Source organism: Lygodium microphyllum, chromosome 5, assembly GCF_053477565.2.
Source record: "Lygodium microphyllum isolate KBCC chromosome 5, Lygodium_microphyllum_v1.1.10, whole genome shotgun sequence".
Lineage (NCBI taxonomy): Eukaryota > Viridiplantae > Streptophyta > Polypodiopsida > Schizaeales > Lygodiaceae > Lygodium > Lygodium microphyllum.
Genome location: NC_141139.1, coordinates 77,555,513 through 77,686,322, shown reverse-complemented (window position 1 = coordinate 77,686,322; position 130,810 = coordinate 77,555,513). Strand labels below are relative to the sequence as shown.

Below are 130,810 nucleotides of genomic sequence, written 5' to 3'. Positions count from 1 at the left end.
CCATACATTCGAAGAGGATAGCACACACACATTACATATATAGGCATAGAATACATCCACACATACACAAACAATCACATACATATAGGCACAAAAGAGGAATAGTAATGTGAAAGGTGAAAACCCCAAAAATGGAAATTGCATTATATTTTCATGAGAACTAAAATAAATTTGCATGCTTGCCAAGATGCAAGTGCTATTTTTAAAATTGCACACAAAACTTTAGTCTCTTCACCTTTTTGGTTATCATCAACAAAATAAGAGGGCATTTTGGAACACGTGCTCTCTAGAAAAATTCCAAATCTTGTAGAAAGTACCTATGAAAAATAATAAAGTACATCCATCTAAGTAGGAGACACATGCTCATTAGGAATTAACAATGGAATTGACTTGCATGTATTAATGTGAAATTATTGGTGCATAAATGCCAAGTACCAATAAAAATGTGTAGGTAAGTACACAAAGACATCCCTTGACTATGCCTATGTTGGAGCAAACTCAAGGTAGGGCAAGCCGTATGAGTATCCTAGAAATCAAAATTGATACACCAATTAAATATTGGTCCTGTTAAGAAATCCTATAATGTCTATTGCCATCATTGAAGGATATCATTGTCAAATCTAGGTGTGTAAAGAACCATTTATGGAGGGAGATTGATATATTCTTCTAGCTAATAAAGGGGAATAAGGGAGGAACAATGAAGAGATGGGAATGATAAATCATGGAAACAAGATAATTGAAGGGAGAGGGATGCAAGAAAAAGAGGAAAACATGACAAAGGTTTGAAGGAAATCTTTGAAAAAGGTAGAAGCAATAGGTGGTTCAACTAGAGGGAGATCTATAAGGGTAAAAAAAAATGTGGAATCTGTAATAAAGGAACATATAGTAAATATAAGAATTTGGGGGACATTAGAAGGGATAAAAGGTAAAAGAGAAATGGAATTAGGACAAGAAGTAAGTAAGGTGATATAATGAGGAAGGCAATGAGCCATTTGTTGATAAGTAACACTTAGGGAAGTGTCTAGCACACATAGAAAGAACTACAGTAATGGAAAGCCTTTTTAAAAATAAAAAATGGAGGATCGGCAATAATATGGTCAAGCATAGTACTTTGCAAAGGTTGGATGTGAGATTTATAGAAGGTAGCGTGTCAATGGCATTGGACCAGCATAGAATCATCTAGAGGTGAATGCCAATGACACTTGTGACACCATGCGGTATGTTGGGCACACATGTAATGGGGCCTCCAATAAATCCAACTCCATAGAGTGCACATATAAAGCAACTTGAAGAATCACATCCCCTACTTAGAGATTCATATCCTCATTAGAAATCTAAAGATCACCTTTGATGTATATGAAATAGATCAATGTACTTCACTGCTAATAAGTTGGTTCACTACTTTATCAAATACCGATCTTAACAAGTCAAAAGATGAAGGATTTGTCCAATCATCAATAGGGAGATCTAAATCATTAGTGGCAAGAGAAATATAAAGTGCATATTGTTGCCACACTGAGATCCAAAAGGATGGAGGAGGAGAGGCAATATTAAAAAAAAGAGGAAATCCTCATATAAAAAGTTCATTCTTTTGCTCCACGTTCTTAGAAAAGGCATCATAGAGCTTAGACTACTTTTGAAGATACACAAGATCAACCATGGAAGGCAACTTAGAAGTGACCACAAAAATGGGAGGAGAAACAAAAAGCTCAGCTACATGACTCTATTAGTCTTAGATGGTCTTCTTACTGGGACTCAAAAGTATCATGAGTCTATTATAACTCACCCTCACAAGTACCAAGTTTAGTAGCTAGACCAAGCATCTTTGAAAGATCATGATCCCACTCTGTAGTACAGAAAATAGCAATGGCTTGAGATACAACTAATTTGGCTTCCAAATCTTGAATGCTAACTTTCTATGAATACATGATAGCAATAGCCTTGGTTATTTTTTTATGAATGCCATTAAGGGTAGCCTTCTCAGAGGCCAAGTCCTCCAAATATTTTCTTAGTTGTTGTATCAAGGAATCAACCTTGTCCTAGAAAGAGGTATAAACTACTGTGTACATGGACTCAAGATAAGAAGTAATTGCTATCTCTAATGTAGCTTGGACACTCTTTACTTAGTTTTCGTATCAAGGAATCAACCTTGTCCTACAAAGAGGTATAAACTCCTGTGTACATGGACTTGAGACAGGAAATAAATGCTATCTCTAAGGTAGCTTGGACATTGAAAACCATCTATACAAGCATTAGTCTAGATATCATCATCTGCAAAGGAGGATTTTGAGGATCAAGTTGCCCATCTTGTTGGGCTACAAATAGATTTGTGTAGGAAAGGAATGTAGAAAGGGAGCTAACAAAGATAGTCAGAGCAACAACCTATGTAGTAGGAGAAGGAACAGAAAGAGGAATGGAGAGGCAAGATATAAAGGAGGTTGCATGCAAGAGTGCTTTCAGTGGAGAACCAACAAGGAAGGAGCATCATCATCAAAGCTATCCTACATTATGGGAGGAGAAGAAATAGGAGGTGGAGGTTGTGATGGAAGAGAAGTAGAAGATGGGACAAGGAATCCATTAGGAGAAAGCACAAAGGTAATGACCCATTGAAGAAAGGTGCCATAAGAGATGTTACTAATCTACTCTTCCTAAATAGAATCCACAAGCCCACGATGAGACAAATCTACAAGAGACAGTAACAATAGGTTGATTAGCATGTAGATGACCACCTATGTAGAAACTAATAAAGTATAAAGAAAATAAATTGAAAAGAACAAGGTAGGATGGGTCAATGGAGAGAGAAATGGTGTGGTTAGAGTAATTATGTAATTTGATTTTTGTTGTTTTCTCATTTTTCCTCTCTTCTTGTCTTATCTTTACTTTTTTGATCGATTTTTCTTTTTTATTTTTTATTTTTCTTAATATTGTGTATTTTGTGTTGTGGCGTGTGGATAATATTATGATTTTGTGTGTGTCTATCTTGTGTATGTATTTCTTTTTGGGTTTTTTCTCTTTCTTTATTTTTTAAATAATTTTTAAATATTTTAATGTTTTAAAAAAATCTTGAATAGTGTAAACTTGGTTTGTAAATGTTTTTGTTGGTTTTTTTAAATTTTAAAAAATGATGGATTTTAATAGGAAACTCAAACGAAACAGGGAGGGTACTAGTTCAACAAAAATCTACATACGAATAGCCATTAGGCTAAGATAGCACATAGACCGCACTCATGCATGCAACGTACAAACAACAGCAACCATTGCACATGAACATGATGAATATGCCATGCAAGTGAATAGCCACTTAGAAAATTCCCATTAGGATCCTGCATATGAACAACAAGTAACCAACACAAGAACTTTGAAAGGGGAATTGTGGCTACGTATATGATTTGGTTTCTTTTTCTGCCGGGGGGGGGGGGGGGGGGGGGGGGGGGGGGTAGGGTGGGAAATGTTTCGGTGGGGCTTTGGGCTAGAAAGGGGGCTAAGGAGGAGGGTTGGGTAGAGTAGGGGGGAAGGGGGTCTTTTCCTTTCTTTCTTTTTTTTGGGGGGGGAGGAGGGGGAATCGAGGGCAAAAGGGAAGTGGTTGGGAGGGTGGAAAAGAGGAGAATGACAAGGGAGCAGGGAGGGAGTGGAGGGTAGGGAGGAGGTAGAGGAGGGAAGGAGGAGAGGTGGAGATGGAAGGATAGAAAGGAGGGAGAATATGGTTTTGGAGGAGGTAGAGAAGGAGAAGGGGGTGGGTTGGGGGGTGAAGGAGGGAAGGGGAGGAGATTGAGGAGGCAGAGGAATCAAAGGAGGAGAATGTGGAGGAGGATGGAAGAGTAGGGGTGGGAAGCAACTTGCAACTGGCCAGCAGCAGGTAGAGCACAAGAAGTAGCATTCTGGCTTCAATAACAGCAAGCTTGGTGATGGTGGCACCTACAATGATGGAACTTGAGTGGGGCATTGTGGGGCAGGAGGGAGGAGGGGAGCGAGTGAAGGAATGCACAAGGAGAGATGAATGTGGAGGAGAGAGAGAGAGATAGAGAGAGGGGGTAGAGAAGGAGAGAGATGGAAGGGTTAGGGGGAGAGAGAGAGAGAGAGAGAGAGAGAGAGAGAGAGAGAGAGAGAGGAAACATACGCAAGTGGGTGGAGAGAGTTAGGGTATTTATTATTTTTTTGGAAAATAAGTAAAATAATTTTAAAAATTTTTTAAAATGTCTCCCCCCCAAATAATGGGCAATCAAGGAAGGGGGAAGCAGATTGATCTCTTTGTCTTCCCTTTTTTCTTTTTTCTTTTTTGTATTTTTTTGTTAAAATAAAGGTAATGTAGCATGGGTTTGGGTGTTTTTTAAGGTGTTACTATCAATGCATTTTCAATAAAGTACGCTTTGATCCATATGCCAATCTCTCAAGTGAGAATCCATGAGTTCATTGACAACATCCACCTCCTTTATAGGCTCTAAAACTTAGTTAGGTTCAGTTATGGTCGTCGAATTGGTAATCCTTGGTCCACATATTCTTATTAGAATGCTCTTGAATATTTTTTCACAGTTAGGGAAAAACATCAATAGAGCTTATGAAATGTCACGTTGGGTTGGAATGTGTCAAGATCCTTAATCAAGTCATACTCCTTTATGGAGTTCACTAATTTTTCCAAACAGCTTGAGAATGGGGCAATATCCATTTTCATCTTCCTCTCCCTTCGAGAATGGACTACAATTCGGTATGTCCACTATCTTTAAAGTCCTTGATCACACTGGATTTCTCTACATTGTACCATTCTGTGCTTACTACTCTGTGACTCTATTGGAAGTCTGTATTTTACTATCTTCATTTTCTTTTGGAACTATCATTTCTTCCTTCTTGGCACATGTAATTATGGCTACTTTTAACTCCACTAAGTTGAAGGTAGATTCTTGTACCTTGGGTTGACTATCTAAGGTGCTTGCACTTATAGGGCTGGTGGACTCGAGCAATCCTTTATAGTATGGCCCTCACCTTTACATCTCCTACATAGAGGCTTGTAGCTAATTGATCTTTGTAGATTAAGGAAGTTTAAGGAGTTTGGTGTCTTCATGGTAATCTCCCTTAAAAGTAGGAAATGAGACTACATTGGTAGGATGATCACCAACATTTTTGGGGCATATTTGGCTAGGAAGGGACCTTGATTTGGTTGGGACTACATTGGCAAGATTATCGTCAACATTTCTAGGGCAGATTAGGGTAGGAAGGGACCTTGGCTTGGTTGAGCTATTAGGACTTCTATAAAGAGTGCCACGTGGGCATCAAATGATTCTTCTCCTATTGGTTCATTTTCAACTCTTGCCTAAGCTTTTTTCTTCTCACGTACCTCCAGAGATGATCCATTTCTTGTCTCTTTATTGATTCATTCTTCAAAGAATTGGTTTCACCCTGCTTGTCATCACTAGTCAACAAAAAGGAACAAAGGGATTTCTAACTTCCTTAATCTCTGGAGGACTCTTTAGCCAACATTTCCTCAGCTTATTCTTTCTCAAAATCTCTAAAATTTAGCTTTCATACCACTACAAAGAGCAAGGAAATTGGTTCTCAAGTTCTTAAAGTTCATCAATCTTAGGATAGCCTTTGTGCTATCATTGTGGTAATACCAGCTTTTTGAGGATTTCAGTAGTGTAGATCGTGAAGAAAATGCAACCCACCAACTTCCAATGAGTTTCTAATTGGGTAAATAAAAGGTTATCAGTACACCATGTGCTCTACACATCCAACTATTGGGCATTTATTAAGAGATTCCAACTCTTCTCTTTCTTAATTTTGTGAACTTCCACTAACCATGACTCTTGAAACTTCTTCATAATCTCCCACTTGATGTTGTCTAAAAAATTCTCAATGAATACCAAATCTATCATTTCTAACCATTCTCCTTGCTTTTCTTTCCTTAGTTTATTCCCAAATAATTAGCTATAAAGGTGCAAGTTTCTTTAGTGTTTGTTGACAATGGGAACAATTGGCATTGTATTTTCTCCATTGGGGGATATAACTCTTATAAAAATTTACATTTGCTATAAATATTATCAATTCCTCCTTGGTTATAGGGCACCTACTATTTTCTATTTAATAGTGCCATTTCCTTCATTTTTTATCTTGTTAGAGTGTTGTTTGATGGCAGTTTTTCCTAATTGCATACCAAAACATGGAGTTCCAAGAGAAAACCAATAAAATGGGAAAAGAACTACAAGAAATTCTGTATTATCACATCAACAAGCATATTCTTAATCTTTTGATGGAACCACATAAGGAAAATAGGAACAAAGGAAACAACTTCACATAGCATCATAATACATTTCTCCCATGGTAGCATCTTCAACACAAAACATAATTTTCTTCATATTCATGAATCAAAAAGCAAAAGAACTCATCCACATGATGATATGAATGGAAAATATCTCATAACATTACAATAATTGTCTTCAACAATGTCTTCATTATTCTCTTCTCTCACAATCTATCAATCTCCCGTAGATACAATAGATTAATCACAAAAATGGCTATCCCTCACACCTTATCACTCTCTCACATAATATCATATAATAATAGAATAGAATAATGATTGATAACCCTCTCTTGGTTGTGGAGCTACCCTCCAAAGGGCATGTCTGACCTAAAGAGGCACCTCTCACTTTGTCTTCAACTCCAGTCTTTAGTTGCTACTTTCTTTGATCAAACTAGTTAAGAAGAGCTCTATTTCCCTCTATCCAAAGAAGGAAAATATTTCCAACCTACTAATCCATCATATAGTTCCCATACAAACACATATAGAATGCTACAAAAGCATACATGAGCTCAATCATATAGAATGCTACAAAAGCATACATGAGCTCAACCATATAGTTAATACAAAACCCAAACAACCAATAAAAAGGTATCCAAATAGTCTCAAATAATAACCAACACATCCTTACAGAATCATAGAGCTTAAAGTAGAAGGAAAAAAATGCTCAATAAAACCTCATAGAAGCAAGATCACTTCATTAGGGAGGTGCTTGAGGACAAGTAGAGGTTATCAAAAGTCACATAGACAACAACTGTGTAGATATTTTTATGAAGCATTTATCTTCACATTTAGTTGGGAGATTGTTGCGGTAAAGGCCAATGGGCCAAAGGCTGAGTGGGCACCTCTTATTTATGTACACATTGTACATTTAGATATAAAATGAAGATAATGAAGAACAAAGGTAACTGAGTATCCAATAAACTTCTTGTGTGCTTGCTCACACACACACACACACACACACACACACACACACACACACACACACACACACACACACACACACACAAAATTCATTGATGTGGATTCCTCTCATGGAAGTTGAGGGTTTTTTAGAGGCTATAATAATATTGATTTAGTATTTGATTGTGCTTGTTTTTATTATGATGTTCCTAGGTATTGCAAGGTGGAATGCTCTCTTTTCTTGAAGGATAAGGTGGATCAGGATAGCATGACCCAAGTTTCTAAAATGCTCCAACTATCATTATGGTTCATTGGACAAATGCCTTGGAGAGGCTACAACACTAAGGATGACAAAATTGAGTCTTGTCAAGGCTCAATTTCTTATCTAAAAATAAAATCTAGCTAATAAATCATAAAAAGTTAAATGGATGGATAAGGAAAGGTTTGAAAGCCTAGTGACCATAATGTCATAGTGCACCAAATATTAATTTGTGAAATAGGTGGAACCTCATAATGTGTTTATCATAGTGTGCCCATTGTTACCCTTAGTTCTAACTTCCAAAAAGGAGTTATTTAATTCTCTAGTATATGTGTGGACCTTCTATTGTTGAGGTTGGCATGAGTGAGATTGACAATTGTTGTTTCTCTAGTTTTAGTAAGGATGTAGAATCAACCCTGAATTGATGACTTTCTTTGAGGTGCACAAGTTTGATCCAATTTTGGTTCTAGCTAAAATGCATCAAGGTAAAGTTGCAGTAGCTGAAGATGGCCTACCAAGTCATCATCTTCCATCCATTTGGCATCCATTGGTAAATAATTTTGAAACTTCACCAAGTACTGTCTAGAAACTTTACCCCTAACTTTCCTTTCTTTGTGTGCCAAAGTCTTCTTGGGTATTAAAATCTCAATGAGCTCCTTAACGTCTAGCTAAATTTAAAGCATATATATCCTCTGCATGTTACTATGAAAAGGCCGTAGAAGCTAACATGAAAGGCATTATGTATCCACCAATGTGGAGGCGATTTCAACCTATATGCCACATCACTGATATTTTCCAACATCTCGAAGGGCAAATAATAGTGCACATTCAACTTCGAATGTTAATGATCCCCCCTACCTTTCATATTTTGCATCGTAGCTTTTTCAAATTGCAACAATAACCAATCGCCCTTTCCAAACTCTAGTGTTGCATGTGTTAGCCATGGTGGTTTCACACTTTATGTATTATGCCCTTAGCATGGTTTTACCTTAGTCATGTTAGTTCTATATGTAGGGGAGCCCTTAGATGCCTCATGAGGTTACTCTGAAGTTATATGCCTCATGAAGAAGTGTAGTCTATAGGGAGTTGTAAAAACATGACCTAATGAGGCAAACTAGTGTCATTCTTGTTTTAGGGATCTTCTTTGATGTTCACGACCTATGTATGATGGATTTTCATTATTATACAACATATCTGAGAGTTGGCACCATCATTCATTGTGTTTCTGTTCTATTTTCAACATGTTCTCCGTGTTATGTCTCTCATTCTCTGATTATGAGTGTTGAAGTATATGTTCTTATGTCTCTATGTGATTATCTTTGAGTTTCTATGAGTTCCTAATATAAGATTAGGTGTTTTAACCATGAGGCATTGTCTATTGTCCTATCATGTATTCTGCATAGATAGGGCATCAACACTTTGGCAATCTTGCCATTGCCTCCCCTATTTCTCTTTGTTAAAACACCGTCAAAAGTGGCAAAGGTTGAGGCCCAAAAATTGAATTTGTTGTATGGAGCACCATTCTTGCATGAATCGCTTTCCTACATGAAGTAGTCTTTTGCATGAAGCAAAATTTTTGTATAAAGAAGTAATGCAATATTCAAATTAAGATGAAACAACCCTTCTTATGTTGTTCTCTATTTTTAGATTTAAATCATAACCCAAATACTCTTCTTTGATGTCAGAAATCTGAAAATCTTGTTGGTTCCTAAAGTAGTGGCAGACTGCTTCAAGTAGCATGATGCATTTTCAACAATTAGGAGATCTATAATGCTAGATCACGTGGGTTTAGAAAAGGAAGAAAGAGTCAAAATCCCATGTCCTGAGAAAAGCATCTCTCCTCCTCCTCCTAGTCTCCAAATTGCATTGTATTCTCTCCCATCTTCCATGGAGAGTATGAAAAAACTCCATCCAAATCTTGGAGAAAGTCTCTACAATAGATATACCCAAAATATCAATCGTTTGGTTACATCTGATTGTCCATATATACCAAGAAGTAGCGAGCTTCCATCTAAGAGCACACTCTATGAGAGAAATTTGGAATGAAACTTGATTACAAGCTACCCTAAAATAAGACGGGTACGACACCCTTGTACACCCTCCTATCCACAAGCTATGCCTCTATCTATGATCCAATCAATCATACGTCACATATAAATCATAGAGTCTATAATATCATGAAACTATCCACAAGTTAGGCCTCTATCAGTGACCTATCCAATCGTACCTCACATATAATTCATAGAGAAATTTGAAATGATAAACTTGATCACAAGCTACCCTAAAATAAGATAGGCATGACAACCTTGTACATCCTCCTATCCACAAGTGGGCCTCTACATGTGACCCAATCATTCATACCTCACATATAAATCATAGAGTCTATAGTGCAATGAAACATCATTCTAAGGACTCTCCATTGCATCTCCTTAGCCCTCAAGCAATCCCATATGTAGTGCCTTTGTGTCTCTTTATGCTTCCCATATCTCTTGTGTTAGTAACGAAAGAAAGAGTAAAATCTTTCTTGCTCTAAAGATATCATGGAATCTCTTGTACAAGTCTACAAGGGAAGGTGGTGATATGCCTTGGGAAGTCTAATGCTGAGTTGCAACAAGCACCGCTTGGATTTTCTCATATGCATCCCCCTCCCCAACCTAGTACTAGAGCCAAAGAAGGACATATTCTAAGGCATCTTTGCAAATGGACCTCTCTCCATATCCACTCCCTAGTGTCCCACTAAAGTCTTTGTAGCAAACTCCTTTGTTATGTCCAATGTTGTCATCCATCTACCTTGCAAGTGTGAGGGTGTGGTTCTAGGTACTAATTCCTTTCACAATAAGCCACAACTTTAATCCTTTATTGAGAGCACACAATGGACCTTGATTGATCTAGATCCTCTTGCCCAAGTTTGCCACTCATTTTTATTGAGAAAGTATACACCCTCTTTGTTGATCGCTAAGAAGGTCTCTCCTCTAGTGAAGAGCCCAATCCATGCTTGGAAAGCCACTTTGTTAGCCCTTCATTTTGGAGGTACGATCTTCATGATGCTCTTGGTTATGGATCTAATCTCCATGATGTCTTAGAGTCTCTCTGTAATAGAAGGTTCAACATACTATATACAAAAACAAATTCTCTTGTAAGCAATTAATCATTATAATGAGCTTGAAATACACTAGTATCAAAGGAGACATATTAATATGCATATCATAAGACATGAGATGTAGCTTGCAACATATCTTAGTACTCAACATAAGATAATGAGATCATATTGGAACATATATATCATGATATGATTATATACCTTCCATGAAAGGCCAATGCCAGATATAAGTAACTGGAAACATCCTAATGTATACTCCAAAGCAATTGCAACAAGTTATTGACATGGTTTGTTCGTAGCATCAATTACCTATTCACTATGCAACGAATATAATCGCATTAAGGAAATTTGTTGGCCTTTTTTTAGATGATCTACAAATAAGGAATTTTAAAAAGTCACAAAAACATGCAAGTTATAATTAACTTTATTAGATAGATGATAATATACTATTAAATACACAAAGTTGCATATATGATAGCACAAACATACAACTATTTTCGATATTTGGCATTTAAAAACGTTTACTATAACAAAATAGGGAAGATATAATATATATGAATAAATTACAACATATTTTGATATTCAACACACAAAAAGAAACCAATGTATTAACATGGGTAGCATGATACTAAGAGAAGGATGTAAGCGCCGCACCTAGGGGTGACGGTTAGGCGTAAGCTCTTGTCCTAATAGTGAGATGAATCTAAAGACTTAGTAGTTGTGGCATCATCGCCCAAGCCAAAATGCGAGCTGAGCTCATGGAAGGAGTATTTACATCAACAGCTTTTTGTAGCATTGAAGTAAAGAAAGTGGTTTTCAAAGACTCACTTGCCAAAATGCTTATGCACTCGACAAAAGTAGAGGGAAAGTTGGGAATAATAGTGGCTACAACCAATAAAAAGGTTGAAGAGGAAGTCAAGAAAATAACAATCAAGGTATGCAAGGAGTACAAAAGCAAATTGAAACAAGAAAGGAGGTAGATTAACAAGTAGAAGAGGAAATCAAAACAAGGAAGGAAGTAGATTAACAAGGTATGATCAACACGATCTTTTAGTAGCTAATGAATCTCTATTATAAAAGAAGATTGCTTTTCATGCATGTATAGGAGCCCTCCTTGGGGATAGCATGAAGAAGCACAAAAGGAACTATGGTTGACGAAGAGCAGCAAGAATACTCATTGTCATACAAGCTAAAGACCAAACTAATGCCAGGGGCAGGTTCCATGTCCATTTGGGTCTTAGAGGGAGCCACCTTCAAAGTCCTCGAGGACCACGTTTTCAGAACAAAATGCCGGATTGTACTCATCATCCTTGCATGTGGATGTGGAGACTTCGTCAAATCGATCAGCCAAATAGACTCTGGTATGATTGCAAGGCGATCAGAGGGCATATCCCTTTTCTCTTCTAGGTGAAGTGGTGAGGCAGTAGCGTCATGGACGAAGGATCAAAAAGCCAGATGAGCCATACCCTGTGATAGCCCAACCCAACCCAGCTCTTTAGGTAGATGCACCTTTCAACCATAGCTACTTACACATACAGAATTTGTTGATATACGATAAAATGCAAGTACAGAAGTAGAAAGAGGTAAGCAGCCAATTAAGTGAAATCCCCCAGGGGCAAAATGCACCTCTGCACCTCACCCCAATTTAGTGATGGTTTTGCACAGAAGATGCATTTTTAAAAGCCACTTAAAGCAATAATACAGATTCCTATGCATTACATATAAGCTTAATGTGAGTCAAACAGATCAGTCATGTACATTTTTCACATATTTCGGATTTTGGAAAACCTTGAAACAATGTAGCATCGAGTGTCACTGGCATTGGCCCCTTTAAAAAATAATATTTCCACAAAACTTGAAACCCCCCATGATAGATGGATTGCAAAACCCCTATTCAACATTTCCAGCAAAGTAAACTAAATCTACTGCTACAATATTCCAAGAGGAAAAACACATACCATTCTGCAAAATAATAATTGAATCAATTAATGACGGCACATTCTACAGATTTAGGAATATACGGAAGCTACCAAAATCTATCTTTATTTGGGCTCAAGTAGCCTGCCATGACCTTGCCGCTTGTAGTCCGCATGCCATCTATCAAGTAGCACCATGTGGATCCTAATGCACCAATGAAAAAGTCTGCTTCTGCAGCCAACAAGAAATTTACTAATGGATAGTTGGTACTCAGCTCTCTCCCAAGGCTGGCTTCATATGCTGGCATGCTCATGTTCCCAACTTGACGTGAAACATTGGTGAAGTATATGTCCCACTGGCTTGAATACAGCTTGGATTCTTCAATGACCTCCTGCAAATTACAAAAGTGATTAAAATACCGCTTTTTGTCCTGCTATGCTATAGCCATTGTCTTGCAAAGTAAGAAAATGATAAAGAGGATAGAGTAAATGAATGCTTTGCAGGTCACATGATGAAATTATTCGAAGAACGAAAAATTAGAGTGACTCTCATTGCTAGAGGGGCTACCATTTCCTGCTATAAAATTAACAATATGTCATTAGAACATAATCTTGGTCTTTCTGTCCTCGTTTGAGATCCACTGAAGTGGCTCAACAGCAATCTGACTATTTTCAAGTGTATGATTATGCCTCAAGTATATGGCATACATGATTAATAATTATAGTACCATAAGTTATGCAGTAAGAATTTCTTGAAGAGCTATTATTTCTCTACCAAGCTCCAGAATTCAACACCATCCTTGCAATAGTTGGCACATGTTAATCAACCTGTGCCTATCCTTGTGTGCAATGATTCAGTCTCTTATTCACCAGTTTGATTTCATCCGTAACTCAATCAAATTTCAAAGGTGAGGATATGGCAGAAAAACCTGCATTTCAGTCGAAAGCCATATACTTCGCACATGAGGAAATCGATAACGCAGATGCTGAGCAAGTTTCATGTAATACTGAAAACCAACAACTTTCATTTCCTGGGCTTTGTCTCCCTGTCTTACATGTACGCTTACTAGAGGACGTGGAACCCAAGGCTTATAAATCCTCCACACAAACTTGTCAATGTCTGTTTCAGTCTTGATCCATGGCGTCTGTAAATTCAGACATGCTTGAGTAAACACTGAGTAGCTAAGGACTTTGAACAAACTTCCAACCTGGCAACACTCTGAATGAAACAGAATACAAGACAAGATTGAACCTTTGCGTTTTCTGTGTGTGTAATACAATAAGATGGATAACAAAAATGATAGGTTAGTATGCACAAGGAGTGAAAACTAGAAGTTTCTTCTCTGTTTCCTGTATATTGCTATATTGAACCAAATTGACCTTAGTAAAACCTCAGTCCTCTCCTCTCACCCCTGCATTTAACTGAAAATCCCCCAGATGAGCAACTCATCTCCCTGTGCCCACAACAATCTCTTCCTCCCACTTCTCTCTCTTCATCCTATTTCCCTCTCCACCCTGCAATCCTCCCCTCCCTCACAATCTTCCCTTACAGCTACAGTCTTACCATTGTAGTTTCTGTTTCACCCATTTCTTAGTGGTTCACATATCACCAATGGATTTATTTTTATCTTGCACTTACTGGCTGACTTTCTTACTAGCTTTGACAAGCTATGTTAAAGTGCTTCACAAAAATCTTCCATTCCAAATTCTTTTTGGTCAAGAAGTTTACAGGTTTGATGTTACCCAGTCATTTCCTAGTTTTGAGTCCTTGTCATTGTGGCAGGTTGCCCATTGCTGTCCTTGGTGCCATTTCATGTGACTGTAGCATAGATGCCTCTGGGTGGCCCATCAGTGGTAAAACAACTGACTGTAAAAGAGAACATTTGTAGAATGAGTCCTTGTCAATGAGGCAGGTTGGCTGTTGCCATTCTCATTGCCATTTCACGTGACTATGTCGTAGATGCCTCTGGATGGTCCATCCAGAGTCAAAATGCAGTGGTAAAACAACACTACCTGATTCTATGGAACATTTCCAAGATCAAAGGAGCCTTAAAGAGGCTGTAAAAGCGAACATTTTTAGTAAGGGAAAGCAGCCTCACCATCTTGAGTTGAAAAAAAAGTGGTAAAACAGCTCTAATTGATTCTGAAGTATACCAACAAAAGGAAATCAGTCCCCCACCCGCACCCAACCCCTCCCCCTTAGACCTCTCAAGAATATGGAATAATAGAACAATGAATTAATACTAACAGACACATTTCTTGTTTATGCCTATGGTCCACAATCTCTAGGGGAAAGGAACACAAATGAAGATGAAAGAGATCAATGAATGTTGAATGAAGAAACTCAATGAACAAACCGATGCCAGATGTGATACAGCAGATGGTCAAGGAGTGAAGGGCCGTTCAACAGCCACTCTCTCTCATGCAAACTGGCTCAGGGAGTCAAAGAGTGTCGTCTTCCATAAAGAATCCCAAGTCAGCAAACCACCAACGCTTGCTGCTGAATGAGATGTTAAGTAGCATTCCAAGAACTTAACATCTCATTCAGCAACAAAAGACCATTCCAAGAAGTCAAAGGCCTTTTCTAAGTCTAATTGCACCAAAACAACCTCTTGTTGCTTGTGCCGCGCATAGTCTATGGCCATTTGTGCATTGAGGATATTATGAAGAACGTTTCTGCCTTAATAAACCCATATTGGTGAGGATGAACCCTGACAGTGCGTAGCGGAAGAAGGAACTCAAACATAGAGGAAGAGAGAGACAATTTGCAAGAGAAGAAGAAAAGAAACCTGCACTGAACAAGGAACAAATGCTGAATATAGAAGTAGGACTGATTAGTCCCTGCATGCAGCTGACAGCATCAATAGACAACTGCATTGGAGGACCCTGCATAAGAGAAGCGGAATGGAGCCTATAAAGCCCCCTCTCCTGCCAACCTATCGTGATAACAACCCCTATAGAAGAATCCTCAATACAAACAGCCTACTCGATGAAGCAATCTGGGTACCAAGCCTAGTAAGGCCATAGACTGAGAGGAGGGGAAAGCCCAAGTCTAGAACATAAAGAGCCTGTGAAAGGAAGCTTGACGCGTGGTTGGAAAATAAAGACAAAATGCCAACACCACAAATAGGCACTGAAACAAAGTTACGAACAATGACAGAACCCTCCGAAGGACATAGATCCTGCAACAAATCACCTCGTGGAGTCATATGACTAGAAGCTCCATTATCAACCAACCAAGGCCTCTTAGAAGATAAGGCAACCATGGAAGAAGGCTCCTCCAAGTCAACGATATGAAGGAACACTCACTCATGGGTAACCATTAGAGTAGAGGTAGAAGGCTTGGATGTTTTAACTCCATCCTTTGCTCTCGGATGTGTCCCCTTCCCACAATATGGGCATTTAGGCTTCTTTGAGTCGGAGTCAAAACCTGAAGAACTCTCCTCTCTTTTAGCCAGTGACTTTCCTTTCTTCTGCATCCCCCCTCACGAACTTGCAACAAAAGCTTTGGTGGAGGTGGATCCATTGGCCACCTCTTTGGCGCACTCGTCATGCTCCAAAACAAGCGGGGCAAGCTCCTCCCATAGAAGCTTCTCACGGGTCTTCAATGTAAAAAGGTTGGTGTAGAAGACATCAAACCAAGGAGATGGTAGTTGAGTCAAAAGAAGCATTGGCCGTATCCTCTGAAAATATCAGCCTACCAAGGGATGCAAGCTCATCCCTCGTGTCCTCCAACCTGTTGATATGATCCTTCATGGAAGAAGAATCATCGACAACGAGCATTCGTAATTTCTTCTCAAGAGTAATCCGATAGGAAAATGTCCACACTTTCGTTGCTTTCTGCAACCTGCGCTCATGGACTAGACGGAACCTTGTAAGCTCATAAAGAGGAAAGATCGAGCTCTTGAGTTGAGTTGATTCCATAAGGCCGCATGATCCATTGATGATCCAACGATGGGATCCTCCACTGGACGGGAAATAGGGTGGGTAACAAACACCCAAAGATCGAAGGTATCAAGGATACACTTCACCTTACACAACCAAAGTGAGTAGTTGGAACCATCAAGCCGGTCTTCTTTGGGCAAAGAAGGAAGTACAGGCACCTGGATAGAGGGTGCCATGGAAGGCATATGAAGGCCAGCAGAAAGAGCCTTCTGTGAAACATGGAGAGAACGGGAAGGAGAGGGATCTTGTACAAACGGGCTAGGTGACCTCTGATCGTCACATGAACTAGCACGAAAATCGCTCCGTCTCTCAAAGCAAGGAACAGAGACCCCATCCTCTGAGTCAGGAAAGAACTAGTGATAAGACATCTTCACGCACAAAAAATCTACGTTTTGGCGGTAGACATCCCCGAAATAGGAGGAAACGGCTACAAGACACAAGGAAGTTGATGTAGAGGGTCTGCCTAGGGGAGGTAGACTATTGCCTGCATAAGGACTACGTGAGTTTGCTAAGGAGAGCTGTTGCCTTACCAAGGAACATTGTGTTTGCAGCAAAAGATTGTTGCCTGACTGAGCAAGCTTGTCGCCTCTAGCAAGAGAGGAAGTGGGCAATAAAATGGATACCTAGCACAAGAAAAGATGACGCCTCCTAGCAAAAAGCCGCATTTTCAGAAAAAGGCTGATGTGGCAAGGTTGCTTGGCAATTTGGGGTGGTCTTTGCGAGAAGTCAGCTCTGTGTCGCTCTTAGGCAATGATACCATGCTCTAATACCATGTGAGAGTGCGCAACGGAAGAAGGAACTCGAACACACAGGAAGAGAGAGCCAATCTGCAAGAGAAGAAGAAAAGAAACTTGTACTGAACAAGGAACAAATGCTAAATACAGAAGGAGGACTGATAAGTCCCTGTATGCAGCCCACAGCATCAGTGAAGTGAGGGCACCAGATCAGGCTGATGATGACGGCAATATTGAAGACGGAGAAAGATGACGGAGTCGGAGTGTGCATCTGTCAAGGAAGGAGGGAAGATGATAATCTAATTGACTGCCAAGTGGAAAATGGCTATAAATAGCCAAAAATACCCAAAACTGGCTGACTTGGAATTTGGAGCAAAAAATACGTGACCAGTATTTAATGCTGGTAAAAATGACAAAAATGCTTTTAAAAAATCCCAAAAGGGGTGGATAATGCCCGATAGGTGAGGCAGGTTGAAGAATGCAGAAACTGCCCTGGAAAATGCACACAAAATAGCCAAAACTGGCTGACCTGAAATTTGGGGCAAAAAATACATTATCAACATTTAATGCTGGTAAAAATGACAAAAATGCTCAAAAAAATCCCAAAAAGGGTGGATAATGTCCGACATGTGAGGTAGGCTGAAGAATGCAAAAACTGCCCTGGAAAATGCACATAAAATCTTGACTAGAGGAGAAAATGCACTAAAATGCAATAAATTGAGTGCTCTAGAATGAGCTACTTCCTCCGTCAAAACAAGTGATAGACAAGTCAAAGCTCCTGAAGTCCTCGTCTGGCTCAGATTGAGGCTCACAGGCACGAGATAACAAGGCATGACAAATATGACTGCTAATATGAACAAGATCATGTAAGTGTTTATGGAGACCATTTGCCAATATGAACAAGATCATGTAAGTGTTTATGGAGACCGTTTGCCAACACCTTTCTGAAGATCTTATGCATGGTAACCATCAATGAATTTGGTATCCAATGTGTAAGTTTGGATAGGGAGGGGCTTTGGGAATCAACTTAATCAGCCCTTCTATCCAAGATGAAGGCATGTTGTTTGACACCCAAACCTGTTGGCACATGGTAGCCAAAGGTCTTGCCAAAAGAGATGCATAGGTGCCAAAGAATTCATTGGTGATGCCATCCCAATTGGATCTTTTATCATTCGATAGATGCAACAAGACATCCATAACTTCACCCTCACAAATATTAGCTAAGTCTTGCATGTTATGCGGAACTTGATCTTTGACCAAAGCATAAAAGGGCACATGGGCATGCGTAACCCGCAAAGAAAATGTGTGTTGCGAACCCAAAAGGTTTGCGATGTATTCCATACACATACTTGCAATTGATTGGGGATTTGTGACGGTGTGACCTTTTGCATCTTGCAATCCCACCAAATTTTCCCATGCCAGGGATGCATGCAAGGCCCAAAATAATTTATGAGTTTGATAAGAACTGTCTTGAAGACCGTCAGTTAGATTCCTTAGCTTAGATTGTTGATATGACTGCAACTGAAAGACTTGAATAAGTTCACCCAAAGGAGCTGCTAATGAGATTAGAAAATCATCATGCGGCAAGTTGCGCAACAAAAGATGGAGGCTAACATGTCTTCCGCAGCATACAAACACTGCCTATCAAGTGCAGCATGATAAATCCCATATTGTCTTGACATCTTTTGGACATTTGAAATCAATTTGTTGAAGGAGTCCAATCCTTGTTGTGAAAAATCACATGAAAACCTCTCTAGCAGTTGGGTCATGTAGCCCTTGAAAATGGCATGAGTTAAAAAGGAAGAGTTGAATCTCAAGGGCAGCCTAACCAATAGACTGGCAAAAGCATCCACTAGTTGCCTAATCATGTCAAGCTCCAAAGGGAAATGGTCGGATGACACATAGTTCTGCAAGACTCGCATCTCCAAAATTTCTAGTAAAAAGGAGTCTTCATGTATGGCATAAATATAGTCTAGTCAAGATCACGTGGCCAAGTATTGAGACAAGTGAAAGGTAAATGTTGCAACCCATGGAGAAAGCCAAGACCAAAGATATTGTTTAAGACATCCATGGCAAAGGCCTACCATGCCCTACTTTCTAGGCTATCCATCAAAGAGTGCCCTGAGATGGATTGGGATGGGTCAACACACATGTTAAAATCACCCATGAACAAGCCCTGTCTACCCAAGCTTAGAGAATCCCGAAGATGGCTCCACACGGCCTGATGATGCAAGGAGTCATTGGCCGCATAGAGGCCAACCAGCCATAAGACTCGCCCTTCAAACACAATCTCAATTACCACGAAGCATCCGTGAACATCATTCTTCACAAGCATTGGCTGGAATTTCTTGTGTATTACCATGAGGACGCCCGAAAAGTGTTAAGCCTTGCAACTAGCATAAAAAAGATGGAATCCATGACCATCCAAGACATGACCGGCATCATCATGGGTTTTGTGCTCAACAACGCACAAAGCATCCTAGTGGTTCTCGTGCAAAACATGCCACATATCATGTTGCTTACTACGGGAACAAATCCCATGGATATTCCAAGTGGCAATTTGCATTTGTGAATTCAAGGAATTCATCGGCAAGGCTGCTCACACCTCCCTTGTACTTTCTTGACTAACACCTCCAAAATTGATTTGTCTAGAAAATCCGCCAAGATTGCAAAAACATTTTGTCCGATGCAAGCAGATTTCACAAGGGAAGGATTGCTTCCACTTATCACAAGCAAATGAGGATATTTGCGGTCTCACGGGGTAACTACCTTGGCTTTACAATTAAAAAAAGGCATACCGAAGGATCCCTCCGGTACTCTCGAGGGCGTTCAACTTGTGATCTTAGCTACGTGGCCTGCTTTGAAGTGAAGAGGTCCATAACAGTAGTATGCCACAACTCAAAAGATTTATCCTTTCTATGCACATATGTACGAAAGGCATCTTGAGTGCCCATCGAGGAACCCATCAATTGCTAAATTTCAATCTTCTTACGCTTTCTATGTTGAACGTCAATCTATCCCGAATCATATGGGTTTGAAAGAAAGCATAGTTTGCTTTTGCTAGACCACATCCTTTTTCGGAGGCCATTCCCCAATGAGCAGCGGCTCCACCACCATTTCAATATCCCCATTGCAAGTTACAGTAGCATTCTTTTCGTCCGAACACTCCGCCATGAAAAAGCTTGTCACAAGTGAAACAATGATTTGAAAAGGTGCCCCAATTAAGCTTAAACCATAGCGGAAACATGCTAGTGCAATTAAGGCGTAGCCAATTGAGCCTTTTCGTCGAGGTATCCCATAGCATGCATAAACAATTCCTATTGCATGCCCTCATTTTGGGAAGCACTAATGCAATATCAATCGCTGCCATTGCATCCCTTAACAAAGGCCATTAGACCACAAGGAAGCTTCCTAGTTCAATCCACATTGGACATTCTTGTTTGAGCAGATTCTAAAAGTCGGCCATATGTCTCCATGGTACCACATGCACCAATTGCCTATCAAAAAAGAGTAGCCTGCCCAAAAGATCATCTCTTGTAGCCGATGCGAACATGACCTCATAGAAACATTGGGGCCCACAAAACCTCATTGACACAATCACACTTAAAGAGTGGAAGCCAACGACTGATGGATCCAACGGATCACCGCAATCCTGCCCATGAAGAAGAGTATGGCGCCATGTTCATAAAATACAAAGAAAGAACGAAGCACTTTTTGCATGTCAACCTGTGCATCCACAATGTCCTACTCATCACAATTTGAAAGATTACTATGGTTGTGCTGAATATATGCTGGTAAAAATGCCAGAAATGCTCAGAAAAATCCCAGCAATAGCGAACAACGTTCGACAAGTGAGGCAAACTTGGAAATGCAGAAACTGCTCGAGAAAAGCACACAAAATCCCGATTGGAGGAGAAAATGCACTGAACGGCAATAAACTGAGTGCTCTACCTCCTCCATCAAAACAAATGACAGAGAGGTCAGAGCTTCTAAAGTTCTCGTCTCACTCAGACTGAGGCTCACAACTAGGAGATGACAAGGCATGACAATCATGACTGCTGACAACAATATGCAGGCATCATTTCTAGAGCTGATCTAGTTTCTTGGCATGTTGTGGTTTCTTCACTTTCATTGCTGTACATATAGCTTGCTTGCGACTCTTGTATTTAGTTATGTTTATAGTAATTAATTCTATCTCGGGGAAAAAAGAAAAAGAGAGATTTGGTTGGAGACAGGGGTGGTGGAAACTTAGATGCAGAGTGCACAGCAAGAAGATGTCAGAGAGAAAACTAGGGAGAGAGAAAGAGGAGAGAGAAAGACTAGATTTTGAGAGAGAAAGATAGGAAAGGTGAGGAAGCCATAGAAGCTGTGAGCAAGAAGGGAGAGAAAGATTGTAAATGTATTGATTTGTCAAAAAGATATGAAAAATTACAACTTATCTCCTTATATACCAATGTCTGTGTGACATGGCATATTATCAACATTTCTTACACTAATTCCTTATTCTCATCTTCTTACAGAAGGAAAGCGAACACAATGATGAAGGTAGAAAGATCCTAAGCTAGGAACCCAACCTGAAATGCGGTAAAATGAGAACTATGGGACAAAGAGTGGATGCAGCTTATAGATAGACAACAAGAAAAAAGTGGGCTGGCTAAGAAACTAACCAACATTAACATGGTCAGACCAGTTTGGGCTAAAAGACAAAAGAGGGCCCAACCTAAAGGGCCAATAGAGCCCTAACTCTATCTCTAATACGGAGCTGACACATGAAAGCTCAACGGGAAAAGGAAAGTTTAGGAGTTAGTTTATTGACAAGCCTGCTTGTCTAGAAGTCATCTTCTGGTCAGTTCAAGTTTAGAGGCAAATTTACAGTTAGTCTGACTACCCTGCATTACATTTTGTAAACAGGAAACCATCATTTGCTGCATAATGAGGATCTCTCTTAGCTCTACCAAAGAGTCTTTGTTGTGTACAGGTCATTTACTCTCATTACCCTACACCCCACTTTGTAAATAGGAAAGCATCCATTTGCTGCATAATGAAGCTCTTTCTTAGCTACTGCCAAAGAGTCTTTGTCCAATTGGACATTAAGACATCTTTGATGTTGGAGGGAGGTTTCTTGACACTAAAACTTGAGTAGAAGTCAATTTCTGGTCAGTTTGAATTTTAGAGGTCAATTTTGTGGTCAGCCTGACTACCCCACACTACATAATGAAAATAGAAAGGCATCCATTTACTGCTGAATAAGGCTCTTTCTTTGCTATTGCCAGAGAGTCTCCATCCTATTGACCATTAAGACATATTTCATGTTGGGTGGAAACCTGGTTGGCAATGGAGGGCTCCAGCAAAATGGAATAGGGAACTAGGACATTTGCACCAAAAAACCAAATTTAGCAACAAAAGATGCCATGACTATGGTTCTAACGTAACAACAAGCCATAGTGACCACTCTAACAAGTAGGCATTGGAAGACATCCAGTGCATGCTCGAATGGTTAGGAGATGGCTTGCATAGGCTTCATAGCCAAGTGGGATAAGTGCATTTAAAGGCAGAAATGTACCAACATTGGGACACCTTGTCTTCAGTTGTAAGCCCAAATTTTGTTAAAAATGGGGAATGGGCCTTTAGAGATAACTGAATGATCAAAACTGAGTTCGTGTGCGACTAGGAAAGTACTTGCAAAATATTCCAGGTGTGCTACTATGTACAAACTTACATTAATGTGATAATACCTGGTGTATACCCATATTTACACACTTGAATGTATGATGGCTTGTAAGCTAGTTAAACGTTGGTTATGCGGCATAATTCACACTTACCGAAAGACTTAAAACATAGAAAATGTTATCTTTCCCTAACCTTGGTCAGAAGGAATTTCTCTTAAATTCGAACAAAGAACTAGATAACAAGTTAACCAGGTATTTAATCTGTTGGTCCATTCAACCAGCTGACTTGGCTGGCTGACCAGCCTTTTCACTTTGTCTGACACCATATATCTTGATTGTTTACCTTTGGTTATTTACTTGCAAACAGATGTATGAGTTGAAGAAAGAAGGGGAATGTATGCCTTGCCTATGATGTCCAGAAGCTCAAATTTCCTAGTTCTCACCTATTTGAGCAAAACACAAGGAAAGTTGCTACTTACATTAAGTTGTTAGTATAAGTCCTGCCTAGCATTTGACCTAAACCAAAACAGATCCAGTACATGCCCAATTTCAACTTTAAAAAATGACACCATATTATCATGCTCTCACCTTAGGCCATGTAGCTGGCAATGAATCCAAAACCATCTTAGCAGCTTTCTCCCCAAATGCAGTATGACGTGCCAGGTTCAACAAATAACACATATACTCACTCCGAAAGCGCATGAGGTATCGAACTGCCTGTCTAGAGTAATCAAGAAGTAAGGAGCAAACAAGATGCCTGCATGCACTTGCCAAATGAAGAAATCATGCAGCTCAGTTCACTCCTTTTATTTCAATAACTTTCATTCCATACAATGTACTTCAGCACAAAGATTCCCATTGAAAAATCTTACAAGTTGTAACTTGAGTGGCCAAATCCCTAATAATGATGGATATTCAAAACAATGTCTCAAAACAACTGATGTTAACCATGGCGACATTGAACAAGACTGCCCGTTCCTCTTTTATTCTGGCAAAAACCCTTCCATAACTTGGAGACTTTGAATGATTCCTAAGATGCAGTCCTTAACTACTTGTATGAAGATCCTTCACTGTATTCTAATCGTCTAGAGGTGCTTCAGATGCAAATAAGATGTGCTGTGTTTGGTTTGGCCAAAATAATAGGTTCTTATTAATTACAAGCATTCCAAAGATTGTTATTATACAAGATTTCTTGTACTGCTCATGCATATTGCAAAGCCACCGGCCCACCACATCCAAAGGGCTTTTTCTTAATAAGTTGAGTAATAATGCAAAAAACATCTAAGATATTGGGTAACACTGACATGATTGTAAACTACAGTGCTTCAGTCATTCAACTCAGTTGCCCCTTTGTGGTGAGTATAGGATTTGCTTTGTGCTGTAACTCGTTTCTTTAATGCAGTCTAATGCATGTCAGATGCTAGCAACTGTGTGGCATGCGCTCCAATATATATCATACCAGTTTCACGAAAATTTAGTCCAAGGAAATGAAGCACAAATAGGTGAGTAAAGGATAAATTAGAAGTACTTAAAACAGTTCTCAAAAGTCTGAACAGTCATTGACAGAGCTGTGCGAGCCAAGCTCCAAATGTAACTGGACAGTGTAGAGATGTCCACAAGCTAGTGCAGAAAATAAAAGCAGCCAACAAGGTAAAGGATGATTTACATCAAGAGATCTGCTTTAAAGGAGCAGAGAAGGCGCCAATCAAATGACATAGGAAAGCAAAGCCTTAAATGACAAGTCTGATGCCATTTTTCTGCTTTTTATAATTAAAAGTGATACATGTGGGGCCTTTAGACTTCCTTTAAACTAGGATGCAGGGACAGGACATTTTCATCAACCTTCTCTAAAATTATGCCTCCTGTTTTTGTTTTGCACAAATGCTCAATTTTCAGGGAACTTCCTTTAGTTTAAAACTTATAATAGTGGTCCCAAAAATATTCTGACACTGATCAATGTCTGACCACTCTTTGAATATCTTATGACAATGAATTCATTGCAAACAGTGCAGATTGAAAATACCAGATGTTTGCAATAAATCAAAACAGTTCAGAGTGCCTACTAATGCATCCAGGATATAAAATAGGTATAATCATTCAACCTACAATATCACCATCCAAACAGTATTTAGAGAGTCTGTCAGATGGGAACTCTGGTTGACAACAGGTGAATCTTTAGAGTGGCTATTTTGTGAGCTGAGCTGATAGTCCAAATGCGAAGAGTTGAAAGCAGTAGAGAGTGAGAAAGTGAGCATAACACTTGATTTTCGGTACAATGACTAGTGTACCACATTTTAGGTTTTGAATATATATGAAGTACAAAGTGTAAGGGTGCGTTCACACTCGAACACAATAAAAGGCACGGTGACCCTTTATTCCCAACAACCTTCCACCTAAAGGCAATGTGTTTGAAGATAGAGAAAAGAATTAGCTAAGTCTATGTATATACAAAGTTGAAAGACACATATACTATCCAACCCCCATCATCTGGCGACAATGAGCAAACCGCTTAGTTGGGAGACCTTTTGTGAGAAGGTCTGTAGGATTATCATTTGTATGTACCTTGATAAGCTCAATGCCTTTGCTGTCGAGTACATCCTTGATGAAGTGATACTTCACCTATAAGACTACAAAGGTGATGGTTATCTTACCAAGGGAGCCCAAGTGATCACCCCAGAGAGACCAAGGCATCGAACCAAGGGTGCTCATCAACTGCCCAAGGGCCTACCAAGTCCTACAAAGGCGGATGGAGACAACAATGGACTTTTTTGTTTTGTTTAAAAAAAAAAAACAGTGTTTTGAAAATATATAAGTAATATAGGGGCAACGGCTGATTAAGTAACAGATAGGAAAAGATAAAGAGAGTTTTAAACCCAAGTTATTCACAAAACTAGCAAGCCAATCCCTCACACTGAGTAGAATAAGTGCCTAAGGATAATAAAAGTGTGTGTATATGCCAATCATGTGGTGAGTACATGGAGAGGCAAAAAAAGATGATGGTGGGATTAGCAAGACAAGCAAGCAAGCAAGGGTAGGGAAACTGCCTTTAGGAAAACTACCATGTGTTATGCCACGAATATGGTGGATCCTAGAGTCGACCACTCTAGAAGACCGAAGAGGGATAAATGTGCACAGATGCATATTTACATGAACAGAATGCAAATGCATGGGATAATGCCAAGGGAGATGCAAGATGTTATGCTCATGCAATATGCTATGCAACGGTGTCACTTGGACAGTGCCCTCACAAGGGAATTGTTCACTTGTCTAAGTGCCCTTTTACAATCAGGTCATCTTGACAGTGCGGATGAAGTTACAAATATCCATAATACAATACAAAAGAATAAATGAATGTAATCTCTAAAAACTATAAGCATTATCACTATCACGATGAAGACTAGAACCCGCCCCCTCTCAAACTGGAAGGGCAAGCAAGAGGGAAGCACCCTCTCCCCGTCAAGCTAAAGAAGTTGGGGAGAGTGTACCCAAGCCGATCTTGGGAAACAAGTACTGAAGAACCGGCCCGTTGACCGCTTTGGTTAAAATGTCTACAAACTTATCCAATGAAGGCACAAACTCTAGGTGAATAGTGCCTGGCTCAACTTGCCCTCGGAAAAAGTCAAAGTGAACTCCTACATGCCGCGTCCGTGGTGTGATAATTGCTGCAAGAACAATGAAACTCTAGTTGTGGCAGTAGAAAACTGTGGGAGAGACACAAGAAAAATGAAATGCCGCCAGTAAACTCCTCAGATAGATGGCCTCGGTGGTGCCATCGAGGAGAGCTTGGTACTTAGTCTTGGCCGTGGAAGCCACCACCGTCTCCTACTTATGGCTGGACCAAGAAATAAAAGCTGTGCCCAAGGTAAAGAGATAGACGCCATGGGAACACTAGGTGTCAGGATTTCCTGCCCAATCAAAATCAGTGTACCCCTGCAAACATAAACCAGAACCATATGTCCTGCAGGCTATAAGAATAAGTACACCACAAATAACACAACACACAAAGACATGCAATTCAATGTGACATCCAAGGTGCTGTAAAATACTGACTAAGTATGCTAACTGAGAAAGCTAAATCTGGCCTAGTATGAATTAACCAAAGAAGATTTCCTACAGCAGAGCGATAGGTATGCGCATGTGCCATTTCCATGACTGTTTGATTCCTATGCTCTACAACTCCATTCTGAGAAGGGGAGTTGGTAGAGATGAGCTGGCGAGAAATGCCATGCTACTGTAGAAACTCGAAGAACTCCTGGGAGATAAACTCACCACCGCTATCACTCCTCACGCAACCGACACGACGGCCAGTCTAGTTATGAATGGTTATGAACCAACAGCACCCAAGCAGAAAAGTATGTGAAAGTATCGAACTTATCCTTGAGGAAGTACACCCACATGTATCTAGAATGATCATCCACTATAAAAAAGAAGTACAGTGTGCCATTCAAGGCAGCAGTGGATATCAGCTCATAAAGATCAACATGAATCAATCTAAAACGCGCCTCAGCTCTACAAAGGTCTGCTAAGGAAATGGGATACGGTGTTGCTTCCCGAGCTGACAAGCTTTATAGACATCTCGAGTGAGCTTTATGCGTGGAAGGCCCTCAACGAGCTCACGCGTGACAACTCATAAAGTGAGTCATAACCAAGATGTCCTAAGCGAAAATGCCAAAGACGCTCATTGTTCGTAGGCTCCCGAGATGTGGCTAAGGCCTGGAAGCTATGGAACACAAAGCCCTCGGCTGTCGACTCGGTCAGAAAGTGTGTCATGTGGTATAGGCCATTAGGTTGTGCCTCACCGCGAGCAATTACTAAACCAATCAGAGAGTCAAATATCTCAACTGTGGTTGCTGTAAAGAAAACCGCTCAGCCCAACCGGCAAAGCTGCTAAACAGATAACAAGTTCACCCCAAGCTGAGAGACATAATATACATTGTCCAACATAGCCAAATCCAGATAAGAGATAAGAATGAGGTCCTAAAGGATGTGCCTATGTTTCCATAAATCCCCAGTGTGATGTGTGGTGCGACATGAGGTGTCTGAAATGAAAATGTAAATGGTGTAAATTAAAAGTGGAGAAGCAGAGCATGAATGTGGTGGGATGGGTGAGTTTTGAAAATGAGGTATATAAGGTGCACATGCATTTTGTTCATTTTTATCATTTAATGATTGGAAATGAAAATATGAAGATGATGATATACCATGCAATGAAGAAAAAAGAACACCAAATTCATTCTGAGTTTGTAAAGTAGACTTAAAAGAAGGAAGGTTAGAAGTAGAGGTACCTGGCTTTTTCTTATAATCCCCACGACATGTGTTAACATACAAGAATTGGTCCTCAAGATAACCTTTTCCATAGTCAATAGACTGGACTCCTTTTTTCACAGGATCTCTACCAAAATATTACAAAGCAGAAGAGGTAAAATAAAAAGGAACAAAAGACGAATCTAAAGTACCTTACACTTGAGTGGATGGAAGAGGATGAAAGAAATGAAGATACTCTGGGTCTTGTTTTCCAAGAGGGAGGCTTGTCCCTGATGGAGGTCTTGGCGGCCCTGCAACATCATCAGATTTATGCGCAACATCTGAAGAGCAATCCTTCGATCGATCGATGTATTCTTCAAAGAGCAATCCTTCGATCGAGTTCCTCAATCTTCTTTTGTTGATAAGCTATGATCAGTTTGTATTCTTCAAAGGTAAGCTTGCCTAGCTTTCTTCCATGTAATCAGAAGTATCCTCCACCAAGTCGGAACTTTGTGGAGTAAGCTGATCGGCCCACTCTCGCTCAATTCTCCGCATAGTTGATTTTGCAGACTGAATCGGTGTTATTGTGTTCGAAGTCATTTAAACCTAATGTTTTTCTTGCTTCTTGTGTAGAGCTTTCAGATCAAAGGCCTAGGTTTCTCAGAAAGTACCAAGCTCTAATACCATGTAAAGAAATACCCTGACACAGAAACATAAACAGAAACCGTATGACAAAGCACAAACTGATAAAAGAACACAATTAAGGTCAGGGTAACTTAGAGACAATGAACATAGTGAATGAATGAAGTGATATCACTATCGAATATACAATGCTCATGCAGCAAATACACTATGCAGTGAATGAATATTGTACCTTGAACTCTTGTATCTCAAGAATCAAGGCAAAGTTAATGAGCTGGAGATTGTGTCATACTCTAAACAGATCCTAAATCGCAACAAGGCAACCTCCAGATACACCAGTAAACGCAACAGTGAGAAGTTGGATCTGATGTATATAGCAATGAGGAGAGAGAAAAACTAAAAATGCAAGCAACAAGTGAGAGAAAGACTAAAAACGCAAGCATGACAGCCTGCAAGAGAGAGAAAGGCTAAAAACGTAGGCAGCATGTCAAAGAAAGCCTAAAAGCACAAGCAGAACAGCTTGCAAGAGAGAAAGACTAAAAACATACACAAGATAGTCTGCAAGAGAGAGAAAGACTAAAAACGCAGGTAGCATAACTCTGATGACGTCGCATGTTGTACGGCAACAAGTCTGCAAAGGAACAACAGTCGCCTGGCTGGAATCAGCTCAAAACTGTGTGAAGAGGGTAAGAAATCAAACGCCAACTGTGGAGACAGCAATGGATAGCTTCGATTAAGAAGTCCTATGCGAACGGAGTGTGGGCAACAAGCTGAAACACCTGAAATCTGCAAAAACGAGATTAAACAAGAGTGGAGAGCTGGCTGCCTATTTATAGAAAATAAGGGTTCTAGATCCTCTCCCACTTAACTCTCTCAATCCGCTTTCCATTTTAGGGTTTTGGCTAAAATAAGCACGTTCTAGGACTGTTTAAGTAGCTAAGTGCATTTCTTAGCACAACATAGCATAGTTTGCATCCATGAAACCAACAACAAATGACTTCTGCTCACCAAAGCAGATACACAAATCCTTTGTGTCCTCATGATACCCTTCACTACTTCCCAATGTTTTTTGCCAGGATATGCCATGTATTTGCTAACTACTCCCACTACAAATGCAATGTCAGGATGTGTAGCAACCATTGCATACATCAAGTTATCAATAGCCGAAGCATAGGGTATCTTGGCCATTTTGCACTAAGTTTTACATATGGAGGCAATGGTACACTAATAGCTTTCCCCCTCTCCATATTGAAACGTTGCAAAACTTTGGTAATATACTCCTACTGTGACAAATAAAGAAGACCCTTTGATCTGTCTTTGAGTATACGCATGCCAAGAATGTGATTTGCCTCACCCAGATCTTTCATATCAAACCTATTGTGTAGACTCTGCTTCAAGGAGTCCAAGGCATGAACATCCTTGCTTGCAATTAGCATAACATCCACATACAATACCAAGAGAATAAGATTGCCATCTACTGCCTCTTTGCTATATAAGCAGTGATCAACTTGAGAACAATGAAATCCTTGTGATTGCATGAATGTATCAAATTTGTGATACCATTCACATGGTGCCTGCTTCAGCCCATACTTTTGTTGAGTTTACATACCATGTGATCTTTTCCCTTTGCAATAAAACCGTCAGACTACTGCATATAGATTTCCTTATGCAGATCACCACGTAAAAAGACAGTTTTATATCCATCTGTATGAGTTCCATTTCCTCAGATGCAACCAAGCCCAAGATGGTTTGCAAAGTAGTCATTTTGACTTCAAGAGAAAAGATTTCATCAAAATCAATTCCATGTTCTTGCTTGTATCCTTTAGCAACCAAGCGTACTTTGTACTTGGGCAAAGAACTACAAGTGACTTTCATTTTGTAAACCCATTTGCAAGGTAACACTTTTTGTCCTTTTGCCAAAAGTACCAAATTCCAAGTGTTATTCTTCATTCGAGATTCCATCTCTAATAGCATTGCTTTTTGCCATTTCTTACTATCTTGTCCATTGCTTCCTGGAAGCATGACGGTTCACCACAATTTATTAACATGACATCATTAGCCACATAGTTTACTCCGAGAATAAATCTACTTGGCTATTTTTGCATTCTGTTCGACCTACGAACCCAGTGGTCAATATTTGCTAGCTGTTCCACTTGTAAATTTGCATTAATAGCTTGTTGTTCTATGTTAAGTCAGAGAGCATGAGGATCGAGATATGTAATACTTTCTCATAGCACACACAGAGAGAGAGAGAGAGTGTGTGTGTGTGTACAGTAGAGAGAAGAGTAAGCACAACGTTCTTAGGTACAATGATGAGTGTACCACTTTAGGTTTTTAGATAGATATATATATAAAAGTACAAATGTACTAAGAGTGTGTTCATACCCGTGCACATATAAAAGGCACAATGGCCCTTTTTTCCTAACAACCTCCCACCTAAAGGCAATGTGTCTTGAGGGGAAAAAATAATCAGCTACGTCTAGGTATGTACAATGCTAAAATACATATATCTATCCAACTCCCATCATCTGTCAGCAATGCGCAAACCGCTCCGTTGAAAGACCCTTCGTGAGAAGATCTGCATGATTATCATCTATATGCACTTTGACAAACTCAATGCTTTTGCTATCAAGTACGTCTCTAATGGTGCTTCATCTTTGCATGAAAGATGGGATTCCATACTAGCATGATAGCACTCTGACTATCACAATGGACAACAAGTAACTCTGTAATGCCAAACTCTCCCATCAAACATGAAAGCCATAAAGCCTCCTTGCATGACTCAATGGTAGCCACATACTCTGTCTCTATAGTAGACAATGCAACACACTTTTGTAGCCTAGAGATCCAGGAGACTGCTTCTCCTGTGAAGCTAAATACATACCCAGAATTGGACTTTTCGCAATCCGCTTGACCAGCATAGTCTGCATCCGTAAAGCCAACAACAGATGCATTGTCCTTTCCAAAGCAGATGCATAAATCCTTTGTGTCTTTGAGGTATCTCATAATATCTTTCACTGCTTCCCAATGGCTTTTACAAGGGTTTTCCATATATCTGCTAATCACTCCCACTGCAAAGGCAATGTCAAGATGTGTAGCAACCAAAGCATGCATCAAACTGCCAACAGCTAAAGCATGTGGTATCTTGGCCATTTCATCCTTCTCATCATCAGATTTAGGGCAATCCTTTGCACTGAGTTTCGCATATCGAGGCAATGAACTCCAATTGTTTTCCCCCCTTCCATATTAAAACGCTGCAAAATCTTGGAGATATACTCTTACTGAGATAGATAGAGTAATCCTTTTGACCTATCTCTGAGTATTCGCATGCCAAGAATGTGATTTGTTGCATCACCAATATCCTTTATGTCAAAGCTGCCATAAACACTTTGCTTCAGTGAGTCCAAAGCATGAGTATCCTTGCCAACAATCGGCATGTCATCAACATACAAAACCAAGATAATCAGGCCGCCATCTGCGGCCTTCTTGGTGTACAAGCAGTGATTCACTTAACTTCTATGAAAGCCTTGAGACTGCATGAATGTTTCAAACTTATGATACCATTCCCTTGGTGCTTGTTTCAGCCCATACAAACTCCTTTTGAGTTTACATACCATCTTCTCTTTCCCTTTTTCCACAAACCCTTCAGGCTACTACATATATGTCTTAATGAAGATTACCATGTAAGAGTGCAATCTTTACATCCATCTATATGAGCTCCATATCTTCAGCTGCAACCAAGCTAAAATGGTTCTCAATGTAGTTATCTTCACTATAGGAGAGAAGATCTCATCAAACTCAACTCCATGTTCTTGCTTGTACCACTTCGCAACCAATCTCGCTTTGCACTATGGTGAGGAACCAGAAGTGACCTTCATCTTGAAAACCCATTTGCATGGAAGGGTTTTCTGCCCTTTAGGTAACTACACGAAGTCCAAAGGGCCATTTTTCTCAAGAGATTCCATCTCTGAGAACATGGCTTTATACCATATCTTACTGTCCTGTCTATCCATTGCTTCCTTGAAACAAGACAGTTTACCACAGTTTGTCAACATGGCATAATCAGCCACATAATTTTCACCAGGAATGAATCTATCAGGTTGTCTAGCAGCCCTAGACGATCTCCTAACCCAATGATCATTGTTTGCTGACTGTTCTTGCAAATTTCCATTTTCAGCTTGCTATCCTGGCATTTTAGCCTGCAAATCAACATTAACAGCTTCTTGTCGTGGCTGTTCTTGCACATCTAGTGGCTCATCATTACACGCAATAGCTGGCTGATCATTTCCAGCATTATTTTCTGCATTTTCAGGTTCATTTACAGCAGCTATTTGCTGCTGTACAGCGAGCACATTTTATTGACCAAAATGTATTTCTTCTCAGAATACAACCCTACGGACTTCCTCAATCTTTTCGGGCTGTTTATGCATGCGATCTTCCCGGAATATAAAATCATTGCTGTGTACTACTTTCCTTTTCTCGGAATCCCATAATCTATACCCCATTTCACCTTCATTACCATATCCTAGAAAAATACAATTACAGGACTTTGGATCAAGTTTGCTTTGTTTTTCCTTACGTATGTGCACAAATGCTTCGCAGCCAAACAATTTCAAGTATGCATACGAAGGTGGCTTGCCCGACCACGCTTCTTGGGAAACTCCCCCTCCCAAAGATCTGTTTGGTGACCTTATCTTGTATGATAAAGCAGCATGAAACAACATCGTACCGACCTTATCTTGTATGGTCCGATTTATACGCTCTGCAACTCCATTTTGGGAAAAAGGAAGCACGTGAATTGAGAATCCAGGTATGCATGTCATCATCTGTATCTGCAAGTAAAGCATGTGCACCAAAGTGTCAAGAGACAAAGAATATGTCACTCCCACTATCAATGTCATGAGTGACTACATTCACCTCTTCAATTTTGACACTGCTCTTGTTAGACTGACTGTCTTTATTCTCTTCCTTGCTATCATCTGTCTTCTTGCTCTTTCCTTTCTCTTTTTTCCATTTGTAGCAGTCACATTTAAAGTGACACTTCTTGCCACAATGATGGCATTCAACATCTTTGCCACGTGATTTATTGTGTCCCTTGCTATCATATTTACCTTTCTGCTATGATCTGCTCCTAGTACGCAAAGCACTAGAAGACTTACTGGATGCATTGTTCTGCCAATTCATTTCTTCCATGAGTAGAGCACTCTCTACATGAGCATACAAAAGGATCGCATTAGAATTGCTCATAGCAATCCTGAATGTATCCCAACTCTCTGGCAAAGTGCAAAGCAAGAAAGTAGCCTTAAATTCCTCATCAATCGTAAACTTCAAGGCAACCAGCTGGCTGAAAATGGAGTCAAACTCACTCAAGCGTGTAGACATTGTTGTATCCTCTTTCATACGCAAATCCATAAGCTTTTTCAGCCAATAAACTTTGCTTGCGGCACTCTTCTGTGCATACAGTTCTTCCAGTCGAGTCCAAATAGCATAGGCAAAAGCCAAACCTTCAATGTTAAACAACAAGACATCAGAAATCGATAGCTCGATGGTTGAGCATGCAAGCTCATTTAACTCATCCCAATCTTCCCGTTCCGTATTTGCGGGCTTTGTTCCTTTGGTCTTAATCAACTTTGCCTGCTTTTTCTGCAACAAGATATTATAGCACTGTTTTTGCCAAAGTGCAAAGTTATCTGCTCCTTCAAGCTTCTTAATGTGCATGAGATTACTGCTGTCATTGCTGCCAGCCATGATTTTCAGCCCAAATGTGACCAAAAATTCAACAAATGCAGGCCCAAACTGCACACAACTGACCAAGGTACAAGCAAGGACCAAGTAGCAATAAATAACCACATAAAAGCAGAAATTTCAGGTCTGAAAATAAATTTTTAGAAGCACTAAACCTTGTGCTACAGCACTCCACAACTGATTACAACTGTTCCAAGGACAAATATATCACATTACATGAGAAGTCCCAAATTTTAGCTGCAATTTCTGTTGTACATGCACCCACAAGCACAAAATTTGACATGCACGGTCAAAAGCCCCAAAATTTTTGTGTTTTGTGCTCGAAGCATCAACCATATATCTGCACTGTCTCTGACATACATAGAATAGGCCAATTTTGCCAAAATAGAGCAATTTCAGCAAAACCCCCAAATTTTCCAAGTGCTAGATGTCCAAATTGCATGAAATTAAACCCACATGTACATAAAATGACCAAATGGCACACAAATTTTGCCCAAACAGCAAAAGCTCCAGATTACACGAGGTCCAATGTGCATACTGTTAAGAAATTGAGAAATTTCAGCCCAATTCTTGCATGTACATGAAAAGCCCCAAATGTCGGAGGCAAAATGTCCCAAATTCTTGCAATTTCTGGAACAAATATCATTGTTATGTCTTGCTTGCATCAAATCTGGACAAATCCCCAAATTTCTTAGGTCCAGTGTGCACAAATTTCAGTGAAATTGAAAAAAATTCACTAAAGTGTGAAAAGCCCCGAAATTCCCAAGAAAATGTCCATTGATTTTGCAATTTCTGAGTCAAATAGTCCAATTCTGCATTTAGATCCCAAAATCCGGGAAAAGACCCAATTTTTCTAAGCAAAATATGCACAAATCTAAACTCTGTGCTTAAGCGCACGAACCCCCATCAGGCCTTGGGGAAATTCAAGAAGAATTTTGAAGAAAAACGAATTTGTGACCTTGAGGAAAAATATCGTGACGAGGTCCGTTGACCTGCTAGTCACATTGCCTGACTTGGAGTCCAGCCAACTGCCCATCAAACTTGCGTGACCCGGAATCCTCTGTCAACTATCACGACAACTGATTTCGCTAGCGCCTGCTTAGTCACGATTGACATGTCCAGTGTGTGTTGTCAGCTTGCCTGCCCATCGACTTGGCCTTCGTCAGTCATGTCGTCTCCTTCTCAGCACGCCCTAACTGTCGCCTACAGTCTGCTACTTGTCAAGACTATGTGCCACTCGTGCAACGCCTGAAAGACCGCCCGTTGGTCCCAACTACCTCTCCTACACCTATTGGACACTGACGACTAGTGCCAGAAGCTCCTGTTTGCCTATCACTAGCTTTGGGAAACGTACATAACCTGTGAGCTCTGATACCACTTTGTTAAGTCAGAGAGCACGAGGATGACGTTCTTGGATACAATGACAAGTGTAGCTCTTTAGGTTTTTAGATAGATATACATATGAAAGTACAAATGTGCTAAGGGTGTGTTCACACCCGTGCACATATATAAGGCACGATAGCCCTTTATTCCCAAAAGTTCTGCAAGTACAGCTTGCTGTATAACTGGTTCAAGTTATTCCAAGTGCATATATTGTTGCTGAATTTATGAGACATCATGGGCAAGATCTTATTGATCATTTACAGCATCATTCCTTGCATTTTCAAGGACATTTTCAGTAGGTAGTTGCTGTTTTCTAACATTCTTTGCTGTCCTATTGGTACATCCTCCCAGAATACAACCCTTCTGACTTCCTTTATTCTTTCGAGCTGTTTGTGCATGTGATATTCTTGAAAGATGACATCATTGCTGTATATTTCTTTTCTTTTCTCGAGATCCCATAATCTATATCCCATTTCACCTTCATCACCATATCCTAGGAAAATACCTTTACAGGACTTTGGCTCGAGTTTGCTGCGTTCTTCCTTACGTACGTGCACAAATGCCTCGCAGCCAAACACTTTCACATGTGCATATGAAGGTGGCTTGCCCGACCACATTTCTTGGGGAACTTCCTCGCCCCCCCTCTCAAAGACCTATTTGGTGACCAATTAATCAAGTGCACAACTGTCATAACAGCCTTTGCCCAAAAACCATGGGATAAAGCAACAGGTGACAGCATTGTACTGACCTTATCTTGAATGTTCCAATTCATATGCTCTACAATACCATTTTAGGGCCGATTATGAGGAGCAATAAGCTCCCTCTTAATCCCTTTGCTATCACAAAAGTCTTGAAAGGCTTTGGACACATTTCCCACCATTGTCAAAGCGAAGGCATTTTAATGTCTTGCTAGTCTGATTTTCAGTAAGTGCCATGAATTTTTTAAATTTATCCAAGGCCTCGTCTTTGCTACGGATTGGATAAACCCAAACTTTGCGTATGGCATCATCAACAAAGGTAATAAAATACTTCTTCCCCCCTAAAGATAACCCTGGCATTTGACATACATCTGAATGTACTAACTCTAAGGGTTAAGACTTTAGCGAAAGAGATTTTTTGTGTGACGTTTAAGAATATTTACCATAGATATAATGATCACATTGTTCAAAATCAACATACCTCAAACACAGTAAATAACCCAAACGAGAGAGCACTTTTATTCCAGATTGATTCATGTGTCCCAACCAGCTATGCCACAAAGAAACACTTCGCTGCTCCGTTATGGCGATAACATGGTCACACACACTAGATACATGTAAAGGATATAGAGTATCACTTTTTGACCCCTTGGCAAAAATGTAGGAGTCCTTACATATTTTCCATTTGCTATCCCTAAAGGTGGTGTGATAGCCTTCATCATCTAGTTGCCATGTGCTAATAAAGCTCTTTTTGAGCTAGGATACATGTCTCACATTATGCAAAACAAACATGAAGCCATGCTGAAATTCCAGTTTCGCACTGCCAATACCTACAATTTTACATGCATAGTTATCCACCAAGTGGACAACACCACGTAATGCACCATTGTAGTCAGAGGACCACTCATGATGTGGTGTGACATGAAAGGACGCACCTAAATCAAGTATCCAAGTGTAAATGTCATCCTCAAAATCTGCAATTAATGGATGTGCATCCAAAGGAGGAGCTAGAAGTACATCACCATCACTGTCATTATCATGAGTGATCACATTAACCTCTTCTATTTTCACATTGCTCTTTTTGGCATGCTAGCTATTCTTGTTTTCAGCATTCTTGGCTTCATTGTTTTTGTTTATATCCTTCTCTTTCTTCAGCTGAAAGCAATCCCTTTTATAGTCCCCCTTTTTGCCACAATGATGGCACTCCACATTATTTCCACGAGACTTACTGCATGCTCGGTTTTCAGGACTGCTCTTATCCTGAAATCTCCCTCTAGTGTGTAATGCATTTGAAGACTTGTTTGCTAAGTTGTTCTACCTATTGAGTTCTTCCATCAACAAAGAACTCTCCATATTAGAGTATAACAGTTAAGCATTCGAATTACTCAAAGTTGTCCTGAAAGTATCCCAACTTTCAAGTAGGGTGCATAGTAAGAAGGTAGCTTTGAACTCTTCATCAACATGAAAATCCAAAGCAATCAACTGACTAAAATTGAGTTAAGCTCATTCAAGTGTACAGACATGGTTGTACCCTCTTTTATGCGAAAGTCCATCACTTTTTTCAGTTAATAAACCTTGCTGGCTGCACTTTTTGAGCATACAATTCTTCAAGCCTTTGCTACATTGCATATGCTGAATTCAGCTTCTCAATGTTGAAGAGCAAGTTGTCTGACACTGAGAGCTCAATGGTAGAGCGAGCAAGTTCGTCCAAGTCATCCCACTCGTCTTGTTCCATGTCTGCTGGTTTGATTGCCTTTGTATTGATGGGCTTTACATGTTTTCTCTGCACCAAGACATTGCAGCATTGTTTTTGCCGGATGGCAAAATTACGGGCACCCTCAAGCTTCTTAATGTGCAAAAGATTATTGCTGTCACTGTTTCCAGCCATAATTTGCAGCCCCAATTTGCCTAACCAATCACCAAAGGAAAGTCCAAATATGACACAAGTGACCACAATGCACAAGAGTACCAACCAGCAATGAAAATCCCAGGATTTCATAAATTTTCAGATCTGCAAATGAATTTTCAGAATTAAAAAATGTCGTTTGCTGCACTCTTCAAGCAATTTCTGACACAATTAGAGACCAAGCCACCAGTTACATGTGAAATCCCCAAAATTTCACTGCAATTTCTGCTCCAAAGGCATTCCCGAGCACAAATTTGACAATTTGGATCAAAAGCTCCAAATTTTAAGAAGAGTACCCAAATGAATATAGTAGGCAATTCTTGCACAAATTGATGAAATTCTGCAAAAGCCCCAAATTTTTCGGGTCCGGTGTGCACAAATTTCATTGAAATCTGAAAAAACCCCAAAACTTCAAGGGCAATTGTGCATTGATTTCCCAATTTCCGAGTCAGATTGTCCAGTTCTGCATTAAAGTCTCCAAATCTGGGAAAAGCCCCAATTCTTCAGGAGCAAATGTGCACAGATTTGTCTTTTGTGCTTGTACTTGCGAACACCCAATAGAGAAAGGAAAGGAAACCTCTTTTTCCTTTTTAATTTCAGATTTGTGCTTGTACGTACGACCCTCTCCTGTCGGAACGCCTGCTGAACCCCATCCCGTCCAGTCACAGCCCTGTAGTCTGCCCGCTTCTCCTGCGACCCGTTTGGTGTCGCCTCGACTACAGCGTGGTTGCCTGCAACATGTTCCCTACAGCCTACAACTTGCCGATTACCCATCGAACCTATCGCCTGGTCTACGGCCTGTCACCCCGACTGTTTGTCGTCTCTTCTGCACGTGTCGAACACTCACGGCTGATGCCCGTCTAGTTCGCCTGCCTCTTCTGCATGTATCAAACACTGATAGCTGATGCCTAAAGTTCCTGCTCGAACACAAAAAAAGGCACAGTGACCCTTTATTCCCAACAACATCGCCCCCTCCACCAAAGCCGCCCTATAACCCTGTGTAAACCACCTCTATTCTAGCACAAAACTGCTGCCACCCCTCCTGCATCCCACACAACATTGTCCATCACCCTGATTCTCTCTCTTGCCTATCCATATGCGCTCTTGCCAAGTGCTCAAATGGAGGTGTCTTCAAACTCCTCTTCCACCCTAGCAAGTTAGCAACCTTCATTTACTTTCTTGTCCAAGCTGCTCACCCCTCCAGTTAAACCTTCTCTCCAAGGTCAAAATCACTAAGCAAGGGCCTAAGATAGACTCTCAAGAAACTCTAGTGAAAACCCCAGACACACCCTCCATCGATGCCTTCCTGCTGATTCCCTTTGCTCCAGACCCAAAAACAACTGATTGTGTCACCTGTCCTTGACACTCAATAGGTGGGAGGTGCAGCTGCCCCACAGAAGAGTGAGCAAGAGCTGGATGACATGGATGCATACTCTGAGGATATGCTAACAACAAACCTCCTTTTGATATGAGAAAGGCAGTAAGCCTCAAGCTTAAAGGAAGAGCGAGGCAAAGTGCCTAAGACAGTGCATACCTAGGCAAAGGAGGCAGTTCCAGCGACAGCAAGAGCACACTGATGCTGGATAGAGACACAGACAAAGAGGCCTGGAGCTGTAGAGACAAGTTGAGGGATGATGGAGAATGCTGGGAGACCTTAGACAGCCAGCTTGAGTGGTGCCACATGAGCCAACTATGGCCTCTCTGGACACTCCTCTGGCCAGCTGAGAGCTAGAGATGTGATGGCCCCAGGTACTAGCAGCCCCTCAAGAGAGACAATCCATTGTGACAAAGAACTAGTTGGCCCCCAAGAAATAACCCCATTACAATGGTCCATCAAAAACGTCTCCATTTTCCACATGCCACCAGGCTGACACTTCAAAGTTGATTTAGAGAGTGAGCAGGAGCTAGATGACTCCAATGCATACTTTGAGGATTTATCGTTCTTGTGGACATGGGACTCAGGCACTTTCTTCCATACTACCCCCAAATGGTTTGGCATTATAGCCCACCGGATCGGTTCATGATGTACTTAGTTACTCTTTGTAGAGATCCTTGTACTTCGTATTTTACCTCAACTTTTTTCTTTAAGGGGTTATTAATAGAATTTTCTTACCTATACATGGGCTTGTTGATTAGTTTGACAAAGAAAGGTCTTACCTATAGTTATAGATCCCTGCAACTTAACCAGATACTAGTTTCAACATCTTAATGCAGAATATATTAATTAGTTCAACCAATCAATTTAAGGTTATGATTGAAGCTGATTAAAAAATCAAACACCTTAAACCTGAACTCAACCTCACACATGTATATTCAGCAGTGCTTTCACCAATGCTACCTTCCTAAAGAGCAATACTGAAACATCAACAAAAACAATGAGACTGCTAGCCTACTTGTGCTCTCCACCACCGTCGATCTGATGCTTTGTGATGAATAAGCAATGTTCCATCTATCTCTGTCGTTGGTTGCATCATCTCCCAAGGCTGTCCCCAATTCCTATCACAAAATTATAGATCCATTTTTCAAGGCAAAAGAATAAGGATGATTCCTTAAGGTTTGGCTATTACAGAGCACCATTCTAATTACTTTTTTCTGTATCCTTCTTTGTGCATTTCAATTAGCATAGATGATAGACTTCAAATTTATAACAAATTGCAATTATCAATTCCATCAGTCTTGACACTGATATGCTTTACAAAATGTTCCATTTAAGGCAGGATTGTAAACTGGTAGACTGCTGATGCACAAGCCTGAAGCTGTCAAAAATGATTTGCTAGTAGCATCAAACTCCTCTTCAAAGCAAGTTTCCTAATCATAAAATAATTGGACCTGTAAGTTTCTTTATCCTTGTGTGACTATTCAGGCATAACTGGATCACAGTCAATGCTGTCATTAAGCAGGGTGGCATGTTCAAACAGAAAATATTTGTGTGTTCTATAGATTTCAAGAAGGCCACCCTGAGGTCACTTTTATTTCAAAGAAAATAATATTCTAATAGTAACATCTTAGAAAAAATCCTGCTGGGGTAAGATACAAAGTACAAAGAACCCTGTAAAAAGTGGCTGAAACCATCATAACTACAATGTTGTGTGAACAATCAAATATCTAAGGGGTTGTGTAAAAGAAGGTGCTACAGTCCCAGGTCTGCAAGAAGGCCTCTCTCCTCCTCATCCTCTCAAAGCCACCCACCCTGCAGCCTCTCCCATCTCCTGCAGAAAGTATCCATGATCTCTATCCAAATCCTCAAAAGAGTCTCTGTAGTGGAGACATCTTAGAGATCTAAAGTGTGGCTACACCTTGCACTTGCAGTCCAGTGTGGCTACACCTTGCAGTCTAAATGTACCAAGCAATAGTACTCTGTCAATCAACTCCCATCTGCGAGGGACCATGATCACTTGTGACTTTTTCAAGTGTGTAATTTGGTAAGGTGATGTAGCTTAACAACCTGACTAATTCAGGCTGATAAGTGTATTATCCAGGTAAAATTGAACTGTAATGTTACATAAAAGCTTATCAAGAAGGAAGCCAGAATGTGCAAACACCAAGAGTTTTGTTGCCCAAATTACTTAAGCAGAAGATGAGCTTGCACACAGCTTCAGGCACTGCAGTTTCCTCAGATATGAGCTAAGTGATCATAGCATTATATGACAGCTGGAGAAGGATCCCCTCTGAGTTCCATGGCAGTAAGGTGCTTGATGGATAATGCCAGATGTAACTGGAAAATTTTGGGTGAACTGGCTCACTATTAGCACAAACAAAGGAGAATAGCAAAGGGTGCTATTCTCCTAGGTGCAGACTCCATGATTGTTGCACCTCTTTACAGGAGAAAGTTAGATCCTTATTAAAGCAGTCCAAGCTAGTGCAGTGGCCAGAGCAGTGAACACAATCGGCCAAATTGGCTGAATCACCTGGTGAGAATAGTAGTCAACATCAAGTAATAATCTGACCTTCAGTCTCATGACAATATGATGTGTCATTACTACACTTGTGTCCTTCAAGTTCCACAAAAATTTTAGTAGTTTGGAATCTGTTTCAAAACAACCATATGGACCTATGTGCAATATCCATATGTATGCAGGCATGCATCATGTATCCAACGTCTGTGTGTAGGTGAATGTGAATCAGTTGACCTTATCATATGCATTCCAATTAAGTGTGTCACAAGATCAATGCCCATTCTTTGTCGATGATGGTTTGCAGATGTGTTTAGCAGAATCTAAACACAAACCACAAGTCCTCCAAAGTTAATGTGAATCAGTTGACCCTATCATATGCATTCAGATTAAGTGTGTCATGAGATCAATGCCCATTCTTTGTCCATAATGGTTTGCAGATGTGTTTAGCAGCATCTAAACACAAACCACAGCTCCTCCAAAGTTAACTGTCATGAGTGCATGTCCTGGACATTGGCAAATATAAATTCCCTCGAAATGCAAGACATGCTTCACACCATCACACCACCTCATCCTGACATCATAAGGGAAGGGGACTTCTTCATGATGTCCCTCCATATGTCACAAGCATATGTTGGACAATTTTTCAGGGTAAGGGCAGCACATGGAGACCTCTTCCAGTTATAGCATCCATCAAATGTACCGCTGCAGTTGTTCAGCTATGGTATCTGTTCCATTTCGAAAATGCTAAACTTTGCATTTACCTTATTAAAACCCATTCACACAATATTGCCTCTTTTACAATATTCAACATCTAACTCACTATCACTTCCCTTCTTACACCCTTGCAGAGGGCATTCTAGCTGAAGTCCTACACATGTTATGCAGCCAGTACAAAAGCATTGCAATTTCTAGAGGTCATACCAAAACTTGACTTTTCCAACATCATGCTGAGACAGACCTAGCGCTGCCATAAAAAGTGCCAACTCTTCAAGTCTCAAGTTGCAATGCAGAAGGCCAAAGAGAGAGCATTGTGCATTATGCTAACTTGTCAAGTATCCACTTCAAATACAGCAGTACATGAATAAATGGAAGAGTGCATGTGACAAATAATGTATATTTGATGATAGGCTTTGTCTTGTCTTTAACTCATCCCAATGCCAAGAACTAAAATGAGTGCCAAAGTGACCTTCACAACCAATTTTTGTGTTTGGACACGTGTTTTGCTTCACCAATCCTCAGTACAGGATTTTATCTCATCAGAAATTAACCTGAATTTTTCTTTCAATTGATTTTTAGTACTCTGACAGCTGCCTCTGGTCCAATAATTGAACTATTCTTCCTTGCAGCAAAGTCCATCTGATTGGGATAGAAGCAAACGGAACTAAATAAGATTTGGCTGATGTGATAACGGTATCCACCACTACCTCAAACACACTGAGGAAGATGCCATGATTAAGATGGAAAAAACAAGTATAGACAGTTTGGTATCCAGCTGTGTAAACACAAGCGTGGAACTATCAATTCAAAACATTGTACCATCTTCTACAGGTCCTAAGTTATCCACAGGTTTGCCAAGAACAAGCTATCACAGGACCAAATTACAGGCAATCACTACAAACGTTTGATTCCAAAACCTGGTTATCTTGCCAGGCAATCACTGCAGACATTTGATTCCAATACCTGGGTATCTTGCCAGCCCAAATTTGTCTTGACGAATAATTTCTTTTCCCAGTAATCAAGCCTTGTTCCCAAGCATTTGCCTGAGCAGCAAGGAGAAGTGCACGATCTCTACATTGTTTTGATGTCTCACTAAAAAAGTAACAGGACCATCGTGAGCGGTCATTTCCTGTATACACAGTAAGGCCAAATAGCTTAGATTCCATTATCTCATGACTTTGACTCTGAATATTATATTAGTTAAAAAATTAATAGCTTAGTAGAATTTATTTGACTGCTCCTACACTATGAATCACACTCTTCACTCTGTCCTCTTTAAAATGAGCAAACCATAATCTGATTGTGATGATATTAAATGAACTTTTATTAACTTGGCCAAGAAGTCTGGCATGATCAATCTGCCAAAACAAGAACTGTGAAGTACCTACACACCCTTCATGATCTGCTCGGTTAAAATAGTTGCTGACAAGGATTCTCTTTTCTCTCAGTGCAATAGCAAGCATGCCAGCCATGGAAGTGATTTGGGCTCCAATTCCAAAACCTGGATCAGTTTCCCAGTCAACCAGAAGAAATCGTAAACTTGGATCTTGACAATTTTTAGGGTGTTGATGTTGCCAGATATCCTGCTGTACTCTCCTTGTCATTGGCAAGTTATCTTCATCAGCTCCTTCTACCTAGCAACACGAAAGAGAGAGATTTTTTTAGTGGTTAGTACCATTGCATCCTCCAGAATCATTATACTGAAGGACTATTTGACCCTTGCTTAAAGTTTAAAGACTCTAAAAATAGCAGCACTATTTCAACCAGTATCAGACTTTAGCCTTCCTCCCATAACGCCAGGGCTGTCTGCCAACCAACTCAGCTGCTACTCCTCTCATGTCCGACTTAATCTATATATTGATTCTAGGATGTTTGATGGGTGAACTTGTCAATATGGATTGACTTTGACACATCCCTTAGGGTGATGTGATGGAAATTATTCCTATGTGGGATGTGATGGCATATGTTCCTCTTGTTGTAATTCCAAACTAAACGTGGTCTAAAAAGGAGCAGATTTCACCCTTAGGCTAAGAAGCATTTTTTTCGCCTCTGACAACCTCTTAGCTGGCAGTCACTTCGTACCTTAGAGATATAGCTTGTTTTTCAATCATTCTCTCATTAGTTAATAAAATCTTTTTCTCGTAATCTCTCTCTCTTTTTTTTCGTGAAGGTAATTGAATTAAATATAAATATTTACATCAGACCATCAGGTCAGCTAAGAAAAACAGAAACGAAAGGCTACCAAGACTCTAACACACAAATATCACACAGAAAGGATAGTTGGTGTGGAGCAAACAATATCCAGCCAAGGAGCAGCAATGTCAAGAAGAACCAGATCAGCTGATACCATAGAGGAGATCTGCCATAACACTAAACCACAAACACGGGCCACATAAACATGGATGCCTGAGGCCGAATCAAAAATAAAGGCATTTCAAGTATGCCAAATATGCCACAAAGCTGTCCATCTAAGGAAATGGAAGAGGCAAGAATAATCAGATTGCAAAGTAGACATAGAAGTCATCCTTCCCATAATCCACCAACGAGCTGATATCCATTGTTGAGTCACCAAGGACCACACATGGGAAACAAAACTCCAAATCTGTCGAGCAACACGGCAAGAGACAAAGAGATGAAGCAATGTCTCATCACATGTAGTGCAAAATACATAGCAACCACAAGAGATCTTGTGAGCTCACAGCACGTCCCCAGTTGGAAGACCCCCAATAAGCAACCTCCACATGAACACTTTAACCTAATAAGGAACCTTAGACTTCCAGAGTTGGAGGAATCTTTCCTACCACTTCTTTTTGCTATCCTAAATATGCCATAATTTAATAGCCTTTCCAATGACCCATCTCTTGCCCTCAACGATCTAATGATAGATCTAATTAGCTGACATTTTTTCAAAATCATGAGGAAGCACAAACATCCAATCTCGCCAAGGAGACGATGGCTGTAAAGCAGGCAAAGGAGAGAACCTCAGAAGCTTGTCTTGTATGGACGACCAAATGTTATGATAGCCTCGAGGCACCCGAAAGTGCTGACGAATACACCAGAAAGAATAAAGACGGGGCTAACCAAGAATGACACCATCATGGACTATCTGCAACCCCAGACGAGCCATCCGAATAAACTTATCTCGCTGCAAATCTTCATCAGGCCAATCCAACAACCTGGAGGTAGCCAGCACTTTTCCTTGCAGCGAATTCTCCTCCTTACAAAGATCAAGAAAGCACCAAACTGCAAAGCGTAACATCTCCTGCCAAGATGCAATCAAATGAAAAAGGAGAAAAGACTCAAAGACCTTAATAGTGTTGGGAATAAAGGCCCTCGTGCCTTTTAATGTACTCGAGTGTAAACACACCCTTAGCACTCATACTTACACATATATATCTATCTAAAAACCTAAGGTGGTACACTCGTCATTGTACCTAAAAAACGTGCACACTCTCTGCTCTACTCTCTCTCCCTCTCTCTGTCTCTTTGCGCCTAAGGAGCACCTGCTATCTCGATCTTCATGCCTAACCCGTCACTACAAACTGGTATCAAAGCTGGCAAGAGAGCTCAAGTGTTGCAAGAGTCCCAGGTGGACTCAACGAGCAGGAGTTGTCACAATCAAGCAGTCAGTTGCCACAGGCAGGCTCGTGAGCAAAGGAGACAGTCGACCGGTGCAGAAGTACGAAGGGCAGCAACAATCACGACGTGCCAAGCGACTGGTCAGTAATGTTGGACTAGCGAGTGGGGTGACGGCTAGCACTGAGGCGACGACTATGGCAACGACCAACAGTCGCGACCAGGCCAGCACAACCACCGTGGGTGACGATCGAGTAACGACGTGTAAAAGGCGGCAGACGGGTCACGGCTAACAGGTCACACAACCCACCCCATGGATCAACGAGGGCCCCCGTCATTTTTTTTTTAATCAGAAATTCTATTTCTACAAAATCTCTTTTAATCCCTCTCCGTTGCCGGGTGTTCACACCTACAAGCACAAAAGGCATATCTGTGTCTTGAAATTTGGGGGTTATTCCAAAATTGGTGCCCAACACACATTGCAGTGATCTCTGAACCAAAATTGCAAACACTGACTACACAAGCCTCAGAAATTTTTTGGGGACTCTCAAATGCAAGTGAAATTTTTGCTTGGATGAGTCAATTTCACTGAAATCTGTGCAATCTTGGCCTGCAAATTTGGGGCTTTTCCCGAATTTGGGGATTGTGATGCAGGACAAGACAATTTGTCTTAGAAATTGCAAGAAGCTTGTGAATCTTGCCTCTGACATTTGGGGCTTTTCATGTACATGCACAAATTGGGCGGAAATTTACCCAATTTATTGACATTGATGCACATTGGACCCCGTGCAATTTGGGGCTTTTGCAATTTGGGCCAAATCTGTGCAACATTTGGCCATTTTATGTACATGCAGGTTTAATTCCATGCAATGTGGACATCAACACATGGTAATATTTAGGGGTTTTGCTGAAATTGCTCTAATTTGGCAAAATTGGCATGTTCTATGCATGACTGAGAAAATACAAATGTGTGATTGATGCTTTGAGCACAAAATTTTGGGGATTTTGACCGCGCATGTCAAATTTTATGCCCGTGGATACATGTACAACAGAACTTGCAGCCAAAATTTTGGGATTTCTCATGTAATGTGATGTATATGTCCTTGGAACAGCTGTAATCAGTTGTGGAATGCTGTAGCACATGGTTTGGTACTTCTGAAAATTTAAATACAGATCTGAAATCTGTGCTTCTACATGGTCATTTATTGCTGGTTGGTACTTGTTTGTACCTTGGTCACTTGGGTGACAGTTTGGGCCTGCATTTGCTGAATTTTTTGTCACATTTGGGCTGAAAATCATGGCTGGCAGCAGTGATAGCAATAATCTCATGCACATAAAGAAGCTTGAAGGAGCACATAACTTTGCAGTTTGGCAATAGCAGTGCTACAATATCCTGTTGCAAAAGAAGCAAGCAAAGCCGATCAAAACAAAACGAGCAAAGCCCGCATGGAACAGGACGATTGGGATGTGAGTTAAATGAGCTTGCACACTCAACCATCGAGCTATCGATTTCTGATGCCTTGCTGTTTAACATTGAAGGTTTGGCTTTTGCCTATGCTATTTGGACTCGACTGGAAGAACTGTATGCACAGAAGAGTGCCGCAAGCAAAGTTTATTGGCTGAAAAAGCTTATGGATTTGCATATGAAGGAGGATACAACAATGTCTACTCGCTTGAGTGAGTTTGACTCCATTTTCAGCCAGCTGGTTGCCTTGAAGTTTACAATTGATGAGGAATTTAAGGCTACTTTCTTGCTTTGCACTTTGCCAGAGAGTTGGGATACATTCAGGATTGCTATGAGCAATTCTAATGCGATCCTTTTGTATGCTAATGTAGAGAGTGCTCTACTCATGGAAGAAATGAATTGGCAGAACAATGCATCCAGTAAGTCTTCTAGTGCTTTGCATACTAGGAGCAGATCATAGCAGAAAGGTAAATATGATAGCAAGGGACACAATAAATCACGTGGCAAAGATGTTGAATGCCATCATTGTGGCAAGAAGTGTCACTTTAAACGTGACTGCTGCAAATGGAAAAAAGAGAAAGGAAAGAGCAAGAAGACAGATGATAGCAAGGAAGAGAATAAAGACAGTCAGCCTAACAAGAGTAGAATCAAAATTGAAGAGGTGAATGTAGTCACTCATGACAATCATAGTGGGAGTGACGTACTCTTTGTCTCTTCACACTTTGGTGCACTTACTTTACTTGCAGATACAGATGATGACATGCATACCTGGATTCTCAATTCACGTGCTTCCATTTGTGTCACCCCTTATCGTGAGTGGTTCTCTGACTATACAAGGGGTCGACATTGTGTTGTCCATCTTGGGGACAACTATGCATGTGACATTGCAGGTATTGGCAGTGTGCAGTTGCAATTTCAGCATGGCTCTATCTTCACACTTCAGCATGTACGACATATACATCAACTAAAGAAGAGCTTGATTAGCACAAGGCAGCTAGATGATGATGGTTTTCATACCACCTTTGGTGATCGAAAATGGAAGATCTGTAAGGGATCTAGGGTTATTACCAGAGGTTGCAAGAGTGATACTTTGTATCCACTTCATGTATCTAGTGTGTATGCCCATGGTGTTGCCATGACCGAGCAGCCAAGTGTTTCTTTGTGGCATGGCCAGTTAGCCTAAGCCTTAGTGGTTGAGACTTTACATAGCCATAGGTTGGGTTCACTATGCTATGCACTTTTCTCCTACATGTGTAAGCTTTTTATTGACACATCCTAATGTGAGCTTTATGGATGAGAACATTGCTTTTGAGATCAACAAGATTATAATGATGCAGGAGACAATGGGTTGCTACTCCCTAATTTTGAGCATTGTGATCATTGTGTTTATGGTAAACATGCACAGATATCTCATAAGAAATCTCTTTCACTGAAATCTTCTTCTCTAAAGTTAGTACATTCTGATGTACGTCAGATGTCAAGGTTATCTTTAGGGGGGGAAAGAAATACTTTGTCACCTTTGTCGATGATGCTACACAGAAGGTATGGGTTTACTCTATTCATGGCAAGGATGAAGTGCTTGACAAGTCTAAAAAATTCTTGGCATTGATTGAGAATCAGACTAATAAGACTCTTAAGTATCTTCACTCTGACAATGGTGGGGAATATGTGTCCAAGGCCTTTCAGGCAGTTTGTGACACCAAAGGGATAAAGAGGGAGCTCACTACCCCTCATAATCCATCCCAAAATGGAGTTGCAGAGCGTATAAATCGGACCATACAATATAAGGTCCGTACGATGCTATTTCATGCTGCTTTACCTCATGGTTTTTAGGCAAAGGCTGTTATGGCAGCCATACACTTGATTAATCAATCACCAAACAAGTCTTTGGAAAGGGGGGTTCCCCAAGAAGTGTGGTCGGGCAAGCCACCTTCGTATGCATACTTGAAAGTGTGGTCAAGCAAGCCACCTTCGTATACATACGTAAGAAAAAACGCAGCAAACTTAAACCAAAAGTCCTATAAATACATTTTCCTAGGATATGGTGATGAAGGTGAAATGGGGTATAGATTATGGAATCCCGAGAAAAACAAAGTAGTACGCAGCAATGATGTTATCTTCCGGGAAGATCGCATGCATAAACAGCCCAAAAAGACTGAGGAAGTTCGTAGGGTTGTATTTCGGGAAGAAATACCTTTTGGACAGCAAAATGTGCCCGCTATACAGCAACAAATACCTACTGTAAATGAACTTGCAAATGCAGAAAATAATGGATGAGCCCCTGGATGTGCAGGAACAACCACGACAGCGAGCTATTAATGCTAATTTGCAGGCTGAAATGCCAGGACAACAAGCTGAAAATGCTCAACAACCAGCAAACAATGATCATTGGGTTAGGATATCATCTAGGGCTACTAGGCAACCTGATAGATTCACTCCTCATGAAAATTATGTGGTTGATTATGTCATGTTGACAGACTGTGGTGAACCGTCTTCCTTCAAGGAAGGAATGGATAGACAAGACAGCAAGATATGGTATAAAGCCATGTTGTCAAAGATGGAATCTCTTGAGAAAAATGGCACTTGGGACTTGGTGCAGTTGCCTAAAGGGCAGAAAACCCTTCCATGCAAATGGGTTTACAAGATGGTCACTTCTGGTTCCTCGCCAAAAAACAAAGCAAGATTAGTTGCAAAGGGGTACAAGTAAGAACATGGAGTTGACTTTGATGAGATCTTCTCTCCTGTAGTCAAGATGACTACATTAAGAACCATTTTGGGCTTGGTTGCAGCTGAAGATATGGAGCTCATACAGATGGATGTAAAGACCGCATTCTTTCATGGTGATTTGCATGAAGACATATATATGCAGCAGCCTGAAGGGTTTGTTGAAAAAGGGAAAGAGAATATGGTATGTAGACTCAAATGGAGTTTGTATGGGCTGAAACAAGCACCAAGAGAATGGTATCATAAGTTTGATACATTCATGCAATCTCGAGGCTTTCATAGAAGTCAAGTGGATCACTGCTTGTACACCAAGAAGGCAACAGATGGCAGCCTAATTATCTTGATTCTGTAGGTTGATGACATGTTGATTGCTGGCAAGGATACTCATGCCTTGGACTCACTGAAGCAAAGTCTTCATGGCAGCTTTGACATGAAGGATCTTGGTGATGCAAATCACATTCTTGGCATGCAAATACTCAGAGATAGATCGATAGGATTACTCTATCTATCTCAGCGGAAGTATATCTACAACGTTTTGCAGCATTTCAATATGGAGGGGAGGAAAACAATTGGGGTTCCATTGCCTCCATGTGTGAAACTCAATGCAAAGGACAACCCTACATCTGATGATGAGAAGGTTGAAATGGCCAAGTTACCATAGACTTCAACTGTTGGCAGTTTTATGTATGCTATGGTTGCTACATGTCCTGACATTGCCTTTGCAGTGGGAGTGGTTAGCAGATACATGGCAAACCCTGGCAAGAAGCATTGGGATGCAGTGAAAGGTATTATGAGATACCTCAAAGACACAAAGGAGTTGTGCATCTGCTTTGGAAAGCAGAAGACATCTGTTGTTGGCTTTACGGATGCAGACTATGCTGGTCATGCGGATTGCAAAAAGCCCACTTCTCGGTCTATGTTTACTTTCACAGGAGGAGCAATCTCTTGGATCTCTAGGCTACAAAAGTGTGTTACATTGTCTACTACAGAGGCAGAGTATGTGGCTGCCACTGAGGCATGCAAGGAGGCTTTATGGCTTTCACGTCTGGTGGGAGAGCTTAGCATCACAGAGTTACCTGTTTTCCATTGTGATAGTCAAAGTGCTATCATGCTAGCATGGAATCCTGTCTTTCATTCAAAGACAAAGCACATATAGGTGAAGTACCACTTTATTAGAGATGTACTTGACAGCAAGAGCATTGAGCTTGCCAAAGTGCATATAGATGATAATCCTGCAAACCTTCTCACGAAGGGGCTTCCAACAGAGCGGTTTGCTCATTGTTGACAAATGATGGGAGTTGGATAGATATATGTATTTCAGCTTTGTACATACCTAGACTTAGCTGATTCTTTTCTCCTCTTAAGACACATTGCCTTTAGGTGGGAGGTTGTTGGGAATAAAGGCCCTCGTGCCTTTTAATGTGCTCGGGTGTGAACACACCCCTAGCACTTGTACTTACACATATATATATCTATCTAAAAACCTAAAGTGATACACTCGTCATTGTACCTAAAAAACATGCACACCCTCTGCTCTGCTCTCTCTCGCTCTCTCTGTCTCTCCGTGCCTAAGGAACACCTGTTGTCTCGATCTTCATGCCTAACCCGTCATTGGGAATAAAGGCCCTTCTACCTTTTAATGTGCTCGGGTGTGAACACACCCTTAGCACTTGTACTTACACATATATATCTATCTAAAAACCTAAAGTGGTACACTCGTCATTGTACCTAAAAAACGTGCATACTCTCTGCTCTCTTCTCTCTCTCTCTGTCTCTCCGCACCTAAGGAACACCTGTTGTCTCGATCTTCGTGCCTAACCCGTCACTACAAATAGGCCTCGTGGAGTTAAGCATATGCCACCAAGAAACTTGAATAACCGTGCTACCATGAGAGATACCAGTCATTTCTATGAAAATTTTTGCAATATCCGACCAAGGATGACTCTGTACACAATGTGCCTAGAAAAGTGCTAGTCTCAAACCAGCCATATACAAATGAACATCCAATAAAGCTGCTTCCCCCATGCTTTTAAGAGTAGTCACATGCTGCCACGAAATCCACACCTAGCCCAAATGATTCTCTTTCTTTTTCCACAACATGAAGTGGATAAGCTAAACCATACCAAAAGAGACTTCTTAGTCCAAGGAAGTAATGGCAAAAAAAATGAGACCATACCGATCATGAATATGGGATGACATCCAATCAAGCAAGGCACAAGGAGCGACATCCACAGCAATAGAATAACCCAAGTGTCGAGTAATATCTCCTTTAGAAATCACAACTCATTGCTAACCCAAAGCTTGCAAATCATTCTCTGTACAAGAAAGCAGTGTAGATTTCTGAGCATTAATATAAAGTCCCGACGCTAAAGTAAAGAGATTCCACATAACCATTGCATAATTTATATTAGTGCAATCAGCCTTAAGAAACATAAAGGAATCATCAGCCAAAGATTGACCCAAAAGTTGGGCACCACTGGAAAGAGACAAACCAACAATCTCACCTTGATCAACCAACTTATCCAACAATGAGAGCATTGGGTGAGTGATCAAGGCAAATAGCAAAGGACTGAGAGGGCAACCTTGCCGAAGAGACCAAGACAAGGCAATTTCATTTGTCGTCCCTCCATTAAGTGCAATACGAGCCACAGAACCCTGACTAATGGTATCAAAAAGAGAAATCGTGCGAGGACCAAATCCCATGGTGGACATTAGCTACCGCAAGAAAGACCAGCTGGCATGACCAAATGCCTTTTCAAGATCAAGCTAAAGCATAACAACCTGCTTGCCTGAGGCTTTGGCATAATCAATCCCCACTTGAACATTCAAAATGTTATGCATTATATTCCATCCCTTAATGAAACCATATTAACGTGGATGAGCCAAGTGTGAAAATATTTTTTGCAATCTATTGGCAATGATTTTAGAGAAGATTTTATACAAAGAACTCATAACAGAAATGGGTCTCCATTGTTTCAAAGAGATCGGAGAAGGAACCTTAGGCAATAACCGAATCACAGCAATCTTCTAGTCTAAAGGCATCCTACCAGAATTCCACACTTGCTGACACAGACAAGTTAATGGGTCCTTAAGCTACTAAACATGAGCTGAAAACAAATCATTAGGAAGTCCATCCTAACCAAGGCTTTTCCTTCGTGGTAAATGGGACAGCACATCCTCCACTTCATCCTCTAAGATATTAACCTCCATCAAATCAACCCATTCGGGCTTAACCTGATTACTAACCAAATCACAAATGTATCGATAAGCAGAGTGAACAACATTAGAAAGAATCTCGTGGACACAACAAAGATTTATAATAGTCAATGCACATTTGAATTATGGAAGCAGGATCAGTCACCATAACACCTTGCTCATCTAACAAACGCACAATATTTTCCCGAGCGTATTTCTAGCGTAATCAAGCAAAAAATTGATGAGATTGACAGTTATCATGCAAAGCTTCCGCTCGGGCCAGTAATTTGTATTCAGCATAGTCCTCCTCCTGCAGAGATTGAACTCTACATCTCAACCATTACTAACCAAATCACAAATGTATCGATAAGCAGAGTGAACAACATTAGAAAGAATCTCGTGGACACAACAAAGATTTATAATAGTCAATGCACATTTGAATGATGGAAGCAGGATCGGTCACCATAACACCTTGCTCATCTAACAAACGCACAATATTTTCCCGAGCGTATTTCTAGCGTAAACAAGCAAAAAATTGATGAGATTGACAGTTATCATGCAAAGCTTCCGCTCGGGCCAGCAATTTGTATTCAGCATAGTCCTCCTCCTGCAGAGATTGAACTCTACATCTCAACCATTCAATGCATGTGAGCAAGTCATCAGTAGTATGCTTCTTCTTTTCTAGCTGAATTGCAGCATTTGCAATCTTTGTTGGCCCACTCATTGTCTCTATATCAACAAGCCTGTGGATCAAATCCAAAACCAAAGGATAGTGATCTGACAAGACATGTTATCACTCCACCCACATATCAATGACTGCAGGGAGAAAAGAATCACTCTGACAAATATAGATCCTATCAAGTCTAAACCAAGTGTTTGGATGCTGAAGAGAACGATAAGTATATCTAGACTATGAAGGATGCATCCAAGACCACATGTCCTATTTCAAAGACACAGCTGCTAGTGCATCCCAAGCTTGCTGCTCAGGACCATCCATGACCAAGTGCGATGAAGTCGCATGATCTGCAGATACACATGAATTAAAGTCACCCATAACAAAACCTTGACAAAAGGCAATGCAAATCATCCCAAAGCTGACGACGTTTCTAAGCAGTAGGAGCATACACACCCACCCTGCAGGAAGAAAAGAATCACTCTGACAAATGCAGATCCTATCAAGTCTGGCCCAGGTGTTTGGATGCTGGAGAGAACGATAAGTATATCCAAACTGTGAAGGATGCATCCACGACCACATGTCCTATTTCAAAGACACAGCTGCCAATGCATCCCAAGACTGCCGCTCAAGACCATCCATGACCGAGTGTGGTGAAGTCGCCCAATCCGCAAATACACATGCATTAAAATCTCCCATAACAAAACATGACGAGCCATGGAAAGGCAATGAAAATCATCCCAAAGCTGACGGCGTTCCCAAGCAGTAGAAGGAGCATACACACACACCAGCCACAAAACCTCTCCCTCATATATGATTTCCAACGTCAAAAATCTACTGTGAGGATCCTGAGAAAACAAGGATGGTTGGAAGGAAGATCTAACAACCAATATAACTCCAGATTTATATGGAACCCAACCACTAAAAGAAATTGTATAATCCTTGTATACATAAGATCCTGCCAAAGCATGTTGTTTGTGCTCCGCAATACAAAAAACATCCCAATTACCAGCTAACACAATTTTCCACAACTAAAACTGCTTGTTGCCCGATGAAATGCCTTCAACATTCCATAAAACAAGTCTCATGATAAACCATAGGAGAGAAAATTGCTAAATCGCCACTTTCCTTTTCCCTTTAACATTAGTAGCTTTAGCTGCCTGAAATCTCTCCATCTCACTACGGATCACATCTACAAGATCCGCCCTCTGCAAACTAGCAATGGAAGCACGAGAAGGAAACTCTTGTTGCTAAGAACGGAAAACATCCCGAGGAGACACAAGTCCCCCCGCGCACGTCAAAGCACAAAGAAGAATCAAAAGCCCTTTTATCATCCACACCAATTGCAAGAACACGTGAAGATTGAGGTTTCATATAAAACCCCTTCTACATTGAAAAGTTTGAGTAATAGGGTGGGGAGATGGGTGAGCAAGAGTCGAACGAGATTCATGTCTAGCATTACGTCTAACCACAGTGACCCAAGAATCATCTTGAGGGGGCAAATTTCAACCAACAAAAAGCGATGCACACTCAATACCAACTTGGGAGACATCCTTCTTTACATCATCATGTCCATATAGGGCAAGAGCCACAGGAGCAACATCTTGCTACTGAGCCATCTGCTGGGGATCATGCTCTTGCATATCAAGGTCAAGCTCCAAAGAACGTTGCAACACCTCGGGGATTCTATCACATTTTGAAATAAAATGGCCAAATTGGCCACATCTAAAACAGTGTCCAACAAATGTGCCCCATTTAAGCTCAAAAACCGATGTTTGCAACCCACGAACCTCAAAAAGAATTTTCGTTGGCCGAGGTTTCCCTATGTCCCAAAGCATACAAGCCATGTTCCTATTGCAGGAGGCCAATGGAGGCTCCACCAACACCTCACCATGGGTTCTCAAAACCAAAGAAAAAAGTCGCCAAAGATGTGCAAGAAAATCAACCACCTCCACCCAAATTGGGCATGCCTACCTAAGCATCTCCTGAAACTCGACCATAGGCCTCCATGGGACCATATGTACTAGCTGACCGTCCATGAACAAAGGAATACGTTGCATAATGCGGGCACCCACCTCCACGGAACAGAAAAGGACCTCAAAAAACCCTCTCAATCTATTATAAATCTCTTCAACAAGAGGGGCATGTACTTGCCCTAAAACATCATCTTGACGCGCATCAACACTGACAAGCATGGACTGCAACCAAGCATGAATCCTACTAATCAAAGGAGTCCTTCCTATAAAATAAAAGATGGTTGCCCTCTCATGGAAAGCAGCAATCTGCTGTAAAACTAGGTCGGTTCCCATGACAACAACCACTTGATCCCCTTCCAATAAAGAGCTCGCTTTACCCTCATTGGCATGAACATAATTCGACATAAGATTGTTGGCAGTGACAAGCATAAATTGACGAGACCCATCAACCAACATCTTATGATGTTTCCCCATCTCATCCCCATCCATCAACTACCCAAAATCCTCAGCGAAAGAGTCACCATCCGATTCCACCGATCTTTATCATCCCCATGCCCTATATGCCGGTCGCGAAAAGCCACATCAATACCATTTGAAACCTACATATTCGCCATATCAGAAATCTCTCTCTCTCTCTCTCTCTCTCTCTCTCTCTCTCTCTCTCTCTCTCTCTCTCTCTCTTTTCGTAATGGATGTTATATTTATAAAGTACTAAACGACAAAAGAGTTACAAAAGTCATGGCAAAGACACAGAGGAAATTGCCCTATGCCAGGGAAGTAAGTCCTCCCAAGGGAGTAAGTCAAAGTGCCGAATGAGATCTATCTACCAATGCAAAAGACCTTTAAGCCTAGCAATATGTCCCTGAACATTAGAGGCTGAATCAAAAAGAAAAGCATTTCGAATGCTCCAATTGTGCCAACAGCCCCAGTATCTAAGAAAGTGAAACAAGATCTTCATATGCGACCGTGCCAATGTGGGGTATTTGGGCCGTGCAAAAACCCAATCAAAAGGGCTTAGCGAGAAACCAACCACTGCTCGCCAAACCGCTGACAAGAGTGACCAAATTTTCTTAGCGAGAGAGCAAGAAATAAATCGATGACGGGCCGATTCCACACTAGTGGTGCAAAAGAAACAATTGCCGTTGGAGATTTGACGCTTGGAAAGGGCTGAAGCAAGAGGAAGACCACCAATCATCACCCTCCAAAGAAAGACCTTGCATTTGAAAGCTGTCTTGTTCAACCAGCCCTCCATCACAGTTACTTTCCACCATGACTGAGATTTACACAATCCCCATACAGTATTAGCTTTAGTAACCAGCCATTGATAATCTTTAATCAGAAGATGATACACATGGTTAGCTGAGGCCTTTTCCAAATTCAGCCGGTCTGCAAGGTCCCAGTCCTGCCAGGGACGATCCGAAGCAAGGGCAAGAAAGGGTTGTCTGCTCTGGAGCACCATCAAAAGCTGTCCCCATAAATCACAGTATCCACGAGGGCTCCTGAAAAGCCTCCTGGCTGTACAAAACAATATCAATACACTGCGACTGGCAAGGGTAGCATCTGCAATTGACATCAACCCCAAACGTGCCATGCCGTTAAATTTTGGTCTGAGCTCATGTTTGCCTTTCCAAGAAAGTAATCACGAGGCTGCCAACAATTCCTATTGAAAAGAGTTAGTAGCTAAGCGGTCCTCAGCTGGATGCCACTAAGTCTTCTAGAGAACCAATTTCCAAGAACATACCAAATGAGCAAGCAGGGATGATGAAGGACTAGAAAACCGAGAGTCTGCATTAAGAACATGCCACCAAGAGCTCCGAATTTGGGTATTACCATACACAAGCCCGTGATCTTCAAGAAAATAACAGGCTATAAAGACCCACGGGTGATGATCCAAGCACATGGCACGAAAAAGAGACCAACGGAGTGCCAGCATATGAGTTTCGGCATCCAAAATAGCCTCACCACCCATGCGTTTGGGGGTACATGCATGCGACCAAGAAATCCATGAGATGCCTGCATGCAAGGAGTCCTTCTCCCATAACATGAAACGAATGTACTGAGTAAGAGCATTCAATGTAGTAGTAGTCCAAGGCAGCAATGGCAAGAAATATGTGAGCATTGGCAACATAATTGTCTGAGCCACTTTGAGGCAAACATGGAATGGCCAAGCCTGTGACTTCCAATACAGAAACTTAGTTACCAGTTTCTATGAAATCCACTCTAGTAGTTGCTTTGGCCGAACATCAACACCCAAAGGATACCCAAGATGACTGACAATGGAACCACGGGGAAAAACCATTCCCTGCCAGTCCAATGACTGCAAATCTGACTCCGTGCAACTCAGAATGGCTGATTTCAAAGCATTGATATGAAGACCAGAAGCATGACCAAAGAGAGTCCAAACATCTAATGCTTTGCGAAGATTATCCTAGTCCGCACACAAAATCATAAAACTGTCATCGGCCAAGGATTGACTAATGAACTGCTGTCCAAAAGGAAGAGACGATCCAGCCAACTGAGTAGAAGCTGCCATATGAGGTAACATCGAAAGAACCAGATGAGTCGCAAGGGCAAAAAAGAGAGGACTCAAAGAGCAACCCTGTCTCACAGAGCGTGCAAGGACAAATGGCTTGGTAACACCACCATTCAGCATAACTCGCGAAGAAGCCACAACACTAATGGTGTAGATCAAACAAGGCATCTGAGTACCAAAGCCCATAGTAGACATAAGTTCTGCAATGAAAGACCAGTCTAAATAATCAAAAGTCTTTTCTAGGTCCAATTGAATCAATACCACCTCCTGATTAGAGTGCCTTGCATAGTCAATAGCCATTAGCACATTTAAGACATTACGGAGAATGTTTCGGCCCTTAATGAAACCATATTGAAGAGGATGCACAATGGCAAGAAGATGCTTATGGAGCAGATTCGCCATCACTTTGGAGAAGATTTTATACACAGAACCCATCAAAGAAATTGGTCGCCAATGTTTCAACATAGACGGCGAAGGAACTTTTGGAAGCAGTTTGATAAGTCCTTCTTTCCATGAGGAAGGCATGAACCCTGTTTCCCAAACCTGCTGAAACATAGCCGTCAATGGTTTCACCAGTCGGGTAGCAAAAACCTCAAAGAATTCATTCGTGAGACCATCCCAACCTGGACTTTTATCCTTGGGCAAGTGTAACAAAACATCCATAACCTCCACCTCACGAATATCTATCTCCAAAGTAGTTTGCATGTCATGTGGAACCTGATTGCGGACCAAATCATAGAAAACTGAGCAGGCATGAGTAATTTGGTCAGAAGGTGAAGGAGTAGAACCAAGAAGGTCTAGAAAATAATTCCTACACATATTCACAATAGTTTGAGGGTCAATGACCATTTGACCTTCTGCATCCTGGAGTCTAGTCATATTCTCTCGAGCAGGAGATGCATGGAGAGCGTGAAAGAACTTATGAGGCTGACAAGCACTCTCTTGCACATTCTCAGACAAATTTTGCAATTTGGCTTGCTGATAAGATTTCAACTGAAACTCTTTAATAAGATCAGCCAAACGCATAGCCAATGGAAGCGGAAATACATCATCTGGAGTCTCCACCAATAGAGAACGAACCAAAGCCAGAAATTCCTCCACTGCTTATCGACGCCACCGACAAAGAGAGGCATGATGGATCCCATACTACCGAACAACCCGTTGCACATTAGAGAGCAATCGTTCAAAAGAAGCATTGCTCTCAGAGGAGAAGTCCAATAAAAATCTATCAATCAATTGCTGCATATAACCCTGAAAGATTGAATGCTTCAAATAAGACGAGTTGAAACGCAAAGGGAGTCTATCCAGAAATTGCTTAAAAGGTACAATGGGTTGTACAAGTATCTCAAGTTGTAGAGGAAAATGGTCCGACAAGGCATATCGCTGCAACACTTTTATTTCCAGCATCTCAGGAAGAAAAGCATCATCCTCCATGATGTACATGCGGTCCAACCGCGACCATGTAGTTGTATACTGCGCAGAATGAAAAGTAAACCTTGTAGAAGAAGGGTGTAGCCATGATTAGAGATCTTGCTTAAGTACGGCAAGAGCAAATGCATTCCACACACAGCTTTCCGGAGCGTCCATCACCGAATGCTCTGATATGGACTGTGAAGGATCAACACGTATATTAAAATCCCCCATCAAAAAACCTCGTTTGCCAAGTGACAAGGAGGTCTGCAAAGTATTCCAAAGATCCCGACAGGATAAAGGGTTATTTGAAGCATAGAGCCCAAGAAACCATAAGATCTCTCCTTCAAATAAAACTTCAATCACCACAAAACGACCATGTACATCATTTTTAATAAGAATAGGCTGATATTTCTCATGTACAATCATAAGCACACCTAAGTAATGCATGGCATGTGTCCCTGCATAAAACAAGCGAAACCAATGGCAATCCACAACTTTTCCTGCTTCACCGTGACTCTTGTGCTCAACAGCATACAAGACATCCCACTGATTCTCATGCAATAAACTCCACATGGCATGTTGCTTATTGCAAGAACAAATGCCTCGCACATTCCACGTGGCGATCTTCATGTGTATTCGAAAAAAGAAAATCAGAAATGAGGCAAAGCCTGCCTCGATCTAACATTTTCTGCTAGAATATCAAGGACTCCCTCATCCAAAAAATCAGCTAACACGGCAAAAGAGTTCTGACGGTCAGATTTAGAGATAGGTGGTGTATCCACTGTCTTGGGGATGGAATGAGGATAACGACGATCCCATGGTGTAATCACATTACCTCTAGCATCAAAAGCCAACTTAGCAGGTGGGCCCTTCGGACCATCCATATATACTTTCCTAGTGGGCTGATTGCGAGGAGCAGAAGAAACCATAGCATGAGTAGTGTGCTTTGAAGACAACATGTCTTTCTTGCGCATATAAGTACGCGAGGAACCTTGTGAAGCATTAGGCACAGCATCCGCCATGCCAGCATCAAACCTTTTACCTTTTTTGGCACGTACATCTACCCAGTTATTGTCATGGGAATCCAAACCCAAAACATGTTGTTTTGCTTTATCCAAAACTTTAAGTGGCTGGGTCACATCTTGCGACGAAGCATCAAGCACCATATCTTCGATAGGAGGCAAAATATGCTCAACATCTGAAGTTGGTTGCTTCGCTGGACATTCGGCCATAAAATGCCCCAATTTTTCACACGAAAAACAATGCCCTGCAAAGTTACCCCATTTCAAACGAAAGTGCAAAGGATGCATACCAGAGCAATTAAGACATAGCCAAGCAGACCTTTTCCGAGCAGTGTCCCATAACATACACAAACGGTTACGATTCGTGGCCCTTAGGCTCGGGGGAACCAAAACAGTGCCCACAACGGCCATGGCATCCTTTAACAGTGGCGAATAGACAGCCGGGCAGTTTTCCACTTCAACCCACACCAAGCATTCGTGTTGAAGCAAGCACTGAAAATCTGTCATTGGGCGCCATGGCACAACATGGACCAAACGGCGATCAAAGAACAATGGAAGTTTAGTCAACAGATCGGCACAATGCTTTTCGGATTTCAACAGCACCTCATAAAAGTCTCGGGGCCCAACAAAAATCTCTTCAACACACTCCCCTTGTAGTAGACTTTGCAGCCACTGGCAAATATAGGAAAGCAATGGGATCCTACCAATGAAGAAGAGTAGAACAGCACATTCATAAAACACTAAGAATGAGTGCAAAACATTTTTAGGATCCACACTGGCTTCCAGAACATCTTCAGTTTCAGAGTTAGAAAACGCTTCATGATTATGTTGAACATAATCACCAAGCAGAGTGTTGGCAAACTCCAACAAATGCTCCCAATCAACATCCTGAGAATCCACAGATTAGAAGCAACTTTAGCATAAGAACGTTCCTGATGATCCATTGTATCTTCCAAAGTATATTTGGTGTGTTTGCCCGCAGGCTGGAAGTCAGGACTAGGTAGCATATCCTCTGTACAAGGAACCATATCCTCTGGTTCCTCTATTTCAGAATCCGGACCAAGGGCTGCCACCGTTTGGTCAATAAAGGCCATGTCTAGACCAGCCATGTTGTATCACCACTTTAACAAGAGATCTGAAGGTATTTGCAGGACGCGCTCTCTCTCTCTGTGTGCGTATTTACAAATAGGTACAGATCAATAGTCTGCTGTCATCCCGGGATTAGAGCAGGTCGTCAGACCCTTGCTGTCAGCAGTAGATGCAGGGCAGGGCACCACAAGAATGTCAGATTAGGTCGACAATGATAGACAGTCGTGCTGGGACAGAGCGCGAGCAGGACAGAAGACAGACGTTCTACGCTGGTTCCTCTCTGTCGCTCTCTCTCTCTCTCTGTCAATTGCAGAGCAGGGCTCCGCAGGATGGAATGACACACAGCAGTTCACAGGACAGATCGAGCAAGCTGTTCACAAATAGGCGAGGCCAGGGCTTGAGAAGGGAAGAAAAGACCCTGCGCTGGTCTGACGAGAGGTCTCAAACAGATCGAACGGCTGTTCACAAATAGACAAGGGCAGGGCTCAAACAGGGCAGAAGAGACCCTGCGCAGGTATGACAAAGGTGTCAGGCAGCGCGGGAGGCAGGTACAAATGACCGCTGGTCAGGGGGAGCACATCCGCAGGGAACGCATGTCCACAGATCCGCCATCGCTTCTCTCCATTCCTCTCTCTCTCTCTCTCTCTCTCTCTCTCTCTCTCTCTCTCTTGCTGAGCTCAATTTCTGTGTGCCTGTCTCTCTCACTGCTGAAGTCGCACATGAGCTGAACCACAGATTTCTGTCTGCTGTGTCAAAAACCTGCACATCTGTGTGCCAGAACTGAGAACAGCAGTGTTGTTTAGGGCTGCGCAGGTCTGCCCTTCAATTTCTCTGCAGGTCAACACCTGAACAGCGCCCACCACCTTCTCTCCCTGCCGCCAGGTCACAGGGTTGCAGGGCGACACCCATTTGGTCTTCTTCTTCTGCGCGGCTCAGTTGCGTGGTAGGTAGTCTGTGTTTGCAGGCAGGTCGTCACTGATCAATCTGACATTTTTGCAGTCAAGATGGCCGCTGTAGGACTGCAGGTCTTCACGCAAATCTGGAGTTCTGTTTGCGCGCAGGCATGAAAGACTTAAGTCTGCGAGTCTGACTGCATCCAGGTCCCTATCCACACTGGTTTGCAGATCGTGAGGGTATCTGCATGCTGGTCAGGGCATAGCAATCTGCAGTTCATCTCTCCCCCTCCCCCCCCCCCCTCTCTCTCTCTCTCTCTCTCTCTCTCTATCTCTCTCTCTCATAATCGAGTGTGGTAACCACTTGTTTTATTAACCCGCTGACCTGGGTTCAAATCTCCCCTTTCATATTCCTATACAAAATGACCGTGCAGATGTAGAAATTGAACTCAAGACCATCTGGTCACCACGCCTTCAATTTAATCAACTGAGCTACATTTGTTTGGTCGGAATCTGTGTGTGTGTGTGTGTGTGTGTGTGTGTGTGTGTGTGTGTGTGTGTGGACTATCTCCCCTAGGGACCTTATCCCTCATTCTCGACATATAGTCCTTCAAAGTGTCCCCTTGTCCCTAGCAGACATGAGGTGATCATGAGGTGATCCCTCCAGTGAGTAGCCACGTGAGATTCCCCTGATAACACTTCACCGAATTGATAGCGAGTGCTTACTCGGATCATCCCTCTATTGGAGCTTGCAAGAGATGGACCCTCACATACCCTTGGAAAGTATTCCAGGTGCCTCAAGCCCATACACCCATCACCTACTAGCTCATTATACCACACACATGGGCAGTCCCCCATAGCACCCCTTCTAGCCCACCTATTCAACATGGCCCAATGTGAAGGCTTCCTTGCTAGTTGATCAGCTCATACCATAGTACCAATCCTGAAAGTTGGAGACCCCATGGTTCCTACAAACTATAGGATGATCCTACTTGGCCACATGCTAGCCAAGCTTTATGGATCGATACTAGAGCATGAGCTGAGCAAATGGGCAAAGAAGCACCAACATCAAGCATGTGGACACATAGGGTTTAGGAGGGTTTACTCTACTCTTGATCATATCCTCACACTCCGAGCCATCATCGAGGAGAGCAAGGCACAAGGGAGGCAGGTATATTGTTGCTTTGTGGACTTCCACAAGGCCTTTGCCACAATAACACGTGCTAGGCTCATGCAAAGACTACAGGAGCTGGAGGTCCCAATAGAGATGAGATGGGGGATATAAGCACTGTACGCATCTGTTACAGGGCAAGTACGAGCACTAGGAGGGCTGTCAAAACATATCACCGTCACCATTGGGGTGAAACAAGGATGCCCACTCTCACCTACTCTCTTTGGCCTCTATATTGAAGAGATATCAGACTACATTAATGAACTTGGAGGGGATAGAGCTGGCCCGGGGAGCATTGATACCACACTGCTATATGCCGATGACATAGTCCTCATCTCTAGCACACCGGAGGGATTGTGGCGCCACCTAGCTGCACTACATGCCTTTTGTCAAGACAAGGACCTCACGGTGAACCTTGGGAAAACCAAGGTTATGGTGTTTAACACTTCATCATCTTCTACACATATCCCCCAATGGCTTTGTTCTCCCAAGATACATGGATGCACACCAGTCTCATGGTGTACGATGTGTCATTGGGCACCTCTGTACATCCTCACACTAGCTCCGGATCGAGACAAGTATATACGACACAAACTCCCTCACCTTGGAGGATAGGATTTGCCATCTTTGTCAACTCGAGCCAAAGATAGAGGAGCACTACTTATGCAGATGCCCAGTGTACTACAAGATTTGAGGGTGCTTCAATTGCTTGTTCGAAGAGGGATTTGGGCCACTATCCAAGGTTATGGATTTTATGGATCAAAGATGTCTCGAGCTCTTTTTGCTAGAGCTACACCACCACATAGAGCATCTCTTATGGACCCAACAACCAAGACATGAAGCCGCACACCAACATGCACTCTCGGAGTTCTACAGAGAATCGACGGCTCCACCACGGAGCCCTCCCTGGTCCAACCAACAGCCCCACCATGGGGGACCACCTTAGGCACAACCATGGAGAGATGCAAAGCCTGCCACCCATGTCCAACTGGTCCACGCCCTCACATTCAGCACCATCTGCAAACACAGAGGATACTACACCGTCACAGGGGGACCCTACCTTGCAGCTTCAAGCTCTCTATGCCAAACACACCCATGAGAGATATCCTAAGATGAGAGTGCTTCTTGAGTAGTTCAACACTGTATCTGGCTTAGACATCATTTTATACTCATCAACTATGTATTGTTCACTATTTATTTTCCATTTAGATAATCATAGCATTAGATGTCAACTGAATTTTCACATGTAACATTTTTATCACATATGCCAATTTGGCCTTTTGTAGACATTAATATAACTTCTCTCTCTCTCTCTCTCTCTCTCTCTCTCTCTCTCTCTCTCTCTCTCTCTCTCTCTCTCTCCGTGAATGTATATTAATGTTGGAATATTTGCATCCAACCATCAAGCCAACCAAACACAAAGGATACAAGTCTCACATTTCTACATCAAACCATCAGGTTAGCAATACACCTTCTCTCTCTCTTTTTTTTTTCGTAATGGATGTTATATTTATAAAGTACTAAACGACAAAAGAGTTACAAAAGTCATGGCAAAGACGCAGAGGAAATTGCCATATGCCAGGAAAGTAAGTCCTCCCGAGGGAGTAAGCCAGAGTGCCGAATGGGATCTATCTGCCAATGCAAGAGACCCTTAAGCCTAGCAAGATGTCCCTGAACATTAGAGGCTGAATCAAAAAGAAAAGCATTCCGAATGCTCCAATTGTGCCAACAACCCCAATATCTAAGCAAGTGAAACAAGATCTTCATATGCAACTGTGCCGGTGTGGGGTACTTCGGCCGCACAAAAACCCAATCAAAAGGGCTTAGTAAGAAACCAACCACTACTCACCAAACCGCTGACAAGAGTGACCAGATTTTCATAGCGAGAGGGCAAGAAATAAATCGATGACGGGCCGATTCCACACTTGTGGTGCAGAAGAAACAATTGCCGTTGGAGATTCGACACTTGGAAAGGGCTAAAGCAAGAGGAAGACCACCAATCATTACCCTCCAAAGAAAGACCTTACATTTGAAAGGTGTCTTGTTCAACCAACCCTCCATCACAGTTACCTTCCACCATGACTGAGATTTACGCAATCCCCATACAGTATTAGCTTTAGTAACCAGCCATTGATGATCTTTAATCAGAAGATGATACACCTGGTTAGCTAAGGCCTTTTTTAAATGGCCTGCAAGGTCCCAGTCCTGCCAAGGATGATCCAAACCAAAGCCAGGAAAGGGTTGTATGCTCTGGAGCACCATCAAAAGCTGTCCCCATAAATCACAGTATCCACGAGGGATCCCGAAAAGCCTCCTGGCTGTACAAAACGATACCAACACATTGCGGCTGGTAAGGGTGGCATCTGCAACTGAAGTCGAGCCCAAACGTGCCATGCGGTTAAATTTTGGTCTGAGCTCATGTTTACCTTCCCAAGAAAGTAATCGCGAGGCTACCAATAATTCCAGTTGAAAAGAGTTACTAGCTAAGTGGTCCTCTATTGGATGCCACTGAGCCTTCTGGAGAACCAATTTCCAGGAACATACCAAATGAGCAAGCAGGGATGATGAAGGACTAGAAAACCGAGAGTCTGCATTAAGAACATGCCACCAAGAGCTCCGAATTTGGGTATTACCATGCACAGGCCCGTGATTCTCAAGAAAATAACGGGCTATAAAGACCCACGGGTAATGATCCAAGCACATGGCACGAAAAAGAGACCAACGGAGTGCCGACATATGAGTTTCGGCATCCAAAATAGCCCCACCACCCATGCGTTTGGGAGTACATGCATGCGACCAAGAAATCCATGAAATGCCTGTATGCAAGGAGTCCTTCCATAACATGAAACGAATGTACTGAGTAAGAGCATTCAATGTAGTAGTAGTCCAAGGCAGCAGTGGCAAGAAATATGTGAGCATTGGCAACATAATTGTCTGAGCCACTTTGAGGCAAACATGGAAGGGCCAAGCCTGCGACTTCCAATACAGAAACTTAGCTACCAGTTTCTGTGATATTCACTCTAGTAGTTGCTTCAGCCGAACATCAACACCCAAAGGGTACCCAAGATGCCTGACAATGGAACCAGGGGGAACAACCATTCCCTGCCAATCCAATGACTATAACTCCGGCACAATGGCAAGAAGATGCTCATGGAGCCAATTCGCCATTACTTTAAAAAAGATTTTATACATAGAACCCATCAAAGAAATTGGTCGCCAATGTTTCAACATAGACGGCGACGGAACTTTTGGAAGCAATTTGATAAGTCCTTCTTTCCATGAGGAAGGCATGAACCCTGTTTCCCAAACCTATTGAAACATAGCCATCAATGGTTTCACCAGTTGGGTAGCAAAAACCTCAAAGAATTCATTGGTGAGACCATCCCAACCACGACTTTTATCCTTGGGCAAGTGTAACAAAACATCCATAACCTCCACCTCACGAATATCTGTCTCCAAAGTAGTTTGCATGTCATGTCGTACCTGATTGCGAACCAAATCATAGAAAACTGAGCGGGCATGAGTAATTTTGTCAGAAGGTGAAGGAGTAGAACCAAGAAGGTCTAGAAAATAATTCCTGCACATATTCACAATAGTCTGAGGATCAATGACCATGTGACCTACTGCATCCTGGAGTCTAGTCATATTCTCTCGAGCAGGAGATGCATGGAGAGCTCGAAAGAACTTATGAGTCTGACAAGCACTGTCTTGCAAATTCTCTGTCAAATTTTGCAATTTGTCCAGCTGATAAGATTTCAACTGAAACTATTTAACAAGATCAGCCAAACGCATAGCCAATGGCACGGAAATACAGCATCTGGAGTCTCCACCAGTAGAGAACGAACCAAAGCCAATAATTCCTCCGCTGCTTGTCGACGCCGCTGACAAAGAGAGGCATGATGAATGCCATACTGCCAAACAACCCGCTGCACATTAGAGAGCAATCGTTCAAAAGAAGCATTGCCCTCAGAGGAGAAGTCCAATAAAAATCTATCAATCAATTGCTGCATATAACCCTAAAAGATTGAATGCTTCAAATAAGACAAGTTGAAACGCAAAGGGAGTCTATCCAGAAATTGCTTAAAAGGTGCAATGGGTTGAACAAGCATCTCAAGCTGTAGAGGAAAATGGTCCGACAAGGCATATTGCTGCAATTATCGGACCATTGCTGCAACACTTTCATTTCCAGCATCTCAGGAAGAAAAGCATCATCCTCCATGATGTACATGCGGTCCAACCGCGACCATGTAGTTGTATACTATGCGGTCCAACCGCGACCATGTAGTTGTATACTGCGCAGAATGAAAAGTAAACCTTGTAGAAAAAGGGTGTAGCCATGACCAGAGATCTTGCTTAAGTACGGCAAGAGCAAACGCATTCCACACACGGCTTTTTGGAGCGTCCATCACCGAATGCTCTGATGTGGACTATGAAGGATCAACACACATTAAAATCCCCCATCAAAAACCCCGTCTGCCAAGTGACAAGGACGTCTGCAAAGTATTCCAAAGATCTCGGCGAGATAAAGGGTCATTTGGAGCATAGAGCCCAAGAAACCATAAGATCTCTCCTTCAAATAAAACTTCAATCACCACAAAACAACCATATATATCATTTCTAATAAGAACAGGCTGATATTTCTCATGTACAATCATAAGCACACCAGAATAATGCATGGTATGTGTCCCTGCATAAAAAACAAGCGAAACCCATGGCAATCCACAACTTTTCCTACTTCACCGTGACTCTTGTGCTCAACAGCACACAAGACATCCCACTGATTCTCATGCAATAAACTCCACATGGCATGTTGCTTATTGCGAGAACAAATGCCTTGCACATTCCACATGGCTATCTTCATGTGTATTCAAAAATAGAAAATCAGGAACGAGGCAATGCTTGCCTCGATTTAACCTTTTTTGCTAGAATGTCAAGGACTCCCTCATCCAAGAAATCAGCTAACACGGCAAAAGAGTTCTGGCGGCCAGATTTAGAGGTAAATGGTGTATCCACTGTCTTGGGGATGGAACGGGGATAATGACGATCCCATGGGGTAATCACGTTACCTCTAGCATCAAAAGCCAACTTAGCAGGTGGGCCCTTCGGACCATCCGTATATACTTTCCTAATAGGCTGATTGCGAGGAGCCGAAGAAACCCTAGCATGAGTAGTGTGCTCTGAAGACAACATGTCTTTCCTGTGTATATAAGTACGCAAGGAATCTTATGAAGCATTAGGCACAATATCCGCCATGCGAGCATCAAACCTTTTACCTTTTTTTGCACGTACATCTACCCAATCATTGTCACGGAAATCCAAACCCAAAACATGTTGTTTGCCTTTATCCAAAACTTTAGGTGGCTGGGTCACATCCTGCGATGGAGCATCAAGCACCATATCTTCCATGGGCGGCAAAACATGCTCAGCATCTAAAGTTGGTTGCTTCGCTGGACATTCGGCCATAAAATGCCCCAATTTTCCACACGAAAAACAATGCCCTGCAAAGTTACCCCATTTCAAACGAAAGTGCAAAGGATGCATGCCTTCTCTCTCTCTCTCTCTCTCTCTCTCTCTCTCTCTCTCTCTCTCTCTCTCTCTCTCTCTCTCTCTCTCTCTCTCTCTCTCTCTCTCTCTCTCTCTCTCTCTCTCTCTCTCTCTCTCTCTCTCTCTCTCTCTCTCTCTCTCTCTCTCTCTCTCTCTCTCTCTCTCTCTCTCTCTCTCTCTCTCTCTCCGTGAATGTATATTAATGTTGGAATATTTGCATCCGACCTTCAGGCCAACCAAACAAAAAGGATACAAATCTCACATTTTTACGTCAAACCATCAGGTCAGCAATACCTCTCTCTCTCTCTCTCTCTCTCTCTCTCTCTCTCTCTCTCTCTCTCTCTCTCTCTCTCTCTCTCTCTCTCTCTCTCTCTCTCTCTCTCTCTCTCTCTCTCTCTCTCTCTCTCTCTCTACATGAATCAATGTATATTAATGTATGGAGATATTTACATCAAGCTCATGCCAACCCAACACAAAATGTGACAAGTCACATAAAGCAGGCCTTCTAGCCAACCAAGAAATCCTAACGATTCACATGTCAAGCCAAAAAACTACTGAAACCTAGCACACAAACATCATGCTCGCATTGTCTCATGGTGTACGATCCACCATTGGACAACTTCATACATCCTCACACAAGCTTCGGATCAAGATACGTAGATAGGGTGAAGACTCCCTCCCCCTAAAGGACAGGATTTGCCGGATTTGTCAGCTTGAGCCAGAGACAGAGAAGCACTCCTTACGTAGATGCCCAATGTACTACAAGATCCGAGAGGGCTCCCATTGCTTGTTCAGAGAGTTTTGGGCCACTATCTAGGGTTACGGATTTCCCAGATCAAAGATGCCTCCAACTTTTCTTGCTAGAGCTACACTGTCACAAAGGGCACCTCTTACAAATCCAACAACAGAGACATAGAGCCGCACACTAGCATGCACTCACGGAGTTCTACAGAGTATCAACCACTCCCTCCACCATAGAGCCCTCATTGGTCAAGCTGACAGCTCCACCATGCGGGACCGCCCTAGACACAACCACCACACCCTCGCAGGAGGCATCATTTGCTGATATAGATGATACTAAACCGTTGCTCGGGGACCCTACCTCTCCGTGTCACCCTCTATGTTAGATAGACCCATGAGATATATTTTGGGATGAGACTGCCTCTTTAGCAATTCCACATTGTATCTAGCTTAGACATCATTTCCTACTCATCAACGATGTATTGTTCATTGTTTATTTTCCATCTAGATAATCATAGCATTAGATGATAGCTATCTTGAACATGGGAAATTTCCCAACTTTTCCAATGTAACATTTTGGTCTCATAGGAGGCCGATTCAGCCTTTTGTAGACATTAATATAACTCTGTGTGTGTGTGTGTGTGTGTGTGTGTGTGTGTGTGTGTGTGTGTGTGTAGTAATGAGTGATTTATATTATATCAAAAGATGACAAGATTATAGAAAGTCACATGACTTAAAGAGTACAAAAGTCACTGCAAAGAAGCAACACAAATTGACATATGCCAAGAGACCAAGTCCTCCTTGGAAAGAAGGTCAATGTATTGAACAACATCTAGCTGCCAATGTAGGAGACCTTTCAGCTTAGCAAGGTATCTCTAAACACCAAACGCAGAATCAAAAACAAAAGCATTTTGAGTAATCCAATTATGCTAACAATGCTAGAAATGGAGAAAAAGAAATAGGACCTTCATATGCGGTTGCGCTGGAGTGGGGTATTTGGGCCAAGCAAAGGCCCAATCAAAGGGGCATAGCACCGTGCCAACCACAGCCCTCCAAATTTTAGACGAAGGAATCCAGATTTTCCAAGAAAAAGGGCACAAAAGAAAATGGTGGCGAGAAAATTCCACACTGGTGAGACAAAAAAAAGTTGTTGCCATTGGAAATTCAGTGTTTTGCAAGTGCCACAGCAAAGAGAAGCCCATCAACCATCTCACGTCAAAGGAAGACTTCACATTTATACAATGTCTTGTTGAGCCAACCCTGCATGAGAGTCATTTTCCACCAAATCTGAGATTTATGCAAGGCCCAAACAATATTGGCCTTGGTGGCCAGCCAACGATGGTCCTTAATCATAAGGCGATACACTCGATTAGCAAAAACCTTTTCCAAATGCAATCAATCTACCAGGTCCCAATCCTGCCATGGACAATCAGAATCAAGGGCAAGGAAGGGCTCCTTGGGCTGTAGTGTTGTCAAATGTTGGTCCCACAAGCCCCACAAGTGTCGTCAAGGGATCCAAAAAAGCCTCTTGGCAATACGAAAAGATATCAACCCCTTGTGATTCCCCAAAATGGCATCAGAAATAGAAAATAAGCCCAAGCGTGCCATACGATTCAATTTAGGATGGTCCTCTTGTTTCCCATCCCACAAAAGCAACTTGGACATAGCCAACAATTCCAATTGAAAAGAATTAATGACCAAGAGATCCTTCGCAAGATGCCACTGAACCTTTTGAGAAACCAAATTCCATGAGCAAACCAGCTGAGTCACTACGAAACAAGAACCTGAGGAAAAAGGGGCATCAACATTAAGAACATGCTGCCAAGCACCCCAAATGCTGGTATTACCATGAACCACAACCCATTCTTCCAAAAAGAAACAAGTAGCAAAGACCCATGGGTGGTGATGAATGCACATGGCACAAAAGAGAACCATCAAAGAGCTACCATGTGCGTGTATGCATCTACAATAGCCCCTCCAACCATACTTTTAGAAGTACAAACATGACTCCAAGAGATCCATGAGATACCAACATGCAAAGTGTCTATTTTCCATAACATAAAATGAATGTGGCCCGTAAGAACCTTCAAAGTAGAGGTAGTCTAAGACAAGAGTGGCAAAAAATGAGAGAGTGTGGAAAACGTGATGGATTATGCCACTTTAAGGCCTAGGCTTGCGATTTCCAGTATTAAAAAACTTAGCCTCCAATTTCTGGGAGATCCATAGCAACAATTGTTTGGGTTGAACATTGATGCCTATAGCCCAAATGCTTCACAACATTGCCACAAGGTATCACCATACCTTGCCATTGTAAAGACCACAAATCTAATTCAATACATCTAATGAGGGAGGATTTGGCTCCATTGATATGACCACCAAAAGCCTCTCCAAAAAGATTCCACACATCCAATGCCTTGCAAAGGTTATCTCATTCTACTTTGAGAATCATGAAAGTGTCATCTACTAATGATTGGCCCAAAAAATGTTGGCTAAAGGGAACAGAGAAGCCATCCAACTATCTTGTGTCCACCAAATGAGATAACATAGAGAGGATGGGATGGGTTGCTAAGGCAAAGAACAAGGGGCTCAAAGGGCACCCCTGTCTAACTGAGCGTGCAAGAGTGAACAGCTCAATGACCCCACCATTCAACATGACCTGTGAAGAGGCATTTGTGTTGATCTTGCATATCAAATGAGACAAGTGTGGACCAAAATCCAAAAACATGCATAAGCAAATCCTTTTCAAGTTCCAATTGAACCAACACAACTTCCTGCTTAGAGTACTTAGCATAGTCAATGCCCATCTGAACATTCAACACATTGTGCAAGACATTCCTGCGCTTGACAATTTCATACTGATTAGGGTGCATAAGGCTAGGGAGATGCTTATGGACGCAATTAGCCATCACTCTAGAGAAGATTTCGTGCATAGATCCCCATCAAAGAAATGGGTCGCCAATGTTTCAACATCGAGGGCATCAAAACTTTCGAAATTAGCTTAATAACTCCCATCGTCCATAAAACAGGTATGATCTCAATCTCCCAAACCAGATGTGATTTGATACTCCAAGAATGAAGAATTGGAGTATATATAGGCTACAAGACAAGACTCCAGATAAATGTGTTCGCCTTAAATTAGCTTCCCAACTGCCCATAAAGGTGCCCAATAATAAGCCTAATAAAGAGCCTAACACCCATGAAATGTACACCATGAACACTCTCTTAGATCATGGGTGATTAGTACAATAAAGCATACAATGATACGGAACAACAAGCCCCTAGGAACCACCACCATGTCTCATACCAACCTATACCGCCATATTACATCCAACAATGACAAAGAATGCACCATGGATACTCCAACATCAATGTCAGTTGCAAATGTGTCCTAGAGAAAGCACCAAAGTCGATGTTGATCGTACACTAATCATAGAAAGTGGAAATAGTTGGATCTCAAAGTCTGTCACTAACAGCTTGCAAAAGCACATTATGACCATGGATTCCCCTCCTTCAACCAAACCACCAAAGTGTTCTCCCCATATGGGAACTAACTAGAAGCAAACACCACTTGCTATCAACAAACAATCCCATCATGGACTTGGAGTCAAACCAGCTCGAAGATCGAGCTGCCAAATTACGTCTATGAATGTAGAAAGCCTCCCTCATGGTCTGATGCATCATGTAGATGCATGGAAGGCATCAAGATGCCCTATCTCCGCCCTCTCAAAATCATACATCTCTCGCCTAAGGATAAATGAAGAAAGCCACTCCCCTACAATAGGAAATGGGCATCCTTGCTCCACCCCAAGGCACACAATGGAGGAGAATAGGTGTTGCAATAGAGGGATCAAGAAATGCCAAAACTCCCATAGCCAAGCCCACCAAGCATTGGTCGGTATTGGTCCAACCTAGCCATGCCATAGGAGAAGTCAACTTCCCTCCCTAACGCGGAACCACCATTTGTCCATCAACCAAACAAGATCAGCCATGCCACCGAAGAACCTGCTAATCCTCTCTACATCGGTCACCACTGTTGATCAATCAATATGATCACCACAAAAGAAGCATAACACCATTTCACAACCACCATGAAAGCGCGATGAAACATGCTGGAAACCACCCACATCGAAAGAAGCTGCTAGAAGCTCGGAATAGGGTCAAAGTAGAAGATGAAGAACCCGCAAGTGTGAAGCAAAAGCCAAGCATACTCCAAGCTTAAAGCGAGCCTCAAAAGAACAAGGTTAGGCCGTGGTGAGGAAAGCTCAAGCCACTCAAATAGAAAAGTCATAAATAAGATCGCTGATAAGATGATGGCAGAGAATAGAGAGAGTAAGATATACCTAGGGTACTTGTGGTCAACTACCCCCATCAATCAAAAGATTCAATGATCAAATCACACAGTTCAATCACAGCATACAAGAGATAAGAACAATAGTGGAGGAATGTAGTCAATATACATGACAACTGACACATGTGAACCCTCTGTAAAACTAATACGTAATCAGATTACCGCCAGCCATTTCCTTTTTTCTTTAAATCACGTGCATGAAAGGAACTGTTGACAGCATAAAACAGACAAAACATCAACTTAGAAGTCAAAAGTGGCAAATGCTGATAGCATTCCAAGCAGAAAGGCAAAATCAACAGCAATTGGGACAGGTAGGCAACTATATAGGAGGGCTCCACAAAGCAGCAGCTGCTCAGACAGTAGCAAGAGCAGAAACACAGGGTATCCAGCTCGTCCAGCCGGTTGCCCAGCAAGAAGAAGCTTTGCCCAGCTGAAAGGCAGCATATACAGCAGGTCACCCGGCTCACATAATGACATCAGCAGCAAAAAAAACAATCATTGATAGCCTACAGAGCAGTGGAACCAGCCTCTAGCAGACCTGAAAAAGCAGGAACAGCAGCAGAAAGCACCAAAACCAGCAACATTGATTGTTTGATACCATATGAATAAGCAAAGGAAGCAAAAGAACACAACTGCTAAACACTAAGAAGAACAAGCAATGAAAGGGAGAACCAAGAACTCAAGAATAAAGGAATAAGCAATAGAATCCACAACACAATACATGAGATGTACTGTACAAACCACAAAGATGATGGCATATGTAATGCCCAGCAGTACCTGAAATCTCCCTCTCTCCAGATGGATATGATTCAATACTCCAAGAATGGAGGAGTGTAGTATATATAGGCTACAAGATGAGACCCGAGACACATGCACTAGCCCTAAGTGAGCTGCCCAACTGCCCATAAAGGCACCCAATAATAAGCCTAATAAAGAGCCGAATACCCTTGAAATGCACACAGCTGACAGAAGCGGACAAGTTGTCAATTCAAAAATGTGGTTAATCATGTACAACAAACAACCTTTCAACTTAGATCAAGATATAAAAGTTTATTAAGAGTAGTGAAAATATGATAATCACTGGACATGCAGTTCTTGCTCCACTCTCTTAGTGGGTATGACAATTAAACAAGCACTTCGCTCTTGCAATACTTAGTATTCCACAACTCATCCTTATTTGGACTTCCCTCAGACAGAGTGATCAACAAGTAGAGTCAAAGATGGAAGATTATCATCGGCATACTAGGCTCAGATGCCTAGACAACAAGATGCAGATATGGGATAATGCAACAGAGGACAACTCTAGTGGAGAGAAGAACAGGCACTTGGCTAAACATTATCCACACTCAAGACATCACCAGAGAATGGTACAACGAAATGCAAAGGGATAATGGAACACCCTTTGCATTTTAAACTGAGCATTCCATTAAGCTTACTATCGCACGCTCCCAAAAGCTTGTATTTCCACCTTTCACAAGACAAAAACCGTGATATTTAGGTGAATAATTTGAACATCAGAGAAATTGAGATAAATAAACCACAACATCACAGAGTAATGCTCATATGTGAAGATCCTTACCCAAGGGGGGAAAAGGTGCCTTTCTGTGTAGTTTAAACCCATAACATTTTCTGCAAAATTCTCAGCCATTGTATTAAATGTAAGACCAAATCGCTGGCCTCTCCAAAGAATCCAGGAAGACAATGTTCCTTTCTCATCCCACTCATCCATTTTCCGATTCATAATGAGATCAGCTTTGCAGTTTTGAAGATGAGGTGCTCGAGGTGCATCTGATGGTGAGACCGCTGCACCCTTTAGCCAGGGATCATCCAGACTTCTGATAGATAAAACACTGGATGCTTCCCACAAAGCAAGCAGAACTGTTGACCGGTGACCTTCAGATATTGACTCCGTCTCATGTTGCAAATCTGTGTTCCCAATGATAGCATGCTCACTTGCATATAAGGTGGCATTTTCTTCTTGTGAAAAACCACTGCCATTACCTGAAAAAAGCTTAGAAGGTTTTAAGCATGCAGAATAATTTGCACACAAGCAAACAAAGTAGGACTCTTACAAACTCTCAAGTTCCAAAAATTGTGTATCAGATGCAACATGATGTCCTTACCCAGACCCATTGGTTGAAAAGTGGCCAATTAACAACTGCTCAAGGAAGGAAAAACAAGGCACATGCATGCACCTGACAAGACATGCATATAAAATTTCATGCACGCCAGATGAGCATACATAATCCACTTACACATGTTTTTTTCCAAAATAAATGTTATAACTTGATCTACAAAGGATGGCACTGCCGAGGAGACTGGCAGCATTTAGAATTGGGTAGTTCGGCATTACACACATGCATTATGCATGCACATACAAACACACATCTGCCCAACATTGTTATGTCCACTGCCAAAGGTACCAGCCGCAGAAGATGCAAGACACGACCCTTAACTGTCACTAACAAGAAAAGGCTAGAAATATAGAGCCCCTCTCAGTTCTCAAGAATGCCTACATGCCTAAAAAGACTTCATGAAGAGATATGCCAAAATGTCCCTTGTAAGACAATACTCAAGCTTCAGTTTTTTTTTCAAAGAAGAGAAATTTCTATTTACAACACCTCCAAGAAAATCCTCTAGAGGTAAAATACAAAGTACAAAGAACCCTGTAAAGAGTAGCTAAGTACAGAGAACCCTATAAAGAGTAGTTAAGTACATCACAAATACAATGGAGGAAATCTTTTGGTGAGCTTACTTAGGGGAGCTTTTAGGATCATAAAAGATTTTAGGCAAGCTTTTACTCAATTTTTGGATTAGTCTCTTCTTTGACCCCTCTTCAAGTCTACAACATATGCACCTCCTTTCTCCCCCGAGTCAATTTTCCCCTCGTGAGCCTCCTTGCTTTTCAAGAAACCTTCTCTTTGAGCCCACACTCCTCATCTACTTACAAAAGATCTGCATCATGTTCCAAACTTCCATTTGTCAACCTCCCATTTCCCTTGACCTCTCTCAAGGTTGGATCCGCATGGCACTTCCTCCTTTTCCCTCATAGTCCTCCCTCAAGTGCTTGCCCTTTTTTCTTTCAAGCTATCCTTCCCCGGGCGTTTTGCAACTATCGGTATTTCGATCTCTCCCTTGCCTTTCTTTAACCATGTCTATTTATGTCGCACACCTCTCATTTTCTCTTACTTGGATCGCCTTCTTCTTTGGACTCTTATGCCTATTTTTTGGGCCACACTTAGTCTATGGATGCCCCACACCTTGATGTGGTGAACACATGCACACTAATCTTTCTTTTTTCATAACAAGTAATTGTATTATATAAAATGACTAAAAGAGTACAAAAGTCACAACAAAGAAGTAGCAAAAATTGTCACATGCCAAGGAACCAAGTCCTTCCTGGAAAGAAGATCTGTGTGCTGAATAAGATCCAGCTACCAATGTAGGAGACCCTTCAATCTTGCAAAATGTCTTTGAATACCAAAAGGTGAGTCAAAAACAAAAGCATTCCAAGTGATCCAAGTATACCAACGGCCCCAGAACCAAAAAAAAGAAAACAGAATCTTCATATGCGGTTGTGCAAGAGTGGGGTACTTAGGTTCTGGAAAAGACCAAATCAAAAGGGCACAATGATGTGCCAACCACAGCCCTCCTAACATCAAACAAAGGGGTCCAAATTTTCCAGGACAAACAGAACGAAAGAAATCAGCAGGGAGAGGATTCCATACTAGTGAGACAAAAAAAGTAATTGCCATTGGAAATTCGGCATTTTGAAAGCGTTGAGGCAAGGGGAAGCCGACCAACCATCACACACCAAAGGAAGACTTTACATTTATACAGAGCCTTAGCCAATGATGGTATAGGTGATACACTTGGTTAGCGAAAGCCTTCTCAAGCTGGAGCCATCCCGCAAGATCCCAATCTTGCCATGGACAATCAAAAGCAAAAGCGGGGAAGGGCTCCCTAGGCTGCAATATCATCAAAAGTTGGTCCCACAAATCCTGATATCCTCCAAGGATCGAGAATGGTGCATCAACATTAAGAACATGCCACCAAGAGCCCTGAATACTCGTATTACCATGCACTGCACCCCAGTCTTCTAGAAAGAAAGGAGTAATAAGGACCTAGGGGTGCGGTGCTGATCAATACATCTAGCACGAAAGAGAGACCAATGAAGAGCAACCACACACTGCTTCTCTCTCTCTCTTCTCTCTCTCTCTCTCTCTCTCTCTCTCTCTCTCTCTCTCTCTCTCTACACAAGTACAAGGATGTTCCTGAATTGAAAAGACAAATCAGTTTAACACTTCATGTCAACAGTTGGAACAACTTACATACAAGTTATAGAAGATACCTTGAATGGGGTCACAACCAAAATAGCCTCGAAGACACCAACCCCAAAGCCCATTGCAAGACAGCATTCAAACTCTTAAACCCCAACCCTAAACCCACGCAATCAACATCAATAATTAGTAGCAATTGTAATTAAAACTTCATGGTGATGAGCTAATAATTCATTACCCACTGAGTAGCTCTTTAAAACAGCCCCAAAACATATAAATTACCAAAAGTTTCATTAAACAGGTAACAACTCTAGAGAGTTTCTATGTCCCACATGCAAAAACCTACTTTGGGAGGATCCTTCTGCATCTACAAATAAACACATTGCCCACCATTCGGCCCTATCCTTGTCTTGCAGGTTTCAACCATCAGCCCTCTTCCACTAGCTGTTCAGCCCCCAACGATTGCTATTATGTGGTCTACAGCTACCGATCAGCCTCCTATTGCTGCCAATGATCAACTTCATCATCTACATCAAGTCATTTTTGTGTTTTCAGCACTTTTCTTCATCAGCCTCTACTCCGAGTGGTGGTTGCTGCACTCGAGATCCGTCTCCAGTGGACCGTACACATCAACACCTCCCTCAACCCACTCCCACAACAGCCACCAAGACAGCTTTGCCCTTGAGCATTCTGTACATTCTCTCATTCATTTACAGCATTCATTCATTCACTTCAGAGTCCTCTCTCTTCTCTCTTTGTGTTTGCATTTTGCATTTAGGGTTTGAGTTTCGCACGTCACTATCCGAGTCTTTGTATTTCAATCGTGGTCATACTTTTTGTGTTTCCTCACTGCAAACCCTAGCATTACCACTCAAGTTGCTACGACCAAGAATGCTTTCACGGATAAGACTCATTTTAATGGGTCAAATTTTACCACTTGGTTGGACAGACTTCATGCAACACTCAGGGACTTTGAGACATAGTAGTTAGTCTTGAGCCTATGCCGAACCCTTGACTAACTTACCCTAAGCACATCTGTCAATGGAAAGCCTGCAATGCCACAAGCAATGTTGAGTTAATGCAAGGGCTACTTCTTGCGTTCCACTCTCCGTTACAACATTTTCCCCCCACATCTGAGCGACACTCATCTCATTGATCACTATGTGGCGAGAGATCACATTCGACATATCAATCCCAATTTTGAGCTTTAGGAGTTTTTCATTAAGGAAGGGGATGATTCGAATGTCAAGTTGGCTGAATATCGGTGGTTATTTGCTGAGCTTTGCTACTACTAGCTCTCCAAAGTTAGACAACAATCAAGTTACATTCTTTTTAAATAAGCTGCCTAAAAAATACTTCCATTTCATTCAGCACATTATCTTGTTGCCCTAATTGCCAACCTTCTATGAGTTGGAGTGTCAGTTCTTACATTATGCAAGGTTGCACGATCAAGCCCACAAGAAGTCCTCTACATACTCTTATTCAAAGAGGGGTCTGGTTGCCTCTTCGCAAAGGAAAACCGGCGGTGGCAAGAACTCTCAAGATGCAAAGGCAAGCAAAAACAAGGGGACACCCCTTTCTCCGATGGAAACAAAGAAACAAAACCCATTTGGCAACAACTCCCTAAGAAAAATAGATTTTGCACACGCTGCCAGATATCAAACCATCTGCACGAGGAATGTCGTACCTACTAAGACCCAAGGTCTATGAAGGAAACTGCTAGGGTTTGCATTGAGGACACATAGAGTGTACGACCACGACAGAAACACAAAGAGACAAACACAGACACAGAGAGCAAAACTCAAACCCTAAACGCAAAACTCAAAACTCAAACACAAAAACTCAAACACAAACAGAAGAAGGGAGAGAGAAAACACAACTCTGAAGTGAATGAATGATGTAAATGAATGTAAGAGTGTACAATGTGCTCAAGGGCAGAGCAATGTCGGAGTGTGACATCCACCGAAGACGGATCCCAAGTCTGTGACCACTAGTCGGAGTGTAGGAGTGCTGAATAGTGAATGGCAGCAAGCTGGTCACCAAAATGCAATAGTCTGGAGGCTAGAGACTGGTAAACGTAGAAGTGTACCACCGATGCGAGGGCTGGAAACTGTGCACAGTCTGCTGTAAACAGCAAGCTGAAACAGTGTTTGAGAGTGTCAAGGCCTGCAATGCTGAAAACGCAGGCTGGCTGACCCTAGAGATGATGGACAGCAGGCTGAACAGCAGTCTGGGACAGTTTGGAGCAGTCGCCAGCAGCTGAGAGCTGTCGCCTATAACAATGGACAGGTTGAAGATGATGTGGCTGCAATCGATGATGGCTGGAAAGCAGATGGAGGCGGGCTGCAGGCCAGAGGGTGTGTGGGCTGGTTGTGGGCTGGTGTGACCTGCAAACAAGGATAACGGCTGAATGGGTGCAGCCTATCTATTTATAGATGTGGTAGGGCACCCCAAAAATTAGGGTTTCCACTAAACTCTCTCGAAACGCTCCTTGTTTTAGGGTTTTACTCTAAAAGAGAATTTTTAGTGTGTTTTGGGGCTATTTAAGAGGCTAATCAGCAGGTAATGCATATTTTAGCTCAACAGCCCCTCTCAGGCCCAAAACTGAGCTGAAAGGTTTGGCCAGCCATTGTGATATTTATGTACCCCAAGGCGTCCCACCCCAAAGCAGCTAAGGCATCGGACAAAGAGTGCACGTCGACTGCCCAGTGGCCTACCAAGACTACAAAGGCGATGGTTATCTTACCAAGGAAATCCAAAGTAGTCACCCCAGAGAGAACAGGGCATCGGACAAAGGGTGCACGTCGGCTGCCCAGTGGCCTACCAAGCCATACAAAGGCAGATTGAACTACATTGAATTTTTTTATTTTATTTTTTTGAATAAGTGAAGTAAATTTAATGGGATACAACCGATTGAGTAAAAGTGACCCAGAAAACGGGAGTAGGGAGGATACCCAACACATCACAAAACAGTACAAGCTAATCCATCCACTCAGGGTGTCAATGACGAGGAAAAATAGGTGATGAGGTATCCATGTGATCAAGAAGGATGGTGGTGTGGTAACAACAGTCGCCGGTGGAAACAGCTTAGAATCCGCGCAAGTGATGCTCTACACAATGAGATGCAAAGTATGCTACATGCTGAAGAATGATCATGCAACAGGTGCCACTTGGACAATGTCCCTCGTGGGAAAATTATTCACTTGCCCAAGCGCCCTAGTACAAGGATGACGTAATCATGCAATGCAAAGGGTAAGGTACAACAAGGGAAAGAAGCTGATGTCGAAGACAAAGTGTTGAAGCCTGTAGAATACCAAGAAGGATAGGAACCCCCTCTCAACCTGGATGTAGATGCCGAAGAAGAAAGAGGAGCCTGATGTCGGTCTTCATATGGTGCCGAGAACCATAAGGAATGAAAGAAGATGAAGTGGATGAAGCACCCCGCTAGAAGGGTAAGGTAGAAGTCACCGCCATGATAGCATTGAGAGAGATGCTGCACGATCCACCTCGGGAGGGAAAACCACCATGCTAGAAGAAGAGCAAGCACTTCTAGGATGATGAAACCATGAAAGGAACTGTGCATCCCCGCGTCTCTAGCCTAGGGAGGACCAAAGCAATCTACAAGTTACCCCTACACTAAAAGACAAAACCTTGCAAAAGAGATGAGAATCTGCAAACACAGAGGTTAGTGGTGAGATGCTCCAACAGAAAGAAAATCTAACGCAAAATAAATGCAATGAATGTGCATGTGTGTGAGTAAATGCAGCGGAAGACAAAAAAATGGAAAAACTAAGGATAATGAATCCTATGGGCCCGACTCTAAGAGTGCGAAAAATGAATGCTAGATTGACCTAGGGTATCCAAAAGGACCTAGAGGCATACGAGTCGAAGAATATGGCTACCATCGCGTATGTCCAGTAGCAAGGCTCTACCAAGGAAACGCCTGACGAGGTATTGAGGAAGGTGAGATGGATGCATGAAGTGCAACGGGATCAGAACCTACAGACCAATCAGCCAATCCCTCAGGAGTAGTGAAAGAGATGGGCCGCTGAGGCTGTACTTGAGCCACATGTCCAACAGCAGCAACAACGGGTGCTGAAGGAGTAGATAAAGTAGGAGCAGAGGACGTAGCCCCACTAGACTGTGCAGTCGCAGCGGTCTGCTGAGGCTTTTTAGGTGAAAGACCTTGGGCCTTGGAGTGACACTCCTCGTCCACATGGCCTGCTCTCTAGCAACTAGAATGTGTGCAAAACCGGTTTTTCTTAGGGAGTTGCTGCCAGATAGATCTAGATTCTTTGGTTCCATTTGAGGAAGAGGAGTCACCCTTTGATTGGCTTGCCTTCGCATCCAGCGAGTTCTTGCCACTAGTGGTTGTCCCTCCCAAAGAAGAGGCAACCAACCCCCCCTCTACTCTGAATAAGACTTTGATGAGGATTTTTTGTGGACTTTATCATACAACCTTGCGTAACGCAAGAACTGGCACTTCAACTCGTAGAAAATCAGCAATCTAGGTTGGGAGATGATGTGTTGAATGAAATTGAAGTATTTGTCGGGTAACTTATTCAAAAAGAATGTAACCTAATCGTCATCTGACTTTGGAGTGCCAGTAGTGGTAAACTCGGCAAGTAACCGTCTATATTTGGCCAGCTTGACTTTCAAATCATCCCCTTCCTTAATAGAGAACTCTTGAAGCTCAAGGTCAAGAATGATGCGCCGAGTACGATCACGAGCCGCATAGCGGTCGAGAAGGTGACTCCAACACTTTGACGAGAGTGGGAAGTGCTCCAACTAAGAGTGAAACTCAGAAAGCAATCCCTACATCAGCTCAACATTGGCTGTGGCATTGCAAGCTCTCCATTGACGAATGTAATCAGGGTGAGCTAGTCGAGGATTCGACATAGACTCTAGACCAATGACAAGGTCCCAAAGACCCTAAGACTCAAGCACTTGTTACATGAAATTAGACTAAGTAGTGAAATTTAACCCGTTAAAACGCGTCTTATCCGTGAAGGCATTCTTGGCTGTTGCAACAAGAGTGGTAGTGCTCGGAGATGGATAGTGTGAAAAAGTGTAGTGTGGGTAGGATGGGAAAGTGTACACTTGGGAATGGGCCCCAAAGTGCCCACGAGGCATGCGTGTAGTGTGCAAGGTGGATCCATAGGTAGGGATGGGTTGACTAGGCATGGGCATGGTAGCCACATGAGGAACCCAAGGAGGTGGGACGAGAACACGGTGAGAAGATGGGAATCCCTGCGTAGATGTAACCCAAGGAGAGTGTGAAGACGCACCATAAGATGAGGAGTGATCATGGGAGATGTGAAGCTCGAGATAGTAAGGGGAATGCCCATCACAATCGTCCCAGGAGTTATGGGTGTACTCATGTGCTGAAAGGTGAGAGGCATTGTGTTAAAGGGTGGCATTCCCCCTAACAAAGTACCATGGTGCAAAGAGTTAGAGAATGAGGTGGATAAGGAAAAGGTGCTAGAAGCGGAGATGGAAGATCCAACCCCTAGGGTGTGTGATGCAGATGTGGAGTGTAATCCAAGGTTTTGGAAAGATGATGAGAGGTGTGATATAGAAGAGGGTGGGATGGGGGAAGTGAGAAGTGTGTGTGATATGCTCAAATGAAACAGAAGCTGTAGATGTACCTGAATTTCGTCTGCTTCGTGAGCCCCCTCTATTGAAGTTCACATACGCAAAGCCATCCGGATCCTGTACCTCAAAAGAAGAAACAGGCGAGGGTTTTGATTCACGCAACACAAAATAATTGTACAAACCTGACATTGGACCTGGCTGAGATGATGAAGATGGATCGCCAGACGTTCCGAATGCCATATATCCTCCATGATCGAAGAGGTGGCCAACCTTACCAACTAGTCCGGATGTGGTAGCAAAACTAGTAGGAGGGGTGTAAACATCACCATACTTGTTGCGATAGTACTCCTCAAAGTCCTCCTCCATCATGTTACTGAAATCTCGTGAAGGTGGAGTGTCGTCCTTCTCACCAAATCCATAATGCTGTCTCAGGGCCTCCAATGATGGAGAAGCCTAATAAGACATCATAGGAACTGTAGAAGAAGGTGTCTGGGACATTGTGATTCAATGAGTCGTATTGTGTGTCTCGCACAAAGACTAACTCTCCACAATATCCGCAGGTGATACTCTTTACAAGAGCACCAGCTCTCATACCATGTGAAGGAAACTGCTAGGTTTGCACTGAGGACACACAAAGTGTACCACCACGACAGAAACACAAAGAGACAAACACAAACACAGAGGGCAAAACTCAAACCCTAAACGCAAACTCAAACACAAACAGAAGAAGAGAGAGAGAGAACACAACTCTAAAGTGAATGAATGCTGTAAATGAATGTAAGAGTGTACAGTGTGCTCAAGGGCAGAGCAATGTCGGAGTGTGACGTCCACCGAAGACGGAGGGTCTATTTATAGATGTGAAAGGGCACCCCAAAAATTAGGGTTTCCACTAAACTCTCTCAAACCGCTCCTCGTTTTAGGGTTTAACTTTAAAAGAGCATTTTTAGTGTGTTTTGGGACTGTTTAAGAGGCTAATCAACAAGTAATGCATATTTTAGCTCAACAAGGTCTTCCTCCCAAGAAGCCTTGGCAAATCGCTATGACTACCTCCACTCCTGCTAGACAGCCCAATGGAGCTATACCTCCCACTATTGCCCCATTTGCTCCTTCTACTCTAGGGGCCACTAGACATGTCGTGGGGACAACCCCAACAGCCTATATCTTTCAGTACTCCTAAAGGCTTAGCTAATTGATCTACTAGCTCCTTCCCCATTGCACTCTTTGCATCCATCCCACGGTCTCCTTCTGCACCCCATCCTAGGCACCTCATCACGTGTTTCATTGGTAGATACCTACCGATGGACGTACATGACGATGGCCACATCCCTGGTCTTTCCTTTAGTCTTCCATTGCATTCACTTATACACATTCACTCATTTCACATTTTTCATTTAGCTTTAATTTCTATTTTATTTTGCTTTGGAGCATCTCACTGTTGACCCCTATTTTGCAGATTCTATTCTCTTTTGCATTGTTTTGTATTTCAGTGTAGGGTTAACATGCAAGTTTGCATAAATCCTTCTTGGGCTAGAGACATGGAGTCCATGCGGTTCCTTTCATGGTTTCATCATCCTAGGAGATTTACTCTTCTACCAACATGAAGGCATCTCCTCCCAAGGCAAATCATATAGCATCTCTCTTGATGCTATCATAGCAATGACTTCTACCTTGCTCTTCCAATTGGGGCGATTCATCCTCATCTTCATGTTCATGGTTCTCGGCACCACATGAAGGCTGACATCAAGCTTCTCTTCCACCTTCGACATCGACATCCAAGGTTGAGAGGGGATTCCTACCCTTTCATGATATTTTACAAAATTCACCATTTGTCTTCAACATTGGCCTCCCCAACCTTTTGTATCTTCCCCTCTGCATTGCATAATTTCATCATCTTTGGGAAGGACACTTGGGCAAGTGGACAATTTCCCCACAAAGGACATTGTCCAAGTGGTACCTGCTACATGCATATTCTCATCATGTAGCATACTCTTTTGCATCTCATTATGCAAAGCACTCCTAAGTGGATCCTAGGCTATCTCCACTAGCAGTTCTTCAACACATTGCTCATTCATCACCCATTCTCTCGTCATTGACACCCTCGAGTGGTACATATGACTATAAACATGACCTATTTTAGCTTTGGTTAAAGTTTCAAGAATGCAGTCTTTTAAGCCCTATGGTGGTCTTCACCAACATAGACAAAGTAAACATGACCTATTTTAGCTTTGGTTGAAGTTTCAAGAATGCAATCTTGTAAGCCTTGTGGTTGTCTACACTAGCACTAGCATAGACCACACTGGAGCTTAACACGATTTGTCCTTCACACTTTCCAAGCTCTAGTCTAGCACGAACCACGATAGGGCTCAAAAAAACACATCTCTAAAACTTCATCATGAGCTAAAATAGGTCATGTTTACAATCATTTTCGAGATTTTTGGGCCTTTTAAGCTCAATTTGAAGTGAAAATCACCAAATCTTGCACTCTAATATATTTGTTGTATAGATTCAATTTTAAAGTAATTTTGAGATACTTCTAACTTAAAGTTATTTTTCCCTATATAATCGCATAAAAAGGGGTGTGTGTGTGTGGGGGGGGGGGGGGGGGTTGTTGTGAGAGAGAAAGATACTTCTAACTTCAAGTTATTTTTCCCTGGGGGGGTTGTTGTAAGAGAGAGAGATACTTCTAACTTCAAGTTATTTTTCCCTATACACGCACACATAAACATCCGTGTGTTGCGCACACGCACACACACAAAATGTATATAATTACACGCAATTTTTTAGCTTGTCTAAATATGCATTAGGTCTCACCATAAAAACACATCCCACCATGCACATATAGTGTTTAATAGCCAAATATATCACCATAAGCTTGAAAGGTGTAATATTCCCTTCATACTTTTCAAGCTAAGATTGAAAACTATGAAGACAAAATCACACTTTTCAAGTTTGCAAGGCTTAGTGTGGGGGGCTTGTGCTCATGAGGTTGTGGGGCAAGTACCCAAAGATAAAAGTTTAGAGGGCTCAAAGATACTATCTAGGGTCTCCCAAAAATTCACTTTTGGAAGAGACAATTCTCATTTCTATAATATCAAGGGATGAGACCCAAACATTTGTGGGACTCGTCCTTTATGCTCAAGAAGAAAAGCAAGTGGAGGCCTAACTTTATGATGAAGGGGGTGTTTCCTACATGCATATGTATGTATGTTTTTCACAAATACACATAATCCATCATCATATACAACCATTTATATTTTCTAAACACACCTTTACAAATCATGGTTCAATGAGCCCTAAAAGCTCACCTAACTAGGCAAATAGGTAAAAAGCTCATCTAAAAAATACACCCAAATACAATGGTTGTAAAACTAGCCTTCCTTCTCCGAAAGGGTGGTGATGACCTAATTATACACTAATTATAGCGAGCACAAAATTCACATAAACTGAAAACATAAATGTTTATTAATCAATTCTATTAATATTGAATAGCATACACTGAGATTTGGCTCTAATCTCCTTCAATCTCCAATACCTTTGCTGTCAAAAATGACCAACAAGCCGTCAATCTGATTTGCCCCTTCATCTAACAAAGGATTGGCCTCCACAATCGACCCTTGGCTGGTCAAAATGAGCCCCAAATCCAATCAAGATGTGGGACCCGAGGTGGCTACTAAACCTTATCTGCTACAAATTAGAATTTACATCAGCTAATGCTCCTACTGTCCACCATTGATGGCTGAATTCCGAAGAAATTGGTTGAGATCTGCTATGAATGGCTGAGATCTTGCTGGGGATTATTAGTGAATGCTGAGGAGAGAGAAAATTCAGAATTTCTTCGCAAAGTGGCTGAATTATCAGCAAGCTGCCTCCTAATTAGCAAACATACAATCACCTACAGCCCAAAGGCTTCAAAATGCTATTGCTTGCTTATTTCTAGCCTCTACAAGATGTTGCCTGCTGCTCAAGGCCTCCTAGATGTTATCACTTGGCTCTATGCAACTCCCTTTTGGGTGGAATGGCTGTCAATCAACTAGCGCTTGCTGGAACAGCCTCCTCTCTCTTTCTCTCTCAACCTCCAAAATTGCTAGAGTGAACCTCCAATAGCCTTCCTTTTGCTTGCATGGGAAAGTTTTGCCAAGTGGCAACTTCCTTAATGGGGTTTTTAGCCATTTAATTCTGAAAACTAATTTCAGCCCTTGTCCTTGCACAAAAAATTAAACATGCCCATCCACAATTAAACTGGCTAGGCCATTTTGACTTCCAAGTGGTCTTGAGCATTAATACCCTTCAAATAGCATTTGTTAATTAATGCATGCCTATGTCCTAATGTTACCACTGAAATTTAATGGCTAACTACATACCCTAGGCCCAAAGTGTCACCAAACACCTAGTATCTGACTAACATAACTTATTATAACTTTTCCCTTTGACACCTACTGACATCTCGGGGTCTTTGACCTATGATTGTGACTTAAGTGACTTATAAATCACATGCTACTTAAGTGACTTATACATCACGTGCACCTCATATATTTAATGTCTAAGCCAAATGCTAACCAAAGCATCAAAACTTCACGTGGCCGTGACAAACCTCCCCCTTGAAATTTTTGCAATACTCCCCAATCGCACTATATTGTGCCAAAAGCAATACACTACAATGGAATTTTCCATAACGTATCATAGTAATATAACATCCATCATTATTATATAGCCATGCTACTACCAAACATTTGGTGAAAATTCTTGCTGAAAATTTTCAACCAACATAATCAAAACATAACAACACAAAAAGAAACCAAAACTATTGCCATAACCTCATGGGATGCATCCATTACTTAACATATCACAAATGTTCCGGCCAAACAACCATATTAAAGCATAAACCATGTCTGAACTATCAATGGCATGAAACAACACACTACTATTCACAAAACCAGCTCAGTACCACTCATAACTAATGATCATCCACCACTAAAAACTAGTAACTAATAATCAATCTCTAAAGACCATTATCAGATGCAAATGTACGGTTTCAAAGCTACAATGAAAACCATACATATCTACATATCGAACTACAATGACTAGTACACTGAATAGTGATCCCATGGCAAACATACTGTCAGCAACAGTACCTTGGATGATGCTGAACACATTCGAGATCCACTATACACAAGACCTGCCCATCACTAGACGAGTAGAAGTGCTACCTTCCCCTTAAGCATCAAGCAATGCTCTAGACCCTTCCTCTGCTAAAACCTAACTAAGCCTAATCTAAAGTCAACTCAAGTTGGAAAGCATCAAAGTAAAGCTACAACAATTCATGATGGTCTACCAAGTCACCCTTTTCCATCCATTTAGCATCCATTGGTGAATAATTTTGAAACTTGACCAAATATCTCCTTGAAACTTTACCTCTCATCTACCTCCTCAACCTCGAGCTGAATTTCAATAGATGTATCCCCTAGCACATCACATGAAAAGGCCTCAACAAGCTCATATAAAAGGCATTATCCTCTAATGTCAATATATATAAAACATCACTAATCTTTTCCAACACCTAAAAGGATCCATAGTAACACATACTCAGCTTCAAATATAATTTCTCTCTTCCCTTCATCTTTTTAGGCCTTGTCTTTTCAAAACGCAACAATACATGACTACTCTCAGCACACTACAAAGCACATCAATAGCAATTAGCTGGCCTCTTTTACTTCTCCTGTATCAATGACGTGCCCACTTAACCTTTTAATAGGCTACATCCATATTCTCAACACAATAAGCAACCTCAAAGATCTTATCCTTAGTGTCCAAAATAGGAGGCACTTTCTTGCCACCCTTCCACCAACCTCCAACCACCTCTCCTTTACCTACAAATAAATTTATGCTAAGTAACAACCTTCTTAGTGGATTTTTCAGCCATTTAATTAAACTTTTGCTTAGCTTGCACATCACATGTGAACATCACATGTGCACATTTAGTTAATGTCGAAGCCAAATGCTGAGAAAAGGATCAAAATTTCACGTCTCCATAGATAGGTTGTGTGAACAATTGATCTGGGAATGCCAAACCATCTAAGGGGCTGTATAAAAAAAGGTCCAGAGTTCTAGGCTTGCAAGAAGGCATTTCTCCTCCTTGTTGAACTAAAAATGCATTAGCTTTACTAAAACAGCCCCAAAACATGCTTAATTACTGAAGAAACCTTGTTTATTTAGAAGAAATGTGTTCCTAGAGAGTATCTATGTCCCATAAGCACAAACCCACTTGGGAGGGCCCAAACTTTCTATAAATAAATATGTTGCCCTCCATTCGTCCTCAATCTCGTTTTTGCAAGTTTCAAGTGTTTTCAGCTTGCTGCTCACACCCCTTTCGCAGAGGACATCGCAGTCTCAATTGCCCTTGCTATCATCCCCTTTCGCAGAGGACATCACAGTCTCAGTTGTCCCTTGCTATCATCTACAATCTGACGCCTGTTTCCAACCTTCCACCCGTAGTTTGCAGCTGCTTACAGTAGAGTGACTGTTACTGATCACTCTCCATTTAGAAATTAATCTCGTTTTTGCAGATTTCAGGTATTTTAGCTTGCTGCCCACACCCCAGACGAAGAGGACATCGCAGTCCAAGCTAGCTATTGCTGTCTATAACAATCTAACGCCTATTCCCAACCTACCATACACTGTTCGGAGCTGATTTCAGCATACTGATTGTTGTTGCTGGTTTTTCCCATGTTTTTAGTCTTTCTCTCTCATGCAACCTGCGTTTTTAGTATTTCTCTCTCTTGCATCAAATCCAACGCCTTGACTGCATTTATTGATGTTCGACATCCGGAGGCTGCCTTGCTGCGATTTGAGATCTGTTCAGAGTACGACACGCTCTCTAGCTCGTTACCCCTACCCTGATCCTTAAGATACAAGAGATCGAGGTTCAATATTCATTCACTGCATAGTGTGTTTGCTGCATGAGCATTGTATATTCAACAATCATATCACTTCATTTCTTTTCTGAATTCATTGTCTCCGAGTTACCCTAACCCTAAGTGTGTTCTTTTATCAGCCTGTGCTTTGTCGTATGGTTTCTGTTTGTGTTTCTATGTTAGGGTATTTCTTTACACTCCTCACCATTCTCTCAAAGCCACCTTGCATCCTCTCCCATCTCCTACACAGAGCATGGATGATCTCCATCCAAATCCTCGAAAAGAGTCTCTGCAAGGGAGACATCCAAGAAGTCTATAGTATGGTAACAAATCACAATCCAAATAAATGTACCAAACAATAATACTAGCAATCAACTTCCATCTATGACAATGTCCCTAGGTCCATTATGCATGCAACTAATCTCGAATGGAGATTCTGCTCAAATGTTGCCAAAATATGAGAAAAGCATAGCTCCCTTGAAAATCCTCATATCCACATGCAAGGCCTCATCTATGACCCAAGCTACAATTCCCCCAAGTCACCACTTTGTTAGTCTTGTTTCTTAGACCCTTGGTGGATACACGTGACTATTACAAGGTGGCAAGATCGTGACCATCATAGCAGCAAGCTAGGGACGTGACATCCTCTGATTAACACAACACAACATGGAATGTACACATTTGGCATTGTGCTAATTGATGAACGTGCACCATTCGGCATCATCCTACCTACGAGCGAGTGTCATCCCACACACAAGCCACATCTAGTCCCTGAGCCCAACTTGCCATGCCTAGGAGCAATTTAACTCACAATCCAAATGGCCTGTAGCCACTTTTGAGAGACAACTTTCAGTCTCAGCAGTATCCCAAAAGCAAACATTTCTGAGAGGCTGTGTCACCCACTGTAGCCAGAACTTGAAGCTTCAAACACCAGAAACCAATTGAAGCTTGTGCATCTTGAACCAACTACACAACAATTTCATTGCCTTCTGCTACACATAGGATGTGTTTTTGTGTCAGTAACCACGCATGTGTTTCTAAGGAGCATACAGTATTTTCCCCTTTTCCCCAATGTTGTCCCTTTTTCCAATTTTGCACATTTAGCTTGCGATCATCTGAAGCTCCTTGTTTTCACAGCTTATTTAGACGTTCCCTTAGGATCTCTGAGCAAAGCATTTACATTCTGTTAAGCATTGACAAATTCCTATTCCTAACTCGTTATTCTCAAGAAAATTCGACAATTCAGATCTTGAGAAAGAAAGCATTAAGAGCTTGTTTTTCTCATATATTTACCCGAAAGAGGTGGGGTGGGGTGGTTGCAGCTACTGCGAATGCCACTCCAGGCACCTTGTGGCAAGCTGAGGAAGGAAGGAGAGCTGAGCGCCTGCAAGGAATAGGCAATGCACACTCCTAGCAGCACTCCCGCCACAACTCCTTTCCACTGACTCGACAAGAGCAAGAAATCCATCACCCCAGTCGCCGTCGTTAACATTCTTGCAGCTGCGCTATCGCTGCGCGATCATCCTCGATAGGAGTCGACATCTCTCCGTCTGAGATGGATCTCGACCCTTCCGGCTCACGAGCCAGAAGCTGTCTCTGCAGTGGAGGAGAGTGATAAAATCCCCGGTCGAGTATGAAATAAGTACCCGAGTGCTTTACCTCGCCTCACCTGCAGCATTCCCCACAAACCAAAGGTTTTAATTTAAACTCAAAAGTCTTAAACCTACAATTTTTTACATTTGAATAGAATGTTTAAAACCTTGAACCTTGCACAATTTTTCGTTATAAAAATAGCAATTGCATAAGATTTCACCCAAAATTTCTAAAGGTTTGTTTTTTCTCCTTTAGTTAAAGGTTCCTTTATCTTTTATCAAAAAAGTTTTCATGAGAGCATTCCTTGCCTAATGCCAAGTTCATTGTTCGTGGTAAAAATGAAAACGGCTTATACAAAAACCCTCCCAAAAAACTTTGAAGGTAATTTTGAATTGAATCACATGTATTTTGCCATTTTTTGAATGAAAGTTTTCATAAGTTCTCAAGGTTTTGAGTCTTCTTGTACAGATTTTAAAGGTTTCTTTAAATTGTAATTTATTTTCCGATGAATGTTGATTTTTTGTAAACACTCATGAAGCAAAACTTTTTGGGAAATTTTTGCAATTTGTTCAACTATAAACTCTTGCGAACTTCTTGGAAATTACTACAATTTTTTAATCTATGAGCAGTGACCAACTTTTATAGGTAACTTATTTTGAGACATCATAGCCTAAAGGACTAATTAGTTGACACTCCCTTTAGCATCATATGATGTAGCACATAATAACAAATTTATAAATACTTAATATGCAATAAGATAGCATATTATACCAACAAGATAACATTTGTGAATCAACTTAAAATATGTTCAAATTTGTTGAACTTCTAACTACTCACTCAGTTGCGTTTATCAAGTGAATGAATCAATCCTAGAGTGGATACCCATTTAGTCAAGCAGACCCAATGTATTCATAACTTATAGGCACCATAAATCTCTACCAAAAGCCCCTTAAAATATAAATGGTGGGTTTTATACAAGGCAAAAGGGCATTCTTAAGCTGCATCTTCCTGAAGTGTTCCATTCTATCGAAATTTTCATAAGGGACTTCTTTTTTTTCCTATCAATAATTTGAGAGGTTCTTGGCATCTTGTTGGGCAAAGCTTGTTGTATTCAATAGAGGCTCCCCCATTGCATATGACAACACTCCTTGCCAAGATACCAAGAGATGGGATAGTCATGAGAAGAAAAATTTTGAATATCCCACCATGAAACTTGTACTGTATATTTCCATTAAACTTGTAATTTATGAAGCATGTTGAATCAACTCCCTATCCATAAGTATCCATGGATGATAAGCAATAGACATGTCACAAACAGTGCCCATCTAAAAGCAATGATATGCACTCGAACATCAAATAAATGTAACCCCACCATATAATCACCCTTAAGAATTGAAGTCCCAAACCCCATGCTTAACCATGCTTACTACATGTTTCTTGAAAAAAAAAGATTGTGAATAAGCTACATGAGTTTCATTAATGCTTTCTTAGACCATGGCAACAAAGGGCCAAAGACAAGGATATAATGCTACCCACTATCACCTATTCAACATTTAGGAGGACATGCACTAACCCTTATAATTTCCAATTTACACCTTTGTCCCTAATTTTTTTAGAAATATAGTATGACAAAATCTTACTGCATCCACACCTTCCTTCCAAGCATGTAAGAACGTATTAGGCACTTCACACCTAGTTTCCTCTCGACACTTTGCACTGAACTTTAAAACACCAATGTTACTATTGGTTATTATATTTCACATCTTAATGCATGTCTTACGTGGCAATATGATTCATGATTAGTTAAGTCTCTAAAGAACAAACCATGAGAGATCCCGAAACCATTATGAAGCACTTGTATTATTAATAGTTAATGTAATGCACTTCCATATTATTTATTAAAACAATAACTTAATTTTTGAAAATATATTTGTACCTCGCACTTATCCAATATACAAAGTTAAAAAAATCAATACCATTGTTTATCCGAACTATACAATTTTGAAAGATGAATGAAGAAAAAGTGATTTTGCAATGTATTTGTAATATTCCAACCATAACATGTGAAGCATGAAAGATGAATGAAAAAAAAGTATGCTCTCTTCTTAGTAGAGTTATTAATAGTGGATGTAGCATGCAAAACATGCAAGGGCAAAGCAATAACATAGCTGAGGGGTTAGAATTGATGGGAAAAGGTAGCTAGGGTTATTAGATGGGGCAACTCTCCCATCCCCAAAATCTCGAGCTTACACATCAAAGGTAGAGAGAGAGAGAGAGAGAGAGAGAGAGAGAGAGAGAGAGAGAGAGAGAGAGAGAGAGAGAGAGAGAGAGAGAGAGAGAGAGAGAGAGAGAGAGAGAGAGAGAGAGAGAGAGAGAGAGAGAGAAGCTTCTTAAACTATGAGGTAGGATTTTCTTGACTTCCATCCCTCCACTGAGACAAAGAGGTGCTTCTTGAATGGCGGGGCCGAGGGGCCAATGGGGGTTTTCTGAAATTGTGGATGAGAATCAATTTTAATTTTATAAAACCGCTTTTGAAAATATATCTTTAGTTGATGCATGGAATCTTCTATGAAATGCCTTGTGGCAAGGTAGCAAAAGCTTTTGTTAATAGATAGATATGGCTGATTTTTTGCATCGATTTTAGGTCAATGCTTTACACCAATGCTAGTAACAATTAGGCCAATTAACATGCTAAGGCACACTTTATGTGGCAATAGGGTTCATACAAAGGTATTGTATTTGGACTCTCTCTCTCTCTCTCTCTCTCTCTCTCTCTCTCTCTCTCTCTCTCTCTCTCTCTCTCTCTCTCTCTATATATATATATATATATATATATATATATATCTACCACCTAAATATTTATATCCTAAAGAGTACTAACAAATTTGGCGACATCCACTGAAGAAAATCCTACTTATAAGTATACAATGTATCTTATATATATTAAGTAATAAATTTTGGCAAATATTATTGCACAAAAACATAATTAGATAACACTGAATGAGAATTGAACCCCAAATACACCAAAAGGATATCCCTATCAAGCCATCTACATCCTACAAAATATTCAAAACACATAAATTGATAATGAGTGCAAGCTATCTTCTAACTATGTACTGGCCTATGTAAGCAAGTGCACTCACATAATAATTGCATACTAGCCTATATATGGATTGGGTTCGCAAGTGAGGGATATGCTAAAGTTCAACCCATCCCCCAATGCAACCAAAATGTCCTACGCAAAGAAAACAACTTGAAGCTTTGCTAGGAAGAGATACATGTGAGGTTTACATTGCAAGTGCAAGAACTTGTGAAGAGCTACCAATGCAAATCCAAGGATAAACCTTCCACCTACTACCATCTCTAAGCATATTTTTGTTTATTATTTGAAGAGGCATTGCCTTAAGTCTTTGATTAGCAATAGAAACATGAACTATAACATGCATATTAGATCCATTTAGCCTAGAATGTCTATTTGATTAGCAATAAAGCATGAGCTATAACATGCATAAGATCCGTTTAGCCTAGAATGTGCTTTTTAAAATATTATAGTATTAACACATCAAACCTTAAGTTATTTGGATCTCTCTTCACCATAAGCATGTGTGTAGAGGCAAAACCTTCATAAGAATATACTAGTCACTCAATAAATATTTGTAGACTAAACCCTTTGCTATTATCTCATAAAAAAAACTAATTGCACATTGAAATGTTTGATATTTTGATGAGATGGTCCATATCACCTTTATCCATATGCTCTCACTCCAATTACTTACATAAAAAACTCATAATTCAATATGAACCTAATATGAAGTAGCAAGTTTGTTCTAAATATCCAAATTAGTACCACACAAGCGAATATGCAATAAGCTACACTTAATAGAAAAAAAAATTAAAGGATACCCATGTGTATCTCTACCATCCCCTTTTCTTGGTTTCTTTGTAGGTGGTACAATATCCTTAGGTAAAGGTGTGGTCCTCCTAATAGTAAGACTTGCCTCATCCTCCAATATATCTATAAAAGTGACAATAGCAATAGCTACAAATCTAATCCATGATGAGTTAGTACCCCAAATGTAGCTACAAATAGAATCCTCAATGACTCAATATCCTAGATTCCCTTTGCAACCAACACATCGAACAAATGTGCAAAGATTTAATGCATGATGATTGGAAGATTGTAATCATTCATCCCTTGTTAATTTCTATTGACGGTGACCTATTTCCTTGATGGGGTAATGTGTAAGGGCCATATACATTTTTTAACTATGTTTGTTAGATATAGATGCATTGTATTTTGGTGGCACTTTTTAATCCATCGATGTGGATTTAGTTAAAGGTAAAAATATTTTGCACAACCACCTTGATTCTTGAAGATTGGAATTATTTATGTAAAGCCCTTTTGAGCAATTATAGTGATGGTCAAAAGAATGTAGAAAAAGCTTATGATCAAGTCAAGTTGTCATTTTTATTGCAAATTATCCCTTCCATGGGTATGGACTACATATGTTCAATGCTATTTATACATGGACACATGAAGTGCCTTGCATTACTCTTTATGATGGAGTTATTGAACCCATTGCATTGACTTTATTTGAGGCAATGATGTTTGAAAGTCCTCGCTAACAAGCAAGTACTTGGTGGGCGAGCTTTGGTCGATGATTCCTCTCTTGCTATTATTAATCGCAAGTTGGGCGATGGCACATGTCGGCCTCTAGGCCTCCTTGCAAATGTATTTTTGACATCCATGTGTTCTCTCTCTATGCCTCTCATCTGTTCCAAGTGGTTCTGTCCTATAGGCACATTTGTCTCGTAGGCACACAAGACATAGAGAGTCCACCCAAAGGAATAATAAAATGAAGGGTAGGGGAAATGAAGAAATGAACGGTACTCACGTCACGGCCTCTTTCCATTGTGTTGCAAAGAAATAGTGTTCGAATTATCTTGAAAAGCATAAAGGCTAATGCTGCCCAGATAAGTATAAAACCTTTGGATAAAGCGGGAAACAACATTGAAATGAAAATATATTACTGATCTATTATCGATAATACGTAAATAGATTTACATAGTAAGCATATTTATATTTATATAACATCAATGTATTATTTATACTACATTAACATATTGCATGTGTGTGTGTGTGTGTGTGTCTTTAGATAACACATATTTATATATTAGATAAACAATTTGTTAAATATAAGATTACATAAATATGTTTTAATGTACATAATATCAAATACATTTTTATATTAACTTTCATAAATTAATAAATAAAAATATTATATATAATATTTATTTATATTATTAATATATGATAATATAATACATTTAATAGACAATTATCAATGCTTTTAGCTATATGTATATGGGTATATCAAATTTTGAATTGAAAAAATGAGTCTCTACTCTGATTAAGATAATCCAAAATGATGAACTATTAGTTGTGTCAAACTAATGTCATTTATGTGGCTTTGCTCCGACTCCCCCCACTGCCTAGATTTAATAGATTCTGGGGTTCAAAATTGCCACTATATCATCACTCTTTTCTTTCACCATATGACAAAATTCCAATTAGGATGACCTCCTCATGGAGTGCTACATGAAGTTGATTATGTAGCTTAGCCATCTTCTTCATGATCTCTTCATCTCTTTGCATCTTTGTAGTAAGCAACTCTTGTCTTAACTCCTCTTTCTGCCTCTTCAACTCCTTATTTTCTAACTCCAGACGTTTATTTTCCTTGGAGTTCAAGGCACACACTTGCTCTAAAGCCATACAACTTTCCCTTTCTTCTTTGTACAATTCTTTTAGATTTTCTTCACCATGTCCTGCCTTTAGGGCCTCTTTTGTCACCTCCCTGGTATATATCGTCATTTGCCTTGTTTTCTCTAGTCGAAAGGTTGCAAAAGCCTCCTTTTTTGCTTCTAGCTCAGCAAGAGTGCAGCTTTTCTTTTCTCATTCGTTTGCTCACACTGGCTTTGGAGCTCTTTCACTAGCTCATCATATTCATTTGTGTTGCATGCTACTGATGATACCGAAGTGGTAGATACTTCCAGTCTTGGCACCTTCAGACCTTGGCGGGATTCTGCATCTGCTACTATTGTTGGTCTCTTGGCTCCGACCATTAGGGCTCCTTTCAATGCCGTAGGTGCTAGCTCCTATACTTTTCCCTATAGATATTAAACCCACGCCATCACATTGCTTTCATTAACCACCACTTATGTGGCTTCTTGTGCTGGGGTGATTGGCATGGCCATGACTGGTGGGATTACATGCATAGGGGCCTCTCCCTTCCCTTCGACCATTGGTCTTTGCTCAGCCTCCTCTATAGCAATACGTGTGTTAGGCACATCCTTATGTGTAGGGCTCATCATGGCTAGCCCTTGAGATCGAGAGGGTTGCTCCACTAATCTTCTGATAGCCATGGCCGCATTCTACTCCTCCTCTCTTCTCAACCTTTCTTCCTCTTCCTCTTGTTTCTTTTTGCATTCTTCTTCAAATCTTTTTGACTCCTCTTTTGCTCTCTACAAGCACTCATCTTCTTCCTCTCATTTCTTTTTGCATTCTTCTTCCAGTCTCCTTGATTCTACTTGGGCGGCTTCTAAGTCTCTGCCCGCTTCTGATGTGGCTCCGATCGTTCTGCTTGGGATTCTCAACATGATTCTTTTTTTTCCTCCTTGGCTTGATGGCATAGACCCCTGCTCCCCTTGTTCACTAACCCTTCCCTTACTTGAATTTTCTTGCTGTTGAGTTTGATGGTTAGCTTCTCTCTTCTTAGCAACTTGTTCTGGCTCCTCCTATTGAACTCTATTGAATTTTCCTTCCCCAAAATTCCTTATTAAGAATGAAGCGGGAGGGCTCACTGGAGTGGAAGAGCGATGCTCTTATTAGGTCAGTGATCATTCAGGGTCCCCTCCACTACTTCTCTTTCCATCTTCCCTACGGCTTTCTATATTATGGCTGTTATAACCCTATAGTTGATGCCTTGGATGTAGGTCTTTTCCCCTCTGATTTTGCTGCTGTAGCTAGAGACTGTCCTCTTGTTGCTCTTGGAGTTGTTGCTAGCACCTTTGTCAATGCCTAGATTATCTTTCAGACATAAGCATTCTAGTTCACCTCATCCATGGCATTTGCCTGCAACAAGGCTTTCAAGTAAGGGCACTCCTATTCTATTCATCATGAGGGCATTATATCTTTAACTTGAGAAGAGAGTGTGGACCATCTTTGCTTGTGGTTTGATAGTGGACTCGAGAAAATCAGCCAAGCTGATTTCGTCATTCGTGTAAACTTTCTTCTTATCCATTCTTAACATCCCATTAACATCTCTCTTCGGCCTCTTTTCTGGCTTGTTCAACTCCTGTTTCTTTTGAAGTTCAACTCCTATTTCGATTTTTCATTCACCTTCCGCTTTACCCCCTCCCCGTTGGAACTGATGATCATCCTTCCTAGGATTATGAAAGTAAAGGTGTGAGGACCTTCAATGCATCCTTGTTGTACCTCACTGTTTCAAGAGCTAGTCGTAAAAGGTTGGATTATACTCTAATGTCACACAACTACCCATATCCTGTGGATGAATGCCCACATGTGTGATATAAGTCAATGCGTCAATCAAGAGGTCACCTGAGTTGATTCCGCTTGCAATGTGGAGTTCCTCCTTTGTTTTGAACCTATCCAAGTTTGGATGTAGCATAATACTATCTTTAATGGTCAATTTCTTGTCGTTGCTAATACCCGAAATGAAGTTGGGGCCACATATATCTAGTCGTACTCAAAAGTCTTGATGGCACGTTGTTGCTTTGCATTGGTCATGATTTGATACCCCTGTTGTTCCCATTGAATGTGTAGAGTATACCACTTGCATAAGAAATCGAACTTAGATTCAACTAATCATTGGAGCTTAGTAAGTTCCTGTGGTGGCATGGGAATTTTGTTCTTCTTGAAGGATATGATTAAGCATTGGCTTAAGGCATGTTCCCTTGAAATTTCATTGGCAATCAACTCTTCTGCAATGGTGGAGGCCTTTGTGAAGATAAGTTCATATTCTTTCCAAGAACACAACAAGGAACGTACCTCATTTGCTATGTGTTCATCAAGTAGGGTTATGTCCAAGTGTTTGTAACTTCTAGGAAACAATGTGAAAGTTGAGTCCAATCGTTGGATGCACATTACCAAGTCATCTCCTGTGTCTATGGCCACGTTGGAAGCCAATTCAAGAATGGATCATTGTTGCTCTGATCGCTTAAGGCCTACTGGTAGCTTTGATTTAATTGGATTGGACATGTTGGTACACAGTGTTTCTACTTTGGGATTCTCATCGAGTTTGGTGAGCATGGTTTGAGAAGTTGATTGGGTTTGAATTTTGCTTGATGCTTTGTCATCTGATTGTGTAGTGGTGATCATATCAAAGTTATTAGATGGGAGATCATTGATGATTTATTACTCATTGAAGAGATTGCTTTTGGTCGATAGACCATTGGAACACTCATGAATTGAGCACCCTTCCTCTTGGCTTTTCTCTTACCCTGTTTTAATTTACGATTCTAAGCATTATTTTTTGGAGCCTGGGATTGAGGGCTATATATGCCACTTGTAAGTCTAGGCAGCCACACTAAGGTGTTACCTTCATAGTAACCTTGGGCATGTAATAGGCCTTTTGGGACCCAACGCGGCCTAGTCACATGTATACCATAGGGACACCAACTCCTCCGTTTAGGGTGAGAGTGTTGAAAACTATGAGTTTCTAATGATTGGCTTTTTGTGGGGCTATGGCTTGCGCTTGTGATGACCCACTTGATTGTTTTATCCGTAGATTTGGGTCTGGTTTCTAGATGCTGGTGGGACTTCACAATGGGTGTACACTATGGTGCACTACCCCCCTCTTTAGGGTTGACACTAGGGTTAACTACCAGTGGCACTATAGGCTTTTGAGTGGCTGTGGTGTCCTTGCTGAAAGCTATTACTATTCTAACATTGCTTGTGGCAAGGTGGATGCATTGCAAGTTGTAATCAACATTACAGTGAGCTTGTTTTTTGAAAACAAAACCCAACAGTGATTCCTTGCCAACACTTTGTTTGTTAGGTAGTGTATAAAAGATGATGGATAGGCTCTCTGTCTCAATAGAAACCATTAGTTTGCACTTTCCCAAGAGTGGATATGACTATCCCCCAAATGGGCTGAATTTTGCATTGGTTGGTTGTAATTGGGGTTGACCAATAGTGGTCCAATGGTCATATGTTAAGATATTATAATCAGTTCCCTCATCAATTAGTGTGTCAAAGGTGTATACCTTTTGAGCGGTCACTATTATACACAGGTAGGCTAGTGCTACTGCTTTCTCATCCTCATACTCCATTTTAGTGATAGTTGCAACTCGCACATTTATTGGTGGTTCTATCATTGGAGGTTCATGGAGTGGATGTAACGGAGGATAATGCTTTTTGATGCAACTCTCGTTGAAAAAGCCTATGCCCTCCCCCTCTAAGGTTTCAAGTTCTACATTTCCTGTTTTACTGTTGTTGTGAACCTTGAAAGGTCCGAATCCCCTGAATTTTATCTTCTACTTATATCCCTTAATAGAGTATAGCAAGACCATGTCTCCTTGCTTGAAGTCTTGTTGTTTGACGTGCATACCAAACCAACTCTTGCATCACGCCTACTCACAGATTAGGCCATGGGCTTCAATAAGACGATTCTCGAATAGGCGGTCCAACTCTACCAAACGATTTGTCCATGCTCCTTGCCCTTCCATCCCTCCTAGACTACTATTCTCAAGCTTGGAACAAATAATTCCACTAGTAGAATCGCTTCAGTTTTGTAGGTTAATTTGAACGGGGTCTGTCCTATGGCCATTTTGTAGGCCGTCCTATAATGCCCATAAAGCTGCCATGAGCTTGTTGTCCCAACCACCGCTACATGAAGCAGAGACTACCTTTGTTAGGACATTCACTAAGATCTTGTTTGTGGATTTAGCTTGACTGTTAGCTTGAGGATAATACAATGAGGATTTTATGTGGATTATCAAGAAGGTAGATAATAAGTGAGCAATCACTTTATTGATGAAGTGTATGCCTTGATCACTAACCAACTCTATGTGACAACCAAATCATGAGATTACTTGCTCCCAAAGGAACTTGGCCATGGTCCTAGCATCATTTTTGCAAGTTGCTTGATCTTTTGCCCACTTGGTGAGAGCTTGTTGTCCTAGCCATCGCTACATGAAGTAGAGACTACCTTTGTTAGGACATTCACTAAGATCTTGTTTGTGGATTTAGCTTGACTATTAGCTTGAGGATAATACAATGAGGATTTTCTATGGATTATCAAGAAGGTAGATAATAAGTGAGCAATCACTTCATTAATGAAGTGTATGCCTTGATCACTAACCAACTCTATGGGACAAATGAACCATGAGATTACTTGCTCCCAAAGGAACTTGGCCATGGTCTTAGCATTATTTTTGCAAGTTGCTTGAGCTTTTGCCCACTTGGTGAGATAGTATGTGGCAACAATAATGTACTTGGTTTGTGATGACTGTGTGGTAGGGCTGATTGGACCAATGAAGTTAATTTTCCATTTCTCAAATGATTGGCATGAGATCATTTGTGTCAACTTCATTTTGTCCTTACAATATAGGGACTTTGGTCCATTGGTTCGCACTCATCGTAGTGCTTTACAAACTTAGCTACATCGTGGAATAGCATAGGTCGCCACAATTGAGACTAAAGCACCTTGTGTGCTATGGTATCTCCACTTAAATGTCCTCCAACAATCTTGCCATGTACTTCTATGAGCACATCATGCATTTCTTATTCACATATACATCTCTTTAAACTTCCATCCTGTCCTAACCAATATAATTGACCAGTAATCAAGTGATAGGGTTGGATCTTTAGATAATCCATTCTCTAGGATGTGGACTATATCATCTACCCATATATGGTGTGAGTTTTACTCTAAACAAGTCTCATTCCTTGCTGGATATTCTAAAAAGATGTGCATCTGATAGGTCATCAATGATGCCCTGTCTAGCCATTTCACTTGTGGGTATGCGAGATATATGATCTACCATATAATGTTGTTGGCCTTTACACACTACCATAAAGAATTCAAAATTCAAAAGTAGATGTAACCATCGAGTAATGTGTCCTGTTATGTAGGGTTTGTTCATAAGATAAAGCAATGCTTGATGATCCATGAAGAAGGTAAAGGATGTTGCTAAAAGATAATGTCTAAACTTATTTACAACAAACACCATGGCTCACCCTTATCTCTCTATTGTGGAATAGTTCATTTTCATATCAGCGAGTTATCTATAGCAAAGCTCACTGGATAATCAAGGTTATGCTCACCAGGTTGGCACAACACTATCCCCATGTAAAATTTTGATGCATCAATGTGTACATGAAAGGTAATGGACCAATGTGGGGCTCTTAATATAGGACCTGAAGTTAGAGCCTGTTTAAGCTTTTCATAGGCTTGTTGACATTCTTCGATTTACTTGAATACTATCAATAGCTTGTATAAAGGTATAGTGTGGGAGCTCATGCTCAACTGCCAAGACCCACATACCGGTTATTGTTTCATCTGTTTCAAGCCAAGTGCAATGGCTACCTCTCACATAGTCGTGCATACTCTCACACCTACAAGTGTAGTGAGCTTACCTTCATGCTCAATCGAGTTGCATTCTTCCTCAAGCACTCCAGTAGCTCCATGATCCAAGATGCAAGCTCGATCCTCAAGCTCCAGGCTCCATGCTCCATTACCGCGCGCGAAACAAGAGAAGAGAAGATAAGAGAAGAAGATGGAGAGCTTCTCCACCTCACATACTCACTCCCTCACACTCCCTCTCTCATGCATATGCACAAGCAAGCAAGAAGAAGAAGAAGAAGAAGAAGAAGAGGAGAGATAGTTTTGGCCACACACAAGAATGAGCTTCTTCATTCACATTTTATCTTTTATACAAGCCCTAATCCCCTTTGGGCACCCATCTCTTTTTTACATGATCGGTCATTTTAGCCTAGGTCCTCTTTTCCTATTGCACAAGAGGGAGCCTGGTGCTCTCTTATTAAAATTCAGGATGCGACTTTCCTCTTTTACATGTGCCCTGGACTTTTAAGGTTGTCCTTGTGCTTTTGACCTTTATTCTTTCTATTTATTTAGTTAGGCCTTCTTTTTCCACGTTACCCTACATCTTTTTAATTTTCTTTTTGCTTTCTTTGGACTGGGGTTAACGTTATCCCCCTCCTAGTTGCGAGTGCTAGTCCCATGGCACTTATTGGCACTTGTTGATGAGGGCTCGGATGGTTGAAGGATTGCCATGTGGGTCGATGATGGGGTTTCGTAGATATTAGACATGGAGAAAAAGCATCACAAAATGGATGTGAGGTTGTGGAGGTCGGGGTAGATTGAGTGGGTGACTAGGGTCTTTGAAGTTGGTGATCGGGGGTCGTGGATTGTCAAATGTACCTAAAAGAAAAAGGAAGTGCACTACTTGGGGGGTGTGCCTATCTCACTGTGTAGTGTGGGGTGTCCATGCCAGTAAAACTGGGAGCTCGGTCAAACCTTAGGGAAGCCTGTGGTATTGTTCCACACTTGAGGACCCAAATTGGGTACAAGGGGAGGTGTTGTGGGTGTGACTTAGGGAGATAGGTCTGAGCACCAACTCTCCTAGGTGTGCCCTGCCCTTAATATGCCCTAAGTGTGAGGTGGGGGGACAAGGACGGCTAGGGGGTTAGGCACGGAGCTGGTCAACCGAGGCTATTGGATGCGCCTAACTTGAGACCCCCTAGGTGCAATGTTTGTGACACTCTAATGTTACAAGAGAAGCTCTTTGTTCCTTTCATTTTACTTCGTGTGGGTTTTTTCTTTGTTTTCTCTTTAAAAAAAATAAATAAATTTAGAGATACATTGGGAGGGAGCATGCTAGGCATCTTCCTGATGCTCTTTAGTAGCTACATTTTGAGGGGGCCTAAGAGAATTTCTAAGGAATGCATGGCTTTGCATGTAGCCCTTTTGGTTAATTCTTACATTGAGAGGGGTAGTAGAGAGAAAAGGATAATTACACTTTGAGAAGCTGCTATCACTCATATCTTCCGAGAAGGCTCATGTAAAAATCTGGCAAGAGAGTGGCCCTTAACATTAGGTGGATCATTGTACAGTTTTCTATTCTTGCATTGATATCAAAATAGAGGGGTGGCAGACACTCTTCTTGGTTTTAGTAGGATTCCCAAGAGGCCGAGGTAATTACAAGTGGTAAGGAAAGTGGGGTTGGGACATGCCGTGAACTTGTCCAAGAAGTGAGTGATGGAGGGTTGGAGGTCTTGTGTCCCAAAGGTCAGGTAGTCTACATGGTTGGTGGCATTGACATTGTAGAGCAAAGGGAAGTTGTACCTGCTATGCTTTTCTTGGTTAAAATCCACACCATGGCACCTTGGGTAAGCCATGTAGGTGGGGTCATCCCTTTTGTATGGGAGCGTTTTACAAAAAGCCATCCATGCCTCATTGTTATCCCAGATCTTTCAATGACATTTAGGTTGGGACTCATAGCCCTTAACTTTTCTTGGGTTTTCTCCATGACCTTATCCTCCTAGTATTTTGGGCGCTCTCTTCTCTATAATGTGGGATCTTTAACCCTCTTGTCTAGTCATTGCTTCTCTAGCCTCTTTGAGAGAGCTGGATGGCTCCTTTAACCACTTGTGGAGGTAGCACTTGATTCAGGATAGAGGGGAACAAGAATTCAAATTCAAATGGCCTACACCCGTTCTCCCAATGGTTCAATTCCCGTGCCCAATTCATAGGTTGTTGTTCCTTAATTTGTAGCATCTGGACATAGGGCATTTCTTTTGGTCTAGCATTAAACTTCCTCCTTGTGAGTTCAGCCAACTTCCTGCATTTCCTTTTGTCCTTGATCATTCTTTTTGTGGTGGTAGGATCTTATACTTCTTGGCCTTTTACTTATGTGGATGGAGGTGGGGGTAGGCTCTATACACCAAGCTATCCCTCTATACACCAAGCTATCCCTCAATATCATCAAGTTGCTCAAAATCGAGCCCGCCTTTCCTTGGTGGTTCTACTTTGGCCGTTGTGGTTGGTTGCTCTAACTCTTCCCTTGAGAGCCTTGCTTGCATTAGAAGTTTTATTTGTTGCATCAATCTTAGGCCAGTGCTAGGTCTAGGGGTGTGCTCTTGGAGCCCATACCTTATGGCTCTCCTTGAGATCTCCAGCTTCCTCTTTAACCCTTCTGTGGAGTCCTCATCTCTAGCCCGAGTCATGTGAAGTTCTGTGTTCAGGACGGTGTGTCGCTAGACTTCTAGCCCTGCCTCCACTACTTTGGCTCTTGTCTTTGCCATGATTCTCACGCTCTTTGCTAGGGCAAAGCATTTGGCTAGGTCTTTGACCCTTCTAAGATTCCTCCCTTCCCAGGCCTTGGCCTTCTCCTCCATCTTTCCTTTACTATGGCTCAACTCTTGTGATAACATTGTCACTAGTTACTCTTGCTCTCTCCAGATTGCTAGCATATTCTCCTTGTCATGTTTGTGATGGTTCAACTCATCTTTTAGTTGTTCCTTCTCTTGGAGGGTCCCAAGGAGTCAAATTTCCACCTCTAGCAGCCTTTTAGTTGCCATCTCATCTTTTTGGCCCTAGCCTCTTGTAGTTCCTTCAGCAAAGCCATTCCTTTTGTTGTCTCTCCTTATGGAACCCTACATGGGCATGTGTCTTCACCCTTTTCAGCTCCTTGATGAGCTCATCTCTAAGTATATTTAGTTGTTCAAGGTGCTCTTCCATGTCCTTTTGCCCATGTATGAGGCTTGAAAAGTCCATTTTGAGCCCAATTTTGCCCTTTACCTTCTCCAATTGGAGTTTCTTTGCACTCTCTTCTTCCTTTTGCACCTCTACTTCCTTCCTTGCTTCTAGTTCCTTCTTTAGATCAGTCACTTGCCTCTGATAGTAAATGGTTATCTACTTCGTCTTCTCTACCTAGTAGGTAGCAAACACATCCTTCTCAATCTCTAACTCTACCATAGCAACCTTCCTATTTTCCTTTATCTTTTCGAGTTGGCCTTGGAGCTCCTATACAAATTTGTTGTAGTTGGTTGCTAGTGGTACGGATAATAGCATGGACATTATCGATGATTCTGACCTTGGACTTCTTTGGGTCTTTTCTAAATTATGTATCCACAACAGCATGTCTCTTTGTCCCTATCATTGGGGCTCCACCACTTGGCACTTGGCCAAGTTTCTTCACTGAGTTTAGCAAGTACTTCACCCATGCCACCATGTTGCTTCAGTCCACTCCCACTTTTGAGGACTCCAGGATGGTGGGAGGCGTAGCAATCAGGGCTGGTGGTGGCAGATACATGGGACCTTTCCTTTACTTGGCACAATGGACCCTTGAGCTCTTTCCTTTCTTGGAGTGCTGGAGCCTGCTTCATCACCTGGGCTTCTCCTTGTCAACTCTTCGGGGCAAAATGCTTGCTCTGCTGATAACCTCAAGGCTAGGGCCATTTTCTCATCATCTTCTCTTTTCAGTCTTTCCTTGTCCTCTATTTTCTTCCTTTTACATTCCTCTTTTACCCTTCTAGACTCCTCTTCCACCTTTCCTAGTCACTTCTTTTCTTCTTCCTACTTCTTTTTCCATTCATCTTCTAGTTCTTTTGACTCCTTCTATGTAGCTTCCAATTCTTTGTCTCCTTCTACAATGGTTTTCTTCTTCTTCCTTGGGATGTTCAACTTGATTTTTTCATTTTTTCCTTGGCTCGATGGGACTAAGCCCTCCCTCCCTTCCCCACTAATAGTTCTCTCACTCAAAGCTCTTGTTGTTGCTGTTGGGCTTGGAGTAGAGCTTCCTTCTTTTTTGTGACTTGCTTTGCTTCTTCCTTCTACACTCTTGCGGCCTCTTTATCCCCCAAGTTTCTAGTGGAGAAAGATACTAGGGTGCTCATCTTTATGGGTAACTGCAAAGGTGATTTGAGGGGCCGTGAGCGCTCAGGGGTTTCTACCACCATTTCTTGTATTTCTAAGTCTCCAATGGCCTCCTGGATGATAGCAATGAGTAGACCTCCAAACCCTATGGTCGAGGCCTTGGTTGTTGGCTTCTTCCTTGTTGTCTGCACTGTGAAAGTTGGAGACTCCTCACTTGCTATTCTAGCTCCTATGGCTAGCACTTTCGCTGAAGATTCAATGGTCTTACGCATATAGCCATTCCAATTGATTTCATCCAGAGACTTAGTTGTGAGGCTCTCAAGCAATGGCACTTCAATCTTGCTCATCAAGGCATTGTACCTTTGAGTGGAGAATGTCTTTGCTTGCAATTTGATATCGGGGTTGGGGATGTGAGCTAAGTTGACTCCATCATTCGTGTCTACTTGGGCCTTGTCCATCCCCAGCATGCATAAACATCTCTCTTCGGCTGCCTCTTGGACTTGTTGACCAGCCCTAGAGATCTTTCCACCATTTTGGGATTCAACTCAACTTCTATTATGTGAGTCTCTTATCCTTGCCTCACTATCATGGTGGCATGATTCCTGTTAGCATCAAAAGTTCATAGGAACTCTGTGCACTTGTTGTAATCTATGTCTTGGTTGAGCTTCTCCATATATTTACTAAGATTACACTAGTCAACACTTTGTTTTACTACTTGCTCTTCCATTACCATGTCTTCTAAGTTCTTGATGCTTTTGGAATTGAGTTGATTAAAGGCCCTTGTTTCCATCGTTAGGTTGTATTTGGCCTACTCTTCTTCCGTGAATGGAAGCTTGCTGCCTTTGTTGTGCCCTGCCATCTTGGGTTCCTGACATGATGCAATAGCTCACTATTAGTTCACTTAAAATGATTTTTTGCAAAAAGATAAGGGGATCATGAATATATGCTATGGAAAGGTGAAATGCTCAAGTACATAATGAAAATTTTGCTTCAAGCAATCCACATAGTCCAAATAAAATTTTCATGAAAATTTTCCTTAGCACAAATTGATATTTATCCATCTTTTTCACTTTTAAAATTTGGTTTAAGGTTCAAGTCATGTCTTCTTTTCCACCTTACCCCCTCCCCCCATGAGTGATGAAGATCCTTCCTAGGATTGGAGGATGAAGAGTTAAGGGCATTAAGTGCATGGTTGCTATGCTTTACTTCATCATGAGCCAATTGTAGAAGATTGGATTATACTCCAAGCGGGCGTGATAGTCCATGTCATGAGATCTAATACCTATGTGTGTAATGTAGGTCATGACATTTAGGAAGTCGCCAGAGTTCATCCTACTAGTGATGTGTAGTTTGGCAGCCCTCTTGTTTCCATTGGAGACGAAGAGCTTACCATTTGCATAGAAAAGAAGAGTAGGAGTCGACTAGCTTCAACTCTTCTAGCTCCTGGCCTATTGCGGATACTTTCTTCTTGCTATAGGATGTGATCAGCCCATGTTGTTTGCATGCTTGCTCTCAAGAGATCTCATTTGGTGATCAATTCCTCGACTACCATGGGAATCTTGACAAATATGAATTTGAATTCTCCCTAGCAGGTGCATGGCAAGGAGTGTACATCTGCTACTAATGGCTCGTCTAGGAGGCCTAAGTCCACTAGCCATTCATAGCTCCTAGTGAAAGGTATTATGAGATACCTCAAGGGCACAAAGGATTTGTGCATCTACTTTGGTAAGCAAAAGGCATCTGTTGTTGGCTTTACGAATGCAGACTATACTGGACATGTAGACTATAGAAAGTTCACTATAGGGTATGTATTTAACTTCACAGGGGGATTTGTCTCTTGGATATCAAGTCTACAAAAGTGTGTTGCATTGTTTACTATGGAGGCAGAGTATGTGGCTACCATTGAGGCATGCAAAGAAGCCTTATGGTGGCTGTCACGTTTGGTTACTGAGGTTCTTATTCTCCACTGTAATAGTCAAAGTGCTATCATGTTATCACGGAACCTTGTCTTTCATACAAAGATAAAACACATACAGGTGAAGTATCATTTCATCAGAGAGGTACTTGACAGCAAGAGCATTGAGCTGGTCAAGGTGCACACTGATGATAACCCTACAAACCTTCTCACGAAAGGTCTTCCAATAGAGAGGTTTGCCCATTGCCGGTGGCAGATGATGGGTATTGGATAGGTATAGTCTCTTCAGCTTTGTACATACTTAGACTTAGCTGATTCTTTCCCTCTACCTTTGGGCACATTGCCTTTAGGGGGGAGGTTATTGGGTGAAAGGGTAGTGCCCATGCCTGCCCGTAAGGGCTAGGTTGTACATACATATACCTATCTAAAATCATTATTGAGATACACTCTTTAGTACCACAAATCGTGTGTCTCTATCTCTTCTCTTTCTCGACCTGCATCTCTACACAGAAGCTCCATTGCAGCTAACTCAACATTCCCTCCACAATGTAGACACTGCACATGAGTTTGCATTGGCCTTTGCAATGATTCCTATAGTTTGGTGAGCTCTGACTTTAGATTAGCTATTGCTTGGTTTGGTCGATATTCTTTCCTTTATCTTGCTCGCTAAGGGTTGATTGTTTTCTAAGTGTTGCGGTTCTCACGACATTTCTAAACATGTTGTTCTCTTATTATGTAGCCCTACAGCCTCTCTCTCTAAGCAAGTCATCCACTCATTTAGCCTCCTCAAAGACTTTTGCTAGCACACCCCTTTGTAGGTTCAAGTTGCTTGCTAAGGCCTTATAGAGTTCTTCGTTGCGGGTCCTGTCTTGATGAATATGGTGGAGATTGCTTTCTCATTGGGTTGCTCGGCTATAGGTATCCTCTTGTAGAGACTCCTCACATGAGTGACGTAGACTCATATGTCCTCTTTGTCTTTTTGGCTAACATTCATCACCTTGACGATGAGGTTGTCAAAGTGTCTTGCCTCCAAGAATCTCTTGATGAAGAGATCCTTTAGATCGTTCAAATTATTGCATTTGGCATTATCTAGGCAGGTAAACCATGTTCATCCCTTGTCTCCTAGCAAAGATTGAATGCTTATGTCCATTGAGTGGGTTTCATAGGGTTATTAGCCTCGCACACCTGCTCAAAGTGCTCAATGAAGCTATAGTGGTCATTGCCTACTTAATATTTGTCAAGTTTCTTAACAACTATGGATATCTTTGTTTGGATTTTGGTATTTGGGGTGACTCCCAGCCCACCCAACTAGCAATGATACTGCCAAGGCTATTCCACTTTTCTTAGGGGGGGTTTTCTAACAATTGGTTGCTTTGTGAGCAGCTCACTCACTATAAGATTTGGTTCTAAGGCTCTCTCCCTATCAGCATTTTCTCCCGCTCTATTTCTACCTGAGATGGCTAGGATCCTATGAACCTTGTTGAGCTCTCTCTCCTAGCATGACCTCTGAGCCCATTGCTCCTGGTTATAGCTTGCTATGTGCTACATTGCAATCCTTCCTAGCCTCCTCTCCTCCTCAAGATTGGCTATGATATCAGGTGCAAGTCTTCTATGATGTGTTATCATTGTCAATTTGTCATACTATGTGATAAGTCACTAGATGTCATCTAGGTATCGCGCTACGTTAAGGTCAAGGTCCAGGTCATTCTCATTCTGCTACAGTGGTTGTCTCTTGACCCACTAGTAGGTCTATGAGGTTGACTAGGTCAATTTCTTGGGTCACTCATTCGATTTCTGAGGTTGCACTCCTACTAGTGGGTTTGATGTATGTTTCTTATTAATCCAATCAATCTACAAGTGTACACACACTTACATGCTTGAGCAGTGTGACTCGATGTGAGCTATGTGAAATTAGGCTTTCCAGTTTTCACATGCAATTAAGTGTCTATGATGCAGGGCGTAACCTTCGATGAAATCAATCACATCCACACATTTACGAATCTATTTCATGCAGTTGTAACTCTTTTGCATGAATTGTGATTACTCTTAACAGTCAATTTTGTAGGTTTTGATATGTGGTCTGATTGGATGATCAGCCCAAGCAGTCAAATTAAGTCTCTACCAGGGAATAAGTGATTGCTAGTCGATAATTTCAGTCAATCTTGGGCTGTTAGGCTAAAGTTCTAGTGACAATTAGGTCTATGGTCTCATCTGTAGGTTTGAGTTCCAACCTGAATTGCTAGCAACTAGATGCCATCCTTAACAAGTCCTGGGAGTGGTCAAAAGTGTCAAAATTTGTGTTCTCGACTTGGACAACCCATCCAAGTAGCAGGTTTGTCCATTTGAGTCCCAAACTCAGCCCATCCGAGTGGTCAGATTTGGACTCAAACGAGGGGTGCCCATCTAGGCATTTGAGCCTGCCATTGAGGCATTTGGGTTAGCCATTCGAGGCCTTTTGGTCAGCCATTCAAGGCCCAAAAGTGGTTTGAGTCCGAGTGGAATAGGTCCGAGTGTCATAGTCCAAGTATCTAAGTCCAAGTGGGACTATAGTGACTTGGACATCCGAGGCCTCGACCATCCAAGGTCTGAGAACGTTATTTGAGTATGGAGGAAAAAAACATGTTGAATGACCAAAAAACATTGGTAATGTTTCACTTAACCACCCACATATCTAATTATGACCCTGTCCACATTCATTAGTCCAGCCAAGGAGGGTTGTAATTATACCTAGAACCAATGAGGGCAAAGATACATGGATCTTTGCCACTCCTTTGGCTTGTTGCTCTCTGTGGACCTATTAGTCTCTCTCACAACTCAAATGAGCTATTCCCTCCCTTTTCTTTCCTTTTAATGCTCTCTCTCTTTCTTCCCTTACTATCTATTTTTCTTCCCAGTTATTCAATATCTTTTTTTCTTTCTTTCTCTGTTCCCTTGTTTCTTGGTTGTTACAGAGACTTATATTTACCCCCTTTTTTTCTTATTTCCCAATCCTTAATGCATCCTAATAATGTAAAACCACATATCAATGCTCTAACTAATGCTCCTAAACGATCAAGTAAAGGAGATCAAACACTCTCTCCCTCGCTTCCTACCTAAACCAAGCACCATTTTGGAGATGAATTCCTACTTTATTGCTCGATTTGGAATGCACAAGTACTCAAGCTTGAATCCGTTTGTCCCGACAACAGAACCAAAATGTCAGCGCTCTCATGAGCACACTGCCAAGATCCATGGATTGCTTATTGATTCAAGAATTTCAAGCCAAGAGCTATGGCTATCTCTCACATAGCCATATGCACTCACACACACAAAAGTATAGTGAGCTTACCTTTGAATCCAATCAAGTTGTATCCTCCCATGAATTTGTCGATACCTCCACAATCCAAGTTTTGTTTTCAAGCAAGCTCTATCTCCAAACTCCAAGTTTCAAGCTCCATAGCTACGCATGTGAGAAAAAGACGAGAAGAAGGAGAAGATGAAGAGAGGAGAAGAAGAGCTTCTCCACGGTCCCTCACTCACACACACACACACCACACACACACACACCCTCTCTCACACTCGCTGTCTCATATACAAGAATGAAGCAAGAAGCAAGAAACAAGAAGAGAGCAACTTTGGCCACACACCAAGAATGACCTTCTTCATTCACTTTTTGACTTTTATACATGCCATACCACCTCCTTGGGTGGCCATCCCCTTTTTGGTCTGGTCTTTGTCCATTCCTCCACTCTTTTCCTCCTCCTTGCCTATTAGCATGACCTTAACTCGTGCCGCTTATTCTTTACAACTTTCACATGGTGCTCTTTTACAAAATAAATTGCACTGCATTTGACACTCTTTTTACAAAAATATTAAGGTGTGCTTATTCTTGTGTGCCTCCCTCTTACATTTAGAATTTTTTCCTATGTTTGTGTCTTCAAATTTTCCTTAGTGTGCTTTTGTCCTCCGTCTTCCTCTCGCCTTGGGACTATCTTTCACGTCTGATTTGCCAAATTTTCCATCTTGGTCTTTCGAGGGTTTATAACAACAAGTATAAAAGTGCCACATTCTTTCCATCCATGCAATTGTTACAAGGCTTCAAGACCCTTAAAGGTAGAATAACTTAAACAACAACATATCTCAAAAGAGTTGCTTCATCACCCACTATTGGACAAGGAGCTTCACATTACTAGCATTTTAATGGACCTTCACTCCTCAATTAAATTACATCCTACTCATATGTCCTTATGGTTTAACTGACCCATTTAGACACCCTCACCGAGCTTACATATATACCATGGATTTTGACAACTAGTAGATTCTCAAAACACCTATTGTAAATAATTAAAACCATTCTTGATGTAAATATTAATAAAATTGAGGCCTTACAACTTACAAACTTTTGCACACACTAAACTTGAGTCCACAAGCTTGGAAGCTTATCTTCTTTTCAGTAGTAGGGGAAAAGCTTTAAGCTATTCTTATGTGTCTAGCTCCTCCTTACAAAGGAACTAACTAGCCCCATTAATGAGCTAGAAAAGTAAAAAAATAAACAAAGGGAAGATGTTGAGCTAAGCTCATTATCATAAAAAAAGTTTGATGACATGGAGACAAAAGAGAAGCATATAATCATTAGAGCTAGCAAAAAGAGATCCAAAAAAGATTGCAATAAATTAGAGGCTTGAATCAACCAAAGCCAATAAGAACACAAGAGAGCAATTAAAGGTTCCATTTAGAAGGTCTTCCATAGGAAGGATTACTCAATCTCCGAGTAGGTGACATGGATCCTAGAAGAAAAAGTAGACTCGATCAAGGGGGAAAAAATAATAATAGAGGAGAGGAGTCACATTCATTCGAGTCAACAAGCCTCCATCCAAAGCAGAATAATGAGTCAATAAAATGGGCAACACTCAAAATAATTGTCCAAAAGCACCAATGAACCACCTATAGGAGGCTAGAGTACAACAAATAGAGTGAGAGCTCTTGAACGCTTGTGTGAGGAGCTTAGGAGAGACAAAGCAAAAGCCAAAGTGGGGAAGACAAGATCTTCAAAAGAGATTAGAACTCAAGAAGCATATGAGGAGTTCCTGGTTGATTTTGAAGACCAAGTGCAAGAGCTTCGAGCTCAAATTAAGAAAAAAAAGTTTGAGCTTAAGGAAAAATACATTGAGCTCCAAAAGAGAGATGCAACACTCAAAGTCAAGGAGAAAGAAATTGAAAAGCTATGCAAGCAGTTGCTTGACATGGACCATAAACCTACAAAGACCTCCCTCAAGTTAGCTCAAGAAAAAACTAAACAAATTTACATGAAAATTAGAGAAAGAGAACATTTGGTAACACAAGGCTAGTGGAAAGTTGCATATGCAATATTACAATAAATAATCATTTTTAGCTTTATAGGAGCTATTAGACAAGTGGAAAGTGAAGCACAAAGATGATATGAAACAACCCTAATGTAGTTTTCCAATGATCTAGGTGCAACACTATATAGTGAGAGCCAATATAAGGTGTAGTTGGAAACGTATTATATTGGCAGTAGCCAAGCAACAGGAGCTATTTAGAGAAGTGCCATTGTTGGCTCACGCCCCATGTACAAATGATCCAAAAGAACTTAGGACTTGGCTAGAATCAATCTTAAGGACCTTGGAGAGAGTGGATCAGATCAAAGAGATTAATCTCATGAATGAAAAAATGACCAAGGAAAACTAATTCTACCATGTGAGGAAGAAGGGATACGAGGAGCATGAATTGAAGACAGTAGGTCTCCTACAACTTGACACACCCCTGTCAACCTCTTCCATCACTTTTGAGTCACCCCCACAATCATGAAAACCCTTATTGATATGCCAAAGCTACCAAATTTTAACATAGGGGAGTTAGCGAAACAAAAAAAAGATAAAGACCTAGAGTAGAAGGATGTATACATAGCTATGATACAAACTTTAAGAGCTCAATCATACAAGGTATCAGAGCATCCTATCCCCCCTCACCTCCTATCGCATGAAGAGGAAGATAATTTAGAGGAAACTATGTAGAGATATTGGGAGAAAGGAGAATCCAACACTATAGTAGTGTTTTATTTTTAAGTTAGTGAAGAAATTAGGTTTAGGAGGCCGCTTCCCTTATAACAATATGGCTACTCATACAAATAGTTGAAAACATCATGATGAAGTGGCTAGATCCCCTAAATATCACAATATATTAGAAATCCTACATAGCACAAGAAAGAAGGGGTAGATACCTAAAATTGAAGCCCGTAAAAGCATGGCCAGTCTACAATAATGGCGCTATCCTATCCTAGAGAGTAGTAAGAAATTGTCCACCATGTATTCTAGTACTATGTACAGAATGTTGGCATAGTAGTAGGGCTTGGAGTTGAAGTCAGACTCAATTGATGCCATCACTTATATCAAAGAATACCGGTGGGAGTGTCTTCATAGGGCATCATTGATTGTTGTAGAAGCTTAATGAAGAGGCCAAGATAATTGCAGGTGGCAATGAAGGAGCGAACATGGAAGATGGTAATTTTTTTTACAAAATTACCAAAGGAGAGCACCAGGGCTACAGGTTGAAATAGGTAGGTTTTGCCACTGTTGGTTTCTCTTATGTTGGGAATCTTTAGGAAGTTGTATCAAACATATTTGTTTTTCTAAATCTCCTTGGTTTCTCTTATGTTGGGAATCTTTAGGAAGTTGTATCTAACATATTTGTTTTTCTAAAACTCCTTGTTATGCCATTGTAGGTAAGGACAATAGAGTGGATATGCTCATTCTTCTTCTTCTTGCAAGCAACAAAAGGCTTTTTAAGCTAGTGTATACATCCCTTCTATCCATAGTCATCTTTGTCGCTACACAAATTAGTTAAGGAGTAGCTTCTCAACAAGGGATATCTTCAGTATACACTCTGACCACTCCATGAGTAATGTGTCTTCTCTCATGTATTCACTTGTATTTAGTTCATCTATTGTACAAAAAAAAAAGAAATGAAGGAAAAAAGAAAAAATAGAAGAAAAAAATATAATAAAATAACATGTTGCACATTCACCACACCTAGGGCAATCCCCTACCAATTCTCCCATATCATAGCCTCAACACACATCAAGAGTAGGACATTTTAGGCATGCTCAAATGACTTATCACCTTGGGAACAACACAACACCACAACTTCACACCAATTGGCTCCTCAAATGTGGGAAAATATTTCAAGTTTACTTAGTATTCAACCCAGCTTCCAATTGCACATGCATGTGTACAAATCACTGCATAAGTAAGGTAAATACACCCTATAGGGAGAGCACAAGTCATATAGTAGGTGCAATGGAGCCCTCACAGACCCATCAACATTGATGGATCCCAACCATCATGATCCCTTTAGCATTGGCCTGGCCCTCTTTGAAACAATGTGACAACATATCAAGTCCTTCAACATCGTCATTTTGAGCCAACTTCTCAATCTCTCTACATCAACACACTATCCTTCCCCTACTAGAATACCTCATCAATTTCCCTAGTGCCTCTTGCTAGCAATGGCATGTTAGCCTTGGCATAAGTGCCATGGGACTAGCACTCGTCTAAAAGGGGGAATAATGTTAATTGCAAGGATAAAAGGACCCACAAATTTTGAAAAAATACTATTCTTATAAAAATCATTAGATGTTTTCTTGAGAGATGAGAGTGCAAATTCTAACAACAAAATGGCACTTTGAGATTACAACTTGTATTAGCCAATTTTATGATCAATACTAAGGTCTAAGTGTATATAGAATAGAAGCCATGTCTAGTCAAAAGGCCACAAAAAAGGGCAGGATGCCCAATGGGATGGGGGAACCCTTATTCTAGAATCTATATATAAAAAGGGGTGAGATGAAAACTAATGGAACAAGCTATTCATGTGTGTGCAAACTTTGCTCTCTTGACTTATTGCACCTCTTGTGCCTTGAGAGTGAGAGTGAAGAGAAGGGAGTGTGAGAGTATGTGTAAAGTGAGGAACATGGTTATGCAAAGCTCCTTGCATCCTATCTTTCTCTTCCAATCCATCCCTTTGGTGAGTGCCTACGAGAGCGAGAGTGTGTAAGTTGAGAGCGTGAGAGAATGAGGGACGCAGAATGTGAATCCCTCTTATTCTCTTCATCTCTTTGAGCTCATCATGGGTGTCTCATCTCCATTGCAACAACAAGAAATAAACATCAAAGGTAAAGTATCATATACTTAAATTGAGGATGAAGTGAGGCAATACAATAACTACAATGTGACAAGTATAGGTAAATCTATTCTCTTAGCGTCTAGTCATGGATTCAACATGTGAGTAGACTAGATGAGAGCTAGTCACTTGGTTCGTGTATCGAGACTCTTGCTGTTTACTGCAAAGTGAAGAAAGCGAAAAATGAGGCATCAAGAGGAAAAGCACAAGGTGGAAAAAAGGAAAAGGCACCCTACAAAGAAATCTAAAAGCATGGGAATAACCACCAGGAGTACAAGGCACAACCATGAAAGCTGCAAGAAGGAGCACCTTTGAATATAAAGGCACAGCCAAAACCTCTGTAAAAGAGCTCTAAGCTTGCTCTTGTATAAATTGTAACCATGAATGGGCGATAGGACTAAGCTACGAAGAGAGGAGGACAATAGGAAAAAGGGCCTAGGCCACGGTCGACCATGTAAGAAAAGGGGGATAAGGGGATGGGCCCAAAAGGGATTTAGGGTTTTGTATATAAAGTTTAAAAAGTGAATGAGAGCTCATTCTTTGGTGTGTGGCAAAGTGAACTCTTTATCTTCTTCTATGCTTGCTTGTGAGTGCTTAACGGAGGGAGTGCGAGTGGGTGCGGGAGTGAGTATGTGAGGGTGAGTGATCTTGGAGGTGAAGCCCTCCACCATCTCCTCTCTTCTTCTTCTTCTTCTCTTCTCTTCTCTCATCTCATGGGTGGCTATGGAGGATGGAGCTTGGAGGAAGAGGCTTGAGGATGCTTGAGCGTGCATCACAAATCGTGGATGTATTGGAGTGCTGCTTGAGAGAGGAAGCAACTCAATCAGGCGTTAAGGTATACTCACTACACTTGTAGAGAGGGATAATGCGTCGGCTATGTGAGAGGTAGCCATTAGTGCTCGCTTGAAACGCTTGAATAATAAGCGGTTCGTGGGTCTTGGCAGTTGAGCTTAAGCTTGCCTCCACATTTTGGTTCTGTTGTCAGGACAACGGGTTCAAGCTTGAGTATGGAAGTAAGGGTTTCATCCTCGAATTGGAGCTTGATATAGATAGGAGGTTTTGGGTTTTTAATCCACGCTACAAGTAAGAATTTTTGGTTTTTGACAATTAGTTGAGTAGGAGAAATCAGTTCAGTACTTTACTTTTGATTTTTATCGCATTTAGAGTAGGATAGGAGGGAGAAATCAGAGTGGGAAGCTTAAGGTGAATTGTTGTAAAATAGCCCAAACAAGGCAATAACATGAAAAAATGGGAAAAACAGAGTGCTCGGATGTCTCAGAGTCGCAAGTGGTGTGATCAGGAAGGCTAAGGTGCTAGCCAACAAGGGTTTAAGGTCTTGGGTGACTAGGGAAAACCTCATTTGCAGTCCTGGGTTAGAGAGAGAGAGAGAGAGAGAGAGAGAGAGAGAGAGAGAGAGAGAGAGAGAGAGAGAGAGAGAGAGAGAGAGAGAGAGCTTGCAGGTCACGAGTCTATGTCGAATATCGATCGGAGCGTATTGGAGCTTTCGACAAGATTCATGTATAGAGTGGCCTTGGCCTACACCCTTGCTTGATTCGTGGAGGTTCTTAGAGGTAGTGGCAACATTAGAGCAAAGATTTTTGGCAAAACATGATCAGTGCGTGTTTTCGGTCGGTGGAATCGGATGTTTTTCACAGTTTTTGATTCCCAGAATCGAACCTAGTGACCAGTCTGATTCCTAGAATCAGACTTGGACAAGCCCATCCAACTCGATCGAACATACCCATCCGATTTTGAAAATTGGCACACTCCAAATTAGACCACTTTCTAATTGGACACCACCTTCAATTGGACAAGAAGGAATCGGACACACCACCCCATCTGCGACGTCCGATCGTAGCAATCAGACCAAAGAATCGGATCTAGTATCGTGTCTGATGGGACACGCATTCAAATCGAACCAAGCACCCTTGCCCGGTTCCAAGAATCAGACATAACCCAATCACACCAACTCAAGCCGTCCGATCGGACACACCTTGTCTGATTGTGACAGTCGGACTCGACCTTGTCCGATTCCTAGAATCAAACACTAGTAAATCGGATGTTTGATTTTCAAAATCGGACACAGCCTGAGAGAAAATCTAGAAATTTGACAAACCTGGCCAACGAGAAGCGTGATCCGCAACAGAAGAACCCATCGAATGCCTCAAGGTAATTACAAACCTAGAAATTATGACAGAGTAGTCTAGAATTGTGTCTAATATTGTGGGTTGATTGTAAGACCCTGACTTGACCGTGATTGATATGAACAAAATAGCGCAACGAAAAACCCTAAAAGCCAACGAGGACAGCTTGAAATTGAACACACGACCCTATCAAGCCAACCCATAGACAAGAGTGACAGAGCTACACACACTTTGTTTTCTCACTCACATTGACTTCCCGCATGCACACACATGGAGTGAGGGTAAGTTGAGGACTTGTTGCAATCAACAAGGAACTCACTCATTACATAAAACCTTGAAGGAACCCACCAGTAGGAGAAGATCCCAAGACATAGAAGGGTGATCGAACCCCCGAAAGTAGGACCAGGTGAATAACGCGACCAAAGAAGAGCCAGACACAGCAAGGACCAACCCCATCGTGGAAGTGGATGTATGCAATCTCATTCACATGATTGAAAACTTGGTGCAATAGGAAGCCCTAGACATGGAAGAGGGAAGCTCAGGCCGAAGAACTATGGATGAGCCTAGCAGCGACGAGCCTTATGTAAACCCATACGTGTCGCACAATGAGGAAGGCAACGCAATCCTTATGGACTACCGACCAGGACCGGTGATGGCGTTAGGAAGAGGTAGAGGTAGAGGCCTAGGAGCACATACCCAAGAGCCAATTGTGTGTTGGACTTGTGGTCAACCAGGACACATTTCTTTGCGTTGCCCCGAGAGGGAGCAAGTAAATAGAGATAAGGAAGGAACAATAAAAGCTACCTAAAGAAACGCATACAAAAGAACAACAAAAACCACAAGACCTGCCAAAATGATTCACAAAGTTCAAAAAGGGAGATAGGGTGGTGATCTTACTGGGAGCCAAATGATAGGGGCAAGCAAGCCAAGCAATCGAGGGACCTGCCAAGGTCAAAGAGGTCAATTTAGCTAGGGAAGGGGAGACCCCATGACTTGTCTTTATAGCCGATGACTTGACTAAGGAAGAGGAAGCATGTCTCATTGCTCTCTTGTGGGAGTATATAAACGTCTTTTCTTGGTTCCTAGAAGAGCTTAAAGGGGTAGACTCGAGTGTGCGACTCACAACATACCCATGGCACCTGATGCAACACCGTCAAGGAGTGACCATATCCCATGAATCCAAAGCATGGCCATGCTGTCAAGGAAGAAATCAACAAGCTAATGAGAGCAGGATTCATTTACAAAATTGAGCACACAGACTGGGTTTCCCCCATAGTCATTTTGTTAAAGAAGAATGGAAAGATTAGAGTGTGTGTTAATTACAAGAAGGTAAATGCAACTACAAAGAGAGATAATTACCCATTGTTGTACACCAAGCATATGCTCGAGAGAGTGGCTGGAAAAGGAGCCTACATTTTCTTGGATGACTTATCTGGATAAAATCAGGTGCAAGTACATCCTAATGATAGGCATAAAATCGCATTTGCCAATGAATGGGGAATCTTTGCCTACATGGTCATGCTTTTTGGGTTGACTAACGTGCCAGTCACCTTCCAATGATTGATGCGTACAATATTCAAAGACATATTGAGGAAGGAGTTAGAGGTCTTTGTGGATGACTTGTGTGTTTACTCTACTTAGCGAGAACACTTAGACAACGGTCTTTGAATGATGTCGGCTATACCGTCTTTCATTGAACCCCTTGAAGTGCTAGTTTTGGGTGAAGCATGGATGCATCCTAGGACATGTGGTGTCAAAAAATGGCATTGCCACAGATTTCTCAAAGATTAGGGTCATTGTTGACCATCCACCCCCAACTGATTACAAGGGCATTCGATGCTTCTTAGGACATACAGGATATTATCGACGGTTTGTGTTAAACTATGTATTGATTGCTAGACCTCTATACAAGCTGTTGATTATATTCGAATGGACCGAGGAATACCAACGTGCTTATGAGGAACAAAAAAATGCTCTAACCATAGCACCAATTCTATGAGCCCTAGATTGGACACACACATTTCATGTGTACATGGACGCTTCAAAATTCACTGTAGGAGCTATGTTATGCCAACTTGGTGAACACAACCTGGATTACCCAGTGAGTTTTGCTAGCAGACAACTCACCGAGATTGAAATAAATTACTCGACAACAGAGAGAGAGGGCTTGGCCATGGTGTTTGTTGTAAATAAATTTCAACATTATCTTTTAGCTACGCCTTTTACTTTCTTTGTTGACCATCAAGCCTTGTTGTATCGTGTTAACAAACCATGTGCTACAGGACGCATCGCTAGATGGCTTCTTCTGCTTTTTGAGTTTGACTTCTCCATGGTGGTGCGTGAAGGGAAGCAACATTACATGGCTAACCATATGTCTTGTATCCCCACAAGAGAAGCGGTTGCATTTGTGGATGAACTGCTAGACACGCATCTATTCCGCTTATCCAATGAAAAAGATTTAGTTAGAGCTTACATGATGTCGTATTGGGCAGATGACATAGTTCAAGTGCTTGAGCATGGACTGTCGGAACGACCAATAGAAAAAGCCCAGCTTAGGCGGCTCATCCTAAAGATCCAACCCTACCAGTTGATAGCAGGCCAACTTTATAGGTTGGGGCAAGATGGGTTACTGCGCAGATGCGTGTGTGAGCATGAGATGCATGACGTACTAACAGAGGCACACGATGGAATCGCAGGAGGGCATTTTAACAGAGATGCGATAGCCCACAAAGTGTTGTAGTCCCAGCTGCGATGGCCTACCCTCTTCCAAGATGTGACACGATTTGTGAAGCATTGTGTTTAATGCCAACAGACTGAAGTCTTGATTTGTAAGGATCACATGGAGCTAACCCCAATTATTGCATGATAACCCTTCGAGAAATGGGGGATCGACTTCATTAGACCCATTAGTCTTGCAGCACAGTATTCACAAGCCAAATACATCATTGTAGCCATTGACTATCTAACAAAATGGACAGAACAGAAGCACGAGCTACGAGAAAGAATGCTGCTAGGACCACTGCTAAGTTTCTATGGGAGCAAGTGATCTCACGGTTGGACTGCCCCATTGAACTAGTTAGTGACCAAGGCACACACTTCATCAATGAAGTGATAGCTCACCTCCTATCCTCCTTCTTAATCATCCATCGAAAATCCTCGCCTTATTACCCTCAGGTAAACGATCAAGCCAAATCCACAAATAAAATCTTAGTAAATGTCTTGACCAAAGTCATCTCTGCTTCACACAATGATTGGGATAACAAGCTAATGGTGGTTTTGTAGGCCTATCGCACAACTTACAAGACGACTGATCCCCTTTAAATTGACATATGGTACAGAGGCAATCCTTCCCTTGGAATTCTTTGTACCAAGTCTCAAGATATCCCTTCAAGAGAGATGGGATGGGAACGAGGCATGGACATAACACTTGATTGAACTCAAATGCTTATCCGAAACCCGAGGCTACCCATGTGCTAATATGCGAAAGGCAAGATGCAAACACTAATTTGATAAGTATGCCAAACAGCTCAACTTTGAACATGGTGACTTAGTACTGTTGTACTCAATCAAAAATAAGAAAAAGCTAAAGTTTCGAGGGCTAGGACCAACCATTAGCCGAACTAGCAACGTAGAACTCAAAACCCTAGAAGGTGAGGGCATAGGCTTCTCCAATGGCAGCCGCATAAAGAAGTACTTCCCTCCCACACACCCATTACATGAGCCCCCAATGCTAGCACCCCCTGTCCATGTATGAGTAACCAATATCATTGAGATGGACGGTGAGGATGAGGAAGCAATAGCACCAGCTTACCTAAGCACGATGGTCACCGCTAAGGACCCATGCATCATCAATGCATTCATCGATGAGGGAGTTGATTTTAATATCTAAACCCATGACCATTGGACCCAAATTGGCAAACCGCAGTTGCAAGCTACTAATGCTAAGCTTATCCCTTATGGAGGCCAACCCTACACACTTTTGGAAAAGTGCAAGATTGCAGTTTTTATCGAGTCTAAAAGCATGCCGATAATCTTGTATGTGTTGCCCAACACTAAGAATGTAGGCACAGAATCACTATTAGGACGAACCTTCAAGAAGCAAGCTTGTTGTACTGTCAATTACAAGTTGCCTTCGCTGATAGAGAACCCCACTATTAAGCCTAAGGAAGGGGATAATTGTTTATAGTTTCATCTTGGCTTCCTAGGTTAGGAGTGTGGGCCCTTAGCACCGCGATGGGTCCCCAAAATCTTGTTGCAAATGCAAGGCTATTGTGAGGGTAATCCTTGGATTTGGCTACCTAAAGCCAAAACAACCAAAATTGCTACTCAAATGCAACCCTTGATCTTGGCCACACGAAACTGTGAGTTGGAGACACTCAGACCACAAGAGAAGCGGGCCACCAAGTCCATAGAACCGCTAACACCTAGCTCAGCAATGCCTAAACCAATCTATCACCCAAAATCGCAGCTTGATACTAATAAAACGGCCAAATCTCGCATCGATGATACCCCTCAAATCTTAGACGCATCTAATAGCACAACAACCGCAACTACTACCCAACCCATCGAACATGAAGCCAAGCTACAGCCTAAGGAGCAAACCAAGCTGCAATAATTAGCTACTGAACTCTCTAGTGCTGTCAAACCTCAACCACCTACCAGGCTTAGACCCTCGTATGAGCGGCGAGCGATCAATTCTAACCTTGACTGTAGACTTAGCTGAAAATACTCGGGACGACTTGGTTGATTGCCTAAGATGCTTGGACTCTACTTTCATGGCATTGGCTAAAAGATACAATTGACTAGACTTAGGTCTCTTGGAAGAACCTATAGCAATGGAAGTATGAACACTCCCTTGGTCTTGGGAGGAGTTGGAATTTGCATTCGTTAAGGCTTCCAAAGTAGCTAGGCAGTTAATTGCAATTGAGATATCCAAGGAACAAGCAATCAAACAGTGTCTCATTACGTCATATAGCAAGAACACTATCATGGCCACAAACCAAGAAATCAAGAAGTTGAAACAACTTGCTGACAATGACTCCTCCTTCTTGCTAAAATGATACACTGCTGCAATGGGAGCTAGAGGGATGCCAAATAATGACCAATGCTGAGCAGAGATGTGCAATCAAGGCATCAAAATATGACCCAACATATGTACCTCCAACTTCATATAGGGTGTTGACTACCTGCCGTAATCGACCCCTCAAAGAACACATTAAGGGACATCCTTATTTAGATCACATCCTCACTGAGGAGGAGTTGCATGTTGCTAGCCGAGTGGACTTCGCTGACTTCTTGCTTGATGTCGTCACTTAAATTACACATATAGGCATCCGCCCTTTCGATATGGATAGCTACGCTAATTTAGAATATAATCCAAATTTCTATGCCTGGCTCATGCGAAAGTAAAACACTAAGATTATGTGTTGAAGACTCTTCATCCTCTAACCCTTTAATCCTAGGAAGGATTCTTCTCATTTCAGAAGGGGGAGGGGGTAAGGTGAATCAAACCAAACACATAAGGAAAACAATAAATGAAAAGCACACATTGCAAGGGTAGGGTGCAACAACTTGTGATTGAGGAAAATGTCAATAAAATTTAAAATCAATAGACTACTGGGAGGAAAAAGGCTACTTCTACACTCAAGCATTTCAGTTCAGCAAGTATGTAGTCGTTTCTTGTTGCTTGTAACTATTCTGAAAAGTACTAATGATGAATATGGCTTCATAATAGGCACCCATCATGGCAGGCCAAGAAAAGGCTGGAAAACTGACTATTTCAGAAGAAGAACAAGCAAAATACGGACTTTCAGTGGAAACACGAGCCTTCAACCAGTTCAAGTTCCGGCATATCTTCAACCTAGAAGACATGGCCATTGAAGAACAAGCCATGAGACAGAACATCGAGCAATTCAATCTGCAGAAATAGTGAAAGCAGTAAGCTAGGGGGTGGACTACTTCCATTGTGCAGAGTTCTTGAGGACTTTCCATAGGAAGCGCATCACCATAACTATGCATGAGGGAGAGGAAACTCATCAGGTCTAGATTGAATTGACTCCAGAGCTAGTGGAAAAGACATTGGGTTTGGCAAACAAAGTAAAGAGGAAGCCAAAGAGAGATGCATATGCCTTGCTAGGAATGGACAAGGTAAAGGTCCACACCAACAATGGCATCAACTTGACGGATGTCTCGAATCCCGAAGTTCAACTCCAAGCCAAGATGGTGCATGCATTGTTCTCTAGTTAGAGGTACAACACCATCATGAGCTGCATCAACCTCCCCCTGCTAGAGAGCATCGCAGCAAGATCACTACATGAGATGAACCTCAATGGTTTTGTGAGGAAAACCATTGAGGCCTTGGCAAAAGCTTTGGCAATGGGAGGATAGCCTGCAGGAGGAGAATCTCCTTCCACCAAGGCTAAAAGGAAAGCTTCGTCTTCAAAGGTTGCAACCATCGGATTCGGTGGGGTCCTCACCTTGATCATCAAGGATGCCTTGGGACAATGGCAGGAAGAAGTAGGAGGAGTAGATGAAATGCCAAGCAAGTCGCCACCTCACCAGGAACAGGAGGTGCAGTCCAATGAAAGGACACTAAGTGAGAAAGAAGAAGACATGGAACAAGAAAAGCGGACTAGTCAGGGGAAGGCTAAGAAGATAAAGAAGAAATTTGCGCTAAGAAAGCAAGAAGAGGAGAGGAGAAAACAAGATAAGACGGACTTGTAGAAGTCTCGTAGGGAGTCCAAAAAGGCCGAGGAGGAAAGAAGGAGAAAGCAAGAAGAGGAGGAAGAGGAGTTGAGAAAAAAGGAGGAGGAAGACATGGTCCTCGCCACACGCAAGTCCATTGAGCAACAGCCCATGCAGGACCAGCGGAAACCTAAAAGCCCAATAAAAAACGAAGGACCAAGAGCTCAAGCGCCCATGTGCCAGAGTTTGTGCCACTTGCAGTAGTGCAAGAAGGCAAGAGCAAGGCCCCAATCACCCCCATTCCCACTCTCCTGATGCCCGCCAACACCAGTGCCATCACCACTCCCAGTTCTACAACCCAAGTAGACACTAGGAACTTAATGGCTTGGGTCTAGTGCTTTGTGAATAAAGAAATGGGCCAAGGAATAGGAGAAGGAACCCCCCTAGTAGGAACCAAAAGATCGGCTGCGGTAGACATCGAGTTGAGGCAAGACCCTAAGAGGCAAAAGGTGGCAGGCTCCACAAACTCCGTCCCCACAACAGAGACCCCATCCAAAGAATATGATGAGTATGTCAAGGAGCTCCTCTCTCAATTAGAGAAAGCCAAGGGGGAGAAAAAAATCGTGGTAATAGAGCTCGAAGCCGAAAAATAGTCCATGGTCACATCCTAGTTGGAGAAAACACGCCACATAGCCATGGCCCAAAGGGAAGTTCATGAGCTGAAGGAGTAGCTACAAGCTAAGGAAGAGGTAGAAGCAGAATGGTAGGGGCAATTGAATGAAGAAACCAAGGCCATACAACACCTACAATGGCACAATGAAGAGATTGTGGCACTCTATGAATATCTGCAAGCTGAAACGGAGAAAATCACTAAAGCCACATATAAGAACTAGAGGTGCTGAGGGAGGAAAGAGTTTGCAGGTACGAAAGAGAGGTGGAGAAACTAGCCCAAGAGGATGCCTCAACACAGGAAGAGAATCAAAAGCTAAGGATTTATACATGGAAACATGGGGTGGATTGCATTACTCTTTATGATGGCGTTATTGAACCCATTGCATTGACTTTATTTGAGACAATGATGTTTGAAAGTCCTCGTTGAGGACAAGCAAGTACTTGGTGGGCGAGCTTTTGTTGATGATTCCTCTCTTACTATTATTAATCGCAGGTTGGGTGAGGGCACATGTCGGCCTCTAGGCCTCCCCACGAATGTATTTTTGACATCCGCATGTCCTCTCTCTATGCCTCTTGTGAATTCCAAGCACTTTTATGCTATAGGTGCATTTGTCTCATAGGTGCACAAGACTAAGAGTCCACCCAAAGGAAGAATAAAAGGAAGGGTAGGGGAAATGAAGAAATGAACAATACTTGTGGCCTCTTTCCATTGTGTTGCAAAGAAATAGAGCCCGAATTATCTTGAAAAGCATAAACGCTAATAGCACCCAGATTATCTTGAAAAGTATAAAATCTTTGGATAAAGCAGGACATCATTGAAATGAAAATATATTATCAATATATTACTAATAATGCATAAACATATTTATGTAGTAAGCATATTCATATTCATATTTATATAACATTAATGTATTATTTATATTACGTTAATATATTGCACATGTGTGTGTCTGTATAAACGTATTTAGATAACACATATTTATATATTATATAAATGTTTTATATACATAATGCCAAATATTTTTTAATAATTATATATATATATATATATATATATTTAACATATGTAGTATTAAATATGTTTTTATATTTTTTATATGTTAAAGTAATAAATAATTTTAAATATATATATAAATATATATTTTGGCCTTTGTGTGTGTGTGCATGCGTGCGCGCGCGAGCGCAAATCATGAACATAATACATTTCCTATATTCCTATCATGCAACATATTCAAAAATGTAATAGCTTGTTCAATTAATTTTCATCCTTTTATACATAGATTCTAGGGTTAGTGTTTCCCCAACCCCTTGTGCATCCTAGTCCTATTTGTGGCCACAGGAAAATAGGACTAACCCTAGAAATGAAAGCTATGGTTACATTGGAGTTAAGACTAGCTGAGTTAGCTAAGGAAAAACAAATTCTCATCTATTGAAAGAAGGCTCCAAAGCCTACACTACCCAATGTGCAATTGGCTCAAGTCATTACCAACTCACAAGAGTAACCAACAA

The 130,810-nt window shown here is 41.5% G+C and overlaps 1 protein-coding gene across 4 annotated transcripts; it reads right to left on the bottom strand.

The window, feature by feature from the left end:
- Positions 1 to 11,551: 11,551 nt before the first annotated feature.
- LOC148036019 (uncharacterized) lies at positions 11,552 to 93,872 on the bottom strand. Of its 4 annotated transcripts, XM_087678030.1 has the most exons (9): positions 93,489 to 93,870; positions 76,989 to 77,410; positions 44,431 to 44,680; positions 44,010 to 44,175; positions 40,827 to 40,929; positions 23,404 to 23,532; positions 13,397 to 13,612; positions 12,582 to 12,859; positions 11,563 to 12,018 (listed from the first exon to the last, which is right to left on the bottom strand). In XM_087678030.1, exons 1-9 carry the CDS (start codon positions 93,685 to 93,687, stop codon positions 11,955 to 11,957), a joined length of 1,827 nt encoding a protein of 608 aa, XP_087534156.1. In that variant the 5' UTR covers positions 93,688 to 93,870; the 3' UTR covers positions 11,563 to 11,954. The 4 variants fall into 4 exon arrangements, with proteins under 4 accessions (XP_087534159.1, XP_087534158.1, XP_087534156.1 ...); XM_087678033.1 differs by lacking the exon at positions 13,397 to 13,612 and having other exon boundaries at positions 11,552 to 12,018; positions 93,489 to 93,872; XM_087678032.1 differs by lacking the exon at positions 40,827 to 40,929 and having other exon boundaries at positions 11,554 to 12,018; positions 23,404 to 23,536; positions 93,489 to 93,872.
- Between the last annotated feature and the right edge of the window lie 36,938 nt (positions 93,873 to 130,810).

Excerpts from the sequence above, each read along its gene's own strand:
- LOC148036019 (XM_087678030.1), bottom strand. The coding sequence starts at position 93,687 with ATGTTAACGACGGCGACTGGGGTGATGGATTTCTTGCTCTTGTCGAGT. Across the intron at positions 44,681-76,988 it reads GGCACCTTTTCCCCCCTTGG|GTAGAAGGAGCTGATGAAGA; the intron begins GTAAGGATCTTC and ends TCGTGTTGCTAG. Across the intron at positions 12,019-12,581 it reads CCAAATAAAGATAGATTTTG|GGTATGGCTCATCTGGCTTT; the intron begins GTAGCTTCCGTA and ends GGGCTATCACAG.